At 37.5% G+C, this 142,569-nt stretch overlaps 14 protein-coding genes and 1 long non-coding RNA gene across 24 annotated transcripts in view; 5 read left to right on the top strand and 10 right to left on the bottom strand.

Annotated features, from left to right (window-relative positions):
- LOC126798082 (nuclear pore complex protein NUP50A-like) overlaps positions 1–2,659 on the top strand; it is a 3,213-nt gene extending 554 nt beyond the window's left edge. Inside the window, exon 2 of the mRNA XM_050524913.1 lies at positions 1,054–2,659. Coding sequence (XP_050380870.1) covers positions 1,108–2,409 — 1,302 coding nt within the window. The 5' untranslated portion in view covers positions 1,054–1,107 and the 3' untranslated portion in view covers positions 2,410–2,659. The remainder of the gene's footprint in view (positions 1–1,053) is intronic.
- Positions 2,660–12,441: 9,782 nt separating this feature from the next.
- LOC126797122 (uncharacterized) lies at positions 12,442–13,098 on the bottom strand. Its single transcript, XM_050523798.1, has 3 exons — positions 12,852–13,098; positions 12,680–12,731; positions 12,442–12,538 (listed from the first exon to the last, which is right to left on the bottom strand). The coding sequence occupies exons 1-3, from the start codon at positions 13,096–13,098 to the stop codon at positions 12,442–12,444; spliced, it is 396 nt and encodes a 131-aa protein (XP_050379755.1).
- Positions 13,099–20,686: 7,588 nt separating this feature from the next.
- LOC126797121 (cysteine-rich receptor-like protein kinase 25) lies at positions 20,687–21,157 on the bottom strand. The gene has a single exon (XM_050523797.1). It carries the CDS (start codon positions 21,155–21,157, stop codon positions 20,687–20,689), a length of 471 nt encoding a protein of 156 aa, XP_050379754.1.
- A 138-nt stretch (positions 21,158–21,295) lies between these two features.
- LOC126799973 (thionin-like protein 2) lies at positions 21,296–21,916 on the bottom strand. The gene is given in 3 exon segments (XM_050527235.1): positions 21,296–21,441; positions 21,558–21,590; positions 21,593–21,916. Coding segments are annotated over 3 exon segments (339 nt in total). The 5' UTR covers positions 21,846–21,916; the 3' UTR covers positions 21,296–21,388.
- Positions 21,917–40,435: 18,519 nt separating this feature from the next.
- Positions 40,436–41,448, bottom strand: LOC126799968 (uncharacterized). Its single transcript, XR_007672672.1, has 3 exons — positions 41,028–41,448; positions 40,786–40,878; positions 40,436–40,543 (listed from the first exon to the last, which is right to left on the bottom strand). It is a non-coding gene; the product is annotated as an uncharacterized LOC126799968 (long non-coding RNA).
- Positions 41,449–45,270: 3,822 nt separating this feature from the next.
- On the top strand, positions 45,271–50,494 carry LOC126801258 (protein MLN51 homolog). 5 transcript variants are annotated; one of them, XM_050528759.1, is made up of 12 exons: positions 45,271–46,027; positions 46,926–47,028; positions 47,123–47,325; positions 47,415–48,241; positions 48,478–48,598; positions 48,862–48,981; positions 49,095–49,150; positions 49,262–49,307; positions 49,438–49,508; positions 49,588–49,664; positions 50,009–50,100; positions 50,186–50,494. In XM_050528759.1, the coding sequence occupies exons 1-9, from the start codon at positions 45,528–45,530 to the stop codon at positions 49,493–49,495; spliced, it is 2,034 nt and encodes a 677-aa protein (XP_050384716.1). In that variant the 5' UTR covers positions 45,271–45,527; the 3' UTR covers positions 49,496–49,508; positions 49,588–49,664; positions 50,009–50,100; positions 50,186–50,494. The 5 variants fall into 5 exon arrangements, with proteins under 5 accessions (XP_050384716.1, XP_050384719.1, XP_050384718.1 ...); XM_050528762.1 differs by lacking the exon at positions 49,588–49,664 and having other exon boundaries at positions 50,210–50,494; XM_050528761.1 differs by lacking the exon at positions 49,588–49,664.
- Positions 50,495–52,289: 1,795 nt separating this feature from the next.
- LOC126797120 (uncharacterized) lies at positions 52,290–53,012 on the bottom strand. Its single transcript, XM_050523796.1, has one exon. It carries the CDS (start codon positions 53,010–53,012, stop codon positions 52,290–52,292), a length of 723 nt encoding a protein of 240 aa, XP_050379753.1.
- A 5,454-nt stretch (positions 53,013–58,466) lies between these two features.
- LOC126801257 (uncharacterized) lies at positions 58,467–63,782 on the top strand. 3 transcript variants are annotated; one of them, XM_050528754.1, is made up of 6 exons: positions 58,493–58,600; positions 59,042–59,089; positions 59,230–60,265; positions 61,135–62,039; positions 62,474–62,530; positions 63,333–63,782. In XM_050528754.1, exons 3-6 carry the CDS (start codon positions 59,314–59,316, stop codon positions 63,576–63,578), a joined length of 2,160 nt encoding a protein of 719 aa, XP_050384711.1. In that variant the 5' UTR covers positions 58,493–58,600; positions 59,042–59,089; positions 59,230–59,313; the 3' UTR covers positions 63,579–63,782. The 3 variants fall into 3 exon arrangements, with proteins under 3 accessions (XP_050384712.1, XP_050384711.1, XP_050384713.1); XM_050528755.1 differs by lacking the exon at positions 59,042–59,089 and having other exon boundaries at positions 58,467–58,600; XM_050528756.1 differs by lacking the exon at positions 58,493–58,600 and having other exon boundaries at positions 59,055–59,100.
- Positions 63,783–63,891: 109 nt separating this feature from the next.
- Positions 63,892–64,982, bottom strand: LOC126801269 (F-box/kelch-repeat protein At1g80440-like). The gene has a single exon (XM_050528778.1). The coding sequence runs from the start codon at positions 64,931–64,933 to the stop codon at positions 63,902–63,904; it is 1,032 nt and encodes a 343-aa protein (XP_050384735.1). The 5' UTR covers positions 64,934–64,982; the 3' UTR covers positions 63,892–63,901.
- Positions 64,983–77,934: 12,952 nt separating this feature from the next.
- Positions 77,935–79,384, bottom strand: LOC126801268 (F-box/kelch-repeat protein At1g80440-like). Its single transcript, XM_050528777.1, has one exon. It carries the CDS (start codon positions 79,141–79,143, stop codon positions 78,064–78,066), a length of 1,080 nt encoding a protein of 359 aa, XP_050384734.1. The 5' UTR covers positions 79,144–79,384; the 3' UTR covers positions 77,935–78,063.
- Positions 79,385–84,023: 4,639 nt separating this feature from the next.
- On the bottom strand, positions 84,024–88,691 carry LOC126801259 (centromere protein C). Its single transcript, XM_050528763.1, has 11 exons — positions 88,519–88,691; positions 87,828–88,018; positions 87,648–87,736; positions 87,458–87,560; positions 87,204–87,370; positions 86,385–87,046; positions 86,057–86,300; positions 85,319–85,404; positions 84,909–85,017; positions 84,695–84,802; positions 84,024–84,424 (listed from the first exon to the last, which is right to left on the bottom strand). Exons 1-11 carry the CDS (start codon positions 88,657–88,659, stop codon positions 84,297–84,299), a joined length of 2,028 nt encoding a protein of 675 aa, XP_050384720.1. The 5' UTR covers positions 88,660–88,691; the 3' UTR covers positions 84,024–84,296.
- Positions 88,692–94,958: 6,267 nt separating this feature from the next.
- On the top strand, positions 94,959–99,269 carry LOC126801266 (DNA-repair protein XRCC1). Of its 3 annotated transcripts, none has more exons than XM_050528774.1 (8): positions 94,959–95,079; positions 95,308–95,653; positions 95,732–95,920; positions 96,862–96,973; positions 97,232–97,314; positions 97,468–97,581; positions 97,866–97,952; positions 98,778–99,269. In XM_050528774.1, exons 2-8 carry the CDS (start codon positions 95,447–95,449, stop codon positions 99,105–99,107), a joined length of 1,122 nt encoding a protein of 373 aa, XP_050384731.1. In that variant the 5' UTR covers positions 94,959–95,079; positions 95,308–95,446; the 3' UTR covers positions 99,108–99,269. The 3 variants fall into 3 exon arrangements, with proteins under 3 accessions (XP_050384731.1, XP_050384732.1, XP_050384730.1); XM_050528775.1 differs by having other exon boundaries at positions 94,966–95,079; positions 95,412–95,653; XM_050528773.1 differs by having other exon boundaries at positions 95,002–95,653.
- A 10,309-nt stretch (positions 99,270–109,578) lies between these two features.
- Positions 109,579–122,039, top strand: LOC126801256 (N-terminal acetyltransferase A complex auxiliary subunit NAA15). Its single transcript, XM_050528753.1, has 26 exons — positions 109,579–109,811; positions 111,064–111,142; positions 111,493–111,575; positions 111,659–111,808; positions 112,798–112,913; positions 113,268–113,373; positions 114,255–114,326; positions 114,440–114,555; positions 114,853–114,985; positions 115,643–115,720; positions 115,858–115,911; positions 116,037–116,107; positions 116,571–116,625; positions 116,733–116,828; positions 117,483–117,611; positions 118,527–118,609; positions 118,690–118,920; positions 119,326–119,458; positions 119,545–119,649; positions 119,813–119,944; positions 120,195–120,251; positions 120,348–120,445; positions 120,531–120,589; positions 120,680–120,791; positions 120,897–121,000; positions 121,360–122,039. Exons 1-26 carry the CDS (start codon positions 109,761–109,763, stop codon positions 121,548–121,550), a joined length of 2,694 nt encoding a protein of 897 aa, XP_050384710.1. The 5' UTR covers positions 109,579–109,760; the 3' UTR covers positions 121,551–122,039.
- Positions 122,040–123,029: 990 nt separating this feature from the next.
- Positions 123,030–127,017, bottom strand: LOC126801264 (E3 ubiquitin-protein ligase At1g63170). Of its 2 annotated transcripts, none has more exons than XM_050528769.1 (5): positions 126,858–127,017; positions 125,111–125,987; positions 124,492–124,617; positions 124,132–124,417; positions 123,030–123,458 (listed from the first exon to the last, which is right to left on the bottom strand). In XM_050528769.1, the coding sequence occupies exons 2-5, from the start codon at positions 125,776–125,778 to the stop codon at positions 123,273–123,275; spliced, it is 1,266 nt and encodes a 421-aa protein (XP_050384726.1). In that variant the 5' UTR covers positions 125,779–125,987; positions 126,858–127,017; the 3' UTR covers positions 123,030–123,272. The 2 variants fall into 2 exon arrangements, with proteins under 2 accessions (XP_050384726.1, XP_050384728.1); XM_050528771.1 differs by lacking the exon at positions 126,858–127,017 and adding an exon at positions 126,458–126,753.
- Positions 127,018–133,318: 6,301 nt separating this feature from the next.
- Positions 133,319–134,578, bottom strand: LOC126801273 (extradiol ring-cleavage dioxygenase-like). Its single transcript, XM_050528782.1, has 2 exons — positions 134,339–134,578; positions 133,319–134,130 (listed from the first exon to the last, which is right to left on the bottom strand). Exons 1-2 carry the CDS (start codon positions 134,576–134,578, stop codon positions 133,555–133,557), a joined length of 816 nt encoding a protein of 271 aa, XP_050384739.1. The 3' UTR covers positions 133,319–133,554.
- Positions 134,579–142,569: the final 7,991 nt, after the last annotated feature.

Here is a 142,569-nt window from a genome sequence, read left to right as displayed (position 1 = left end):
GAGTTATTTTTATCTCGGTGACATAGTTAACTGTGGTGTTCAACTTAGGGTTCGCAAGTTTGGTTTTCGGAATGAAATGGGGGATATAATTTTAGTAGCATTTTGTATGTGTTGGTTAGTCAAGGAGTTTCGCATTGTATCCATAGCCATCTCCAGATTAATCCAATTCTTTTGTTTTCAATACATTGGATATATATTGATTTGGTTCCCGGTTTAGTTATTTACTTGTTTCCTCTCTTGTGATTTTAAGTCTGTTTCGTGTAAAATAGGGAGGGTCAGTACCAAATTTGAACTCATTTGGTGTTTGGTCGTTTTGATTATAATGTTACTAGTCCAATATATGATGCTTTGTTCAAAGTAAAACCAGTGATTATGTTTTACAAAAAAATGTCTTTGTGTTTCTCTCTTTAAAGATGCCAGTATTCATGTGCGCTTGATGTGTTTAAGGGTTGGAGTCATATGACTACTGACACTGTAACACAACATATCTGTAATGGTATGTGTTGTATGCTTAATCATCAGAAACTAGACTCATTCGATCCATGCTTGTGTGTGTACGTTATAAACATTAGATCCTATAAATATATTGTATGAATTTGCTTTTTCATAAGGTTACCTAAAGGTGTCAGCTGAAATTTTAGGTTTTCCTTAATTAAGTTTTTAGACCTCCTAACAATGTTTATCAAATACTAAAGTGGTCAAAATTTCTTAGTAGCTGATTATCTTCTTTCTGTATTCATGGTAATTGGAACTAATTTTTACTGGCATAGTTACTTTTAATTATACTCACTCTACCTTGAGACTAGTAACAAATTGGCTAATTTGGTGACATTTATTCACTTGATGATCCTGTGTGCTTTTTCATAGTTAAAGTTCTTATCATGTATCTTTGATGGATGAGGTGCGTTGCATCTTTTTGCCTGTGTTAGTGAATACTTCTTTTTTAACTTAAGTAGATTTGACCATCTAGTCTCTTTCCGGAGCTATTTGAGTTTAATATCTCTATTTGTTTGTACATTGGCTCCATCAATGAATTATCTTTATGATTTGCAGAGAGGATATCGGAGACACCAATCCTTATAGGATATTTCCTTGATTCATTTGTCAATGGCGGATTCAGAAAATGCCCTTCCTCCTTCTAAGAAAAGGGCTGCTGGAAGGGAACTCTCTCGTGACAACCCAGGCCTTGATGATGATGAGGAGAGTTCTGAACTAGAGACTGGAACTTTCAAGAAGGCCAGTGAGGAAGTGCTAGCAACAAGAAAGATTGTTAAGGTTCGTCGCCCCCCGGCAACTTCAGTTCCTACTTCCAACCCTTTTGCTGGGATACGCTTGGTTCCTCCATCTGAAGCTAGTGCAAACCCTTCTCAAGTCGCGGCTGATGCACAACCTGCTAGTGAAGTAACAGTTGCAGATGATGCTAATCAGGAGTCAGATTGCAAGTCTGAATCTGCTGCAAATAAGGAGAGCGATGTGAAGGAGGAAGACAAAGTTCCCAGTGAGGCAACAGAGCCTGGGGCAGCACTTACTGAGGCTGAATCTGCTGCTGATAAGGAGAACATTGTGAAGGAGAACAACATTATATGTAGCGAACCAGCTGTTGAAGAAGAGACTAAAAATGGTGGTGAGGTAGAAAATGAGGTAAAGACTGAAATTGATGGTGAGACCAGAAATGTTGAAAAGCCTGAAAATGAAGAGAAAACAGATAAGAAAGATGAAGTTGTCGAGCCAAGAACTGAAGGTGCCCCCTTGAACTTATTTCAGCAGCTTTCGGGTAGCCAAAATGCCTTCACAAATCTTTCTGGAACTGGGTTTTCTAGTTCCACCTTCTCTTTCGGGCTTGTTTCCAAGGATGGGTCATTGAATTCTGGCTCTGGTTCACTCTTTGAGTCAAAAGGTGATCTATCCTCTGGTTTTGGTCTATCTAATAATGGAAGTTCGTCACTCTTTGCCACAACAGGGCCTTCAATTGTCTCTAAGGGTGACATCCCTCCAATGCAAGAGGTTGCAGTTGAGACTGGAGAAGAAAATGAGAAAGCGGTTTTTACTGCTGATGCAGTGCTCTTTGAATTTATTGATGGAGGTTGGAAAGAGCGTGGGAAGGGAGATCTGAAGGTAAATGTGTCTGAATCCGGGGCGGACAAAGCCAGACTAGTTATGAGAGCCAAGGGAATTAGGAAGGTAATTTTGAATGCAAGTCTTTACCCAGACATGAAGCTGGCGAATATGGAGAAGAAAGGTGTAACCTTTGCGTGCATGAATAGTGTTGATGAAAAGAACGATGGGTTATCCACATTTGCGTTGAAGTTCAAGGATGGGCCCATAGTTGAGGAATTTCGCTCGGCTGTCACAGAGCACAAAGGCAAGACATCTACAGCTATGAAGACTCCTGAAAACTCCCCTAAATGATTAAAAGTAGCACATGCCAATGCTCAGTGAGTTATATTTCCTCGTCTCGAATTTGAGTTTAAAGTTGTTTACCCTTCTGGGGAGAAACAGAGTTCAAGTTATTTAGATTCTGGCAATCTTAGCCCTTTTGTAGCAGAGCTAATGAGCTATAGAGTCATGTCCATTTTGTTGTAGTTTAATTTCAGTCCAGTCTTTAAAAGACGGTGTGCACTTCATTTCAGATATATCTAGGTCCAGACTATTTATATCCCTTTGGGATGTTGAATTCTTGACAAAAGTTTATATTTGGTCCATTATCTGCAATTTATAAACTGTCGTGTCAGATATTCTAAGTTTGGTGTCTGAACTGCTCATCAATATTAGCTGCGTCCCCAAGATGGATCAAGTTTTTTGTTGGGCAGTTCAATAAAATGAAATGAGCATTCATGCTCTTTTTTCAGTTTTTCTCTTTGTTTGTCCATATTATTCTGAACTTGTACTGTTTTGTCTGTGTTTCAATCTGTTCTATGATGTGCAAGGTCATTTATGTTGGCCTAGGAAATCCAAAACTTGATGGCAATGAAATGCTTTCGTCGCAAGATTTGACTGAACATGTATAATCCGTTTCTGTAAAATTTCCCCTCCATTTTGGTTATTTTCGATGGGTCTACTTTTGAAAGGTTAGGCCAATCAAATTTCAAGTATTTGTGAGCAAATTGTTTTTGCTCGAGTCACTTGGCTATGAATAATATCTGGGGTTCCATAAATTATCCTTTTCAGGTACATATACTGATATACATGATTGTAAATGTATAGATCGAAGTACTAATTTTCTTCATCAGCTCTCCCTAAATTACAGTACTAAAACTGGGTCTTAGTTCTCTACTGGTGGGCGTGCATTGGTGCAGCTCCCGGAGCAAGAATCCACGCACGTCTTCACTTCATCTGATCAAAAATAAAGAAATACGAACCCGGGTTTAGTTAGAAATACAAATAGCAACAAACACAGGGAGATATACGAGAGATCGATCAATGTAATTACTTGGATTGAGATTGTTGCTGATATTGGCGGGGATGAAGAGGCAGCACAACCAAGCGTGCAGAAGTATTGATGATTTGTTTGCTGATCGCTTGGTAAGATGCACATTTTGAAGCAAGGCAAGCCACATTTTATGGCACTATGTGGTGGTTTGTTGGAAAAATGGTTGGAAAAACCATTTAAAACCAAATTTTAATTGATTAATGAAATTAAGTTAAACTTATAATTAATCAAAGATGAACATAGATTTGAGTTCTCCATAATGAGGGCTACAAGATCATATGTTTGTTTGTGTAATTTGGTTTGTGGGTGAATAAGAAATTGTCACTCAAAGATGGCTACTTAGAATGAGGGAAATGTAATTGTCCCACATTGGAAAAGAGAAGTGTTGAAAAGCCTTTATATAGAATCCATTGTGTATGAATTGTAAAGTGTGTAAGTCCCTTTATACCCTCTCGCGCACGCGCAGGGTGCAAATCTTAGGTCGCAAGGGAAACTCGTGTATGCCCGTGCGACCTGCGGACACGAATGCAACACCGAATTGAGGGTCGGAACGCAGATTTTTTTTGCATTTCCGAAAATTTCTATAACCGCCATCGCAACTTTCTAGAATTGTTTAGTCGTTATATCCTGGGAGACAAGCGCCAAGCATCCTTGGGGGAGGCGTAAACGTCTTAAGGACAGTGTGGTATCACACACGTCTCGACTAGTTCTTCCATCACAAATCGTTCGGTATTTTTGTTGAATTTCTTTTCGTGTTCTTCATTTCTGATTTATAATTCAACTTATTAAATTATATATGCAATATATCATTGATTTTTATAAGAGTTCGATCATACATTTGGTAAAGCAAGCACCATAGCACAACGTGAAGGGTAAAGCTGCGGATTGTCCTATGAGTAAACCAAGTAAATAACAGATCTGCAATACGGAAATTACTCTTCTTGCCTCCATTGCCATTTTCTTGTATCAAACACCGGTCTAGTTAGGATTAGGAATGATGAATGCTTCTGAAGCTTCACATCCTCCTAGCTTGTTTATATAGGTTGGGTGGCTGTGGTAAAATCTGGTAGCATTAATAAAATATTAAAAGAGAATCCGAACGAAATTCTGTAATAAGGTTTTAATAAAGTAAACCTGATTTTATTTCCTATTAATGTCCAGATTTTGATTAACACAGTACATTAATTTGTCTTTAATAGTATGATTTATTCACACTGGATTATGGTTATTCAAAGATAATTTTTCAATTTAAAAAAAAAAGATTATGGTTATTAAAAGTGCAAGTCTCTTGCATATCTATACTATTAATAGTCTAAACAGGTTGTCTCAACCAAAACGCCTGTGAAATTACATCAATAACCTTAGACTAAAAATATAATTTATACTATTAATAATTCAAACAAGTTTTGTCAACCAAAACATTTATAAAATTATATTGATAACCTTAGACTATAAGTTAAATATAATCTATACTATTAATAACTCGAATATGCTTTGTCAACCAAAACACATGTGAAATTACATTAATAAGATAACCTTAGACTATAAGTTATATATAATCTATACTATTAATAACTCAAATATACTTTGTCAACCAAAACACATGTGAAATTACATTAATAACCTTAGACTATAGGTTAAATGTAAACATATTTTAATATATGAAGAATATAGTCGTAAAAGTCAAATTATTAAATAATAAAAAAATCTTTAAAAAAAAGGATAAGGTAGTAATCCTACAGATCTAACTTCTCTCCAATAACTACCCTCTACAATTTTGTTTTTGAACACACGTTTGTGTGTGGGTAGGCTGATGCTAGTGTTAATAAAATGAAGATGTAAAATCTCATGGGTTCGGAAGAAACATCAAAATGCCTACCTCTTATCCTATTGACACATGTTCTTCTTGACCATGGTTAAAAATTTATCATAAATAAATTTATGGAAATAACAAATGGAATATTTCTCTCTCAAATAAAAAAAATTATTATTATTTGTTTCTTTCCACCCATAAGGTATCTTGCCAATGCAAGAAGACTTCTCATCTGGGATAAAATCTAGGGAGGTGATATGAAAAATCAAAAGTGTGGCTATTGTCATCTCACAGTTTTCTTTATTCATCTCACAATCATATTTCAACCAAAAAATTCCACTTTTATCCTTGAAATAAAACGATTATAATAAAGATAAACATATTAAAGATAAACAAAATTAACTAATTATTTTAAATTTGGTATAAGAACAACACCTCCGGCAGCTAGTCATATGATGGTTGGATACCCCCATTTCATGCATCTTGTATTAAAATTACATTAAGATAGTTGATCTTAATCTTCAATATTGTCACCATATATAGTTTGAGTAGAGAAAGTAGAAAAAGAATGAAAGTTATATAGAAATGAAGAGGTCGCGAAGAAATTTAAATAGTAAAAATGATAGTATGACGAAGTAAAAGAAAAAGGAGACAAAAATTTATTTCAGTTTGACATTCTTTTAACCGTGTAATTTTACCATATTTATAATTATTTTCTACGAGTAAATGTGGAATATTTAGGTTAAAATATAATTGTAGGGTGAACAAAGAAGACTGTATGTGAAGTGTCTGTAAACCCCCAGAAATTTTCTTTACTTTCCAGCAACTAGGACTAATTTTTAGATGTTAACTTAAATTTTTATGACTTTGTCATTAAGTCGTATGTATACATTTTAGATTTTAATCTATGTTGCTAAAATTTAGATTTTGATGCAGGATGAAATAACTGGATCTTTATTGAATGATATGTGAGCCTATATATAGGCATTACAAAATCACAATCTCGTAGGATTTGGAGTCATAATCTATTACATAGTTGTGAATCTATGTCTAACATGAAATCTAATAAGGCTAAGACACACACAAGGATAAAATAGTAATTCTCCCGGAACATTTCCATTTGTGTCGCATGCCTTGGTTGCATGGTGCACAACATTGCATTGGTAAAAACCTTGTCAAGCAAAACAAAAACCTCTTAGGTAAAACAAAATCTTGATCGAAGGGAAAAAAAACACAACACATCAACTACTTAATGATCTTAACATGTCATGTGGGCTCCTCCTGAAGTCTACCAAACTCTAAAGTTCTGATAAATGTCGCATGCCAATGCTCTTCACATGTTTCACAAATGTAGATTTAGACAAAGACCTAGTGAACAAATCCGCAACATTGAATTCTGAACTTACTTGATTGATCTGAACATTCAAGAACTTTTGTTGTTGAACATTGTAGAAGAACTTGGGCGAGATATGCTTGGTGTTTTGTCCCTTGATGAAACCTAACTTAGTCTGCTCTATGCAAGCAACATTATCTTCATAATTGCACATAGGTTGATCAGCTGTAGAGACTAGTCCACAAAAATCACGAATATGACGATCAAGTGACCGTAGCCAAATACATTATTTAACTGCTTCATGGAGAGCAATGATATCCGCGTGATTCGAAGAAGTAGCACCAAGAGATTGCTTAGTGGATCTCCAAGATATCGCCGTACTCCCAATGGTAAACACATAACCGGTTGGAGAACGAGCCTTGTATGGGTCAGAGAGATACCGTGCGTCAGCATAACCAACTAACAAGTTGTTTGAAGTCTTTGCATAAGGGGAAAGAGCAAGACGAGACCGATTACTACTCTCGGCAGCGTGGTTTGCTGCCACGCCGTCGCTGCCTGCGGTTGCTCTACCGCGTACGGTGGTGCTTCCGGGGCTGCCTGCGGCGCCGGTGTGAGGTGGCACGACTATAGTGTTCTCTCTATTCTAAGGATAGAACAATCCCATGTCAAGGGAACCTTTCAAGTAGCGAAACAAGTGCTTGATACCATTCCAATGATGTAGCGTAGGCGCGGAGCTAAATCTAGCTAATAAGTTCATTGCGAAAGATATGTCTAGTCTAGTGCATTGAGCAAGGTACAATAGTGCTCCAATTGCACTAAGGTATGGAACTTTAGGACTAAGAACTTCATCATCCTCTTTAGGACGGAATTGATCCTTCTTGATATCTAGATTTCGGACAACCATGAGAGTAGACAATGGACTGCATAGATCCATATTGAAATGTCGAAGCATTTTCTGCATGTAATTTGACTGATGGACTAAGATACTGTCAGCCCTATGCATAAGCTCAAGGCCAAGATAAAATTTCGTCATCCCTAGGTCTTTCATCTCAAATTCCGACTTTAAATGAGACACGGTCTCTTCAATCTCATCAAGGGTACCAATTATGTTCATGTCATCAACGTAAACTGCAACGATGACAAATCCATAATTTGTCTTTCATATGAACACGCATGGGCATAGTTCATCATTCTTATAACCTCTCTCATTCAAGTACTTGTGCAACCGATTGTTTCAACCCGTACAACGAATGACGAATCTGACTGCATGAGCACTTCGTGGTCTGGAGGCACTTGATGGAGGTAAAGGTAGTCCCTCTGGAGCTTTCATGTATATATATGCGTCAAGATCCCCATATAGATATGTTGTGACCACATCCATAAGATGCATGTTTGATCTTTCAGACACTACCAGACTAATGAGGTAGCGGAAGGTAATGATGTCCATAACAGGAGAATATGACTCCTCATAGTCAATGCCAGGTCATTGTGAGAATCCTTGCGCCACGAGTCTTGCTCTATAATGCACGATCTCGTTCATCTCATTATGCTTACGAACGAAGACCCATTTATGTCTAGTATGTTTGACATCTCTTGGAGTCAATTCAACATTTTCGAAGACTCCTCTCTTCGTTAATGAGTCAAGTCATACCTGGATTTCTTCCTTCCACTTTGGCCAATCCGCTCTGCGTTCACATTCAGCTACAGAGCGAGGTTCAAGCTCATCTTCAAATATGATCTCATGTGCGACGGAATAAGCGAAAACGTTATCAATGCGTATTGTGGCTCGGTTTCGGACCAATTGCTCACTTGTATAGTTCATTGAGATTACGATTTTCTCTGGCATCAAACAAGGTTACATAGCATCCCACGGTAAAACTTGAGTTGATTCATTGACATAGTTGTAATCAGAGACAACATCATACGATGGAGATTCATTGTTGATGACGGGTTGTGCCTTGGTCATTCGCTTCTTTCTAGGCTTCGAATCCTTATAGTTTATCGGTCTCCCCCTTTTCTTTTGAGGAGCCGAGGCTGAAGTTGCTTCATGCCGGTTCATCTCGGCATGGAGCCACAAAGGGCGCCGACAACACCGTCGCGTATGGTTGCACTGCCGCCGGCTGCCGTTCCACTGTCAGGGACGGTGCCAATGGTGCTAGGTTCAGGAGCTTGTCTTCCACGCTTGTATTTCGGGACATCCAACCGTGCCGGTACATTTGCAATGGTATTTTTAATCTCGTCACTTTAACAATATCTACAAAGTCGTCGGACATCGAATCCACGACTTTTTGGAGGTCGATAATGCGTTGTACTTCTAACTCACTTTGAGCAGTGCATCGATCATAATGAGACATAGTGGGGACATACCACGTCAATTCCTGACGTTCATTTGGAATGATAACATTCCCATTTGCCCCTAACGATGGGAACATGTCACATCAAAGTGACAATCTGCAAATCTTGCAGTAAAGAGATCTCCGGTGATTGGTTCTAAGTAGCGGACAATCGTTGGAGAATTATAACCAACATAGATACCTAATTGTCTATGAGGACCCATTTTAGTACGTAGTGGAGGTGTAATAGGCACATAGACGGCGCAAGCAAATATGCGTAAGTGTGAAATATTGGGTTCGTAACCAGTTACCATCTGGTACGCACTAAACGCTTGATGAACCGTGGGTCTAAAACGAATAAGTGTCGCTACATGCAACACTGCATATCCTCACGCATAGACCGACATGTTAGTACCCTTAACCATAGCCCGAGCAACAAGCTGAATACGTTTGATGGTAGCCTCTACTAGACCGTTCTGTGAATGAACATGAGGAACGAGATGTTCAACTTTGATCCCAATAGAGATGCAGTAATCATCAAAAGTTTTGGAGGTGAATTATCCAGCATTATCCAAACGAATGGATTTGAGCCCTAAGTTTGATGATCTCAGCTAATAACTTAGCAAATGCAATATTCTTTGTGGATAGCAAAGCGACGTGTGACCAACGCGTCGATGCATCAACCAATACCATAAAATATCTAAAAGGTCTGCATTCTGGTTGCTTAGGTCCACAAATGTCACATTGAATACGTTGTAAGAATGAAATGTTATCGGTTGAAGCCTTAGCAAATGAAGGACTTCCTTGAAATTTAGCAAGAGAACAAGCTTTGCAAAATGAGCGATGGGCATCAGAGATGGGCATATAGGTATTAGAAAGCACGGGAGGCATCATAAGCTCCTGTGAAGGAGGGGATACCGCCACCGACGGCATGATCACTGTGCAGTGCACGGGTAGGCACGACCTCACTGTGTAGAGCACGGTTGAGGTGGTTCTCCAATCGCTTCCAAGACCTTAAAAATGGATGACCATGTGAATTATTAAGAATTCAAATCATCATATCACGTCCAATGTGCCCGAGACGAGCATACCAAAGCATATAAGAGTCTGAATCACAAAAGTTGTGTTCAACCGCATATGATTCAAAGATTCGAATGGAAGTAAGATACAAACCATTCTCCAGACTCTTCATCTTCTCTAAGATGTGGCGTTGGCCTGCTTTCTCAGAAGTAACACAAAGATATTCCTCTCAATTCTCAATATAAGTATCGAGGTGAAAACCATTGGCACATATGTCCTTAAAACTTAGCAAGGTGCGAGGAGACTTCGGCGCATAAAGAGCGTCAATGAAGTTGAGAGTCGTACCATTAGGCAACATAAAAGAAGCGGTGCCTCTTCCTTGAATGATGGATTTTGAGCCAATCATTGTAGTCATCGAAGAAGTCGAAAACACTAGATTAATAAACAACTACATGTGCCGTAGAACAGTGTGGGTGGTTCTGCGATTAGCTAGATATTCGATTTCACCGCGGGACATCTACAAAATGAAAATTAAGAGAGTCAGCGACACGAGAACAATTCTGTACAATACACCTAAAGTATTGTAAGAAAGGGAATCGAAACAAAGTGTGTTCACATCGAGTGTATCACATGTCAATAGTACTACATTCTTCAACTAAAGAGTTGGTAAAACATGGTATTGAAGTAGTGAAACACCAAATAGTAAACTAGGGTGGTAGAAACCATCCAAAATCAGTGTAAAAACATACTTAAAGTGTGCCGGTGAGTGTAGATAACGGACTTGTGGAAAACCGAAAAATTAACTGGAAAACCATGTCACTTGAACTCAAAAATTAGGACTGGGAAAATGTGGCAGCAAAAACTGCTGGAAATGTGCTGGAAAATGACGAGAAATGACGAAAAAATCACCGAAAACCGGCAGCGCCGATTGGCGGATAACCATCCGGTGGCGGCCGGAGCTGCAAGTCTGACAAGGGTTGCCGGAAGGAACCAGGTGGTGGCGCCGGAAATTGGTCGGAAGGCGGCCCAAATGCCGGGAAAACGCCAAAAAACGTCCCGAAAACGTCGGAACAGTAACCGGGTACGGTCAAGAGGACAAAACGACGTGAATTTTTGACGTTCCGATGTCCGTTTTTTAAATTTTAAATTCCAAATTCACAATGTAGTATTATTGGGGTCCCATGTAACCCAGAAATGTCCAATTTAAAGCCACGTGAGTTGCACACATTGACAATTATGCTAAGTGTAAAGTAAATAAAATTCTCAAAGAGATCGACTTGTAAACTAGAAATTGAGAAATTTTATTGAATGTCAATCTTTAATACATCACACTTGAACTTCTAATTCCAAAAATCAAAAGACTATTACAAAGTCAATGAAAAGAACAATGGCGGTCGGCCATAACAATACTTGAATGCATAAAGCTTAAAACGACTAATCAAAGTTGGGGGTATCCATTGTAGGGGCCAGAGGCTTAGCCATGGAAGCAAGGGGCTCGGGCTTCATGGAGATATGGTGAATCTCGATTTGAGGGTCCTCATCCACATGATTCGATTCATGTTATAGAAACTTCTTGAGAATAGGTAAAATAACTCATGTCTTCAAAAAAAGTAACATCCATAGTGACATAGTACTTTCTAGTAAGTGGATGATAACATATGTATCCCTTCTGATTGCTTCCATATCCAACAAACACACACTAAATCGCCCGGGGATCCAACTTTGACTTTCTCTGACTTTTAGGGACATGAACAAAAGCCACACAACCAAAAACACGGCTATGTATATTGTGAAAAGAGATAATGGAGACATGAGATGCAAGAACTTGAAGAGGAACTTTTTCCTGAATGACACTAGATAGAAGACAATTGAAAAGATGAGCTGAAGCTGCTACAACATCACCCCACAGATACTTAGGCGTATGAGCACTAAAAAGAATGAAACGAGCCATATTAAGGAGATGACGGTTTTTTCTTTCGGACACCCAATTTTGCTCTGGTGTTCGTGGACATGTGGTTTGGTGAATAATCCCATGTTCTTTGAAAAACTATTGAAAACATGATTGACATACTCCACCCCCCCCCTCCATTATTAGAACGAAGAATCTTAATGGTACTATTATACTGTGTTTGGACATGAGTATGAAAAACTTGAAAAACAAGAAAAACATCATCCCTAGTTCGAAGAAGAACAATCCATGACGACCTAGTATAATTATCAATAAAAAACACATAATACTTCTCCATCATGACTGTAGGCTCTTTGAAAGGTCCACAAATATTAGAATAAATTAATTTAAAAGGGATATGACACTTAGAAACACTCCAAGAATATGTAGAATGATGAATGTTAGTTTGGACACATGTTTCACAACACAGAGAGGACTCATCCACACCAATAAACAAATAAGGCATGTTTTTTTCATAACATGAAAAGACAAATGCCCTAATTGGCGATGCCACAACAAAATTTCACTTATTTGATTAGAACTTGCTGTAAAGGCAGTGGATGGCTATGCTCCTGACTTAGCTCCTGCATATGTCTGATCCAAGTGAAACAATCTGCTCCTCAACCCCCCTCCGACCGAGTATCTCCCTGGTGAGAAGATCCTAAAAATCACATACATGGGAAAAAAGGTCACGAAACATTGAGACTCAATATTCAACTGGGGAACAGATAATAAGTGATGTGATAAGTCAGGTACATATAGAACATTATGGAGTTCTAAAATAGGAGTGATATGAACTGACCCTCTCCCTAGCACAGGAAAAGCCTCACCATTAGCATTAGTGACATATGACACTGGTGGAGCAAACAACTCATAAATAAAGTAAGATTTATCATAAGTTATATAATCGGAGGCACCAGAATCAATAATCCAAGTATCAGAACCAACAAAGTTTGAAACTTTTAAAGCCATACCAATCTTACCACCTGCTCGAGGTTTTGTAGACGCATAGGTATTACCATTAGTGCAGAATTTCCCCACAACATGTCTAGAGTCATGTGAGAACTCAACTCTCTGGTCATTCTTGTCATCTAACTCACAAATAGCATTCTTTGCATCTCTAATGTGATCAAAATCAATAAAAGCATAACCTTGTGGCCTTCTTACAACCCATACTCTTTTGATAATTCCAAACTTATGGAATGCAATCTCAAGCTCCATTCCAAATTGCCAACATACACATGAGACATTAACTGCAACACTGCAATGGACTGGGTCAGGTCATAGCTGAGCGGGTCAGACCAAATCTGAAGCTAGTCGGACATATCTGTGCAGTCGGACCGATTTGGAGGACGATGTCGACCTGGGTCGAGATATGGAAACTGATCCAGTCAGACCGATCGGGAAAAACATAGCTGATATAGGCTAAAGATGACGCCGATCGGAGAAGCAAGCGCCGATGATAGGCCGGAACTGAATCCGACTGGATTTGAAGTCAATGTTGGTTGAGATTGGATGAAAGCTGACGAAACAAATCGTAATGATGAGGAACACTCCGAAGAATAACTAATTTGGTGCCCAAAGCAAAAGTTGGGTGTCCAAAGTGAATTTCTTGACGATGACGAAAAGAGAGGAAGAAACCTCTAACGATGAGGTTTAATTCCACAAATCAATTGCAACGGAAAACAAAGAGACAAAGTCTTTTCGAAGCTTTGCTCTGATACCAAGTCATATATGACACGATTTGGAGAATGAATTTACTGATATCTATTCATCTCACACTAGAGGCTACATATAGAGTTTACATTGTACTACAACCATATGTACTACGTACTACCATATACATAATAGGTAAGTATTAACCATATAATGTACATCCCTAAATTACATTCTTTGACTCACGTTGACAGTGCCCACTTCACAAATTATTGACATGCGTCTCTTTATTTAACTATGATTGAGCAACAGTTAACAATTCAAACAAAATAGTTTTTTTTTCTAATTTAACCATAAGTCAATAGATTATTAAAACAAAAATCAGCCTCATTAAAACCCAGATGAACAGTTGCGGAACTCTAGCCTTCTCTCTTGGTCTCGTCGTCAATTATTGGCAATATGTTGATATAAAGATCTGTTTAATCTTTGAAGCTATGGTGTCATGGTACGTGGCTTCTACAATTTGGTTTAGTTCGAGTTTTTTTTTCTCCTTAAATCAGAAATTTTTGAAGTATATAAGAATCAAATTATGAAATGGGGCTCGTGGGGTGTGTGTGAACAATATTTTTGCAAAATAAGGTTTATTGAATAAGAATGATGGAGCTCCTCCCACGGTGCATAGAGAATGTTTTACCAATGTGAAAGTGAAAACTGTTTATTAAGGTTTATTGAAACCAAGATTGAGTTGAGGTTTTTTTCTTTTTCCAAAAATAAATGAGTTAGTATTTTATAATATATAATGATCTATTTAAACAGTGAACCGGTGCTCAACTAAAGTTAAACAAAGAGACATATGTCATTAATTTGTGAGGTGGGTACATGTAATATCCCGATTTTTGAGTAGTTGAGTTTTCTCATGGAGCATATCAAGATCTATGGTCAGCCCAACGTGCACAAATGTGGGGAAAGTATGCCCCTTTGACGCGGAGTCGATAAAATAATCTTATCGAGTTTCGGATTTGGTAGACCATGAGATTAATAAAACGACTAGCAAATGAGGCACATGCATCGAGATATTATTGGTTTATGTACGTTAGGTCATATCACATAATATATGCACGATATGGGACATGTAGACTCAATGTTTTGTTATATGATCTGATTGTCCAGTAATTGAGTGAAAGAAGTTCATTTGCAGTCATGCATTGCACCATTGTTATTTATTTGTTATTTGATATGTGAAAAAACTATTATGCCCCTGGCAGAATGTTACTATTTTATTTTTAACTTTATTAATTATTATTTATCTTTCACCAAGGTAGATTTACCAAAATTATTTTTGTAGCTTTACTTTTAACTTTGCTGAATTTTAAGTAAAACTTATGAAATTGGAAAAGTATATTTTAAGTCCTAGAATTTCATCGGAAAGTATTAGAATTAAAATGCTAATGTGATTATCAAATGTTCTCGATATTATTCAAAAATTGTTTGATGTCATATAAAGTTAGCTACAATGATTAAATGAGTTATCCGAACTTATTTGACTTTCATCAACTCGGATTTACTCTTAATCGTTAAATCGTCAAAACTCTCATTTACCTTAGTACACAATATTGACATACCTCATGACGGATTCAGGATCGCCACATTATTTTGGAGCTAGAGCATCAAGGCTTGAGGTGTAGACTTTCAGTTCTTCAAATAAGGTACGGGGAGACGCCCATATTAGGGTGAGCCGTAAGCTTACGGGTTAGTGATTTTCACCTATGTATATGTTGTTTATTTTCTTTTGTTACATGCTATTTATTATCGTTGATGCCTCGTTTATATACTTTTGTGCATGATTGTTATTGAGGCTTGATATGCATATTTGTGAGTTTTATTTCCTTATGTTGACCTAAGAGTGAACGAGACCCTAGGGAACTTGGTAATCATACGGTGTCGATGACCGTGAACCTCTAGAGGGGCAATGCCTTGTTATTACCCTCTAGCATGATGAACATTTAGGGCATTTGCTAGTGAAATGGACACTCTCACTACCATTCATCAAATCTCGACAGTGAATGGTTAGTTGGCCTTGACTTAAGAGGTGTATTCCAATCACTTCCTAGTCATTAGGATTAGTTACCTTGGATGAAATGAAAATCATGCAGGTTTATCTTTATCTTTGAGCATTTCATACCTAAACATCTGCATATAATTTTGCTCTATTTTTTAGCATTGATATTGATTTTCCGTTTTAAATGCTTTTAACGTTTAACGTTGAGCTCACCTTAAATAAAGCTATACGTAATTTTTGGATTTTTAAACCTAACTTAGGTTAGGTCGGCCCCTATTTGGGTTAGCAAGAACGAGTGCTCACCCTTAAATTTCAGGTACCCTCGAGCATACTCTAGAGAATTTGGACTAGGTGCTAGTGATCCGGCAGCTCTTGCTTTTAGTCTTTGTTTTCGAGGAGTCCATATCCGGTGTGGTTTTCTTCTTATATAATCTCCTAAGCCTTCCATTGCATTATATTCACGCACTCTTGACTTTGTTGTGTGTTTCCTTTTGTTTTGGCCGTTTGTTTCTTTCCGTTTGTATAATGTGAGAACTTTAAATCTGCACCTTGTCATGCTACCTTCCGTTTGTAATATATGGGTTCTGAAGTTTGTTTGTACTCCTTGTTGTTACAATTTATCCATGTTCACTATTTTCTTTCAAGCCATGTAGTTCGAGTTGGTGTTACTGTTGCATTTCAGTATCAGAAGTGGTTTCAGGATGTGACAGTGCCAATAAACGCACCAAAAATCAATATTAGTAGTTATTCAATCATATTTTACCCCAGCCACTTTGATGGTCTCAAATTAAAATGTATACAACAATGGAATTCACTTGACCTCCGTTGCAATAAAAATTTAACCCAGTAAAGGATTAGACGCCAGACAAAAGTGCAAGCAAATATTGGTATGGACAAATTGATTCAAGAAAAACACCAACACACTCCCGGAAAAAAAAATCCAATTCCTCAAAATCACGTCTCTAACTATTAAGCTTTTAAGCTTCATGGTACCTAGCTACCACGTCAAGTCCCAGACCTCAATGCCATTGGCACATCGCCACACCTCAATCAACAGAACAACGTACAACCCTCAGCAAGTTACGAACACTAAACCCATATTACCACTATGACCCGCTATCGTGCCTCTTATATAAAGTTATAAATGTAGACAAACACACAACTACTATGACCATCAATTCGGCACCATCAACACAGCTAGTTAATTGACCTAGACGGCGACCTCATCGATGTAAATGTGCCGGAGAGCGAGTGCGGGATGAAGGCATCAGAGGCCGAAGCTGAGGCTGACCTAGATTGTTCTGGAGTGGGGGTATGTAATCAGAGTTTTAAAATGATTCATGAGGGAAGATTACTTGCAGATGTTCATGAGATAGAGAAGGATTATTATTCATCTTGGTTCTTTATAACGATTAAAGGTGGATTTTTTTTTATAAAAGAAAAAGTAAAAACAGAAATTGAGTTAAATTAAAATCAAACTAAATATAATTTTAATTTATGATAAATTTGTATAGGATATATTGTTAACGTACCTTGGTTAGACTAGGGTTAAAATGGACATATGTCATTAATATGTGAGGTGGTCATTAGGTGGGTAAACTAAGGGTGGTTGACAAATTTGTTTCTTTAGATATGTGTGTTTAGCTAATGGATACTAATTACCATGATCGACCGTGTAGTCGCCTTTTCTTCTTAAAAAAAATCATCTTAGGCACTTGAAAATAATTTGGAAATATTCTTCAACATGGGTGCACTAATGTTATGTACGTAGGTGTGACCTCATTGTATAGACTAAATAATACTACATAGAAAAACCTCAATTCCCCGCTGTAGGCTGTTGGTAAGCAGCGTAACATACAAGTACGTTGTCTGGCACCACCCCAGTAAACCTTGTATATTTTAGTTATTACAGGGTTTATACCCCATGTTAGCTAAAATATCATGCAAAAGGCGGAGGATAAGAGTGAACCATACGTACCAACGGACATCAAATTCACTCCAAATAAACTATCCCTTGCAACTGTTGCTAGACACTTTCTACAAGGCCACTCGGCACTTGCATGGAAGTGGAAGCTTGTAGGGCTGGGTTATTAGTTGGTATTCAATAAGGATGGTCTGATATTGACATTGAGAGTGATTATATCATACTTGTTACGGCTTTACATGGGGTGGATGCGGATTTATCTGATGTGGGAACAAGGCCGGTCTTGGGCTAAAGTCACTAAAGCACCAGTTTTTGGCCCTCAATTTTAAGGGCCCCCAAAATTAATCATATACACATAGTAAAAAAAAAACTGGGTCGTGAAAGAAGGAGGCCACGTTCTTCTATCCTTTTCAGTTTTCTGACTTTCTCTCTTCCTCTCTTTCTCTGATTCTCTCCTCTGTAAAAAAATTGTCGTCACAGCTCCGGGACTTCTCAAAGATTCTTAACACCGCCGGCTCTTAAGCCAATCTCTCTCTCTGGTACGTTACTGGTCTCCCTTTTCAATTCTTTTCAATTTTGTATATGCTTTTGTTTGGAGAAAGTAGAAAGAAAGATTGGGAATCTGTGGTGTTTGGTAAAGTTGAAGATGTATGTGTGTTTTTCGATACAGATATGAGCTTAGATATTAGATTGATATATTCCATTAGTGTTTGGATTTCTGGCTCATTTGGTTTTTTCCGAAGCAATCTTCCGGTGAATGGAAAAGAATTTACCAATCTTTGATTCATATAAAATGTAGAAATGTCTAGAACTCTAAATGATTGAATGAATTGTAAGGAAAACGAATTTGCATGAGATTATTGCGTGCTTGGCTTGATGAAACTTAGTTTTAATTGGCTTCTTTGTTTACAGAGTGTAGTTGTTAGTTATGGTAGCTTTTCCATGTTATTCATATTGCATCTCTTCTTTTGTATACCATGTTGTGCTTTCTGGCCGTCAAGATATATTGTATCATTTGTATGGGCTTCCTAGTTTTTGGAATGAAAAACATGGTGGCGAGGTCATGCTCATGATACAAATTGAACATTATTATATGTTTTATATGGTTTCGTGAAAAGAGAGATGGGAATTGCAGCTGAATTTCGTGAAAAGAGACCCATTAAGAAGAAGCATTTTGACGAAAGTGGCAGTGACAATGAAGAGGTGACACAAGCTACTCTTGAATCATTTAAGGTTGGTTACTTCTATTATATTATTGATCAAGCACTTTCTTCACTTCAAAGTAGATTTGAACAGTTTAAGAAATATGAAGAAGATTTTGGGCTTTTATTCAAGTGGGAGAAGTTGAAGTCCACAAATGATGAAACATTGATGAACTTTTGTGTGAATCTTGTAAAGTTGTTCAAGGATGGTGATGAATATGACATTATTGGGGCTGAACTATTTGAAGAGTTGAGCTATTTGAAAGGATCTATACCAAAAAAAGCACGACGAGCAGTTGATGTGTTGAGCTACTTGAAACAAATGGATGGTTGCTACCTAAATGCTTGAATTGCTTATAAACTTTTGTTAACCATACTTGTTACTGTTGCATGTACTGAGAGAAGTTTTTCGAAGTTAAAGTTAACCAAATCTTATCTTCGATCAACTATGTCTCAAGAAAGACTGAATGGTTTGGCTATGTTATCGATTGAAAATGAGTTGGCGGAAAATCTTGAGTGTTCGTGCTTAATTGACACTTTTGTTTCCAAGAATGCAAGAAGGGCAATTTTTGAGTAAAATGTACTGATATTTGTAACTTTTATATTTTTATTTCAAACATTATAGCATTATATTATTATTGAAAGTTTTATTGCTATGTTTTGTTGTTTCAAAAAATTTATTGTTTCAAAAAATGTTTTTTACAAGGGGCCCCAATTTTTCTCGTCGCTTCGAGCTCCGGAAATCTCAGGGCCGCCCCTGTGTGGGAAGGGTGTTGGAGGATTGTAGAGTCTATATGGAGACTTTCAATTCCATCAATGTCTGTCACATATTCAGAGAGACAAATAGTGTTACTCATAGAATAGCACACCTAACGAGTGTTGGTGTTCTTGATGATGTTTGGTATACAGAGACTTCTGTTATTATTTAGAACGTTCTCACAAAGATATTAGTCATATATATTGATCATGTAGCACGTGATATAGGTTTTATGTCCCCGAACAAAGTATTATTATTATAAATGAAATAACAAAAGCAAACATTTAGCTTGTCTCCTCCCCACCAAAAAAAAATAACCACTATCGCTTCGTTTGTCATTCAATGTATATCTCATATTAAAATTCTAAATATCGGATATATCGGTGATATTTAAAAAAATATACGATATCGTCATATCGGTTGAATATATTGGTCAACGGTCAAATATAAGTCAAATTTATTTTTTTTTTGTTTAATTTTTTAATATTTATTTTCTCTCTTTTTAAAAAAAACTTATATATGTTTTTCATTTTTTCATATATATTTTAAATATATATGATGAATTTCAAGTCTAAATAATTATTTTTAAATACCTATTTTTATTATTAGGTGTCGTTAGTGTATTTTAATTGTAATAAAATCAAGTATTTATTTTCTTTAATTTACTTAGTACCGTTTTTTTAGTTTATTTAGTACATATTGAAATATAATTTTAAAATAAGCAAATCCGATAAAATCGATATATTTTCGATATATCGTTTTACTCATCGACCAATACAATACCTATAAACGATATTTAGACCATTATCTCACATGCTCCAAATTTTCAATGAAATTCCCATATAATTATCAAGAGGGTGTGACAAGAACACTATATCATTATAAAGGGTCTTACACTTGCCACAGTGACATCTCTCACATGTCTTTGTTTTGTCAGAACCTTAAACCAAGTTCACGGGTCGTCTCCCATCACTCAACTTGCGATGATTCATTTTGTCTTTCTTCTTTCCCAGTTAGTGCGCTTCTTAATTCTTTTTTCTTTCCACTCACGATGCCGTCAATACGTTCCTAATATGCCATGATTAATTTGGGGCTCGTTTCCTCTCGTGTTTGTAGCGAACCCGTGAACTTAGAAGCTAAGCAAAACTCACAGATACAGGTGCATACCGTGCATACATTAAACTGATTACAGACCACAAAGAAAATAACGATCATGTATTCATGTTTAATTTCAGGCAAGTTCTGGTAAACGCCTGCTCTCCGAGCGCCGGCCACTGTTCTCCATCAGCTGCAGAGTCTCCCAAGGACTTGTTGGAGTACCGGATCATGCAGTCGACGTACCACATCATAACCTCTTTCTCGACCGGGCAGCGCTGCACGGTGTCCGAGGTAGCAGTGGTCACGCAGGTTTTGCAACCGGCGGTGGTGACGTCACCGCGGCAGAGTAACATCCCGTAGACGGTGTCGCTTGGGGAACGGCCGGCGGTGGCGTTGTAGAAGCCGGTGGTACGTGTGGAGTTGGAGGAGAGAGTGGAGAGGAGGTGGTTTCGGTTGGATTGGAAGGTAGAGTTTCGGGTAAAGACGGTGGTGTTGGGGCACATATGGAAGAGGTAGTCGGCCTCTGTAGTCGGAAAGCTTAGCAGGGTGACCACTGATAGGAAGAGAAGGATCATTTCTGCCATGTTAAACGTCTGCAAATTAAGGGCCGGCGCTCGGAGAGCAGGCCTTTAATAGACGTTGCCTTAATTTCACAGTAGGTAGTTTTACATAGTGATATAATAACTTCGCTTTGATCACAAAGAAAAAGAAAACCCTCACCACTATGAAGACATCAATTGTTTTGATGTATATAACATTTTAACATCATAAACTAACAATTAACAATCAGAAACCCTAATTAGGGGTTCTTGGTACTACATGCATGTCTCTGAGCATGAATCTACGCAGCCACCCACTTTTTTCGCCTCTGCACACGAATGATTAAGAGAACTCAATAAGATTTGGAATTAGGATAGGTCAGGTCGATCTGTTCTGTTGTTAATTAGTAGGAGAAACTTTAAGAAGTCAAATTGATCGAATTACCTGGGTTTTGCTTGGTACTGAAACTTGAACACAAGAAGAAGCACAGCCGAGCTTGCAGAAGTATCGGTTATCTGTGTTGGTAGTCTTGGTACCATAAGACATCGGTATGATACAGTCCTTCAAGCATTTGAAGGAGCATGAGCCAACAGAGTTGTGAGGAGTGATGATACAGAGGATGAAGCAACTCTCATAACAGCTTTTGAAAGAAGCAGTGGATTGATCCAATAACATCGCAAACACCATAAGGTAAGTGATGATGGCGAAGGACCTGACTCCCTTGTTTTCCATTCTGTTTTCTGCAGCTCTAGCTGTCGGTAGCAATTGGAGATATGACAAATGAAAACCAAATTGCAGTGCAAAATGTCCACTATATGAAGCCAACAAAAATGTCTTTACTCTTTTTTCAAAAGGAAGATATAACAAGAGGGGAATGGGAAGTTAAAACCTCTATAGTGGTACACAACACAGATGAGAGAAAGCTAGCTAATGAAAAAAAAATTGAGGAAGCCATACTATAATAATCACTATTGCAAGTCGAAACAATAAAAGGAGGAGTCGGATCCCATCAAACTAACCTTGTTGGTACTATGATTTGGTATCATGTGATCAGCAAGTAGTCTCACTACTCTATAAATATGTAAATTACGACTTATGGCGGAGAGTGAGTTGAAAAAGTTATCATCACTAATTAATAAACATCAATTTTCTCATGGATTGCAATACATGACCTACTTTATTGGCTTCACAAGGTTCACCAAGCAATCCAAATTCTAAGTTTCTGCTCTACGCGTATGATGATGAGATATAAGACGTACAATAATAAAATTGTTCACTATATACTGAAAAATAAAAAGAAGGGAGACTTATATTGCCCTCGAAAAAACGACAGAAACTACTAGCTACAGAATCACTCATCAGGGATGGATGGGTTGACTACTTTGGTTTGACGATACAATTTGATGTTAGAGTACTTTTGATGTTCCTCATACGCCAGAGCTAGCTTCTAAGTAGCACGGACACTCACGAGTGTCCGTATTGGACACGATTCGATACGTAGACACGACATATCGAAATGTTTTTGGACATGGACACGTGGTGGACACATTAATTAAATATTATTTTTAATATATATTTATTTATTTATTAATTTTTTTTATAAATTTGAATGTATTTAGATGTATATATATGTCAAAGTGTGCATTAAAATGATGAAAACATAACTTGTTGGAATGGCTAAGGACTTGATAAGTACCTTGGATAACCAAGGTTCAAATCTCACCATAAGCATTCTTATTTTTATCACGAGTTTCTCTCCTTATATATATTAAAGTGTGCATAAATATAAGAAAAACTGAATCTGTTGGAATGATTAAGGAGTTATTGGGTGCTTTGGATGACCAAGGTTCGAATCTCACCATAAGCACTTTCACTTTTATCATGAGTTGGTGCCTGTCTGCGTGTCCGATGTGGATACTCACGTGTCCGGACCGAATTGGGGCGTGTCCGATGCAAATACTTGTGTGTCCGGACCGTATTTATTTCCGGTACTCGTGTCCGGGCGTATTCAGACATGTATGTGTTCTTGTCCTTGTCGGACACGTGATACGATAGTTGAGGGACGTGTCCGTACTACATATGGATCGGATCGTGCATGCATGTTTCGTTTGTAAAGTTTGTAGAGTGGCGACTCCCTAATTATTAATTAGCTCAATATTGAAGTTATGCAATGCCAAGACATACAAAATTGCAAATAATTAACCTAAGTACAAAGTACAAACCACTCTAAACCAGATAGTATTAGTGTAATACATTATTCATTATTTATTATATAATACCGAATAAGCGCGCGCATATATATATATATATAATAAGTTTTTTGTGATACGAGAGCATATATATAATAAGTTTAAGCCACCCTAATTCTCATTAGGAAGTCAGTAAAGGATGCTAAGCCATGCATGTCCGTGAACAAGAAGCCACGCAACCATCCACAATCTCTAGTTCTGCACCCGAACAAAAGAGTTCACATCAATATAATCTTTCTTAAATAAATAAACTAAATACTACATGCAGTTCACTAATTTTCATATTAGAATTGATCGTTGAGTGGTTGGTCTAATCAGTGTTCATTTTCCTTACATATACATCTCTTGTTAAATATTTCTACAAAACTTTTCAGTTTGATACGAGTTTCACTTTTGTTCTTCAATCGATGGAAGTAGAAAACCAGATATATATGCACGTTTCTAAAGGTCCTATATGGCTATATATATAGTCCATATCCAGAGTGAATGTTCACTCTGAAGTTTCAGAGTGAAGGTTCACTCTGAAGTTTCAGAGTGAAGTTCCAATTTTGGCACACTTTTCGGTCAAATTTTTTCAGTATAAGTGATTCAATATTTAGGTATGCTATTCAAGATCATCTCTATAAAGTTTCATTCAATTTGACAATGATTTGAGCTTTCAAAATTGAGATTTACACGAATGGTTCACGTTGAACAGTTTTAATTCATTCATTGATTTAATCTAATTTCAATACCTTAACGATGTCCGAATTAGATGAAATTTTGTAGAGATGATCTTGAATTTCATACCTAAATATTGAATCACTTATACTGAAAAAATTTGACCGAAAAGTGTGCTAAAATTGGAACTTCACTCTGAAATTTCAGAGTGAACCTTCACTCTGGATAGGGGACTATATATATATATATATATATATATATATATATATGAGCAGTGGAGGAGAAATTGATAATATGAACCTGGATATTGTCTTTGGAGTTGGGGATAGTTTTGGTGCTATGCAAAGCAGCCATGTCAATAAACCCAGCGCACTTGAAACCGCAGTTGGTGGCGCACTTCGTTCTCCCAATCAAACTATGATGTTTTTTCATACAAGGATCGTAGCAGTCTTTGTAGCACATGCCTTTATCAATAGTTTTACCAGCATCAAAACAGCTCGATTGCTGCACCAGAATCAGAAGCACCACGTAGAACGTAGCTGCTGAAATCAGAACTGCCTTCTGACTACCCCCCATTCTAATTACCTTGAGTTTATGATAGACACCTATACGTGCTCGTTGCTGGGATTTGAGCTTGGTATCACAAATCAAATCTGCATACTTGCACTGACTTCTCTACCTCTATTTATACAATTATGAGTTCGTAATTTATCTGTTCTAATAACTGATGCATAAGATTAGGGTCGAAAACAGCTTATGTGACATGCAGCTCAAGGTCTAGACCTCCCACATGCCTTTCTGAGTTTCTTGTTAGAGACAAAAAGAACTAAAAAAAAAAAAGAGGTGGAAGAAGAAGAAGAATATAGACTTCATCAGCTGAAAACCCCTCTGTAAGATCATAAGAAGAGAAGTGCATGGCGTGTACATGTGGGTTGCAGGAAGATTAACCAACACATACGACAAGTAAGTAATGGAATGTTTACAAAATAGAAATTAGGCTAGCGAGACAAGCAGACCTTGAGAGTAGCATGATGGGCATAATGGCATGGGACGGCATTCCCTACCTTGTTAGGCGCATTTTCATGCAGTAACATGGTTAGAATTCTTTGTGAAACCTCTGCTCTCCCGCACGTACAGTCAATTTAAGTACTCTCCTAGCTTACGATGTCTTTCCACCCACATTTCAAAGTTAAAATAGAAAGTGTATGTGATTTCTTACCTTACTTTATAATATATATATATATATATATAACGTTTTTCAGGTGAGTATGTCCGTTCTTTGCTAAAGATACGGATGTGCAACGCAGACTGTTAGATCTGCTTAAGTGACCCGCAACGGTTATGATTAAAACATATTAAAATGGGTAGTTTAAGGTTGCAAGGGAAGATTTATTCGACCCGGGTCGACAAAAAGAGAACAGAAAAACCTAGAACGGAAGAGAGTATCAACTATCAAGTCATACTTTTCTGGGAATTATTTTCCTCCTTTTCTTTCTCTATTCTTCTAAGCTTTCTTGGGTGTGTCTATTTTGTTTGAGAGGAGATGAGTTGCAAAAATTTGATTGTGGAGAAGATAAAGGGGCAACACACATCCTGTTTGTTTGTTAGAGAAGAGAGAAAGAGAAGATAAAGGGGCAAAAGGAAAAAAAGCTGGTTCTTGTTTCAGAATTCAGATTTTTTTTTGTATCGATTTGTTCTCCTCAAAATCCATTATTGATTGTTCAATCCTTAACTTGTTGTTGTGCTAGGTCTTCGACCAGATCTCATTCCAACTAAAACTGCCTTTTGGAATCAAATATATTTACTTTAATAGTTTTTCAATTTCAAAATTTGGGTAATCTTATTCGAATGTCTTTGTTCTGAGTTTGAGAGTCCATCATATGAGTTCATAATCAGTGCAAAACTGCAAATGGGGTTCATAATCCATCGTATGACCCGGGTCGGATAAACCTGCCCGCGTGCAACCTTAAATGACTCATTTCAATATGTTTTAATCATAGTCGTTACGGGTCATTTAAGCAAATTTAACCCTAAACCCTAAACGGCGCTAAAAACTTGTCGACTCAAAGCTCACCCTTAAGTATAAGGGTCAAGTTATAGTGTAGCCCTCCCACGTCATACCCAAGGGATTGGAAAAACCCTCTCTAGCTAGGAGAACCTAAGGGATACTAGAAGAATATGCAAATGTACAAGTCACAAATCAAGGCTCACAAGTAAACCCAAATTCATGGTAGATATATGCAAGATGGTATAGTGATTCAAATTTGTTTTGGATGTGGAGTTACTTCTAAAAACTAAATGAGGACTTAAAATGTAAACTAGGCTATGCTAAACTAGATGTGATGAAATGGATGGAAGTTATGACTTAAGGTTTTCACCTCTAGCTTCTCTTGTGAACAATGATGCTACTAAATTGAATGATGTCACTCTAACTAGTCAATTCTCTCTCCTTGTATCTCTCTCGAGTATGACAAGGGACAATTTCCTTTGTTGGTATCAAGCAACCCCTCTCGGGTGTAGTACTTAACTACTGAAGTCATGCATATGAATCCGGTTAAGTATCAAATGCATTACTCTAAGTGCATAAAGTTTAGAGATGAAGAAATCATGCGAACCAACCATGCCTATCTCTAAGTGATTGTAGTTCACAACTCTAACATGCACATATGATATGCTATCATGTTTTAAGCAACTAAGGTTAATCAAGCCTTAATCATTCATTATGTCATGGCAAACAATCATACCCAAATTGATTAAGTTTAAGAATGAATGTTCAACTTTTGAACTACCATATTAGAGTGCTAATGAAAAGTACATCAAATAAAATATTTATATCAATGTCATACAAGATTGGCTAGGGCAAAAGCCTTAGCCCCAACAAACTAACTACTCACTCATAACCAAATATACAAGCTTCAACATGTTTATGAACATCAAAGTAAAGAGAGAGTAGAGAGGTGACTAATGAATCTCAAGTTGAGGATGATGTGGATGAACTCATGGAGGTCTTCAAGGTGGTGGTTATGGAGATCCTCAAATGATGCTAGACTCCTCTTCTTCCTCCTTGTTTGATGATGGTGTATGAAAAATAGTGGGTGATGAGGTGATGAAACTTGGTGTTTTTAGAATGAGATTGGTAGATGGAAAGGTTCTCTTCCTCTCTTCCTTCATTTTTTTTCTTGGTTGGTGGTGGAGATGGTGGTCTTTGTAGAGGAGAATGGTGGTGGAAAAAGTAGAGAAAAGTGAGAGATAATTGTGTAGTGAGTGGGGTGGTTGGTTATGGAAGAAGTGAGTGATAAAAGAGGAAGTATATGGTTATGGAAGAAGTGTGTGATAAAGGATGAAACATGTGGTTATGGAAGAAGTGAGTGATAAAGGAGGAAGTATGTGGTTATAAAAAAGTAGGTGATAAAGTATGAAGTATGTAGTTGTGGAAGAAGTGCGTGATAAAGGAGGAAGTGGGTGAATGACTAGATAATGATGGACCTAGAGATGATGATTAACCCAAAATCAAATCAAATTTTTATATAATATAGGTGTGGATTTTTAGACAATTGGGAGCCATGGTTTTGTGAGAAATGGAGAAAAGTTGTGTAGTTAAATCCCAACTAAAAAGATGGGATCTAGTTGTGATATAACAATGTTACTCCTCCTTTGCTCCTCCATAAAATTAGCCGGAAAATGCATGGTACCATCAAAAGTGGTGGTGCTCCGCCATAATAATGCCGCTAAAAGTGGTGGTGTTCGGAAAATTGCCGGAATTTCACATTTTTCTCTTCTTGTTAAGTTATTCTACAAAACATGGAAATGAATTCGTCTAAATTAAATTAAGCACATAGAATAAGTAAATTTCATGTTTTAGGGCATTAGAATATATAGAATTATGATATAACATTTGTATCTTTAGCAAAGAACAAACGTCCTCACCTGAAAAGCGTTATATATATAGGAAGGATCGCGAGCCGACGTCCGCAGTGCACCAAAAGTGCGGACGTCGGCGCTTTCACCAGAATCTAGCCACCCCAATGACATTTCTCTTGACTAACAAGGCCAAACTATATTGATTTTTATCCAAAAGTTTACTGGTCAGGGACTTACTAAACCAATTTACTAATTTGAGACTTTTTGTTGTTAAGTTACAAAGTTTGTCTAAAGTGCTTATCTGTTTTGGTATGAGGCAAAGCTTGGTGTTCATATTTTCATATATAATTACTTGGTTTCTAAAGTTGAAGGTAAAAATCAATGGCTCGAGTTGCTTTATAGTTAGCTAAAGGGTTAATTCCTCCTATGATACCTAAAGTATGACTACTTAGACAATTTGGTACCTAATGTATGAAAACGGACAATTTGGTACTTGAAGTTCTCATTTGTAAGCTATTTTGGTACCTCTATCAATTTTGATTATATTTTTAGGGTTATTTTCGTCATTCTAACCCTAAACTCATTAAATTCACATTTTTCTTCATTTTTTCCTATAATTGCCTCTCTTTGGAGATAATTAAATTGATATATCTACTTCACTTAGAATCTACCTCACATATATCGAAAATAATTTTTTTTCTTAATATACTTATTGTATCCTAATTATTTTATGCAAAGGAAATAAACTGTCTTTATGCAATTGTAATTTTTTATTAAAATATATTTTTTAAATTACTTATAATTAAAATTAATTTAGATTGATAACTACATTATGAAAACTTATATACGTAAATCATCACATATACTAAGTGGATGAGTTACCAAATTTTTAGTGATAATTTAGAGGTAATTTGGAGGTATTATGAAAAAATGAAGTAAAGTAGATATAGGATGACGGAAATAACCCTGAAAATATGGTCAAAATTGACATAAGTACCAAAATGACCTAAATTTGAGAACTTTAGGTACCAAATTGTCCGTTTTCATACATCAGGTACCAAATTGTCCCAAGTAGCCAAACATCAGGTACCATATGAGGAATTTACACTCTTAGCTAAACTATTAGACATGTTTATAGTGTTTCAAAGTACTTCTTGTTTATTGTTTTTGTTATAATCTAATCAAGTTATTAAGTTGCATTAGGTTCATTTATTTTTATGGTTGAAGTGTTGTAGTTCAATCTTCAAAAGTTTTGTACTACTTAAAGTTTTAGTTTTACTTTAAAATACAAATTATAAGCACACACAACACAAATTTCTCAGAAATTTCTCAAACTAAACCTAAACTTTGAAAATTCATAACTTATTCAAAACATATCGTTTTAAGATGATTCCAAGTCTAAGAGTTTCTTTAGTGTCTTCTACAAATCACTAGAAGAACATGAACTCAAAATCCTAACGGTTGTGTACAATTTTTAATGTAAAGGTGGCTGCTACAGTGTACTTAAATGTGTTTTTGTGTTAGGTGAAACTGTTTTGGTTAATATTAGTTGAGTCTTGCTTTATGTTTTGAAATAGAGTTAGTGTTACGACCCGAATCTTTTTGCATCTTTCCCATGTTGAGAGTCGTACCGAGTGTAGCGACTCTAAAAGTTAACTTGTCGATGCATAAGTTGTTCGGAAAAACTTCATGCACTAAAGTTGTAGGGTTCGTCGATACGAATTTGTGGACACGCGGCACGCCTAAATTGGAGTTCGTATGAAGAAGTTATGAATCAAAAAAAATATTTGGACATTTTTAGAAAATAGTATAAATAGGGGAATTAAAGAGAAAAATGGGGAGAAAAATCAGAAATTCGGGTTGGTAGCCAAGCATCCCCCATTGGTTCTATTCTCGATTCATAACTTGAAAGTTTTTCTGGCCCTTTGCTAATCGGAGCTAAAACTCCGGAAATGAAAAATGACACAATAGGAATTTACTGTTCACTCGAAAAAGGAGAAAAAAAACCCAGATTTTATTCCTTCCTAACCGCCGACTTTGGACCACCGGATCTCCGTCGTCCAGCCACCATAGACCGGAGCACCGGTCCCGTTTGAAAGGTTGATGCGTCCCTTGTCTATTGGTAGCAGCGCCACCCGCTATCTCGCTACCGTTTTGAAGCAGTGAAGACCGAAAAGTCTCCTGAAAGTACACAGTTTCGCTGACCTTCTCCTTCTGGAACTCCCTCCTCCGGCCACCAATCATGCCGAGAGGATACTCGCCCTAAGGAGAGCTCGGAGCACCGGCATGCGTAAATATACTATGAGTAGACATTTATTTTTAAATATATGTATGCATGACTATTGAGTTATTTATTCTCTTGGAATTATATTTTGTTTTATGAATATTTATTTGGAAATAGGATCTCCAGGAGATTGTGAAATTATTTTGGTAGTTTTTTCATAAATGAGATTTATAGGAATTTATGATTTATTAACAAATTACCGAAAATAGGATTTTCGGAAAAGTATATAATTCTAATTATTTTGTTTATTTATTTTAGTTTTATTCCCTTATTTTGTGACATGTGAGACATGTCGGGATATATATATATATATATATATATATATAGTCAAAATGAGTTGAACTACAAGTGGGTTGATCCTTTGTCAAAATGGTACGTAGGCGGCCTGACCAAGGTTTGGGTGCAGCCACCATTATTTAGATTAAATATCGGTTAATGTTTCTTATGTTGATGATGATCGATATATTGTGGGTTCGTTTAATGTTGGTTGCTATGTGTTTGCGATTGATGGTAGATATGATTTTTGAATACTTGGTTTGGTTTTGGGCTTATAGTTGCATATTCGTGGTAGAGTTGTGATATGAATTGACCTGAACGGTATATTGGTTATTTATTTGTTCTCCAGTCCTATCAACTCGGTCATTTGATTGGAATCAACGAGGTATAAGCAAGCCCTATCAACTCGGCTATTTGATTAGAATCAACAAGGTATAGGCAAGCCTTATCGACTCGGCTGTTCCATTATAATCAATGAGGTATAGGCAATATATATTTATTGTTGAATATGGGGCTTTAGGAAGATGATGATATGGTGATGATATGATATGATGATGATGGTGGTGGTGGTGGTGGTGGTGGTGGTGGTGGTGGTGGTGGTGATGCTAAAGAATTGTATATGTATATTACACCTTATGGTGTCACTGGTTATCCCGAGTAGTGCACCCAATCCCTTTCTGCCTGGGAGGCGATGTGGTATGCCGGTAATGCCACAAAAACCCGTTACCCTCTCCGTTAGCTCGACGTGACTGTTTCGGGAGTATGAGAGTACACATTTATTTTGCCCTGAAAGGGCACGTTGACGAAAGCTAGCAGAGCATTATGATATCCTTTTCCGCCTGGGAGGCGATGTGATATTCAGAATTATCACGAAAGCACAATAATGGGAGTATGGAAACATTTATGAGTTGCCCGAGAGGGGGCATAGTGTATGACATATGATATGGCATGATCACTTTACTGAGGCCAGCATGGCTAGTTCATTTTCTAGTATTGATATTTATTTTGGACTAGCGGGGACTAGTCGATATGTGTGAGATGTGTTGTTGATTATTTTAGTGAGAATGAGATTCTCAGAAATTGTTAAGATACTTTCACTGTTTGAGTAACTATTGAGGGAATTTTATTTTACGGGTTAACTAATGACCATTGTAGTCTTATAGTGGTTGGGCGGTTGTGGTTTAAGACGAGCTACGAACTCCAGAGGTCCGATGATATTAAATAATGATTACTGCGTACTCTGTAAGGTACCTTGTGTTGTATTTTGAATTGTATTTATGGGATGTGATTGTGGAGTTTAGAAATTTTAGGGAGCATGGTGGCTCCAGGTGTTGAGGTTGGATTTGTGATATTGGGAGTGTCGTTTTGTGCAGGTAGGGTTGGCTACTTTCAGGAGAGACTATGCCGAAAGTTTTGGTATATCTCCTTTAATAGTGGTCTCCGCACAATCTACCTCGATATTATGGTAAATATTGGGGCGGGTCGTGTCAGTTAGCGTATGGTTGTTTCCTCTGATTGCATTATCTTTATTTACTCAAACTTGCATAGAAAATATGAATTGTATTTGGATTTATTTCTTATGCAGGGACTCGTACATTGGTGGTAGCTTGGAGTTTAGGTACGTAGGGGGATCTGGGGAACCTCTACTCATTTGTATTGTGGGATATATGTTGGTTGACATGCTCATTGTTTGTTGCTTGTTTGGCTGAATATTTGATGCATACATTTTGAATTATTTATTATTAAGTGATGCATCATTATGCAAAGGCATGTAAAGTATAAGGGTGGTGGAGGAAATATGAAATTGATCTTTTGCGTAGTTAAGTCTTTAACCTCAGCATGTATCATACACCCACGTGTGCCCATAGTTATTGTGCAATTAGTATCGAATGTAAAAATGTAATTCGGGACTAGAGAAAAGGGAATGGACAAGATGACTAGCAAAAGAGGGCTAAGAAATTGGTTTTTGGTGAAAGTTAGTTCATGTGGTTGAGTGCCCTGAGTCACCTTCTTGGTAAAATATATGGTATGAGAAATGTAGGTTCAGTGTAGCCTTCTATGTGGATTGACTGGAGCCAACCGTGTATACATATATATATATCATATATTGATTATTTGATTATCTTTGTTTAAGAGGAATAACTCCTAATGAGCCTTAGGTTTGAGCTCATCCCCTTACAAGTTTTGCAGGTTTAAGTTGAGAACTACGAAAATTAGTAATCGAAAGGGATTAAACTTGGTTGGTGTTGTAAGTGTGTAAACACCCTTAGTACTTTTGGGTTTTATGTACATTTGTATCTTTATAATGAAACGAGAAGTCGATTTTATAAGAAGGTGTCATTTTCTATTTTATGTTTTTTTTTAGTTCATTTTCTTTTTAGTTCACATCTCGGATTGAAAAAAAAATTCCTTTAAAAACTAGGGCGTGACATGGCAATATGCACACCAAAAAAATGCAAAGAGGAAGTTGTCCCCGAGTATACAAATGCATCATCTTTTATGAACTAGTTGCTGCCATGGTGCCATTCCACCGCAGCTCATCCGCACACCTCGACTCCAATCAATCATGTGTGCAAGCAACTTCCTTGACCGGCTCGCAGAATTAACGTCATAATAGTCACCATCTTCAGCTCCGCCGTGACATCGAAATTCAACACCATAGTCCTTAGCAAGCTTTGCAATTTCTTCCGTATATTTACCACTTAAATCAACAAATCCACAGTTGTTTCCATCCAAGATCTCAAGCTTTTTGCAACCTTTCACTAGTGTGATAAGACTGTCCCCTTTAAAATCTGACTCTTGGAACCACAAATACTTGATATTCGGCAACGATTCTACAATAGTCGATGCATTTTCTTCATCAATTTAAACATCATTAGCAATTCTGAGACCTATAAAATTCATGGAGTGAATGCCAATCTACTTCAGGATTGGGATCATAAGCTTTTCACACATATGAATACGTCCCATTTCAATAACTCATTTGTCCTTTGCCTATCCAATTTCGCACAAAATGCGTCAATATTATTGAGGTTACAATGCCACCCAGATGCAATCTCCAATAGCTTCTAGTTCTCAATCAACTCCGGAATAACCGTAGAATTCTGAAAAATAGGGAGATCATCTGGCAAACCCAAAACCCTAAACTTGGGACATGATTCTGAAACATACCTCAAAGTATCTTGCTTTATAAAGCCAGGTAGTTTGATCTCGACAGCCTTCCCATCACTACGAGTCACTATCCATTTTACAAAATTATCGATCGAGAAACTAGTGCTCTTCTTCTTGATTATGTATCTACGAATAAATTTGTAGCACTACTACAAAAAAAAAGATACAATGATGGCTGTAAAACGTCATAGAAGCGTTTCCATGACGTTTTTATTATGTCATCCGTTTCGTCGTTGATACTGGAGTAATGGAAAATAGACCCATTTAATGACGCTGTAAAAATGTCATTAAATGTTTTTAATGTCATTACTATACAATTCAATGGCATATTCTAGTTGTCATGAAATATTCTTCCAAAATATTTTGTAAAGTCCCGCACCCCACTACCGAGGCCCTATAAGGCTCCCCCGCAACCCCTGCACGGCCTGCAAAATTTCTTCATTGTCTTATGTTCATCCTAGTATTTGGATCAAATGGCATTGTGCTTACTCTTTGGCACCAAATCAAGCTTCTAATGTGATTCTTCTAAGTTTCTATGACGTTGTTATGCATACTTAAGGGATCATAACATGTTTTGACCCTTACTATTTACATTCATCTATTTCATTAGAGAAAGTTCGCCTTGTATTTTTCAAAGACTAACTAAGTTTTATGATTTACTTATAGATGTCATCCGGCGAGATCGAGTGCTCAGCAGATTGTGAAACTACTCACACTTTTTTGTGGAATAAGAAACTTTTTACGAAATTTTGTGCCTTACAAATTCTATGTGACTTGTCTCATTAGGACGGGCCAATTGATCCATGGGCGTGGTTAGGGGTGGCAATGGTATAGAAAACCATTCCAACCAATTCGTATATCAACCGTACTAAATATGTTGGTATATCAAATACTTGGTACATGGTATATGGTACAGTATACCGTACCAATAGTAAAAATACGGTAGGTAGGTGGTATAGATTTTCCATATACCATGGTATATCGTACCTACCAACTTATATTATATTAAATTATTTAATTAAAATATATATATATATCTTTAAATTTCAATTGTAGATTTATTGAAAAATAAATCCAAACCATATATATCTACTAACCTTAATCTAATCTCTCTGAGTTTCTTTCTCAAGTACACTATTTTTCTCGTCTTCAATTTCTTTATTTAATTATGAATGAATCGATTCAATCGAATTTCCAAGTACAAATGCTTAGACCTATCAGTAGCACCATCACTGCTTACAACATGTCAACATATATCGCATTTAAACCTATCATTTATTTTTTCAATTGTTTTGAGAATTCATAAGTACTTTAACAGTTTGACTATTTGGACTTTGACTTTCTATTTATGACTTTGTATTTGGTAATTTAGTTGAAGTTATATAAGACTTTGGAATTCTATTGTTATTTCACTTATTTATTATTATTTATTTGGGTTGGGCCTTAAAATTTTTGGGCCTTAAATATGTTGGTACAAGCCCATTACCAACCGTACCAACCGTACCACTTAATTGGTATACCAACGTTATTGGTTGGTATAAATTGTGGATTTTTCATACCAAATACATATTGGTTGGTATATGGTATTGGAAAATTAAGACTGGTATACCAACCAATCCAGCCCTAGGCGTGGTGTAGTAAAGTTCTTGCTACCTATGGTACCCATGTAAAAGTCAGAGATGCACTTTATGCACTAGAATAGAACATAACCTTGCTCAATTTTAAGGATATTTTTACCTACGACTATCACCTGAACACCAAAGTTGAGAATATAATTGAATATCTCTGTGTTACCTCTAATTTTCCTCGATGTAAGCGTCACACTTTAGAGAAGTACAAGCTTGTTAGTAGTGGGTTGTATTTTACCATACTACGTCCTATTGAATCTAATGCAGTTAGCAAATTTTACTATGATTCTGACGCTTTCAAGTTTTGACATGAGCGTCTAGTCCATCACAGACGTGGTATGATTATCCGTATACTCAAAACTTAACACGGTCATCCATTTTTCAAAGCCAACAAGCATGTGGGAATCCCACACACAATAGAAGATGGTGGCACAATAGTGGCACGACTGCCCAACCATGGCATGGCCTCAATGCCTGCAGATGCTCTCCCACGGCCTCCTCAGGCTATGACATAGCCCATGGAGACATGCGATGCTTTTACCGCGATCTCTAATGCCCACCAATCGTTATGCAAAGCTTGTGCATTCGCAAACATGCAGGTAAAATCTTCCTTTATAGTTGATAATACATAGAATATACCATTCTTACAGAGGATCCAAGGTGATATATCTGGACCAATAACACCAGAGTGCGTACCATTTAGATATTTTATGGTTCTGGTGAATGCATTGACTCTCTCGTCACATGTCGATCTATTGTCTACACGCAATGCTACCACCTCGACCATCTAATTAAGTCTATTAAACTAGATAATGCAGGAGAATTTACTTTGAATACATTTGATGATTATTACATACCTATCGGAATAGATGTAGAACATCTCGTACCTCATGTCCATTCTCATAATGGATTATCAGAAGCTGCGATTTAGCGGTTACAGCTTTTAGCTTGGGTCATAGTTATGCAATATTGTATACATGTTAGTACGTACCAGTTGGTAACTGGATATGAGTCTGACATTTTACATTTATGTACATTTAGTTGCGCGGTCTATGTGCCTATTACGCCTCTACTGAGAAAGAAGATGTGTCCACGATGACAATTGACAATGTTGAATATAACTCTCCAACGATTATCCGCTACATTGACCCTTAGACATGAGATCTCTTTACTATTAGATTTCTAGATTGTCACTTCCATGAGACATACTTCCCGCATTTAAGGGGAGATAAGAACGTACTCGTTCCAGATAAATGTCGAGGATTGATGTGGAATGCCCCCACTATGTCTCATTATGATCTCCGCACATCTCATCCTGAGATTGAAGTGCAACGTATTTTTCAATTGCACAAGGTAGCATATTCGATGCATGACGCCTTTATGGATATTGCAAAAGTGACGAGATCAAGTATACCTGCTGCAAACTGTCTTGCAAGGTTAGAAGTCCTGAACTCCGAGCAAGATGTCACCGTACTAGGGTAAGGCTCGGCCAAGCCTACCCTAGGTGGTGGCATGGCGACGATCTCGGCCCTTCCCAAGAGGAAATGGAGGCCGAAAGGTTCCACTCACTCACAGCCAAGAAAAATAGCTAAAGTCAAGGCACAAAGCGATCCACTCATCATAGACTCGAATAAACCGAGCTCAGAGATTGTCTCTGATTATAGTTATGTCCATGAATCAACACTTAATCTGAGGTACCCTTCAGACTCATCAGAGAGCAAAGAAATCTCATTGAGCGAGTTAAATGCTCAAGACGTCATGGATATGACTTCCATGTACATTGATGATGTGTTTGCTTATTTCATCGCATAGGATATAAATGACGATGAAGACATGAAACCGCGCTCAGTTGAAGAATGTCAACGAAGAGAAGATTGGCCGAGATGGAAGGAAGCAATCTAAATGGAACTAGACTCACTAAATAAAAGGCAAGTATTCGGTCTGGTCATTGAAGTATCGCTAAACGTTAAGCATGTTGGATATAAATGGGTCTTAGTTCGAAAGTTGAATGAGAAAAGCGAGGTCTTGTGGTATAAAGCACGACTCGTCGCTCAAGGATTCTCTTAGCTTCTTGGTGTTAACTATGAGGAGACATATTCTCCAGTTATTGATACCTTCTGCTATTTGATAAGTCTAGTGGTTTCTGAAAAGCTAAACATGCAGTTGTTAGATGTGGTGACCGCGTATCTGTATGGGGATCTAGACACATAAGTATACATGGAGGTTCTTGAGGGACTTCAAGTACCCAAGTCAAGTAAGCCACACAAAGCCTATGCTATTAGGCTACAATGCTCACTTTTATGGATTGAAGCAATCTAGTAGAATATGGTATATACGTTTGAGAGAGTATTTGATTGGGAAGGGATATAAGAACGATGAACTGTGTCTTGCATGTTTATCAAATGCAGTAGTGCTGGTTTTGCTATAGTAGATGTCTATGTCGATGACATGAATATCTTAGGATCTCTGAATGAGATTGGAGAGACGATAAGCTACTTGAAGACATAATTTGAGATGAAAGAAATGGGAAAGACTCGGTTTTGCTTAGGTTTGGAAATTGAGTATAGAGTTGGTGGAATCCTTATATACCAATCTATATATGCCCGAAATATGCTCAAGCGATTTTGTATGGACAAAGTTATGCATCCTTCTAGTACTCACATGGTCGTAAGAAGTCTGGATACCAAGAAAAATCCATTTCGTCCAAAAGAGGATGATGAAGAGATTCTTCATCCTGAATATCCATATTTGAGTGTTATATGAGCTTTGCTTTGTCTAGCTCAGTGTACTCGTCCAGACATCACATTCTTAGTAAACTTGTTGGCAATGTTTAGTTATGCACCAACCATTTGTCATTGTAAAGGTATTAAGAACATCTTCAAATATTTGTAGGGTTCCATTGACATGGGGTAGTATTATCAGTATTCCGACAAGATAAGTATTATTCCGGTAGGTTTAGACAGAGATGCCAAGCTGGTAAGTGACCGAGTCACCACTGTCGCTGCCCCGAAAACTAAACACGACTCTGCCGCCGTTGTTGTCACCACCGGTGCTAGTTCTCAGCACTTAAATGACAATTTCTCCTTTCTTACAACTTCTAGCGATCAGTTTGTAGGATTTGCTGATGTTGGATACCCTTCGGATCCATACAAATGACATTTCCAAACTGGTTATGTTTGTACCATGGGGAATACAATGATATCTTGGAGATCAACCAAGCAAACTTTTATTGCTACTTCCTCGAATCATTATGAGATTATAGCATTGCATGAAGAAATTAAAGTGTATATTTGGCTTTGAGGAATCATTACTCACATTCGAGATGCTAGTAGATTAAACTCTACTACAGTTGAACCAATGTGTATCTACGAAGATAACACAGCTTGCATTGATGGTGATAATACAAAGCATATTTCGCCAAAGTTCTTTTACAATCAGCAACAACAAGAGATGTTAAATATCCAAGTTAATCAGATTCATTCTGAGGATAATGTGGTTGATTTATTTACTAAGGCACTACGTTATTCTCTCGAATTCATTCTACTGTTTCAGTTCTCTTTAAGTTAGAGAAAAATCTTAGTACCCCTACTATGCGAGCATCCACCTCCCAACTATCAGCACTCTTCGTGCTTACCCTATTATGGCTATCTTATGGCCGACATTCTTCTTTATCAGTAAGGTTTCGTCCCCTCTCTTCACCTATTTACTATCAGCATATCCTTCACCTCCATGGTTGCTGGTCTGCAAGTGATACTAGTTTGATTGGCCATGCTTCGAAATGGTGTGATGATTCAGGTGAGTTGCTCATCTCTTCTATTGATCCATACTCTTCTCTTACTCGATTTTACCTAAAGTGGATTCACGATGCTGCCATGAGGAATGATCTTGATTTGCTCCATGGTGGTGGTGGTGGTGGTGAGATTAGATTGAACAATACCTCCACACTTCTTAACAGCATTATATGTTTAAGAAGCTATAAAGATCGATGGGCGATGCTTGGTTGCGGCTAGGATTGACGGCGATCAATCTACAATCTTTGACTAGAGTTTCACAAGAGGTTTTGGGCTTGGGCTTTGGAGCTTGGGTCTAAACCCAATATTATTTTCATTTTGTTTAGTACGTTGTCTATTACTATGCTAGTATTAGTCATAGAATAGACTAATTTTTTTTTTCATATTTGAACTTATTACCAAATAATAGTTCTCTACCGCATAAAACTAGCTTTGAGTTTTGACTCATAATCCCTTATATGATGCTTTGACACAGTGGAGGAGTATATATTGGTTACTCTGGCCACATAGATATCTATAAAACTTATTGGTTTGCCATAAAAAAAAGGTACTTCACTATGCCAGAAAGTGTATCAGACAACAGTGGATATATGTTGTCTGATAGTATCCATATGTGTCGTCTACTTTGATGTTGTATCTTTACACATTATACCAAAGATATACTCCATTGTTTGATAATGCTATTAAACAACATTAAACAAAAAGTCCTATGTTGTGTGATGTTATATTACAATTTCCAGATTTTGAGTGATATAACATTTAAATGTAGACTAATCTTAACTATAATTACACGTATATGTTGTTTCATCTTATATTTAATAAACATATGAATAATATATGTTGTTTCATAGATAATTTAATAATAGTTATATGTAATGTGAATTCCAGTTACATTACAATTATATGTTGTATGATGTGCATGTAAACAAATATGTCGAGCCTAAGGCAATAAGTAAATGTTGTTTGATTTGTTATCAGTTAACAATATTTTTCTATATGCTTCTCTATATGTTGTCTGATTTGCAAAACAACAATAGTTACTTATTGGTCACCATTGTTTAAATTCACCTCAAATAACAGTTGCTAGTTCTGTGCTGCTTGTTTTTTGTTACATCAAATCACACTCATTCATTGTTCAAATGGTAAGCTAAAAATTTGAAATTCATAAATTTATAATTGGTTCTCTAGTTGTTCAATACCAAATCAAAATACATACATATGTCAAAGCACATATCATTTCTAACGTACATAATCTAATCAATTACAAAGTACAATGTTACCATCTCCAACGACGGCACCACTATCATGAAGCAAAGTACAATGTTACACACCGATCATTGATAGATGTCTACAGTTTGCACAGTGCCACCATGAGTATGGTATAATAACAGACTCATGCATGCATTAGGAGCATACGTTATGTTGACAAAAATGCAAGATAAATACCTTACCGATGGCCAAGATTTTCTCATTGCCCTTCTTCACCTTCTTCAACTTCCTCAAGAAGTACCTAACCAAAACATCCAAACAAACAAAAACCCAAGTCAAAATAAGACCCCGAAATACATAACCAGCATATTAAAACAACTAAATCGATATTACTTCAACTTTTTAAACAGAGTTTTACAGATTAGTTACACATAGTCGAGTGATGGGTGATGGCTTAGTTTATACTGGGGTCTCTCTAAAATTTAAAGTTTCAATCTTCAAGGAGTCAAAAATTGCTTACCGAAACTTGGATTTGACATGGACCTCATTGGTGTGCCACAGCTTCATGCGGAAGATTTTGGAATGCTCATCCTTCTTAGTTGGGAGAGGTCTCCCCACCACCCAGTACTGATGGAACTGTTTTCTACAAAATACAAAAACCCAGCAAAACCCATTATCAAAACTAACAAAATCTCAAAGACTTTGAAACCAATGGATCATGTGTCGAAAGGGGAACAATAGTCGATGTGAAAGTATGATGGGGAAGAAGAGAGAAGGGGGTATACCATAAAAGGAGCCATTTGAGATTTGGGGTGAGACGGTGCAGCTGTGTGTACTAAGAGATTTCTAAAATTGGGATCTCGGAAAGAAAAGCCTGAATCAAGAAAAACATATCAAGACTACTATCAAACAAACCAGCCAAATCATCACAACAAGCTCATGAAACTTCAAGCCATAACCTGAATTTGAATACTAACCTAATTGAAATAAAAAGGAAGATAAATAGAGGTTACCGATAAGGTGACAAGAGCGTAGATCTAGCCCATGTCATCAATTGCAGGCCACTTCAAGTCCGACAAGGTATGTCGCATAATCTAACTAACACCTGCTCTGACCTAGATGGCAATGCATTCAAATCAAATGTGCAGTAATAAAAATTATAAAGATATTTGAAGTGATTTTATAAGGTTAAGTAGAACTGGAGACAATAGATGTTGTTTCTACATGACTCGAAAGTATCTTCATAGTTAGTTAATTAGTTAAATATGGATAAGTCAATTCAAGCTAAATCTAAAATTTCATTTACCATACTTCCTCTTCTCAAAGTCCATATGCATTTACAAACTTGGCACATCTATGATGAATACTGGGCGAGTACACTCTGCCCTCATCAAGAAATGACTATGATCTCAACGGTAAATCTGGTTTGTAATGGTGATGAGTAAGAAAATTGACCTTGGCTTTCGTCTGCAGCTTCTCAGCAAACAACATATATTACATGAGTGAATAGTCCTTGCTATTACCAAGAGCTGCCTCCGTGGCCTTTTCATCAATCACCAACAAAAACATAAGTTCAAAATCCAAAACCAAATAGCAACAATTTATATCAGCATGATCACAAAGCAGGACTTACCAACTATCAATTACTGGTTGAACTAAAGATGGACATTGCATTTAGACACATCATTTAGTGTATACAATGAGAAAAGTTTGTTCTCTGAGTTAGAGAAAAACCCTAGTACCTCTACTATGCGAGCCTCCACTTCCCAACTATTAGCACTCTTCGTGCTCACCCTATAATGGCTATCTTATGGTCGTCATTCCTCTTTATCAGTAGGGTTGTATCTCCTCTCTTCACCTATTTACTATGACCAGATCTTTCACCTCCATGGTTGCTAGTCTACAAGTGATACTATTTTGAGTGGCCGTGCTTCGAAACGGTATGATGATTTGGGTGAGTTGTTCATCCCTTCTATTGATCCATACTCTTCTCTTACTCGATTTTACCCAATGTGGATTGACGATGCTACCATGAAGAACAATCATGATTTGCTCCATGGTGGTAATGAGATTAGATTGAACTATACCTCCACACTTCTTAACAACAATATATGTTTAAGGCTGCATCCAGATCTTCTCAGGCATGATGGAGATCGAATCACATGAAGCAGATGAGCTATAATCAATGCAAGTTTGCTTTATCGGCTGGCAATGGACAATGCTTGGATTCAAACCCAAGAAAAGCAACCCCCATGAAAGCCATCAAACAAAAAATATCAAATCCACGATAAGCTCCACTTCCCATGTCTAATAAAAACATTTCTTAGTGAATTTTTTTTTAAAAGATCTTTTTCTGAAGTCTTTAGTGAAATCTTGCACTAAAGGTTTGAAGTATTGCTAGTAAACGTTGTTGGCCCGATTTTTATTTTCCTTTAAATATTTGTTGGGTTGGGTAATTGATTATCCAGAGGTAAAAAATATTGATTTATTTTATAATTCATTATTGTAAAATTATGTTGTTAATCAATAATCATGGATCATGGTTAAATAACGGGTAAATTCCTCATATGGTACCTGATATATGGCTACTTGAACGATCTGATACATGGTGTATGAAAACGGACAAATGGGTACCTAAAGTTTTCATTTGTATTCCCTTTTAGTACTTATCTCAATTTTGATCATATTTTCAGGGTTATTTTTCATAATTCTAGTTATCAACTTCTTACATTCATTTTTTCCTATTACATCCAAATTGTCTCTCAGTTACCTTCAAAAGTTTTATATATCTCCTCTATTTAGCATCTACTATGTATAAATCTAATGGTTATATCTAAATATAAGTCTTCTTAATATAATTATTGCATCCAATAAATTACTTTTAGGTATCAGTGATTTGAAAATAAATTTAAAATAACTAAATTGGGATTGTATAGAAATTGATTTTCTTTGCAAAAAAAACGGTAAATTATTTTTAATTGCTTTCAGCTCAAATTAATATTAATATGGATGGAATAAATATCATATGGTAATTTAGTAATAATTATACTAATATTTTATGTCAATATATGTGTAGTGGATGCTAAATGGAGGACATATACAGTATTTTGAGGATAAATGAGAGACAATTTAGTGATGATAAAAGTATATGACGCAAAATGTAAAATTAAGGAGCTAAGAACTAAACTGACGAAAATAACCCTCGAAATATGATCAAAACTGACAAAAGTACCAAAAGATAATACAAATGAAAACTTCAGGTACCAAATTGTCCGTTTTCATGCATCAAGTATTAAATCGTCCAAATAGTCATACATTAGGTAACATAAGTGGAATTTGCCCTTAAATAAATAACACATGGCAACATGGTGGGTAATACTAAGAGTGATCAGCAAATTTGTTTCAAATAAATTTATGTATATTAAAACAATTATAATTTAGGGCGATTTCGGAAAGAGAGGTTGGCAGTTCCATATGAAAAATTGCCTTAATTAATAGAGAAGATATGTCGAATATGTATCAACGATTACTTCGAAGGAGTGAACATCACCCTCTATGCGGCATAAATGTTTTAAGGAAGCATGGCCAATGTATAACTTGATGAATATCACCCACAGTGGGCACGTATCATTCGGTTGCCCTGACAATAATTTAATTTGTCACCTGATTACTTTTATCATTCGGTTGTGAATGGGAGGATCAGATTGGTGAAATCTCGTCTCAAACGCAATCATTTACAAAAAAAACTCCAATCGACCTCTATAACTAGGACTGATGAGCCTTAACTTTGCCAGTGTGCCAAGCACATACGACTAAAAATGCCGCTCTCCTCATAACAATACATCTTATAATTTGGTTTATGACCAATCGGCTTCGTTGGTTAAAAATATTACAGTTGAAAAAATATAGAGGATAATAATATCGATGTTTTAGTTATGTGGGAATGATATGGTTTCGTTATTGGAACATGAGGCGGGTGTTAATTTCTTCTTCTCTTGTTGCAGGGTTGGCTATTGATTAAGAATTGATTCAAGTTACATTTAGTGATATCTGAAGCCCAATGTGCCTATCAGTTAGAACAAGTTCTCCATTTAATGATACTGTTAATGTTTCAGAAGGTATGGTTATTGTTCTACCCACAACTGTTACTTTTTTCTTTCAAGTTTATAGCGATTCGCATGCCAAGACAAGGGCGGACCCAAGTACACCAGATTTGGGGCGGTAAAACTTTAAAAAATATATATATATTCCTACTTAAGTTACTGCTAATCTGCTATGTATGTATCTGTCCATCTATTTTTTTTCCATCATTTCTATTAATTTCTAGTCTTCTCCTTCTTATAGCATTAAAACAACTTAAGAATTCTACTATATTAAATCTGAAATTGCAAAGAAAATTTTATTGAGTGTTTTAACTTGTCTTTGATGTTTAAATATCATTTGACTTTTATATTTAAGGACTCACTCACATTTATTTTCCTCAGTATGGTTGTAAACCTGTAATTGAATTTTTTTTTTGTCTTTGGCCAAAGTTCAAATCCACTCCTATCTTAGATCCACCACTTTATCAAGAAACTAACCTTAAAATAAAATTGTATCCAAGTCCTAGACCACAACCAAATACAATTGTACCAAGTTACCACAAGCCAACCTGTTGCAGTTCCATTTGATTACGAAATAATTGGTTCAAGTTACCAGAAAGTAAAATGGAAAAAAAATCATAGAACTTGCCCAAATTCGCAGAACAAATAATACTAGCTTAGCTAGCAAGTCACTCGGATTGATTGGGTGGTCAGTACCAAGCCTACGTAAGCCGATCTACCGCTGTGTCACTCCTGCACTCATCATCTTACTCACGTTTTCAGAATCTTCCTAACCAACTAAAACTCCCAGTTCAACCCATTTCCCAAAATACCCCCGCTACATGACTCCACAGCTCCAATATTTCCGGAATTGCCCTTTATCCATCTTTTAACTTCTCCCCAAGTCTTTCTCATACAAAAAGCCCCAAAATCTCTTCTAGGGTTACGACTCAACATCCCCCTCTTCTTCTTCTTCTTCTTCCCCCCAAATTAGAGCACTTAGGGTTTTATGTCTGTTAACAATTTCTGCGACGCTGTACATATTTCGCGGTTGGATTTTGATTTTCTTGACCCGAATTCGAGCTTCCGACTAACTCCAGTGAAGTGTTTGATTTAGGATTATTTTTTTTGGTTTAGGGATTTTTGAATTTGGTGAGGTTGGGGGAGTCAGGGTTTTTGGTTGCTGTGAGGATTTGGAATTCGATGGCGACGGTGGGAGCGGAAGACGTGGAGTACGAGAGTGATCCGGAAGAGGCCAAACGATCGCTGGCGATGCGGCGGCGGGCGGCGGCGAGCGATGACGAGGAAGGTGAAGGAGAGGGGAGGGAGAAGTCGAGGCCGGATCGGAGCGCTCCTGCTCACTCCGATGATGAATCGGACGATCAGGGCGGCGCGGCGGAGTATGACGACGATGATGAATTGGTAGAGGATGAGGAGGAGGAGGAGGTTTATGAGGAGGAAGAAGAGCCATATGTGGAGAGAGGACCGGGCGGCGAGACGGTTTTGGTGCTGAATGAATTGGAGGACGTCGGAGGCAGCGATGGGAGGAGAAGGTCGGTGGATGGAAAGGTGGATGAGGACCAGGGTGGAGAGGATGAGGGGGAGGAGGAGAAGAAGGAGAATGAGCCCTTTGCGGTGCCCACGGCTGGGGCATTTTATATGCATGATGATCGATTTAGGGACAATGCCGGTGGTCGGAGCAGGTATGACTTGTAGTTTACAGTCCGTTGGAATGTAGGTGATTTGTGATAGTGCTTGGTCCGTTCAGATTATCAGTTAGTTAGCTGTTTCGTTATGTTTATAGGAACTGAAGTTAATTTGATTGAAGATACAGTCACACTGGCCTACCAATACCAGTTTGCGGATACTTCTGTAGTTTAAACTATTCTAATCTTCTTGCTGCTTCTTACTAAATTACCTGTAGATGGATAAGCAACATATGCAAGGCTTTTTTCCGGGGATAGGTGTTAAGTTTTATTCAATTTATGGGCAAAATTCTGTCCCGAACGATTTGAGCTGCATTAAGTTCTATGGGCAATCACGTGTCTTTCCTTCTCTTGTTAGCTGATCATTAATGATTCAGGATGCTTGTGCCTAGCAATTTTCTAATTAACATGATTCTTTCCTATTTTAATAAATTTCTGTTCTGTCTATGTTGCAGTCTATTGGCAAATTTTTGTATTTTATAAAGTACTGACAACTTTCTCCCTCCACTTTGTTCTGTATGAATTTCATCAGCTATTTACTGTGTAGATTTTTGTCGTCCTCAAATTATACTTTCAAGTGATCCAACAACGCTGCAGAGTATAATGGCTTTACAGAGTTTTTGATTTGAACCATATAACAATTTTTCTGTAGAGTACTAGGGCTTTTGCTGTATGGTGTTATAGTTTTTTTCTACAGTGTCAACACAATCAAGGTTTTTTGGTAGATATCTCTGAAGTGTGTGCTGGGAGTCTAAGATATGATAACCTGAATGAACGGATTTTCGTCATGCTTGTTACATTTTATCTGTCTCTTGTTTTCCTGTAATTTCATACAACTTCATCCATGTTGCGCTTTTAGTGAAGTCAATTATCTATTTATTTTATATCCAAATAGGCGAATACATGGTGGAAGGAAGCTATGGGAGTCTAAAGATGACAAGAAGTGGGGGCATGACAAGTTTGAGGAGATAACTTTGCATGAAAGGCACCACGAAGAGGTACTTGTTGTGTAAATTAACATTTGCAAAGTATTGTGATGTGAATTCCTTTATCCATCTCTAAACTGGCATTCCAATTTATACTATAATTCAGGGCAGAAGATCTTCTAGGGGAAATTTTCGGGGTCGTGGGAGAAACCGAGGTATGGATCGTGGGTCTGCTACTGGAAACAGGACTAAAGAGTATGAGACTAATAATCAGAGACAGGTACCCAAGGCTGTAAGAGGGAGAGGACCCAGAAGGTATGAACCTGCTGTTAGAAATAACAGACAGTCGCCTTCAACACAACACAGGCAGTGAGTACTATTCTTCTGGTTCTAATCATTTATGTTCTGTCCATGTCCTGTTTTTATTAGGAATAGCTCATAAATTGTTGTCCTACCAGGTCTGGAAAGTCTGTTGACAAAGTGACACAAGCTAATTCTGAGAGGAATTTTGCTCCCCCATCAAATGCAGAATCTGATTCCGTTCCTGCTAGGAAAGACATCTTTGCATCAAGCCTGAATTCAGCTTCTCCTCCTTTTTATCCATCAGGATCCTCCAATAAGGAGTTCAATCTTAATCCAAAAAGGGATGCACATGTTGGAAATGCCAAGAGGAATGCTCGTCCATCTGTATCAGAGGAGAATATTTCCGGGCGACAGGCCAATGCATATCTGCGAGGGAAGAATGTACCTGAATCGGTTGGAATTGGCATGGAAAAGCCTTATTTTGATGATTCAAAGAATCCAGGATCTGGAAAAAATTCAGCCACCTCACAAATATCATCATCTGGGTCTTCTATCGTCACTCTTACTCCAGCTTCTCATTTTAGGGTTCACGGAAGAGGTGCTAACACAGGACATATGAGCTATCGACCTGTTGGAACTCAAAACCAGATGCCAACAGCTCCATCACCACAGTTCCATGGTGTTCAGCGTAATCCCGTCCAAAATCGGTCCCAACTGGCTGTGCAAGCTCCTCCCCAGCAGTTGGGCCAACGCCCTGTTAGTGGATCTCAAGCTTCATCTCCTCCTAAAACACCTGGAGAAGTTGAACCTTCAGATTCAAGTAAAATTAAAGGTGCACTAGTTGCAAAGGGAAAAGGCAGTACTCAAGGTAATGGAAGGGGAGCTCTTACTTACAATGGTGCTCAGGTTATTGAGGCCACTGGAGCTATGGCTGTTAATCATGGAGATCAGAACTTTCCTGGGACTCCTGCCTTTTTGCCTGGTAAACTTTACTGGCCATCTCTGCTGTTTTAGTTTTAGTATTATGTAATGCAGATGTGCATTTCAGCAAAGCATAAAAAGCTACCGGTTAATATCACCTCACAACATTTTTTCAATTTCCTTAAAGAATTGTGAACCCTGTGTTTCGACCCAATTTACATTGTACTATTTTTTCTTCCAAATTCTGAGCACATCAACTCAAAATTCAGTATCTTATCATATTGGTTGGATTTACAGTTATGCAATTCGGTGGTCAGCACCCTGGGGGTATGGGAGTTCCAGCTGTTGGCATGGCATTCCCTGGATACGTCGCTCAGCCACAACTTGGTGGTGGCATAGGAAATTCTGAAATGACCTGGTATGATATATCTATTTATTTATTGTTTTCTTTTTTCAATTTTATATACAGGTGAGCTTATATATATATATATATATATATATATATATATATATATTCTGTAGTTTTCGTGTAGAGATGGTAATCTTTTGTATATCATCTATACATAATGTATTTTCTTTATCGAAAACATCTGTTATTGTATCTTTCCTCTTTCCTGTGTGCAGTATATTTTTATCTCTCTACTAGTAGCGTATTGATAATACTTTTTCTGAATGTATCAGGTTGCCTGTATTAGCTGGCGCTGCAGGAGCTTTAGGGGCTGCGTATTGTCCGCCTTATATTACTGTTGATGGATGTTATCATGCTCGCCCATCAGGACAGACATCTGTGGGCCCCTTGAGGTTGGCAGGATTGTTATTAATTTAAAAATAAATGATTTTATTGTAATATATGATTATATTTGATATAAGAGTTGTATGTTTTCTTCTGATATTATTTTTTTGTTGATTTGCAGCAAGGAAAATAATGTAAACAAAACCAATAATGAATGGAAGCCTTCAGAAAAGCCTGGTATGACATTATCCTACCTTGGTTTACTCAATAATCGCATTTTAATAATTATTTTAGTGTGCTACATTACAATAGTTGTCTTACTTTGTTTTTTACATTCTCATAATTCAGAAATAGTGGGTGATGAGTATGGGCAGCGACAGAATAAGCCTCGCAGGCAAGTTCCTTGTACCAAATGTGAATATATCTGCTGATCCCCCAGGGTTGGGTAGGAGAGGTTGAAAAAAAATGATATTTTTGGCCTTCTGGTCTGATCTGATTTTTTCTATCTTGTTTTAAATTTGCAGATATTCACAAATGAATGTTGCCAGTGACGTTCTTCAAAATAATACAGAGCTTGTTTGATAAACAGTTAAAGGTTCTATCCTGCCCGAATTTAACTTTTATGTTATTTTGGGCATCGCAAAGTTCTGAGTTGTGATCATATGGTTCTGCAGGCCTTCGTCTAGGCCCTTTGTGATCTTCAGCTTATGTTCTGGAGCACTTTGGGCCAATGTGTTCCAAGATATCCTAGGTACTTAGTTCTTGGTCTGTTTTTCTACTGCATCTAAGTATTTAATCCATGGAAACAAATATGAGTTTGCGTACCCAAATATCTTTTTTGAATTCTCTTTTACTCATTTTGCATCTGAAAACTAGTAACTAGATATTTTGCCCAAAAAACCTTCTGTTAATAGTAACTGCGTCTAGAGGTTTCCACTAATGTTTCATGTAGTAGCGTTTCGTTAGAGGTCTGCAATTATATCTAATTTAAGAAGTAAGATTTATTAACTTTCGGAACTGTGGATACAATTTCAGCTTATATTTTGTTTCTATGCTCATATTATTTTGCATTTTTTTTTCCTGCTATTCTTGCAGTTGTGTATGACAAACACCTGCTCATGCTGCACTCAATTTAAGATCATCAATATTGCGGCTTGATGGGTGGCAGTTTCTTGTTTGAATATTCGGTAAGACTGTTAGGAAGTAGTTTAGCCTTGGTTGGCTGAGTATTGACAATTTACAATGTGATGATCCTTTTCTTATGGTTTCCAGGTTTTCTCGTGGTTTGATTTTCAGTTCAAAAGCTTGTGAGAATGTAGACGGCTTCCTCATAAACTACTATATAGAAGAAAATTGGAAAAGTGCAAGATTATTGTGCAGCAGCAGTTTGCGTAGTGGAGTTTATTACGTTCCTTTAATCTCTATAGATGTTGCATTGAACTTTTTTTACTTTAATATTTTCATTTGTTATGACCTTGGTGATAGTTTTGCTTGCGTTGAGTATGGGAATCTTTTTTGCTTTGTCCTCTTGATGATGAAACTAAATTGATGCTGTAATCAGTGTTATTATGAGTTCTTGTTCGTCTTGCTTTCCTATAATTTGACCAAAGCATATAAATGTGGTTTGTGTTGACACTAAGAAAAGGAAAGGTTCACTCGAGTTTCCCGTTGGAACCTCCCCATAACAAAGCCTGTAATTAACTATTTTGATTTTGAAGTGTAATGAAAAAGGTAAAAATGTTGATTTGCACCCTAAATTTGGTTATAATTGTCAATTTGCACCATGAATTTACATTTGAGTTAATTTACTTCATAAGTTTAGTAAAAATTGTTGATTTGTACCATATCTGTTAAATTTAATATTTTACATCTAATTTTAAGTCACATGTCATGCATTTGAGGGGTAATATTGTCATTATATATTTATTCATATTTAATAATGAAATAAATTAATAAAATTACTTAAGAGAAACATTTGGTACAATGTTTTCTTTTCGAAATATATTATTGATTTATATATTTATTATTTTATATGATATAATATGTTAAAAGATATTAGAAAAATATAAATAAATACATTGAAAATTAAAAATAAATGTGTGTTTCGGGTGAATTACTATTCTACAATTGTGTGTGTCTTAGCCTTATTAGGTTTCCTGTTAGAGATAGATTCGCATCTCTGTAATAGATTATGACTCTGAATCCTACGGAATTGTGGTTATGTAATGCCTATATATAAGTCACATTATCAATCAATAAACGGTTACGTTTTGTTCAATTACATCATTATTATTCTCGTTTTGTTCCTCCTCCAACAATGTGTACATATATATATATATATACACAACACACTATATTTGAATGGGTGAGTATGTTGAATATATAATTCGAAGTAGGGTTAAGTATGTAGAAAAAAGATGTAAATAAATAATTTGATTAAATAAATAATCCTCTTTTTAAAGAATATTTTTATTTGTTTTTAAGAAAAATATAAATAGAAAATGACAACATTACCCCTCATGTGCATGACATGTGACGCAAAATTGGATAAAAACAGTTAAATTTAACGGATGTGGTGCAAATCGACAATTTTTACCAAGTTTAGGAGGTAAATTGAATCAAATACAAGTTCGGATGTAAATTGACAATTTCAATCAATTTTAGAATATATTTTAGCAATTTTCCCAATGAAAAATTAATAGAATACTTGAAGCTCGAAACTCACTGACATTCAGAAGCCGACCCTGCTCGAACTTTTCATCCATGGCATCTTCTGTATTTTCACAACTTAACTTCCTTTTTCTTTTCTTTTTTTACCATTTCCAGAAAACTTGGCATATATCATCACTGTGGAGTGTGGACTGCCATAACATCACTTGTTACATTATAGTATCCCTCACTCGTTTAACCTATTAATTAGCACAGTCAAGCAGTTAAACACCTATTAGATAACTCCTCACTCTAAGTCCAACCTTTCAAACCTCCAAGGTTTTTGCCAACTAAGCCAAGGCCGACAAAATATAGTTCGAACCAAATATCGCAGTTATGATCGTGGACGGTACTCAAAAAAGTTGGACTAATGCAAATATACTGATTCTTTCGATGACTTCGGAAAAAAAAAAAAAAAAACCCTAACGTACGAGTACAGCGAACAAGTTTGAATACTAGGCTGTTGAAAGTACATATGCATATCTGAGAGTTTTTTTTATAGGTAAAACGCCATATGTCAAACTGAAATACTAATCTCAGCCACTAATCCAAAATTTAGCAAACCACTAATTCATAAGAAAAAAATTGAAACTTATAGCCAAGGTCATAAACAAGGTTTTACAAAAACCAACTATCATGCACATACCATAAGACTCATCAAACGGAATCAACGTACAGTAGTGCAACGAGACAGACCCGTCAACACTCCGGTCACATTATTCCCCGGAAACCCAAAATCAACCGGGCATAACAGCTTTAGCCGATAATGAATTGAAGGCACCAGCCGCGCCTTAAACTTTTCATAAGCAATAAGTGCAACATCAAACCTCACCAATCTGCGAGACCTGTCATTGGAGATTTGTTTCACCACGCCATCAGCAAACGATTTCCTCACCAGTTCTAGCTTGATGTCAACACGTCCGTTGTTCCTCTCATCCAAAGAGAAGTGACGTTGCAACGGCTGCGTTTGCCCTAGCAGAATAGAGGTGTCACCGTAAAGGTAGGCGACCCCTGCAAGGGCGTTGTCGAAGAAGATTTTGTGTTTGCGGTTAGGGTTAGTGGCGAGGAGAGTGATGTCCCATGTGGAGGTCAATAAGGAGCCTTCTGAATTGAGTTGGGAGACGGTGGCTGATTCCACCTTGAACTGGGGGAGATATACACTCCTCATTCTATCCCAATAGAGTAGCCAAACGATGAAGCTGACCACGGTTGCGACTAAGAAGACAAGGGTCACGACGTTGCAGATGTGTTTTCCTAGGGAGGTGCGTCTAGTTGACCTAATGGTCTGGGGGTTGTTAGGGCGGTCCGGTGGTGGTGGTGGTGGTGGTGGGGATTGATATGGATATGGTGGCGCGGATGGTACGAACTCGACTCTGGTCAGAGTAGCCATTATTGGTTGAAGTTGTGCTAGATCAGATACGCTTTGCCAAGAGAACTAAATACCTGGATTCTTCTACTTAATTAACGATGGGCTAGCAAGCTAGCTCATATGTTTATATGGGTACAGAGTGAGTGAATCCTTATACTAAATGAATTCAAAGATTAATTGTGCTAGGATGAGGACACCTGAGGAAGTTTAATATATCTACAATGCTACTAAACTGTAGTTATGGGTAAAAAAAAACCATATAACTAAAACTAAATATACATGAATAAGTTGTTTACGCTTACAAAATGCTAGTTTCTATCAATCAAATTGGGAAAAACGATTAATTTAAGATTGAAGAGAGATTCTTCAACTGTTTTTGTTCAATCTCAATGCTACCAGTCCCATAAGAACTAGGAAAACCAAGTTCTTAACTTCTTATATAAAGTATTCTTGCTTCTCAAGTTTCGAAAAACCATAGCTATAAGAGTCTAAACGTACTTTAAGCATTGCGCGCTTCTTCTCTTCCATGGCTAATATTGGAAATAGTAAACACATGATCATAACAAATAAGTATAATCAAGTAAATGAATCAAGTAGGCATGTAATATAATCACAAATGATATAAAGAAGAAGAGAATTGAAGAATCAAGTAGGCACTCGTTGTCTAAAGCCGTAGACGCCTCCTCTCGTGCGGGTATTGACGGTCGTCTATAAATTCTAAGATAAAACCCTTATAATCTCAAATAATGTCTAATCCGCTTTACACAACTAGACAGTAGACGGGGTGTCAAATGTTTATCTTATTGTCCAAAAAATAGAATATAGGAATAGAAATGAATAAGATGAATAGTAAGAGAATGAGAGCAATACAGATACTTCCTAACTCTTTGTTTTAGAATTAAGTATTTATAGAACTCTTCACAACTCTTAAATACGATGTGATGACTCTTCAAATTAAATAAATAATATTTAGATGATATTATGAGTTTTGAATATTTAATTAAATAAAAACCAATAAAGCAGTGGTAATATATATATATATCAACTGCTAATGGAACCACAACCACCTTCTCCTCCAACCCAACCGACGCTCAAAAGTCAAAACATCCTCCTCATTACAAGATTTGTAAAACGAGATCATGAATGCAGACAGTACTTTGCTGCGAGACGTCGAGGTGCGACTCAGGTGGGGGAGGAGGCTCCCAAACCACGCCTTCACGATCGTCGAAATATGGCCGCCGCTTAGATTCCTTGCCCACTGGTCGACCCACATAAAAGACATGTGCTGGGATGCCAGGATAAGCTCTTGAAGAAAACAAAAAGGGGTCATTTAATTACTTACTTTGGGATTCTTTCATCAATTCATCTTAATTAGCCCCAAGCTGCCAAGCAGCTAGCTAGCCTCTATCAAGATTATTGTTCTTATGGAATATTATGTTAAGATAGTTGTTTGTTAATTTCAAGCTCACCATAAGTACATAAATACCTAATGATGGGCTCATAATAAATCATGTAAAATGTTATCGTTATTATAAAATAAGTATGGATCGTTCAGTTTAGGAAATTAAACGAAACTCTAAACTTTTAGTGTTAATAAATAATAAGGGATTAAAAAGAATAGTTATCTATTTATTACGTAAAAATAAAACCTAAACTACTATTTATACGATCGACTTTATCTCTTCACCAAACAAAACCCGAAATCACGAGAGTTCAATACCATTACGGATTTGGTTCTAAACATGCATTCTAACATACTTATTCACAAATTCATTAGACACCGATATAATTAGAGCTTTAGGGAAATAATCTAATCATGTAAGATTTCTAATGTCGTTTAGGTTGACTTAGGCCTCAACTAAATTACATGCAATCAACTTTTAAAAACACTCAGCGTAGAAATCAAACAAGATCACATTAAAATACTAAATCTTTAACGGAGACATGTTAACAGAGTGGCGTCACTCACCATGAGATACATGTAAATTTCCAGAATTTTTCCACTTTAATTAACACAAACCGAATCTACTTAGGGCATGATTCGATTTGTATCAATATGATTGATGTGAAACCAGCACCCAAACACAATCACAAAAAGGCATTCAAGCACTAAGTTCATGTGCACACATCTGAAAATAATCCAAGATAAGCAAAATAGAATGTCGAATGCAAGAATAAAATTACAACTTATCAATAATAGATCGAACAATAGTTGCATAGTCTCAACAATAAACGAAACAAGTTCTGAAAATCTATGAGCAATATATAAAACCAAATACTAAACATAAACACAAATCCAAATCGTTCATACAAAAATAAATATGAAACTACAAAGATCAACAGAACCATGATGAAGGTTGCAAGAATCACATTTTAGAGTGGTTTTGGTGGGCTCTGCTCCAAAGGGGACTACTCGGCATGAATGGTGGAGTGTCACACGGTTCTGCTTAACGCTAGAGCTGTGAGGTGGTGGTAGGAAATGTGAATTAAGTGGTGAAAGGAACTGCTGACTTTTTGTAGGTGTTTGAGTAAAGAATTCAGCAGAGATTTGGTATTATTTTGTAAAGGGAAAAGTGATCATTTTTCTGGAGCTAGGTTATTCTATATATAGAGGAAAATTAGAAGGTATATCTCCAAGAATATCTCAAGGATCTTTTCTTTCACTCAAAGTCTTTTCCTTTCTTTTCTTTGAAAAAAACGTCAGAACTAACATATGTGCATTGTTTTCGTCATAATTGTCATTATAAAATAGCTATTGAGGTGATTCCAATTGCATTGGAAACTAGACTTCCGTAACTTTCTATCCATATATCGTAGGCTATCTGGCTCATCGTGAGCTGTCAATAGGAGTTCGTCAAAAGTGGATGACAAGCACTAGCAGATGTCTGATTCTGACAAGCATTAGACTTTAATTGCATATCTTCTTCCTCATTTAATTCTGATTTGTTTTCCACGAATTTCCTCCTTTATCCTCATTTTTCTCATAGTAATTCAGCTGTATTAATCCCTCCATATTATCCTCTCCTTCTTTTCAATTTAATTAGTCTCCACCTTTATCTTTTTCTTCTTCTTCTTTTCTTTCTCATGGCTGCTCCTTCATTTCCTCTTCTTTTTTTCAGTTGTGCATTATCCTTCCATGACTCCTTCATGCCTTGATTCTTCATTTAATTCTCTTTGATTGTCTCCAAGGGTAGCACAGAATAGGACTCCTCAATTCTAGTTGCATTATCTCTTCTTTAAATTCTGAAAAATAAGAAAAAAATGAATAAAAACAAGGTAATAGATAAATTTATTCCAATGTAGACAATTATATTCTTAAAAAGATACATATGTAATAGATAAGCTCGTTTAAATTAGGAAAGTTTCTATTTCACAACAGGGAACTTGCTCGAATAAGTAAGTTACTAGAATATGAAAGTTCAATTAGGAAAGTTACGGAATAAGAGTTTTAGTTCAAGTAGGACTTTCCAAATTGGTACGTTTCCTAGTACAAAAAGGACTCCCAATGTAAAAAAGATTCTCAACATATCACAAATGCTATAGAAATGTCGAATAATGAAGACTCCTAATTTAATTAGGTTTCCTAGTTCAACAAGGAATCTTACTCTAAATATAACTCTCGATAATTTTTGCGCTTTTTAGTCTGTTTTAGCACCAAAATGCAACCAACACCACCATAGACTCCTAATTCGACTCAACGACTCAATATTATAAGAATAATGGCTAAGTAAAGTACAAATAGAGGTAAAGCATGTTAAGAACGTCGCACAAAGTGCTCTTATCATCTGAACTCTGATAGAAATGTCAATGTGGTACCCAGACTTATAAAACTACCACTATAGTATCCAAACTCATTATTACTATCAACGAGTGGTCGGATGCCATTTTCTGGCACATAGCCATTAGTTTGCTAACATGTGCATCACGTGCCCATTTAAAAAAGAAAAGAAAACAAACTCACACAACAAAAAGACCATTATATCTCTATTCTCATTCTTCTTCCTCTTCCTCTTCCTCTTCTTCTTTTTCTTCTTCTTCTTCTTCTTCTTCTTCTTCTTCTGATCTACTTCCTCCCCCACCCATGCCGTCTTCTACTTCACCCTCACCCTCGTCCTCAACGACTTCTCAATCATTAGCTACAGCTCCAACTCCACCCCTGCCGTGAACCACTTCATCTCCCTTAATGCCTCTAGAGCCCTTCGCGCCTCCGGCTTCACTGTCACAACGGCCCTCCTCCAAATCTCATCGGAGCACTTCCTCTCCTCCCCGAACTCCACCATCTTCACCATCGCCGACTCCCACCTCTCCAATGCCTCTCTCCCCCCTCACCTTCTCAAGAGCCTCCTCCAGTACCACACCTCGCCGCTCCGGGCCACCATCGACGACCTCGTTAACGCGCCCCAAGGCTCCTGCTTGTGACTCTCTACCGAAATAAGAGCCTCTCCATCACGAAAACCGATCGCTGCAATCAAACGGTCCGCATCAATTGCGTCATGATCTCACACCTGAATATCTTCCAAGAAGGGTTCATTTCCATCGACGGTGTTCCTCGCCCCTTCGCCGTTGTCGATGCCAAGTATGACGACATCCAGACGCTGGAATGTGAGCTCTGTCACGATTTTCTTTCCACCGAGATTGGAGCTTGGAGGCGGTTGTCACTATCCTAATGCTTTGCTTGAGGAGGTTGTGAGGTTTCACATTGTGCCTTAGAGGTTTTCTTGAGTATATTTGATTTACTTGTATTGGGGTGTTGCTTGAGCTCTAGAGAAAAGTTTCATGGTGTTGATTATGTTAGGTTTTGTTGTTTGAGGATGTTGTGTTTTGGTGCATTGCAAGAAGAATGTTGTGAAGGTTGTGATGTGTGTGTGATATGAGGGAGAGAATGAGATGATGATTTGGGATCTAAACGGTAAGAAGAAGAAGAAGACTAGAAAACCAGAAATAAAGCTACATTAATAATTTAGTCTGCACCATTAACCCATTAATATGTATGTTTTCCAAACTGACAAAATTGTATAGTTGAGTTCGTAAGAAATGGGAGTATAAAATGTCATTAGTTAGGAGAGGGAAAAGAAGGAATTGCACTAATAAACAAATAATGCACAGCAGAGGCAAACATAAAAACAAATAATGCACATTTGTTATTCGAAGACTTATGGATCACTTTAACAAATATTAACACATAAATTAAAAATCAACCCGTACAAGATCGGAGGGCCAGGATTGGCTGTGAGTCCCACCGACGCCACAAAATGCTCAATTACACTGCAAGCCGCCACCCCCCCCCCCCCCACCTAACATCCATTCACACGGTCCCACGTAGCCGGCTGAGTCAGAAAATACCTGTTTCTTCATAGTCTCTGCCGCACCGGATTTCAAACTCATGTTTACACGGGTTGACTGGCTGGCACGTGCGATCAAATTCTAATTGAATTTTTTGCAGACAAAGGCAGTAAAGGCAGTTCAGACTTCAGATGTCTCTCTCTCTCTCTCTCTCTCTAGAACTCACTGTGTTTCTGTGACTCTGTAAGTCTGAGCTTTGAGTTTGAGGAGGTGAAGCTCGGATCTTCAAATCTGAGCTTCGGAAGCGCAACTCATACAGAATCCAGGTAAGTTTCTCAGCTCGAATACTCATATCTGCTTACTGAAATCCTTGAGAAAAAGACAGAGAAGCCAAAATGCACGCCTTCAATTGTAATTAGCTTCATGTCCAATAATGCCTGAGATTTGAAATAATTGGATCGAATCTCAGTTCAGTTTTCTTAGAGTATCACTATTCTGAGATAATGTGTAGTGAAAATGTGAACTATTTAAGATATGATAGAGTTATTATTCAGATGTAAGTTAATAATCCGGAAGAAAATGAGCTTCGGCGAAGTAGCTAAGCGATAGTTTCTCGACTTCCATTAGTGATGGAAAAGACGGAGAAACCGAACTGTTGGATCTGGCAGATCTTTTTCTAGTGAACAGGACTGAGCTTAAATTAGTTCTTACTTTCCTTTTGTCGATTCAAGCTACTCTATCTTCATAACTATGGTGTTTTTTTGTGGTGATAGAATGCTAAATGCTGTTGCTATCTGATATCGATCTATAGTGCGGTTAGTGCCAAGTGAGGCTTAACTTGAATGAATTATATTGATAGCATTAGAATACAAAAGCTGAAGGAAGTGGGGCACTAGCTTCATTTCTGTGACCAATTAGTATGATGGGAGATTGACTTGATTATGTGCACTTACAGGCGCTGTACCCCTTTTTAGTGGTAGGTTTCTTCGAGCAATGTGGTTTAAGTTTCTCGGTGGGGTAAGATAGTTAAAGAAACCAAATGGAGGAGGGCATTAAAGGAGATTATAAGTTGTCGAGGGGAATTGGAAGTTTTAAGTCTACATTGTCAGGGCGATCAAGTCCACGAAACTCTCCTTCATTCAAGAGATTGCATTCAAGCCGTACGCCCCGAAGAGAAGCTAGGAGTAGTGGAGGTGCACAGTGGTTTCGGAGCAATCGGTTACTGTTTTGGTTGTTACTGATTACTCTTTGGGCTTATCTTGGATTTTATTTTCAGTCAAGTTGGGCACATAGCAATAACAAGGATAATTTTTTGGGGGTTGGAAATGAAGAAAGCAATGAGAAGGCGGATGCTGAGCAGATTCAGCGGCGAGATTTGCTTGATAGTCCGGCGGCCCTGAAAAATGAGACTGGCCAAAATCAAACAGAAGCTGATAAAAGCATAGGTGTGGGTTTGGCAAAAAAAGATAATGGAGCTGCATCTCGTAGGAGCCTCAGTGCAAAGAAGAAGAGTAAGAAAACAGCTCGTGGTAAAGCCCGGGGTAAGCCGAAGAAAAGTGTGCCTGTTGAAATCCATGAGATGGAAGAGCAGGAACCGGACATTCCTAAGACCAATGCATCTTATGGAATGCTCGTTGGTCCATTTGGTTCTACAGAGGATAGAATTTTAGAATGGAGTCCTAGAATACGATCTGGAACCTGTGACAGGAAGGGGGACTTTGCCCGTCTCGTATGGTCAAGAAGATTTATGTTAATTTTCCATGAACTTTCAATGACTGGAGCACCACTATCAATGATGGAGCTGGCGACAGAGCTTTTGAGCTGTGGAGCCACAGTTTCTGCCGTAGTTCTTAGCAAGAAGGGTGGCTTGATGCCAGAGCTTACTAGGCGAAAAATCAAGGTTCTTGAAGATAAAGCAGATCATAGCTTCAAAACTGCCATGAAACAAGATCTCGTTATTGCTGGTTCAGCAGTCTGTGCATCATGGATTGGTGAGAATTGTTTTCCAGAGAGATGTTAGTGTCATTATTAATGCATTTTGATATCAAGTGTTTCCAATATGCATGGTATTCAGGATAAACTCTACGTTGTTTATTTCATTTTAGAAGTAGTATGTTGCAATGTGGCTATACAGATAGTGACTAGACATCCGCTGATGTTGACTAAGGACTAGAGTGCTTATGATTTCTGTGTGCTTTAGCCTCTTCACATGCACTGCTCAATGTAGTATGCTTCCATTAAATATTCCATAGTCCTCTTTTGAAGGTATAGTGAGTTAGTTGCAGAATTTCTTGCTAGGATTGTCTACTTTTTGAAGCAGGTCTGGTCCTGGTGATCAATTAGTTGTACATTGTTATATTACTGTCCTGAATTTAGTCAGATATATTGCTTGTTAAACTTTTCGGGTGAAGTCTGCAATTTTCCAGTTGACCCAGCTGATATGCTTCCATTGTAATATAGATTGATGTGAGCATTATCCATCGTTTATGTATACTCCTTTACGCAATACCGGGAATATGACTTAATGAAAAACTAGTTGAAATGTTCATATCATGCTCTGACACCTACTGTGATTGCGGTCATACATCTTGTCTGAAATCAGTTATATCAGTAATCAGTTACCTATCAGAAATCTGTGATTTTGTGTGTGCCAGGACATCTTGTCTGAACAGTTTTTTTTTTTCTTTCGAAAGGATGCTTGATTATTTTTTATGCTTCTTTTTTTAAAAATAATTCACCACCCCCTTTGCTATTATGAATATGGGCAAACACATCAGTTTTAAGAGTGAAAGTTAAATTTTCTTTAGCTCCTTTTGCATGTGTCTTGAGAAACCTATTCACATACAATCATGAATTTCAGATCAATACATTGATAAGTTCCCAGCTGGTGCAAGTCAAATTGCTTGGTGGATCATGGAAAACCGGAGAGAGTACTTCGATAGGGCAAAGGTTGTGCTAGGTCAAGTAAAAATGCTGGCTTTTCTATCAGAATCACAGTCAAAACAATGGCTAGATTGGTGTGAAGAAGAAAAGATTAAGCTGAGGGAGAAGCCAGCAATTGTGCCACTGTCAATTAACGATGAATTAGCATTTTCAGCTGGCATAGGTTGCTCGCTAAATACTCCAGCATCTAGTACTGAGAAGATGCTGGAAAAAATGAAGTTATTGCGAGATGCAGTCAGGAAGGAGATGGGGTTAACAGATAATGATATGCTTGCAATATCTCTAAGCAGTATAAACCCTGGAAAGGGCCAGCTCTTGGTTCTGAACTCAGCACGCTTGGTAATAGAAGAACCTCAGCCAGATAATCCTAAGATAAAAAATTCAGTACGGAAGGGTCGAGCCCATTCTGCCTTGGGTAGAAAGCATCACTCAAGATCTTTGCTTCAAAGGTTCAATGATCATGCTGTATCATTAAAGGGATTTCCACTGTCCACTAAATCCAGTGTCCACTTTAAAGAATACCGGAAGAAGCAGTTGCATTTACGTAACCGCTTTGCCTCTGTTGATGAATTAAATGCCTCAAACTTCATTGTCACTCACAAGAGGAAAGTATTGTCAGATAATGGAGGAACAGTGAAACAATCTGCAAAGTTTCTTATTGGTTCTGTTGGATCTAAGAGCAATAAGGTGGCTTATGTGAAAGAACTCTTAAGCTTTCTATCTCAGCATTCAAACCTGTCAAAATCGGTGCTTTGGACTCCCGCAACCACGCGTGTAGCCTCGCTGTACTCTGCCGCTGATGTTTATGTCATGAACTCTCAGGTGATACATCTGACTAGTCTCTTACGATATATGTGAATGCAGAGGTTCTCACTGTTCTATGACTTGCATTGAACAGAAATAGTTTGATATCTAGTGCTCAACTTATGAAAAAATTTAAAAATGCTACCAATTTAAAAGGATAATAATGTCATTGATGTGAGTATTTTATGTTGATGTTGCTTGTTCAACAGTAAATTCATTTACTTTGGCAAGATTTATAGCTGAATAAAAACATAATACGAAGCCTATTTCTCAATGTGTAACTCTTCCATCATAGATTTAGATGGAATTAGTAATGGAGTATCTTGTCATGTATATGGTTCATTGCTTTTTCACTTTAGTTGAATTTGTAGTCAATTTATGTTTTCTATCCTTTGTACACATTTTATAATTGTATTGTTACGTACTCCCTAAGTCATTTAAATGTCGTACAGGGTCTGGGAGAAACTTTTGGGAGAGTGACAATCGAAGCCATGGCATTCGGTCTTCCGGTATGATCTGACTTGATTTAATTCTTCATCATTAGTCACTATTTGGACTTTGTACTGATGACATATGGTCTCTCACACTGAATTTATATATGCAAAACGTTCTGCGTCTGATGTATGGTTTAATCTTTATCTTCTGCTCATCTTCTAATGCTAGCTTAAAAATTAAGGTCAATGTAGGTCCATACTACAAAAATGGAAGATAAGAAGTGTGTGTGTGTGTGTGTGTGTGTGTATTTACATATATTTATATATTAGATGATAACCTGATTGTTGATGGTAGACAGTAGACGCCCAAAACTTTTCTCTCCTATTTAGATCAGTGAACTTGCAGTTGTTGCAAAAGGGTTGTGGTTCTCTCAATTTACCCAAGTATTTATCATTAGTTGTATAGCTGTGTGATTACATAGACAAAAGAGCGCAGTTTTCCCTTGCATTTATTTAAATATGAAACAACAGTGATCTTTGTGTAGACTATAGGATTGCATGCTTAAATTTTATATTTTTTTTATAAGAATGCTTAGTTGGTTGTCCTTGTGTGTTATTCCACTAAAACAACTGACACAGACAGGGTAAATACTTAGGGACATAAAGGCGTTGCTTCTGTCCAATAGATCTGCAGAATATAAAGGCTGTTTGAAGCCAAATGTATGAGATAAAATTTAAAATAATTGCAGATTGTTTCAATAATATATTTTTTAATCTTTTTTTATGAGGTTGAATCTCAATTGCGAGTTCCATGCTATTTAGATTTGTCCACCAGGCCGGCCTTGATAGATAATATGACTTCATTTATCTATATCAGGTGCTTGGAACAGATGCTGGGGGCACAAAAGAGATTGTCGACCACAATGTAACAGGTCTGCTTCATCCTCTGGGGCATCCCGGTACTCAGGTCCTAGCCAAAAATCTCCGGCTTTTGCTGAAAAACCCAGAATTAAGGAAGCAAATGGGATTGAAAGGAAGAGAAAAGGTGGAGAAGATGTACTTAAAGCGGCACATGTACAAGAAATTTGTTGAAGTTCTTCTCAAGTGCATGAGACCCAAGTAGACATCTCTCTCTTTTATTGCTTCGGAATTTCAGAGGGTGCTATGAGTGCAGAACAGAAATTACGTTCCTCCCAGTGATTGAGTGATAGATGATACCAAGTGTTGCTAATTTCTTTTCATTGAGGAAATGTAAGAAATGTTTTGATTGGTGGAAGAGCTTATTGGTCTGAAATTTAAATGTCAAGCTGAAAGCAAATTTGTTGCACACTAGAGTATTTCATTTCTGTGAGATTCTAACATAGAAACCTAGCCATATTAATCTCATAAGTAAAAACAAAAATGAACGAACGAATTGTGAAGCAAGGAACCAAAATGCCCAACAATTTAGATTTCCAAGTAACAGCTTGAGTACACATGACCTCTACATTCCTCAGGCATCTTAATTTTCGTCCAAGAGTAGCTACTCAAATCCAGAACATAGGCCATTTGGCCCTCACCAGACCCGGTCACCAACAGCTTCTCCTGCCATGTAGTCGCGGAACCCACATCAGCCGGAATTTGAGAAACCGCCTGCCATGCGGCACCGTCCCATGCTGTCATGTGGCTTTCCGATGACATGTAAAGTTTTCCGTCATGGCCTGCCACACAGGACTTGGGAGACACATTGGCAGGCAAGAAGTCCTCTTTGACTTCCCACTTGGAGGTGACCGGATTGAAAGTCTCTATACTTCTTTCAAATTGACCTTGTGTTATGGTACAATATCCACTAATGACATGGAGCTTGCCATGGTGGAATAACGCTTTACATTCGTCGCGTTCTCTGATCATGTCAGCCATGATAATCCACTTGTTTTTTGCCACATCGTAAGCCATCGTTGATCTCAAAGCATTCTTCTCATTGTCATGTCCACCAGCGACAAACACCATCCGCTTATCATCATCGGATGTGCATCCAAAAAAAGACCTCTTGACACCTGGCATGTTCGCTCCACAGCGCCAAGTTGCCGACACAAAATTGTAAATAAACACACTATTGGACACTTCCCAAGTGCATGGATCCAACCCGCCCATCACAACCAAATCCGACCCGACTCCGACCACTTGGCAAAACCTCGGCAGTCCTTTAGAAAACCCAGAGAACAGAGGCAGCTCCTCCCATTTGCTCGACTTGGGTTCAAAAACTGAGAGCCTGAACTCCGGCGGAGTCCGATTTCCCCGGTTAGACCGTGCTTGTGCCATTACAACGATGGCCTGACTACGGCCGGTGGCTTTTCGCAGCCGTAGAAAGTCCGGTTGCTCAATCTCATGGTTCCAATCTTTGCATACATAAGAAGAATCTGACAGAAAACTGTAGGGTATGCGAAACAAGCAATCTCGAGCAATATCATTAGGTAAACCAGGAATCAGCTGCTCCATGTATATGCCTGAAATCACAGCAAGGACAGAACCAATATATATTTGCAAAGAATGCAGCTTTTCGCTAAGGTGGAACAAGGGTTTGAAGATTTGAAGAGAATCAAGAGAATGTTAACATGCAATGCGATCAAACGAGTGAGTACTATTGCTTATATAGCATCGATCGAATTATCAAGATTCGGTCTAGCTGTTCTTTACGGAAAGTTCAAGGCTAATGAGTGTGTAATGTCAATATAGGGTTTCATCGTGTACGCTGTACGCACCAGCAGGTAGATTGTAGATGTGCTTTTGTCTTTCAAACGCAAAGGCATTGACGCTACAAAAAGCTTGAAAAGTGGGCGGCGCACTTAGGTTTGATCATTAAAAATTGTTTGACATTTTCAAATAGAAGGATCATGACATGTTTTTTCGTTTTGGAAACAAAGTAAACTATTTCATATTTTTTAGAATTTTTTTCACCAACAGTTCCTTAACTCTGGTGTACCTATTAATGTGATACCTCAACTGTTAATCATACCAATGTGATACTCAGACTCTAGTATTGCTATCATTGAAGTACTTCCGTCAGTTTTTTTCAACTTCTCCGTCATCTTGGTGACGTGGCAAGTATGTGAGGCCCACAAAAATGGTTAAAAGACAAAATTAACCTCATCTGAGAGGAGCAATGTTTTTCCCGCCCTTTACCTTGAGAAAGACACCCAACAATTCCAATTTTGGCGCCAATTTTCCCTCCCTACTCCTTAATTTGTGTCTCTTATCTAAACTAAAGAACTACATCCAACCAGTCGATCACAATCTGATAAAACCTAGATCAATCTCATTTTCTATTTTTACCCTAGCACTTGTTAAACTAACAGAATAAATATAGAAATTTATATGGAACATCTCATTTCCACAATCTCATAAGAATATAGAAACACATAACTTAACGAAATTCAACTACATGTTTAAGTACCATTAGTTCTTACAAGCAAAAATCATGGCAGATCAACATAAAAGGTGGCAACTAATGGTACTTAAACATGTATTTGAATTTCGTTAAGTTATGTGTTTCTATATTCTTATGAGATTGTGGAAATGAGATGTTCCATATAAATTTCTATATTTATTCTGTTAGTTTAACAAGTGCTAGGGTAAAAATAAAAAATGAGATTGATCTAGGTTTTATCAGATTGTGATCGACTGGTTGGCGGTAGTTCTTTAGTTTAGATAAGAGACACAAATTAAGGAGTAGGGAGGGAAAATTGGCGCCAAAATTGGAATTATTGGGTGTTTTTCTCAAGGTAAAGGGCGGGAAAAACATTGCTCCTCTCAGATGAGGTTAATTTTGTCTTTTAACCCTTTTTGTGGGCCTCACGTACTTGCCACGTCACCAAGATGATGGAGAAGTTGAAAAAAACTGACGGAAGTACTTCAATGATAGCAATACTAGAGTCTGGATATCACATTGGTACGATTAAGAGTTGAGGTATCACATTGGTAAGTACACTAGAATTGAGAAACTGTTAGTGAAAAAAACTCTATTTTTTAAGAACCAGGGAAACAAACATGAAAATGCAGATATGGACATGGACATGCACATGGAAAGCTTCCTAATTCATCATCACGAAAATTAATTTACTCAAATATTCACCACTATACCCTAAATCCTAAACCACTATACAAACTACTATACTGTACAATCAATTCTGGCATATTTTCATCCATATAAACCCAATTGGTAGGCATTATAACCCTGCAGAAATTTCTCATTTTTGATAGATTAGGCATTACTAACTTTTGATTGATTTCTCTTTTTTGGATCCGATAAACAGAAAATTTAAAAACGTACATATTTGTTCCAGAGCTGAAATTATTTCACTAATTCGATCTACCACTTCTACTAGGACTAGCCATATATAACTTAACGATAATCAGTAATTACTGTTTGTATCAAAAGGAAAAAAAGTAATTTATTTGCTGTTGATTTTACCGCCACAGTAAGAACCACAGTTATGTTTACCGCCATATCGATCGATCATATGAAGTGTGAACTGCATCTGGTTTTACCGCCGTCGGTTTGTCAAGTTGATAATATGATAACACAAACGTTCAGATCAGAGCATCAAAACCATGACCAACTGCATGTTCTTTCCTTAATTAAAGTCGCCTCGTTATCATATATATATATATAAACTGCATATTCTTTCCTTAATTAAAGTCGCCTCGTTATAATATATATATATATATATATATTGTTAACGCGCGGCAGACAAACCATTCGACCGTTCTGTGTGTTCCACATTGCCTTGAACTGATAAATTACTTATGTTGGTCCTAATCTACGTTCAATTAGATTGGTAAACCACGTTTCTTCAACTTCAATTATCTATAGTGGATATATCACGGGAAAATTTTGGATTTTATTGGAGCGGTCGATTTTCCCGGCCGTCTTCCGAGTCACAAAGATGGTAGGCAGGTAGAGGCAAGGACAATATATCTTGTGAAATTGGAAGGTTGCGATTTTGGTTTGACATGAAAGTAACATTTACACAGTACACCTCTCAAAAATTTAGAATAGAGGGATCATATATACTTAATTATGAGTAATTCATTAATACAGTATTATTTTGGTGTTGTCACTTTTGCATGCGGCACAAAATTTTCTTAGTGAAAGATGTTTCAATTATTTTTCTTATTCTCAAGTTTCTATTTAGAAAGTTACCTTAATCTTGTGGTAACCTAGATGTAAAAGAATTATTGGCACATTGTGATTATAGAAGATGTTAAATGGCCCCATGCCCATGGAAATTAATCCATGTCATCTTCTAATAAAGCCCGCATATCACGCAGTTTCATAGCTGTCCATTGGGGCTCTAATGTGAAACCGGAAAAGCTAATTGGTCTTCGATCAGGGTCCTATTACTCCTATACGATAGCCCGGCACATATGCTTTGACCTAATTTACTTATTCGTGCTTGATTGGTTTGTCCTTAATTTCTTATTTGATCTGGGCATGGGGGGTGTGGTGGTTTCAATTGTTTTGGAAGCCATTTGCTGTAAAGTACATAATCTTCCATTTCAGTCGTTCGCCGATCCGTTTGTTCTTGTCATCTCGATAATCTTAAACCTTGGCAAAATTATGTACATATATGGTATTCACGCATGTCTGAGTCTCTGAGAATCTAGGAAGCACGGAAACGTGCCTACACCCACGTTTCCTGTTTCTGAAGCGGAACCATTCTGAAAACGCGCCGCAAACGCCCGGAAACGTGTTTCCAGACAAATGTGTTTTGAAAACGCGGTTGAAACACGAGTTTTCGAATTGGAAACGCAAGTTTCCAAAAAAAACAAAGGTTTTTTATGTTTTTTTAATGAAGGGATAGACCTAACTTCGTTGAGTCAAATGACTTATTTCGACATATTTTTGACCTCCCGCCGAGTCGCTGACTCTCCTTCTCTCTTGTTGATACCTAAATCTCTCATTATATTTGTATTATTTCGAATGTTGAACACCAAGTTATTTAAGTTATTTGAGATTTTGAGTTATTTAAACTAAAAATTTGTTATTATATTTATTTTTTGTATAATTTATATATATTTTAGTTTTTTTTTTATTTCGACGTTTCCAAAATGTACCCGCTTCCTAAAAATTTTGAAAAACACACTTCCGCGTTTCCAAACGTTTCTCTTCCACGTATCCGTACCTGATTCCGTGCAGCCTAGCTGAGAACCATTTTGCTTATCTTATAACTTTTAGTTGATCAAGCCTTCCAATTTAAAGATCGTTTTTATATGCAACAAGATTCTAACTACAAGAGTATGTTGGAAAAATGGTTTGAGTAACCATTTTTTAACCAAATTTAATTGATTAATTAAAGTTAGCTAAATTTGTAATTAATTAAAGATGAACATAGATATGAGTTCTCCATAATGAGGGCTACATGATCATGTGTCTAATTGTATAATTTGGTTAGTGGGTGAATGAGAATTTGTCACTCAAAGATGGCTATTTGGAATGGGGAAAATTTATTTGTCTCACATTAAAAAAAAAAAGTGGTGAAAATGCTTTATATAGAATCCATTGTTTATGGATTGTAAAGTGTGTAAGCCCCTTTTGTACCCTCTCACGCATGCGTAGGCGAGGTGTAAATCTCGGGTTGCAAGGAAATTCGTGTATGCCCGCGTGACCTGCGGACACGAGTGCAACACCAATTTGAGGGTGAGAACGCATATTTCATTTGCATTTCCGAAAACATCTTTTTTAGACATTGGACATTTCACCTTCTCTAAAATCTGTTCAAATCCTTTTTTCTTGTAACAGCAAACATTACTGTTATTACAAAGAAGAGATTGTAACATATGTAACATATTGGAATTATTACTTTGTAACATATGTAACCTATGTATGTTATGATTTTTTTGATTTCCGTAACAGCCATCTATTCATTGCTGGTTGCAATCCCTCACAGTATAAATTGCCACTATCTTTTCATTGTATAATCATCCCAAACACAACAATCATCTCTTCTCTCTCAAAATGTTTCTTAGCTTCTCTAGTGATAGAAATATGTACTCCTCTAGTTCGTAGAGAGCTCTAGCTAGCAGTGCAGCTTCTAGAGTTGTTAGTTGTTTTATCCTGGGAGACAAGTGTCAAGCATCCTTTGTAATAACCCGAATTTTTGAGTTTAAATTCTGATAATTTCGTGTAAATTATTATGTTTGGTAATTTGAGTAAATTCACATTTTACACCTTCTCGTTGTTGTCTTTACAAAATGGAAATGATTTCGGAAATTAAAAGGTGAAAAACGTTATGTTTTCAGTGGTTTTAGAGTTGACATTGAATTCCTCACTCATCTCTGAAAACTTCCTTCACGAAAGTCATAGAGCTCGTCAATATGAGCTCATAAACATGTGGCATGCATTAATCACACGTCGTATGTGAAAGTTGTTAGTAATAGAAGATTGGTTTCCGATTTTGGAAAGGTACAAAAGGACTTTTTGGGAAACCCTAAAATCACAAAACCAAAAGTGGAAACCAGACCGGCCGAGCGACTCCCAACCCCTTTCTTCCCAAAAATCATCTTCGGCCCGGAACTCAGCTATTCAGCCACCGATCGGAGTGTCGCCGGTCCCATTCTCTCCGCATCTCCATTCTCCCTCGATTGAGCCACGGCCCACAGCGAGCAAACCACCAAGTGCGGAGCATTAAGCTCGGAAGTCTCTGTCGTCGATCGACGCCTCCATCTAAGGTGACTCAGGAGCTTGCGACTCTTCCTCCCGCGGTTTTTCCCACCTCTGGTCTCGATTCCAGTTGTTTTAAAGCTCGAATCGACATACCATCTCGTGTTCCACGATTCACCCACCGTCGGCATCTTGGGCGTTTCTAATGACTTCTCGATAGTTCTAAGTGTTGGTTCAGGTATGAAAAACCTATATCTCATTGTGATTTATAATTTTCATGTTGGACTTGTCAGGTTTTGAGCAACATCGTTTTTTGTGGTCTCTGGCGGCGCGTGAGCCCCACGCGCGGCCATCTAGGGCGGCACGTGAACAGTGTTTTACATGAACATCGTTTTTAACTATAATCAATATTCACACGTTGTTATGCCACTAGGTGACCAGCGAAATGAGTGAGGGAATCTCACTTAGGGTTATAGAAGTTTCACGCATAATTTAAGGTGAGTAAATCTCACCACGACAAGTCTACCTTTGGTAATGACTTGTATTTACGTTAAGATGCATTTAAGTTAATGTTACAGTTTTCATTTAAATTATGTGTTTTATTTTTTTCGATTAATTGTGGCGGATGTGGCCGGAAAAGAATAAAATGTACATTCCGGTAAATTGGCGGATGAGGTCGGAAGAGAAGAAAATGTACCTTCTAGTATAATGGATTATAGGTGTGACTGTTATATAAATTTTTGTGTAAGAGTCGCTTGGTTTTAGTACGATATAAATATATGTGGATTGTTATATTGTATGTGGTTTTAACATTGAGTCTGGTTAAAACGTTTTCTGGTTTTCGGACTTGGTGATGGCATTTAAATCGGGAACCAAGTCTTTGGCCGGGGGTTGGTTATGATCATTTAGAGCTCTAGTTTGTCTGCCGTTGTACATCATGAGGGGTAACCAGATGAGCTGCATGGATCTCATGAGTTCACATGTGTTAAAAATGTGAATGGTTACATTTTCTTTATTTTGTGATGTATGTTTAAATGTTGGTTTACTCATACCATTTGTATGAGCCGTAAAGCTTACCGGGTTTGTGTTTACAATCCCGATGCACCAATCGATGGTGTAGGGGATAGTTCTTCAGGTGGGGATTAGAAGGCTCGGAGAGCCTACATGGAGGATTTTTTGAGGGATCCCCTCCTTCGTTTTTGGTGAGAATCCAGTGAATATTACATTTTCCAATTGATTTAATACTTGTGTATATAAATTGGTAATATATTATTCAAGTCGACTGAGTCATACTTTAACTTAGTTTCGATACACTGTTGTTGTAAGATGGTTTCAATATAGTTGGAATTATGTTAGAGTTTTCATGGCTTCAAATTCAAATTTTTATCATTTGAAATTCGGGGTTGTGACATCCTTGCACTGGTAGAGGAGGTGTAAATAAGGACAATGTGATATACACACATCTCAACTGGTTCTTTCGATCATCCATTATTCGGTATTTTGGTTGAGTTCATCTTGATTTTATATCGTGTTCTTCATTATTAAAATTTCAAGTTTTAATTATGTTTTATAATTATTTTATAATTTAATTTATTAAATTATATATGTAAGTATCACTATTTTTCCAACAGGGTGTTCCACATTTTTGCGCAAGCAAATTGGCAAATCTCCTTAAATAGGGATGTTTGTCAAGAAATAATGATGTTAATTTTTGTTCACCATGGTAATAATATATATATATATATATAAGTTGAATTATATGATTTCATGTCGTCGACTTTTAGGCATATACTCTTCGGTCCCTTCCAATGTGAATATTTCATCTCTCATAGTTTCAATTGATATTGAGCCAGTCTCGCCGGCGTCACACCAGCGCCCAAACCATGGCTTGAGAAGATGTAAAAGATCTGCTCGACATACACATGATTAGGCCTTATTATTTAGTCTGCGGATCCGAAAAGCCCGCAGAGGCCCGCAAGTCCGACATGCTTTTACTCGGCCCGGCCCACGAGAAAGCCCGCTTCCGTGGGTAGAAGGTTGGGCTTAAATTAGAGGTGTGAAACCCGGCCCGGCCCAACAAAAGCCCGCAAGGCCCGTAAGGCCCGGCCCGGACCGGCAAAATCCCGCAAAATAATAAAATATTATACATTCGTATTTGATTTAGTTTAGAATAAAAGTATCGCATTATGAAACCACTATATGAAGGAAACTTCTCGGGATGGATCGACCCCAGTCGATATGATCGGTATATATATCTAGTGAAAATTTCATCCAATTCGGACCTCGTTTGACCGTCGGAATTTTCGGTAAATCGAAAACACTACTAATATGCCCTAAGGGAGGACTTATTACAAATATGGGAATGCCGAAAACCGTTTACATATATGAAATCACCTAATTTTTGTTACCTATCGTGCGCGGTCAAACTGAAGAAATATATTTGGCAAACCCCCGGTCAATGGGGTTTCAATATGTTAGAACGCCTATTTTTTAGTTGACCGTTGGTACGAACTGTCAAACCATGTCCAAATCGGACTAAAGTTTTACGGGTTCCCTAAATATATATACCGATCAGATCTACAACTGTCGATGGACCATATTTTGAATTGGAGTTTTCGATCGCTGAAATGTCCACTAATGTATTATAACCTATATATTAGGTTTATAATAAAACTATCACATTATGAAACGACTATATGAAATAAACTTCTCGGAATCAATCGACACCATTCGATGTGATCAGTATATATATTTAATAATCATTTTAAAATTTCATCCAATTCGGACCTCGTTTGACCGTCAGAATTTTCTGTAAATCAAAAACAACACTAATATGTTATAAGGGGGGACCCATTACCAAGATGCGAATGAGGAAAGTTGTTTACATATTTAAAATCACATAATTTTTGTTACCGATCATGCGTGGTTGTAACGAGAAAAATCATTTGGCAAAACCCCGGTCAATGGGGTTTTATTATGTGAAAACGCTTCTTTTTTTTGTTGACCGAAAATTCCGACGGTCAAACGAGGTCCGAATTGGATGAAATTTTTATTGGATCCCTAAATATATATATCGATCACATCTATTGGTGTCGATCGACAATATTTTGAAACTAGAATTTATTTGTGACTTTTTTTAGAATGTTTTCTAATAATTTTTTTATCGTTTCAAACCCTTAAATTAGAATATTATTTTTTTTTTCTAATACAAGCCCCTAAGGCCCTGCCCGGCCCGCAAAAGCCCGTAAGACCTTTTTTAGGTGGGCGGGCTTGGATATTCGTATTTGTGAAAATACCTGGCCCGCCACTTATTTAAATTTATTAAGACCCGGCTTGACCCATTGACGAGCCCTACACATGACAACGTTAAGAAGCCTCTCCACGTAGCCTTCATGCCAAGCATGATTACAACTTTCTTGCTTAAAGGAAAAGCATTTGTGTCGCCAGGTGAAACCTAGGCCTCGTGACTCAAAACCCCTCTGATGTAGAACATATGGTAACAAGAATTGAATAGCAGATTGACTATTGTAAGAAAGGAAAATCTGTTACTATTCATGTTTCATGTTTGGGTTGAGAGCCCAAAATAGAGCCACCGATACTTTTTCAAAATGGGAACAACACCAAAAACTAAACATGTAGGTTTTTATCATGACTTGTATGCTTTTTCGAACATTCGAAGTTGTTTAGGCCCTAAAAAATAATTTTTAATATTTAATTTTCGAATTTATTTTAAATTTTTATTTATTTTATATTATATTATTTTAACATATGTGTTTAATTAGATTCAAGACTGCCGTTGGTAAATTCTAATGAATTAGTTCCACTGTTTAAAAAAATGTCAAGAAAAAGTTAATAAAGATGGAAAAAAAAGATGAATAAATGTTTGCCCTTAATCAAATCCATGTTGGTGATAAGTATGAGTGCCAGTGTGGACATTTGGTGGGTCTACATCATTTGAGTTAAAAGAAAATTATTTTACGCAACTGAATAAGAATACACATGCATTGATGCATAGTTATCCTTTTGGTCCGTTTTGGATGATGCTGCCAACTTGAAATCTAGTCATGTGGTGCAGTCACTTCACTCACTTTAAACTATGGAAGTTTTTTGATAATGTAATGTTTAAACTATGGATATCATTTGCCCTATGGAGTAAGGGGATTGGAAAGTCTCCAATTCAGTAGGTGTCCCCAGGGGAGCAGCAAGATGAGATGTGTCTAATTTTTGACGAGAGTTTGCATTCTGCCGCTTGCTTGCGAGTGTCCGCAATCATATGACCCGGACAAAGTCCCATTAGAAGACCTTGGTGAAAGGCAAGACTCTGCAACAACGCATGAAGCAGCAAAGACGGAGATTCTGGCAGACCCCTTCATACTCGAGGGTTAGGGATGTAATAACCCTAAATTTCAATACATTGTTTGATTTAATTTAAATTCTATAAAGTTATGAATTTCAGTTTAAATGAATATAATTGTTTGCAACTTTACGGAACGGAAACGGAAACGTTCTCGGAACGTTTAATAAGAAAAACGTTACGTTTCCGAACGAAATTATCGACTTTTATTCCGTCGCTTAGTTGCGAAAACTTTCTTCATGAAAGTTGTATAGCTCGTCGATACGAGTTCGTGAGTATGTGACGCGTTCGAAACGGACATCGTACGTAAAAGTTATTAATGTCGGAAATTAGTTTCCGATTTGGAAACTGGTATAAATAGAGCATTTATGAGATTAGGGTTTCCATAATTGGAAACCCTCTCTCTCTCCCTTTCGGCCCGCCTCCCCCTTTCCTCTCGACTCTCTCTCCCCGAAACTTTCTCTCTCTCTCTCTCTCTCAAGTCACTCTCCGCCCCGATCTCCGTCCTCAGCCCTCCGTGGCCTGCACCGCCATGCCCAGGAGGATCGCGTGACCTTCCTCTCCAACCCCCGAGCTTGCGACGTGTTAGCTCGCCACCGAGACCTCCTCCTCTCTCCCCGAGCCTCCCTCTGCATCGCACCGTGATCTCCGCCTCCAAGCTGCCTTGTCCCGCACCGCCTGACCCTGGAAGCACCGCGAGACCTCCGCAGCAACCCTCAAGCTCACCGCTGCTCGAATCGACGTCGCCGGCTTCTCACGCATCACCGACGTCAAATCGAGTTTCCATCGTTCGAACTAGGTAAAAATTAATGTAATTGAATTGTGGATTGTGATTGTTGGATGTTTGGATTTGATTTGGGAGATTTCTTGATCGATTGGAGAAGGATTGAGGAGAATCGGAGGTGTGGTTATGAGGGTTGAGCACCGCTGCCTTAGGCGGCGCGTGTGAGAGGGTGAGGTAGTCTAGGGGCGGCGTGAGGCCGTGGGGAGGAAGAGAGGAGGAGGGAGCGATTGGGCGCGGCGGTGGCGTGCTACGCGCCGGTTTTGGGCTCGGCGCGTGTGCCCCACGCGCTGCCACAGTGATTTACTACGTATGGTAAATGTAAATGTTATTTTATTTACGTACGGTAAATGTAAATTAAATTTTACGTACGGTAAATGTAAATTAAATTTTACGTACAGTAAATGTAAATATAAATTACTTTCAGTAATTGTAAAAAGTAATTTGTAAAAGGTAATTAGTAAATTTTATTTACTGAGATTGTATTTACATTTAAACAGTACGTATACGTACATAAATACGTATATAGTATTTATACGTACAGAAAATACATATATAGTACTTGTACGTACATAAATACGTATATAGTATTTATACGTAAAGAAATATGTATATAGTATTTATACGTACATAAATACGTATATAGTATTTATACGTACAGAAATACATATTAATTGAATATTTGTACAGTAACCGTGAATAGTAACAGTGAACAGTGCCACATAACAGTAACTTCGTAAAACCGAAAATTGCTGAACAGTAACCGATTATTACTGTTTAGGCATTTAAAGGTTTACGAAACGATTCTAAATTCTTTTCTTTTCTTTTCAAGGTGATCGTTAAATCGAGGAAATGATTTATCTTCGGAAATTGTGGAATTACGCCGAGTCAATAAGGTGAGTAAAATCTCACATATTTACGAATCTATCCTCGCGGTGAGTCAAGATTTTGCAAGAGTATTTAATAATGAATTACAACATGTATACAATTTAGTGGATTATATATATATACTGTATAATGGTAATAAGTGCATATATATATAGTTCATTATATTATATACTGTTATTAATTCATTAGAAATGATCATTTTGATGACGGAAGATTGTGTATTGAGCATGTGTTGTGAAATATGACATGTATAAGATATAGTGGACTATATATATATTGTATAAATGGTAAATAAGTACGAATATATATAGTTTGCTATATAATATACTGTTATGATTTTATTGTGAATATATTGAGCATGCGATTTGAATTGTACAATATGATGTGAGATTAATGTACGTGATTTTTAACATTGAGATTGTTAAAATGTTGATTTTTCTTCGGACGTGATTGGTACAATATGATGTGAGATTATTGTACGTGTTTGGCAAGTCGGAACCTAGCCTTTGGCCGGGCGAAAGTTACGATCCAGTTAGAGCTCTAGTCTGTCTGCCTTAGTACTGCATGTGAGGTAACGGGTGGTTATCTGCTCATGGGTACTCAGATTGTTTTGGATGTTGGGTAGCGGGTGGCTATCCAATATCGGCGGTGTATTACGAGAGGGGTAACAGATGTGTACCAGCGTTCTTGGTACCCGTATTATAAATGCATTGGGTAACCAGAATGGTTACTTAATTTTCTCATGAGCGTTTCATTTCATATTTCTTTGGGACAACCAGATGGGTTGTCCATTGACTCATGAGGACATTTATATTTGTTGATTTGTGATTTTTCGTATATTTTGATATGCGAATTATATTTTCATTTTACTCATACGAGCTGTAAAGCTTACCGGGTTTGTGTTTACAATCCCGGTGCACCAATCCGATAGTGTAGGGGATAACTCTGCAGGTGCTGATTAGTGGAGGTTGAGCGACGACTCCAGAGGCTCGAAGTCGTTTGTGTCCTACTTGTGGTGAGGTTTTAGCGTGAATTGGCGTGATGTTAATTGTGAGATTTGTGAGTGATTTGTGAGGATTATTACATTTCCATTTTATGTATGGATTATAAATTTGGGTTGTAATAATTGGTTTGTCTGAGTTGAATTGAGAACTCAGAATTGATCCGTTGTGACATTTGAATGATTTCGATTTTATTGAGATTATTTTGTGTTTAACGACTTTAGAATTTTGAGTTTTTAAGCTCAAAATTTTGGGGTCGTTACAAGGAATGGATGGAACCAATCAGAAGTGCAAATCGCGCAAGCGAAGCGACCTCACATCAGGAACGATTTGTTTCGAGAACTAGTGCAATAAAAAAAGAAATGCAATCCACTTGCCTGGTTGGTTTAATTGATAGCTACTCTTTGCAATTGGGAGTCCTCAGGATTGCTCTTATCTTATGCCCCGGAGTGGCGAGCAAAAATTGTGACACAAAAAGGTCTTTCCGGAGATCTCATCAACAAATAAAAATGGAAGCTATAGAATAATTGTTAAAACCTGACTTTACCTGATGAATGCCTTTTGACTTATAATCTCTTCGGAATAGCTTGTGCATCACAGTATAAATGCAATAATACATACATGCAACTATGAAAGGGATTGATCCATTCCATAGAATAATTATTTATCTGTCCCTTTTTCACTTTACTTTCTGCGCTTGAAAAACCAGTCCCTTAATATAGTGCACAATCCAAGTTTGAAAATGTAAGATGTGGCTTTTAGGTTCACACATAGACTTCTAAAAAAAAGAAGACAAATGCCATTTTCCAAACATTGAAGAGACAATGTATCAACCTTGCACAAAAAGGGAGGTTCACTACATTCTGGTTTGCCAAACTGAACTATTTCACATATTCCTTAGCATAATTTACAAGTGACATAGTTTCAAGTCCTCAACGGTGTCTAAATCTCCAAATAGCAACTTGATTGTACATGACCGGAGTACTTCTCAGGGGTCTCTATCTTACTCCAGGTGTTATTTTCCAAACTAAATATGTAAGCCATGTGGGGCTCACCGAACGCGGCACTTCCAATCACTAATAATTTGCCATGCCACGCTGCTAGAGAGGCTGGGTTGCGCACTTCGGTTGGCAACTCGGCCACGGTTTGCCACTTACCAAATGTTTGTTTGATCACCTGATTACCATCGCGGCACATGTACACTAACCCATCGCTGCCAATAACGCAAGTTCGGGGACACACATTGCTTTGTAAGAATTCCTCTTGTACGCAGTTCCACTGCCACGTGGAGGTGTCGAATGTCTCAGCACTCCTCTCAAAACGACCTTGCATTTCAGTGCAGTAGCCACCGATGACGTGGAGTTTACCGTGTTGGAAAACTGTCTTGCACTCGTCGCGCTCTTTTTCCATGTCTGGCAACATAATCCACTCGTCTTTTGCCACGTCATACGCTATCGCCGATTTCAAAGCAATTTTCTCATCATTGTGTCCGCCGGCAATAAAAACCATCCGATTAGAGTCTGACGCACACCCGAAAAATATGCGGGATCCACCCGGCATATATGCTCCGCGCCGCCACGTGGCGGTCATGAAGTTGTAGACGAAGACCGAATTAGAGCTCCCCCACGTCACCGGGTCTAAACCGCCGAGCACCACCAAATCGGTCCCGACCGCCGCAAACTGGCAGAACATGGGTAGAGACCCACCGGGGAAAACAGAAATTGGCGGGAACTCTCTCCAATCACCGGAATCCGGTTCACAGACAGTGAACCGGTAAAGCGGGTTTTGCAGGCACTTGAAGGCACCGGGAGCAGCACCTTGGTTGGGAGCAACACGTGCTTGGAGCATCACAATGAGCTTCTGGCCATAACCACCGTTCTTTCTTAGGCGATGGAACTCCGGTAGCTCAACCTCTGATTTCCAATTTTTACTAACAGACGTTATAGTCGGAAACTGATCGTACTTGACACGAATAAGACAATCGTAGACTACTTCATCAGGAAGACCTGAAATCAAAACCATGGTGTCAACAAAAGCAGCGTCTTGATTGATTCTATGTTTGGAAAAGCAAGAGGGGTTTGAGTGAAACTGTAGTTCTGGGAGATTTGGAGATGAGAAGGAAAAGGGTTTTGATTGTTTGGAAGAGTTTGATCAATGATGACTGATTTGAAGGAACTATGTGTGGTTTTATACTATTTGATGTAGAGATGATACAATCACTTGGGGATGAACATTAATGGTACCGGTCTTTATAGTTGATTCTCTATTGGCTAAAACCACGTGTGTAGAAAGATCTGGTTTTGGTGATTTCATATATATGCAGATTGATAGGGACGAGCAAGGGAGGGGGACAATTAACAGTCTTATGGTTTTATCACATTTCGCAATCTCATTAACCGATTCTGTTTAAACCATTTTCTAATACTTTTAATGCATTCAATAGATTTTCAGCCTTGGCATGATTTTATCTTGGAGAAATTTATTAAGCATATCTAAATCAACACTTTAAACGTATTTTCATTCGAGTTAAAAATCATAACATATTAAAATAAAATACATGATAATAAATGCATAGTCTGTAGTGAAAGAAACTCAAAAGACATTAGTATTGGAATCAAATGATCCGATAACTTTTATCATTTTAGGCGCATGTCATTCATTGTAACATTTCGTAAAAAAACGCCTGTCAAGAAATACATAATCCAAAGTGAAAGAAACATAAACTAATATTTAATAATATTTAAATCAAATGATATACCGACTTGTATAACATTAAACGTATATCACTATGAGTATATTGTAATGTATCAAAAGGAGCATGCATAACAAGAAACTCCCCTAATTTTTTTATCTACTATATATCAATTTGATGATATATCCTAATTGGGTGATCGATCACTTTCAGTGTATCAGACGAATGTGTGAGTTGTATGGAAAAATACAAGATGTATGTGTGAGGTTTTTCTTATTGAAATTGGCCAACTCTTCCAAGCACGTGATGCCATGTGGAATGGAGAATGGCAAATTGGCAATGTCCAAAAATGAAAGTCCAATTGGCCAATCTGTCATCACTGAGAAATAATGCGTATGATACAAATAATATACATCTTTTTGTACACATACAGCTCTGAGCATTATTGATGGGAGGTGTATTTAATGGTTCAAGGGAACATACATATTTCTTTTATTCTTTATACATCATTGAAATACATAACATTCGACCATCAGTAAATTTTATTTCGTGTGAGAAAACTGATAAAAGTAGTTGTTCAGAGATTTGTGTGAACGATACATTGTTTTTGCTAATTACATATCTTCTGTTATTCTCCATTTATATATGTATTTCTAAATATACGTATTTTTTGAGAGTACAACAGAAGTATGATTCAGACCAATACAATTGTCCTTTGGTGATCTTCAAGTGGCTTTTACTAAATTACGTGAACGAGAAGCCAAACTGAAAGAGAACCGTCATGTAGAACAGAGCTGCACCAATTCAAGTGTCACTCGAAGTCAAATGAAAGCATATGCGTTACAAAGTGGACTTTAAATTTGAAATACATTAATAAGTTACCTATCTATAAGGTCAGTCATTTGTCTATGCAACTTGAAAACGTCAAATATGGCCGACTATAAAATTTATTTGATTATATATGTGCAGTTGCTGTTTCTCTTGCTTGTTGTTAAGGATTAGGATCAAACTGGATACAGTTGCATTCGGAATGATACTGAAGGCCGCCGCAATAAAGACATGTAGTCTTTAAAGCTTGAATAATCTTTGCGGCCGGGTTTCCATTCTGGGGAGGATGTCGATCGATCATAAGCTAATTTGGAGAGAAAACTATGTCTCAGTGAATGCTGGATGTTTTGCGATTATTATTTGGATAAGATTCTCATATGATCCATGTGCACATCTGGTTCACGATCAGATTCAGGTGACCAGGAAAAATGATAATACAACTTTTCTTTTCTATGTACTGATATAAAAGTGGAGTTTAATTATTAGTGGCTGAATTATTGGGGGTGAAGTAGAAGCGGATGGCTCAACTAGCGTTATGCGGGTCATGTTCGAGAATGAAATGATATATCCTTGCATATCGAAATTTGTGTTAAAATATGACGAGATTTCGATCTCAACCTTTTATTTTGAGTTCGTTTATCAGAGATTTTAATTTTTATTGTATATATATATACATATTATTTTTATCTGAAACAACAAGTGAGAAAACTATATGAGAGATAGACTACAAAATAGTGAGAAAATAATACATACTTCCCTAAATGGCAAGAGTATTTCCCTATTTTTTCTTGTTCATGACAAGAAAACTAAACCACCTGAAACAATGAATAGGATATACAAAAAAGCATTATGTGCCTCTCTTGGAGAAATACAATCCATGTATCCATAAATCCATGTTAGTGAATGCTACTATATTCTCAACATAACATATTACGTAAACATGTACGTGTGTGCTGGCTATACTTCCACCATTTATATTTACTTTTGTGCAAAAATATATTGAAGAACAAGCACAATGGATACCATCGAGTAAAATTATACACGGAAAGATGTGAATTATGCATAAGAAATGATGGATATGCATATATGAGAAGCACTATCCGACACATCATCTAATAATGAAAGAGACCGTTTGGTCCAAGACATAATCGAAGAAATCTGAGCCATCTTGATTTGGATGACGGTCTCTTTCTGTTGAATAACAATCCCAGAAACTGATCAAAGGGCAAGGGCTAGCTTCAAACCGACAATTATGCTTTACATATTAATCAGACAACGAAAAGGGCCCGTCACTTCAATCTAATTAGAGAACGACTAATTGAAATTAACAAAGCACAGGAGTTCCCTTTAATAAGATGCAATTCTATCACATTCCCTTTCTCATCAAAAGAAACATCTAGTTCTTAATTAATCTGTTTTATTCACCAAATGCATTATTGATTCATTAATTATATTTTTTCTGATTAATCAGCTGTTGCATGTTGCATGCCTTCATGTTCACACTAATACAGTAAGGAATAGTTATATAAAGACAAATCTATCTATACTTCTATAGATTACAGTGTTGTCAACAATTTGGAAGAAAGCACTTGTATTTCTATTAATTTGAAGAAATTCTGCTGCGTGCCATCACTGCCATATGACAAAACGTCGTTAAAGGCTCAAAGGAGGTGACTCCAATGCCACACTTCATGTATCAAGTTCGTTTGAAAATTCTTGACCAAAAAAAAATGTTCGTTTGAAAATGAAAGCAATATGTTTCTACACGTAATTAAGAAGCTTTTATTCTATCAAAAGTATCAAGAAACTCTTCCAATTCTAAGACTAGTTGGAAGAGCTGGATGCATATGCATTGGCATATGGTCATATTAATCGAGTGTAAACGCAAAGAGTTTCAGAAATTTTTCCATTTTGGCCGGACACGTCCTGGACCTAGCTCATTGTATCTAACTCTAATTCGGTACCTCTCCTGTTTTCATTGATTTGGTTAATTACATGCATCACCCTCTTATACAATGCAAATTAAGGCCAAATAATGCAACTATTAATTGGACAAGACCTTACTGCATTAAAACAATGCATTCACTCAAAACTGAAGACGTACAAAAGTGCCTGTAAAGGTGGGGAACGCAACTCACAAATTCAATGGATTCTGGGGAAGTTTGATCTGAATAAATCACATGTATTGATAGACGCGTGTACATATAAATAATAGGGGTATTATACAGTAATTCTGTATAAATTATGTATATGGAAGTCTATGTACTGATCAGGTTAGATGGTATGACTTCAGATAACGATTTATATTTGTTTTAAATGTCGAAGCAGGCTATTATACTGATAATGATTATGTTAGAAACTTAGAATATACAATAAGAAGCCGAATTGGTATGGCGAATCTATTTGCTTATGAATATGTCCTTTATAAATACAATTCACTATTTCACCCATCTTATTTCATATATTTCATCTTCCCTTCCTTCCTTTATTCTTATTATGCATTTGTTACACCTTGAGACAAGCAGGGTACTTTTCTCCCAAAAGAAAAATAAAACAGAGACAAGCCATGCAAACTAGGATTTTTCTCATATCTAATTACAAATGTCAAATTGCCCAAAGAGAAAAGAAACGAAAAACGTCAAAACATAGCAGCGGATGCATCCTTGATTTGTAGCAGAAGTGAGTATCATCATTTGAGGGTCAAAAACGTTACTAGCTCAACAGTAAGGTCAGAGAATGTGAAGTCATGACTCATGACTTAGATTATTGTTGTAAACATACAAAAGTTCAAAAATATGTATACATGACATAGATAACATATGTAGGCGTCCTGCTTAGCTCAGCAATGAGTCATTGAAACAGTGACTCGTAATTGATCAACATTATCCAGCAAGGAAGAAATTGATGCAGCTAAAAGGGACGGGAACGAGACCAAAATTGTGAAAGGCAATGAGAACGGGAAAGAAGGGCAGGGCAAGGTTGACCGCAAGTTCTGTAAATGGAAGCTTTCTTCCATTGCTTAACAAACGTGATGTTTCTCAAGAAAATGGAGCTGCTTGAATTTGGAGGCAAATAAAATGGAGAAAATGTTGTAAGAACCAAAACTCCTACATCAACGACGAAATACATGGAAACGAACGAAATCACATTTGGAGAAACTTCCATTTCCATGGTGAGATACATGAAGAGGTTAACCCGTACACATGTGAAGCAGAAACAGCAATGAAGTGTTTTCAATCAAAGAAAAGTATGCACATGAATAATTGATGTAGTTCCATCGCTAAGAACCAGACACAACCTAACAATGCCATCAGCTAATCTCTTTCGATTACCTACGAATTTAAGACTCCTCTTTAATAACAAAGTTTTGTGAAACTAGTCTATGACAAGGCACGAGTAAGGAAAAAGAGCTCCCAGAGACTGCAACTGAGATAACCATCTTCATACATTTATCATTACAGAACCAAAATATTACAACAGGCTAAGTTGTGTTCACATATGGTTGCTAGTTCCTACAACTAATCGACTCAAAGGACAGGCTCTTCCGCTGTTAAAACAGAGAATGTTCCTAGGGAAGAACAAGAAAAGGAAGGAAAGGAAAGACAAATTAAAGGCCACAGTACTCAATGTCTCACATTTTTTAATGGCAGTCATCTTAATGATATGAAACTAGGTCAACAAGCATTTTGTGTTTATCGGAGACAAACGACTTCACCTTCAAAGAACCATCTCCCTCACCCTTTCCAGGAGAGGCATACTTCATCCCAATTACCGTCGGCAGACCTGCAAGAAACTCATCATAATTAATTTGTTTCACCCATGTATTTCTTAAAGAAAATAGAAAACACAAAAGCAAACCAGATACATGCAAGAGGCTAGAAAGGCAGAAACTAAACTAAAGGCATGCGAGTTTCTATCATTTATTCTTCAAGGAACATAGTATGTTCAAACATTTATTATCTATATAAACATATAGAAACTTTTGCAAGCATATTATACAAGTGTAATAATACATCATGACTAAAAACCAAAATATCATTACAAGGTACTCACTATTATGTATGCGCCCAATTAATAGCCGTTCCCCTTTCCAATACTCCAAAGGTCTTGTCCTGATCCTGGTGCTCCGCCTTACCCCAGATTTCCATATGGTACCATGACCTATGGAAACATCAGATATGAAATATTACAACTTATCGAGAAACAAGACGAGATTTTGTAGATGTGGTCATAAGAATACAAAGGTCAGTTTTGCAGCAGTACATACCTGCTAGGCTTTGCCGTTTAGAAACTTCTTTTTTCTTCTGTGTTTTGCGTGAACGTGAGTTTGCTTCAGTAGGTTTATCCAATGAAACTCCTGAATGCTCTTGCGTAATCTGTCTCACAAAAAATAATGCATGTAAAATTAGTTGTTAACTTAGATATCAGCATAAGTATGAGCATTCAGTAGCGGAAACACCGCATGACCCAATTTGCAAAAGAAAGTTATATGGCTAGGCTACTTAAACATGAGAACACTATTGCATCTCAGCAATAGCCAAAGTTATGATAGAATACAAACAGAACCAATGCTAGAGGCCTAGAAGTTAGCCGCAGGCAGTCAGGAACTAAAAGATCAGGACAATCAGCAAATAATATGAAAGAGTGGCAAAATGAAAATAGTCTGCAATTAGTAACCTCATTCTGCTTCTCTAGACCAATGTCAGGGTTTCTTGAGACAGGATTGCTTGGATGCTCCTCAACTGAAGTCGAGTGTGATTGATCTGTTGGAAAATTAAGAAATGGAATAGAGAAGTGATTAGAACAGAAGTTATCTAAATAAAATCAATGGATAAAAAAATAAATAAAGCTTAGTTGAAAAGCTGAAGGATTTGTGTAACAGGATATTTTCTATTTGATGAAAAAAGCTCGAAGGGGAGAGGTTAATATCCCACAAGATGCCGCCGGAATCCCCTAGTGCCCAGTATGGGCCACACAACTACAGCTATAGGTGGCACTCAAACAAAAGACCTCTCTACCCCATGGGGCCACCCAAGAAGGGCCGCTCAAGTATCTTGCTACTCACACTCGTTCACGGATGTGTAAAAGGATGTCAAACAAGTGTTGCCATACAAGTGTTGCCATATAGGCATAAATGTTTCCATATTGACAGTTTAAGTAAGTCTCACAACCTTCATTAACTTCAGCAGTGGATGCTTTGCAACTTCCTCTAGAATATATTTGTTCAGTTTGTTGAACACATTTTTTAGTTTTCCTTCGCACCAAGTGCAGACATATTTTAATTGAGAACTCGACCAGAAACAGATCAGAACAGACAGAACCGTAGGGTTTGTCAATTTGATAAGAGAAATCGGGTTAAAAAAACATTGAACAGTTTGTTGCATGAAATGACATGAAGCAGAATTCAGATCATACCTAATTGACTTGCAGCATCCAAGTTTTCCACTGTTGAGTCTGCAATATCAAATCCAGGCTCTGTTTCCAAAGTTGAGTCTACCACATTATGTTCAGGCACTGCTTTGTGCGTACTGTCTTCCTCTCGTATATTATCACTATAAATCACATCATCGGCAACTTGACTCTCAGCACCATTAAACTTCTCAAGAGTTGAATCTGCCGCATTAACTTCAGGATCTGCTTCCAGCAGCTTCTCTTCCACCTGTATCTCATCAATGGAATACAACATAAGCGACCATTTACAATCCCAGAAATAAAAATGTGAAAATTCAAAAGGTAAGCAGACCTTGTCGCTATAATTGACCCCATTTGCCATAGAATCTGTATCACCTTCAGGCATACTAATTGTCTCATTCAATACCTTACTGCCTCCAATCTCCTCCTCCATGTCAACATCATGAGCAACACCAGGTCTAATTAGGCTCTTCCTCTTAGACCTTTTTGATGCATTATTGAATTCTTTAATAGCCACCTCACATGAACCTGTTTTCACACTTTCAATCTTGTCATTTTGTTTAATTAAAGGTGACCTCAGCTCATCAGAAACCATTTTCTTCTCTGCAATGCCAATCACATCAGATTGTTTACTTCTATTCTCAACTGAAGAAGGATTTGTCTCGAGAACTCGATCAATATCAAAAGCTGAAAATGGGTCTTTTGATGCAATTGACAGTGAGCTTCTCTTACTAAGTACAGACAATGAAGCCAACGGGCTCTTTTGTGGTGTTTGTCTAGGATTTGGCAAGGTTCTTCTGGAAGACTTCAAATCAGCTATTTGGATATGTGGGATTTCTTGAAGGCAGATATCCTCTAGTTCAAAGTTTTTAATGTGCAAGCTCTCCTTTACAAGACGCACAGCGCCATCCCCTTCTAGTTCTTCGGTAGGCTGAGACAACAGCCCATCCAGGATTTCATTGTTCCTACTGTTGTCGTCCTTGACTTTTGAACCTATGAAGAACAGGTACCATGCCATCAGATATGAATAACAAGAGCATGGGGAACATAAATCCAAAGTTCTCAGCAAAACAAAATCATAGGCAAGGAGTAAAAATTGATTTACAGTAGGTACTCATAAACATTTTTCCCTTAGCTGGGATTGTGTTACCAGGTAAATCCGTCTCCTCCCTTTCAACATTTTCCTGCGATTTGTTATATGAGCTGTGCTTCTGTGGACTGAAAATGCTTGTTTCAAATGTGTCTTGAGTGAATATAACACTCTCATTGATTTCACTATCAAGTGCTGAAATACGATGCTTGTATTTCACAGACCTCCTGCATTGTGAATAAAAATAGTCTCAGATGAAAAAAAGGAGCGCACTGAAACTGTTTATCTTTTGGAAAAGCATAGTATAATTTTACCGCGGAATTCCTGGTCGCCTGGCACGTGTAATCTGTGATGGATTCTGCTTATCTCCATCCAAACTAGCGCAACCCATCTGATTCTCCAGTTCTCTTTTAGCATCTGTCCACCAACCACAATACATTAATAATTTACATAACAAAAAGGGTGCACTGTCAACTCAGGAATACACAGCAAAAGCACACGTACTCTCATTCCTTTCGTAGTTGGTGAAGTATTCTTCGGGGTCTTTGTACTTTTTGGAATCAAAAGTTGCTCTTAAAGTAATATCAGGTTGACTGCAATACGAATACAACAAGAATCAACCTCTATCTGAACAAGAGTAAAGCACTTATCTAACAAAAATGAACCAACAACAACAAGCATTACCTGAAATTAGGTTTTAAAGAAAAACGAGCCCGTTTTTGACGACCCAAGTCTGGTCTTCTCTCCCGGTGATTTTCAACAGCATTTCCAGGAACCTGTTCAGTCAGGCGTTTCAAGGCTTGTGATATTTCCGACTCCGGAACTGTGCCACTTATAATGTTCTTTGCCTGCTCTTTAATACCAGGCAGTGAAGCCTGAACAAAGCAGAAACAAAACAATTAACTTTGATTGCTTCCCAGAGATTAAAGCAGCATACCACCACATTAAACTCACAGTGTAACACACAAATACGAAACAAAACTTGAACTCCTCCAAATCACAACATATCGAAAATGAATCGGATTTTGTAACGACATTTGACAGGCAAAAATGCACAAATACAACAACAGAAATAGGATCAGAGTTTCGCCGCATTCGAAATCTCCAAAATTGTTCACTTGCAGGACTCCAAATTTCAACTAAAAAACTCCATAACCACTACAAACTCACCAAGTCCTCATTTTCCACTATGTATTCCGAATCAAAGTTTCAAAAGTGAGAAAATTAAAAGGCAAATGTGCTCTTCTGATCAAGCCAAGCCAAGACCGCAGTAATTCTACTTAAATCAGCCTAAGAGATACATAATTGAGTTGAATCGAAACTAAATCGGAGATGAATTAACGAAAGTAGAGTGAGGAGAGTAAGGAGTGGTTACCGTGGTGGACCTGAGGTGGAGGTCGATGGCTTGGAGTTCGCGGTCGAAGTCGTAGGGTTTGGATGGGTCCGGCGTGAACTTGAGGTTGGGGAAGAGAGTGTAGCCCAGAAGCGGGTTCTCTGGGTCGGAGCTCCGACTCATCTTCACATTCGGATTTGAGAGAGAGAGAGAGAGAGAGAGAGAGAGAAGCCCTAATTTGAGAGGAAAGATGAGATGCGAGCACAAGCGGGAGCCGGTAGTGTGATGAAGCGAATCCCCGTTTTGAATTCCCACTATGTTTTTTCTTTGCAAATATGCCCTTATACTTTGCTTTCTTTTTTCTTAAGAAAATTTAAAAAAGCTTCTTATAAAATAGTCGATTTTAACACATAAAATTAGAAAAAAAAGTCACATAAGTTTTGAAAATTTGAAAAAAATCAAACGGTAAATGGGCTTAAAGCGTTGCCCATAAAGTTATGAAAAATTACATTTTTTGCCACTATAATTAAATCGCCATTCAATCTCGATCTGGGCCTTCACTGAAGCTTTCTTCACCGGTGACTTCACCAACACACCTCGCCGAAGCAGTAGTCGGAAGAGAAGGTGATGTTGGAGACCCACTAGTTGTGGCCCTTGCAAGTCTGTGAACGAGTAATGGTGTGGGAGGAATTGTCATCGTAAAAGGGGAGGGAGAGGCATATACAGACGAAATGGAGGTGGAGCTTGTCGGTGTAGGACGATGCCGTTCAGATCATGTCAACGGCGTAGAGGGAGGCGCAAATCGTCATAGCCTGGTCAGAGGCGCAAGTGCGGGGTCAGAGGCTCAAGGACGACAGAAAGAGCTACAAGGAAATCAAGGATTCTCATATCTAGGCTTTGCCTTCGCAGTACCAGAGATTCTCTCATACCGATTTTTGCCGGAATAGGAGCCGCCTTAGGTTGTGATTTTGTGGCGGAGATGGAGCATGTGGAAGAGTTGTGACAGGAGGTGTGACAGTTAGTGTAATAGGTAGTGTGATAGAGGTTGTGACAGGTAGTGTGACATAGGTTGTGACAGTGGGTGTAAATAGATAGTGTGATAGCGGTTGTGACAGCGTCTGTGACAACTTCTGTGACAATGGGTGTGATAGGAGGTGTGACAGGAGGTGTGACAGTTAGTGTAATAGGTAGTGTGATAGTGGTTGTGACAGGTAGTGTGACAGAGGTTGTGACAGTGGGTGTAAATAGATAGTGTGATAACGGTTGTGACAGTATGTGTGACAGTGTCTATGACAACGTCTGTGACAAGAGCTGTGACATGCCGAGAGGAAATGTGGAAATATGTGAAATTTTGTTAAAATTCAAATGAGATTGGTATGACAGTGGGTGTAATCGTTAGTGTAAATAAATAGTGTGACAGCTTCTGTGACAGTGGGTGTGATAGGAGGTGTGACAGTTAGTGTAATAGGTAGTGTGATAGTGGTTGTGACAAGTAGTGTGACAGAGGTTGTGACACTGGGTGTAAATAGATAGTGTGATAGCGGTTGTGACAGTAGGTGTGACAGTGTCTGTGACAGCGTTTGTGACAATGTCTGTGACAGGAGTTGTGACATACCGAGAGGAAATGCGGAAATATGTGAAATTTTGTTAAAATTCAAATGAGATTGGTATAAGTATGCTCAGAATGAAGAGAATAGCAGGAATTAGGGAACCTTGAGCTTCGGTTTCGCCGGAATTGCTTGAAGCACCGCCATTGATGGCGGCAACCCTTTGTGATGGTTGTTGAGCCTTATAAGGTTGGTCAATTCGGAATGGTAGTATATCAAATGAAAGAGGGGAGCGAGGTCTTTCTAACGGTACCAATTTCGTTAAAATCTATCACCGAACGAAAAAGTTATAGACGAAATTAGAAAAAGAAGGAAAAAAAAATAGTAAGAAATGGTAAAATAGTCCATAAAATATTTTAAAGTGACTTTTTTTTAATATATATTAGGATATGGTACCTTTTTATACTTTGCCCAATTTAAAATCCACACCGGAAATCTTTTCTACGGCATCTGACTTGAAAATTTAGAAAATTAATTAAATTTAAACAATTAAGATCCACAATGACCATTACATATGTGACAAACAAACTACATACTATAGTTGTGGATGCAACTGCAACAAATTAATGTATTCAAAATAATAGCTTAATGATGAAAAAACTCAATTAGGTTTCGTTTTACTAAAGGGGAAATTCTGATACCAGTATACCAAATATAGCCCACTATTAATATTAGTGTACCATGTTTTAAATTATTAATTTTAATACATGACTTTCAAGTCGTTAATAAGAATCTATACACGTTGTTAATAACACTGTTAATCTAATGTTATTATTCATTATTCATATGGATAACTTTGGTATTTTACTCTATGACAAAGCAAGAAATCAAAATTTCATTGGGGAAGAACTTAACCACCGAACGCAGAGGCAAAGAGCAGTGAATTCTCATTAAGGGTTTGAAGCAATATTGATTCATACTTCTCTGTCTTCTTCCTCTCTACCACTGCGTCTCCATCCACAATTTTCAATTAACTCATACCCATCAACAATCTTTAATCCAATTGCATAGATGAAGATGAGAAATAAGACAACCAATCCAAACCCACAACCGCTCTCACCACGACAATCTAAGATGAAAACCCGCATCCCACCACCACAGTCGCATCAACTACTACTCCTAATTCCCAAACTCGTCGGTGAAACCAACACTACTCCTTAACTCACCTCGAATTCCAAGAGTCAACAAAGAAGAAGACTAATACATAATTGGTCACCAAGTACGTAGATCGTAAAGGGAAGAAGAAGACCAATGGGGGTGGTTGATCTGATTTCAGTTGGTTTAAGTTTGGCCGATCTGGGTTTTCAAGGGAGGAGGAAGAAGAAATTAAAATATATTGAATAGACTGTTTTGTCCGTTCAGTTTTAACCAGAATCATATTGATTAACGAAAATTCTGTGACGGCTTGTATATATTCTACTTAATTGTTTAAAAGTCACGTACCAAAGTTGATGATTTGAAATATGAAATATTAATGTTAATAGTGGGTTAAACTTCACGTACTATTGCAAAAAAAAAAATCCTTTACACAAATTGTGTGGTTTATAATTTAACTAACATTAGTTTAGAATCAAAATAGTATTTGTCATTGTCTCGCCGTTTATGTGTTCCCACATTTTTTTATGGCAAATGGGGGTTATTTTCATGGTTTTTCTTTGTTATGTTTGAGGAGGAACGAAACAAGAATAATAACAACGTAATAGAACATAACGTAACCCATTATTGATTGATAATAGGACTTATATATAGGCATTACATAACTACAATCTTGTAGGATTCAAAGTCCTAATCTATTACAGAGATGCGAATCTATCTCTAACAAGAAACCTAATAAAGTTAAGACACACACAAGAATAGAATAATAATTCTCCCGGAACACTCCCCCTTGTGTCACATGCCTAGGTTGCATGGTGCACATAACGTTGCCTCGGTAAAAACAAAAGCTTGTTCGAAGAGAAAAAGAGCACAATGCACCGTCTACATTTGATAGCATCATGTGAGGTAGACTCTCCCTGAAGTCTACGAAACAACTCCCCCTGATTAGTGTCATAATCATGGAGTACAAAGAACAACGTATCAAACGTTCATTATATGCTTCTTAAACGTAGTTTTGGGCTAATGATTGATCATTAATCTAGCCACACATCCTTAGATCATACATGCTATACATAGCCAAACTTAGATCTTAGGAAACAAGATTGCATAACAACTCAAAACAAGAGTTTGCAATGAAAATCAGATTCTCGGGTAAAATGATATTCACTCACTTAAAGGACCATAATTTCTTCTTCACAATAGGTATTAGTGAACCATAAAATGTTCTGGAAAGTAGACACCCGTGGATTTCCAATGACATAAAGTTCACAACCTAATTCGATCGGAGTAGTTCACAATGCTCTGTCGAAGTTGACTGACTTGAAAATTTCCAGACATAACTGTCCTACTTTGTTAAAATGGTCATAACTCACTCAATACGATAACTATGAATAAATGGTTGGTGTCCTGGAAAGTAGACACATTGACCTTTCCAACGGTACCAAATTCACCATATTTCATTGAGCGAGCTATTCTGTAAGTCTCATTGAAGTTGACATACGAAACTAGACAGATTCTGATTTGTCACATTCAATGTGTCTTTCACAAATGAATGGGGGAATGGACAAATGGAGGACTGATTTTGGTCCGAGATGAAACCGTATGCATGGCGTACGTTGATGGTGCTGGAGCTGCTGGTGGCGTTTATGTGGATAAGATTTGTGTTGGTTCACTAAGTGTAACACGTGTTAAAAGAGCAATGCAAGTCCAATGACGATGCATAAGTGCATAGTTGATCACATGATAATGAAAGCAATAGTGTCTCAACAACACTAACATATATGAATCTATAACTCATTGAATCTCTTCATCATCTTTACTTAGACAGAATAGAGTCCAAAAATTGGCTTTCATATGAACACGCATGGGTATAAAATTCTTGCAACCGATTGTACTATGTTCTCTCGAACGTCGCAATCAGACTGCATAAGCTCTTCGTGGTCTGGAGGCATTTAAGCAATTAATGTCATTCGGGTACTTTCATATATGTGTCAAGATATATTTACAGATATTCTATGACAACTATCATATGTTGCAAATCAGTTTCCATTGACACTACTACTGATCAAGTAGGGGAAAATAATTATGTCCATAACGAGAGAATATAACTCATAGAAATTAAGACTAGGATAATGAGACAATATTTGCGCCATAAGTCTTACAAATATCGCATGACTTCATCTTTCTCATTACACTTACGAACAATGATTAACATAACAAGTCTAGTTCAGCCTGTATTTATTTTTTCCACTTCGATCAACTTGCTCATTATTGGTACTTTACAACGGAATAAGAGCATAAACGAATACATCATCAATCATGAGAGATCAATCCATTAACATACGCGCACGCTTATATGATCAATTTGAGAAATTTCTTTTGTTCTTTAACATCAACAAAAGGAGTATGTAGCGTCCCACCGAAACTTAGTTGATAGACATGTTCAGAGAATATCTCTTGATGATGCGTGAATACTTGTGTCTACGCATCTCGCTTCTTTTTGGTTTTGATTCCAAAGAATAATGGTCTCCCCCTCATCTAAGTAGGAGCCAATACCGAAGCTATGACCCTTACTAGTTCATCTTTGCGTTTGCCACCCTTGTTTTGTGATGCAATACCACGGGCGCCGACAACACCACAGCGTACGATGGTGCCATCGTCGGCTTCCTCCCACTGTCAGGGATGGTGCCAATGGTGCTAGGACTAGGTCATATGAAATTCTCCCATATTATGAGAGTTCCATCCTTACCGGCACATCACATCATTTATGTGAGATCTCGTCACTTTCGCAATATCGGTAAACTCATTGAGCATTAAATCTTTAACTTTCTTGAGGTCGATAATGCGTTGCACTTTTGCTCACTTTGAGTAGTGCAGGATCTAAATGAGACATAGTGAGACACCATGTCAATTCCTGGCGTTAAAACCGGAATGAGAGCATTCAATATCTCCCCTAACGGCGGCATGGATTCGTCACGTCGGGGTTGCGAGGAGGAGGGCAACTGAGGGGGGTCGTTGCCGTTCTAGACTGATGAGATTCGCTAGCAGGGTCGTCGGAGCGCCGTGGAGGCTCGATGAAGGCGACAAATTCATGGCGGCGTGACGAATCCATTTTGTCGCCAGAGGAGCAGAGGTCGACGACCATTGAGATTTTGGTCATCAAACTGGAACTGGGTCGGCGTCGAATGGAAAAGGGAAGACGTCGGGGCTGGAGCTGCATGTGTCGCCGGCACAGAGTCGACTGACGCAGGCCAAGGAAGGAGATGGGTGCCCATAGAAGAGGTCTGGGTGCCCATAGCAGATTCATCCCTTTTTCTACTTTTGCCGACAACAAATTGTCGGAAAATTCAAGCTATTCCAAAAAGAAAAGGTTGTCGGAGATTGAGATTTTATGGTTAGGATATATTTTTCTGGTGGCCTCATCGCTCAGACACTTTAGAACAAAATGCATGATAACGTGTTTGAGGAGGAACGAAACAAGAATAATAACAACATAATGGAAGAGAACGTAACCTTTTATTGATTGATAATGAGGCTTATATATGCTGTGGTATCTCGTAGGATTCGGAGTCCTAATCTATTACAGAGATGCTAATATATCTTTAACATGAAATCTAATAAAGTTAAAACACACACAACAGTATAATAGTAATTCTCCCGGAACATAGTATAGTTTTTCACTTTTTTTCATAGGACAACCTATTTTTCAATAGAGTTCCGGTTATAAAGAGGAAAATAAATTATTTATTACCCCCTTTGCCCCTTAGCTATCCTCTTTGGGCTTTATCCGACCCCAACTGGGTATTCATTTTTTGTACAACAGAGCACCTGAGAGAGTAGAACAACACCCAAACGCAAAGACTTGGAATCATTCCGGTGATCAAAAGCAAAAGAAACCAAGGTAACAGAAACATGATTATGTATACGCTCTTAAATTCATATCTCTTCCCGAAATCTGGGTGCATGCTGATGATGCAAGAATTTTCTTTTCGATGAACCGGAATTTTGAACCGGAATTTTTATTTATTTGATTCTATTCAAACCAATCAAGGTTGTTTTTGGTGTTTTCTTTAGTTATGGGTCTTTGTTTTCTGGATACATATGTAACGTTCTAGCAATTTTGGGTTAGACTGAGACCAGTTATGAAGTTCAGGTAAAAATGCATGCATCAATTGGTGAAGCTGGAGTGTTTGCCCAATTATCCTAACTGGGGCACAGGTGCATTTTGTGTAGGTTTTGATTAGAAGCATTTGGAGTGGTGTTTTGATATGTCTCAGTCCAAGAATGGTGGTAATAAGCCCGGGGGGAGCCGAAGCCTTCCTTCTTGGATGAGTTCAAGAGACAATCAGAGTGATAAAAAGCAGAAAGGGGATGGTGAAGGTGAGGGTCAGAACCCCAGGCAAGGGAGAGGCCGCACAAGCGGCAAGAATTCCGGTGAATCCAGCTCAGGAACAACAAACGTGTCCAAGCTTATGGTATTAGATAGCATCGAATGTGTATTTATCGTTGGACTAGTTGGTTTTAGGCTGATGTTGTGATTGTCTTATGTTCAGGAAGGGGTTGTGTTTGTATTATCTGGGTTTGTTAATCCAGAGCGCAGCATTTTGCGGTCCCAGGCGTTGGAAATGGGAGCAGAATATCAGCAGGATTGGACTTCAGATTGCACTCTCTTGGTTTGTGCATTTTCAAGCACTCCCAAGTTTCGACAAGTTGAGGCAGATTGTGGAACTATTGTTTCAAAGGTACTAGCTTTCCATGTCAATTTTCCTGAGCATAGTCAATTGATTTGTATATGATATTAAGTTCAGTTTTGTCCAGTCTACTTAGCTGAGATGGTTCATGATTTCAGGGAGTACATTATTATCGATTAAGGAACTATTTGTTGGTATAGCCACTTATTCGATACCTCTGTACCTATGTAGCACCGACACTTGTCAGGCTGGAGTGTCCAAGTGTCCAACATGGTGTCCGACACACCACGTGGCGTGTCAATAATATTGATTTTTCCAACACGCCACGTCATCATTTAAAAAAAAAAAACCCAAGTTTTAGTTTAGTCCCATCGTTTTCCCTTTTTTCTTTTTGAATTGTTATGCAATGGAATGAACTTGAATATTTAATTTACATTATTTCATATGTTATATATTTCTTTTATGCATTAATAAATATATTAAATTATATATAAATTTCCGTGTCGGAATCTAGATTTTTTAGATTTGCCGTGTTGTGCGGTGTCAATGTCACAGTGTCCATGCTACATAGCTTTGTACCATACCGTAAAGCCAACTTTCGTAGAAGAATAATTACAATTTAACTCAAGAAGACTTCTATTCTATGTATGCGTTTCCACGCAACAGAAAAACTCAGGAGTTTTGAATATCGTCATCAACACCACATCTCTTATCGTTAATATGTGCATATACGTATTTTTTATGGTGTTGCTAAACTTGCTATTTTCTCATGTCTGTTATATGGGTTGATTAGCCTAGAAACATCATGTCCTACACTACAGTAGAACCAAATTTTCTGGTGGCTATTCGGAGTTTCAAACTCATTTCCTCAAACAGACCTATCCCATTTTTTAATTTCTTCAATCATGCTCTGCGTTTGATTCTTCAGCATTTTTCTTATGGATGTTGATTGAAAATTTTAATTATATAATGGTATATTCTTTGTCCATTAGGAATGGATATCAGAGTGTTACACACAGAAGAAGCTTGTTGTTATAGAAAGTTACCTTATGCATGCTGGGAAGCCCTGGCGTAAAAGCGGTATTTCCCAGAACAACATACAAGGTGAGTAATTGTCTTTCTTTGGTGGCATTATGATGGTGAGTAAGACCATATGTGAATTAGCTGTGACAGTACTTCCAACAAAAAAAAATTCCTTTGTTTGATTCTTTTGTCTTGGCATATGTTACCATAGTAATTTTTTGTTCTCTCATTTTCCATTAAGAATATTTAAGTTCGTCAGTATTTGGTGTTAGGGTTTTGTTGTTTTTGTTAGTATGCATGTATGGATGGCTAATCCAAACTTTCATTCGCTGCTGGCAGACCAAACATTATCCCGGCCTAGTAGATCTAAAAAGGAAGATGGGGATTCTCCTACAAAACAAACTGCCTCTCCAACTTCAAAGGTATCTTTTGACTTGTTTGATGTCCTATAAATTTATTGGTATAACATCAAAATGTTTCTTGCTTCTTTAGATTATTGCAGAAACCCTTTGACTAAAGTTTGATGCAGTTATTTCCACCTATCAATGCTTTTCTGTTTCTTGTATTATGATTAGCATGTCAAAGCTGCTGACTCTGTTAGAGAGCACTTTTCACCATCCAAAGCGAAGAAGTGGGCAGTTAATGATTTGAAGAAGACAATATCATGGCTGGAGAGTCAAGAAGAAAAGGTTATTGTTATTTTGCTTTATGTCTGTGATTTGCATGCACTGATGTATAGTTTTGTTTGGCCAAAAGTCAGCCTTCTAGAGGTCAAAACTTTCTTTTGTAGTAGCTTGAGTTCTCGTTTTGATGATGTCAGTCTTACCTTTTAGAGTTTTTGTTTCATCTCATCCCATTGATAGTACATGATTGAGAGGTCCGGGATTTTATATTTTCTATTTGTACTTTGTATCTTGATTTTATTTTTGAATACGTCCAATCTTTGTTTTTTCTGCTCTTTTACCTGTTATAGCCAGATCCAGATGAGATAGAGCAAATAGCAGCTGAAGGGATTTTAACTTGTTTACAAGATGCTATAGCTTCTCTGGAACAAAAACAGGTATAGCTACTGAAAGGCACTTTGGCCTTTGCAATAGCTTTAAACTTTGTTGTTGCACACTTGTGTCCCCTCAGCTCATTAAAATAGATAGCTACAGGACCTTAATTTAAACTATGTGGTAGGGAAGAAAACATTGAATTAGAAGGTTGGGTTCTTAGATTGCAGTTAGAAACATGTAGTAGTTTTCTTACCATTTGAAGTCAGCAGCATCATTATACCACTCACGTTCTGTCACAGAAAATAAATAGATGCAGAGTCAGCAGCATCATTTGAAGGTTGGGTTTTAGAAGATTATGACATGGATAATTTTAGAAGAGTGACCAATGATTCATAAATATCTTTGTACCAAATATGAATTTTACTTTGGTGTAACGTTTTTTGAATTTTTGAATTTTTGAATTTTAACATGTTATGCTTGTTTTTATAATCTAAATGAGATATTGAGTGTTGTGTCATATAGGCTCTACTTGCTTCACGTCTATTTATAATTGCAGTGGAAACTCATTTAAGCTTAGTTAGCATAATAGCTGGCACTGTCCTTCCGCATCTCCTGAAACTGATCCTTCTATTGTAGCCTTGTAAGATCTTTTATTTGTGACTTTGTGAGCATCCTAGTTTCAAACTGAGCTCAATTATTTGCAAACTTGTTACTGCAAACTAATCCTCGGCAGTGATATGTTATCTGAGATGGTTGGAAAACAAATCTTTTAAATAAGATTAAATGAGTTTATGCTCTCCAGTGGAAAGTTGAAAGTTTGACAATGACAACTTGAAATTTTGGGTTGCTATTTCCTCGAGCCTTATGAATTTGTTTGTACTTTGCAGGATATCCAGCAAATAACTGAACAATGGAATTTCATTCCTCGTGTAGTTGAAGAGCTTGCAAAGCTTGAAAGCGCGGGAAAGAACTCTGGCGCCATACCAGCGGAAGATCTTTGCAGACTGGCTAAGGATTGTAAACGAATTTATGAGGTGGAACTTCGTAATTTGGATGATGAATCTTCAAGAAAGAAAAAACGAAAGACTGAAAGACAAGAGCAGGACAGAGGGGAAACTGGAGCCTTATGCAGTGATGCAGCAGGATATGACAGTGATGAAACACTTGTGATGACGGAAGAGGAAATAGACGTTGCATATAATACTGTAGCTTCCTAGATCTGTAATTAAGAGTGATCTCTATCTCATGTACATGTCTGGATGATTGACCATAATATATTTCTTTCAGCACCATCGTAGTGGACATGGATAGCTCTTGGGAGAATGTCCATTAAAAATATTTTAGATATTGAATCTATTAACAACCAATAATGTCTGGAAGCTTGGCCATTGTTTAATTCTCTCAATACGGAGGAGAATGAATACACGCAGACCTGGCTGTTGGGTTTGTTAAATCATATTGAGTTATTGACAGTGAACACTTTTACTACCTCACATTTTGTCTAGTACATCTTCTGCTAATGAGTTGATTTTGGGGATGGAAGATGGGATGAATCAAAGGTCAGTAGCATGTTTCTACCAAATGATGCTGCCATGATTCTAAATATTCCTCTTAGTCGTAGAGTTGTGGAAGATTGCCTTTGGTGGAAATTTGCAAGAGGTGGGAAATTCACAGTGAAGTCTACTTATCAGTGCAGAGGACGCACGATGCTACAGCCTTTGATCAATGTTGCTTTGTTTTGATTTGGTATGTTATTTCATTTATGTTGGCTAAAATTTACACTTGATTATATTGGCGACCACATCAAAGTATGAAGGAGGAGGATAGTCAGGATACATGTTGATTTTATACAAACTCATTACAAACAACTTAACTCATTGGAATTCACAATGAGATTAGTGAAATACATGGATTTTCTTGGTCTAAAATGCTCAATGTTTTAGCTTATGATTCTATTTTTGTTTTACTCCCTTCTTGTGCCCTACAAACACCACTATCATGTGCAGTGCATTCTCCAAGGGCTAGCGATCAGTGGGGTGTGTCCCCTCTGCTGATCCGAATGCAACATTAGTCAAGGCTCATATATAGGCCAATGCAACCTCCCTTAAGAGGTGTTGCCCATGTAATCTCTACGCGAGGACTTGATTCAAAAGCTTAAAACAAAACTTATGAATCGTAGCTTCCTAAGTTTAGAGTTTTTTTTTTCATCAAATTCTAAACTTTAAACTTTGATTATGCTGAAGAAAAAAAAGATAATGAAGTCAAGGAAAACACAAGTATTAATCTTGCGTGACTAATGCCAGCATAGTACCGTTCCCTTGGCATTTCAAGAGAAAGACTGAAAAGGGAAGACTTTTCCAATAATTGTTTGAAACACAAATTAAAAAAGAAAACGCGAAAAAAAAAGAGAGAGTTTAGTTTGGATGACTGGAATCCATTGACACAACCGTGTTTTAACTTTACCCTTAATACGATTGGTTGGGGTCAGTATTTTTTAGTTTTTTTTTAATTCCGTAAAACAAATTGTAAGCATAACTATATATATATTGACATGTCAGTCTCTCCTCTTCGGAGTGAGATCATTAGTTGTTTGAATTTAGAGGTTATCTTTGGTAGTTGTAATCCCTTATTGGGTGTTGTAATTGTTTTGTAGTTGCAGTTTTATTAAATGAAAAATTTCATTAATAAAAAAAACTACATATATAAACTTCCAACAATACAAGCCTCATTTGCCTCTTCTTCTCATACCATGGATTCTGCTTCCAAATCTTCCTCTCCTCCCAAGGAGTCTGCTTCCAAATCTTCTTCTCCTCCCAAGATGTGTGGAGACTTATGTCTGGACCTAAAACCATTGTCTTGAAGGCGTTGGAATGATGTTTCGCGCAAATAAGCGGCATCAGTATGGACCATGCGCTTTCAACATGCTGGTGGCTACAAAAGGTGGCTTCAATGACTCAGCTTTGTGAGAAGCAGATGAAATTTACCTTGGACAAGGTCCTGGGTCTTGAGAGGATTGAGATTCTTAAAATAATAAGGGGGCTTGAAGATGCAAAGTAGCTTGATGAATCCTAGCAGTAGGATATGTTGACATACGAGGATTGATGTACTTGCTGTTATGTGGAACCATTATGCTTTTAAATATTTTTGCAGAACCTATATTTTTTATATAACCCTAAGACTATATTTTGTTTTCGGCCTGCTTTGATACACTTGATTTGAGATATGGAACAAGTTCTAAACCACTGAGCTTTGATGCCAGTGGTACTGGGATCATGATCCGTTGCCCGGCGCGCCCATTGGTGGACGGAGTAGGGAGAAACTCGTCAGTGAATTTGTGCTCGACGAAGGAAAGCATTAACAGATCTACATGAGATTCACGGTAACTTCAAAGGAAAGATCTATTGCACTCTAGTGGGAGTTGTTACACATTGGAAACAGATGCATGAGCATTTGAATAAATATTTTATATGCGTACGCATTGGATATGATGATATATTCTGATATCGTGTTACAATTTGCTTGAGAGTTAATACTTGTACATTACTCACTACTAGTACTCTCTTTTAAGAGCCTTAAAAACCCTATAACTTTTTTAGAAGATTTGAGCTGACCCGTACAAGTTGTTGTTCTTTGCCTTAATCTTCACCCATGTATGCTTCCTCTTCCAAACACTGTAACAGATCTAGGGCTCATTCGCTACCCTCTTGTTTCTTAGCTTTTCCACTCCGAACACTATGCTCCTTCCTCCGGCCGCATCTGGGCCTCCAATTCCGTTTCTATCTTGTTCCCCAACTCTGTTGAACAACCCATGTTTGCGCATCGTACTACCACTTTTTTTTTCCAGGGTCATGCACTTCTTGCTGCATTAAACTTGATGCGTGAGTTTTGAATCCCCAACCTGTTCTCAATACATTTTGACGAGGGTTGAAGATTTATTTTATATGGTATGCATGTTCAATTTAATTTTATATGACCTTAATTATATAATATTTTACAGGATCCTTGATACCAGGTGTCATATGTGTATGATGCCCTACAAAAGACTTTTCACTATAGGTTTGCTTTCAAACACAAGCGTAGAGATGACATAAATGATTATTTTAAGAAAATTACCAACTTTTTTTTGATTGAAATGTCAGGAAATATTATTCATTAAACAAAATCAAAGATAACACTGTAGACACATGAAATTTAATAAAGTAAACCATCTTCATTAAATAATTAAATCGACCAAGAGCCCGGAAAAATTGCACACGTGGCCCAAAAGTTAACAACGTTGGTGCGGATCCGAATAAAACTCGTGTCAGCACATAAACGGATGATCGTAATCGAAGCTACGTGATTCCGAATTGCAGCAGAAAATTGAATGTCATTGACGATTCGAAATGGTAATCGGACATTTGATTGAATTAATAAATTTCTTAACGGTCATAACTAAATCAATTATTTTCTGTTTAATTTAGTTATGAGAACAACTAATTTTAAATTAATCGGAAAATACATATTGATTTAATTATATAATTAAAGAATTTATTATTTTAGTGTCATTAAAATATTCTACAAAATAGAAACCTTGACACTATAAATACACCCCTTCAACATGAAGAGATGAGGATTTTCTAGGTGGAGAAGAAGGGAAAAAAAATCACTTGAGCAAGATCACTCTCGACAAATTCTGAAGTCTCTCAAATCCACAAAGAATCATCAAGCGGTCAAATCGCTCGTTCTTCATCAAATCCAAATCCAAACTCAAGTCCACGAAGAATCATCAAGCGGCCAAATCGCTCGTTCTTCATCAAATCCAAATCAAACCTCAAGTCCACGAAGATCATCAAATCCACGAAGAATCATCAAGCGGCCAAATCGCTCGTTTTTCGTCAAATCCAAATCCGAATCAAACTCAAATTCTCAAGATCAAGTGCATGTCACCCTTGAGCCAAGTCATATACAGAGATAGAATCAGAGGAGTTCCCAAAGATTGTAACCCCGCGCTTGATATTCAATAAATCACACTTTTATTTGTACACGTGTCTGCATTCTCTTATTGGTTTTCAGATTCTCGTTCTACAAACACATAACTCAAGGCTGATAGAAAATACTATTTTTTAACTGTATAGTCTAGACAAAACTAGTCCATAAGATCACAATACACCTACTTTTTCAAAACTGTTTATAGCGTTATAGATAACAAGCCAAAACCAATGTATAAGAAATAAAATAAAAGCCAACCACATCCACTTCAACTTGCCCTTAGCTAGATTAAAAAAAAACCTATTCCATGTCCTCAAGATTAGGAGTCCCTAAACCTACTTCCTTCTCCATGAACAAAGACATCACCACTTGTTTAGAAGAAGTACCAACCATCGGAGTCTCTGCCACTCTCATTCCATTCTCCCCCATGCCCATATATAGCCTCTTGTGGGGATGAAGATATCGGGCCAGAATCCAGATGCTCAACCTTACTCACAACTCACAACCTTGGTTGTCTTTTTCTTAGCAGCCATCCTTCTAGAGTACTGCTTGATAGTAGCTAATCGGTTCAAATGATTCACAAGCGAGAAAATTACAAACTTCTTTGTTACATCATTTGTATTCAACGAAAAGAAAATGAAGAAATAAAAAATTAAAAGTTGTTTCGGGATGAAAAATTGTATATTATTAAATGATATGGTTCCTATATATATAGGCATTACAAAACCACAATCATGTAGGATTTGGAGTCATAATCTACTACGGAGATGCTAATCTATCTCCTAACAGGAAACCAATTAGGCTAAGTCACACACAAGGGTAGAATATTAATTCTTCCGGAACACTCCCCCTTGTGTCGCATGCCTAGGTTGCATGGCGCACAACGTTGCCTCGGTAAAAACCTTGTCAAGCAAAACAAACACCTCTTGGATAAAACAAAAGCTTGATCGAAGGGAAAAAGAGCACAACGCACCAACTACTTAAAGATCTTAACATGTGATGTAGACTCCCCCTGAAGTCTACCAAACTCTAAAGTTCCGATAAACGACGCATGCCAATGCTCTTCACATGTTTCACAAAATTAGATTTAGGCAAAGACTTGGTGAACAAATCCGCAACATTAGATTCTGAACTCACTTGATTGATCTGAACATTCAAGAACTTCTGTTGTTGAACGTTGTAGAAGAACTTGGGCGAAATATGCTTGGTGTTGTCTCCTTTGATGAAACTTAACTTTGTCTGCTCTATGTAAGCTGCATTATCTTCATAAATGCACGTAGGTTGATTTGTTGTAGAGACTAATCCACAAGAGTCACGATTATGACGAACGAGTGATCGTAGCCAAACACATTCTTTAACTGCTTCATGGAGAGCGATGATCTCTACGTGATTCGAAGAAGTAGCAACACGAGTTTGCTTCGTGGATCTCCAAGATATCGCCGTATTCCCAATGGTAAACACATAACCGGTTTGAGAATGAGCCTTATGAGGGTCAGAGAGGTACCCTACGTCGGCATAACCAACTAACAAGTTGTTTGAAGTCTTTGCATCAGGGGAATGAGCTTCACGGGACCGGTTGCTGCTCTCGGCACCGTGCACGGTCTCCATGCCATGGCAGCCGGCGACGTTGTTGCGGCGTACGGCGGCAATGTCGGGGTCGGCGACGGTAATGGTGTGGGGAGATACCGTGGCGGTGTTCTCTCTGTAATTGCACTAAGGTATGGAACTTCAGGACCAAGAACTTCTTCATCATCCTCTTTAGGACGGAATGGATCCTTCTTGATATTTAGACTTCGGACGACCATGGGAGTAGACAATCGACTGCATAGATCCATATTGAAACGTCGAAGCATCTTCTGCGTGTAATTCGACTGATGGACTAAGATGTCGTCGGCCCTATGCACAAGCTCAAGGCCAAGATAGAATTTCGTCCTCCCTAGGTCTTTCATCTCAAATTCCGACTTCAAATAAGACACGGTCTCTTCAATCTCATCAAGAGTACCAATTATATTCATGTCATCAACGTAGACCGCAACGATGACGAATCTGGAATTTGTCTTTCGTATGAACACGCATGGGCATAGTTCATCATTCTTATAACCCCTTCTTACCAAGTATCGATGCAACCGATTGTACCACATTCTTCCGGATTGCTTCAACCCGTACAACGAACGACGTAATCTGACTGCATGAGCACTTTGTGGTCTGGAGGCACTTGATGGAGGTAAAGGTAGTCCCTCTGGAGCTTTCATGTATATCTATGCGTCAAGATCCCCATAGAGATAAGCTGTGACCACATCCATAAGCTGCATGTTTAGTCTTTCGGACACTACCATACTAATAAGGTAGCAGAAGGTAATGATGTCCATAACAGGAGAATAAGTCTCTTTATAGTCAATACCAGGTCGTTGTGAGAATCCTTGCACCACGAGTCTTGCCTTATAACGCACGATCTCGTTCATCTCATTACGCTTATGAACGAAGACCCACTTATGTCCAACTGGTTTAACATCTCTTGGAGTCAATTCAACCTTTCTGAAGACTTCTCTCTTCGCTAATGAGTCAAGTTCTGCCTGGATTGCATCCTTCCACTTCGGCCAATCTGCTCTACGTTCGCATTCAACTACAAAGCGAGGTTCAACGTCGTCTTCAGATATGATCTCATGTGCGTCAGAATAAGCGAAAACGTCATCAATGCATGTAGTGGCTCGGTTTTGGACCGACTGCTCACTTATGTAGTTCACTGAGATTTCGTTGTTCTCTGGCATCAAACAAGGTTTCATAGAGTCCCACGGTAACACTTGAGTTGATTCATGGACATAGCTGTAATCAGAGACAACTTCATACAATGGTGATTCATCGTTGATGACGCGATGTGCCTTAGTCATTCGCTTCTTTCTAGGTTTTGAATCCCTAGAATTTATCGGTCTCCCCCTTTTCCTTTGAGGAGCCGAGGCCGAAGCTGCTCCATGTCGGGCCATCTCGGCATCGTCGCCACAAGGGGCGCCGGTAACACCACGGCGTACGGTGGTGCCGCCGCCGGCCTCCGTCCCACTGTCAGGGGCGGTGCCAACGTTGCTAGGTCTAGGAGCTTGTCTTCCACGCCCGTATTTCGGGACATCCAACCGTGCCGGTACATTTGTAGCGAGTATGTTCGATCTCGTCACTTTAGCAATATCTACAAAGCCATCGGACATCGAATCCGCGACTTTCTAGAGGTCGATAATGCGTTGCACTTCTAACTCACTTTGAGCAGTGCAGTGATCATAATGAGACATAGTGGGGACACACCACGTCAATTCCTGACGTTCGTTTGGAATGATAATATTCTCATCTCCCCCTAACGACGGGAAGTATGTCTTATCAAAGTGACAATCTGCAAATCTTACAGTAAAGAGATCTCCGGTGGTTGGTTCTAAGTAGCGGACAATCGTTGGGGAATTATAGCCAACATATATACCTAAGAGTCTGAATCACAAAAGTTGCGTTCAACCGCATATGATTCAAAGATTCGAATGGAAGTAAGATACAAACCATTCCCGAGACTCTTCATCTTCTCTAAGATGTAGCGTTGGCCTGCTTTCTCAGAGGTAACACAAAAATATTCCTCTCCATTTTCAACATAAGTATCGAGGTGAAAATCATTGTCACTAAAACTTAGCAAGGTACTGGGAGACTTCGGCGCATAAATAGTGTCTACGACGTTGAGAGTCGTACTATTAGGCAACATGAAAGAAGCGGTGCCTCTTCCTTGAATGATGGATTTCGAGCCAATCATTGTAGTCATTGAAGAAGTCGAAAACACTAGATCCGTGAACAACTGCCTGTGCCGTAGGACAGTGTGGGTGGTTCCGCAATCAGCTAGACATTCGATTTCGCTGCGGGACATCTACAAAATGACAATTAAGAGAGTCAGCGACACGGGAACAATTCTATACAATACGACGTAGGATATTGTAAGAAAGAGAATCAGAACAAAGTGCGATCCCATAGAATGTATCACATGGCAATAGTACTACATTCTTCAACTAAATAGTTGGAAATCATGGTATTGAAGCAGTGAAATACCAAACAGTAAACTAGGGTGGTAGAAACCATCCAAAAATGGTATGGAAACACACACAAAGAGTGTCAGTGAGTGCATATAACAGACTTGGGGAACACTAGAAAAACGAATTGGAAAACCATGTCAAAAGAACTCAAAACCGGGTGAAATCTGGACTAGGAAAACGTGGCAGCAAGGACTGCTGCAAATATGCCGGAAAAATGACGAGAAACGACGAAAAAATCATCGGAAAACTCACCGGAAAACCGGCCGGAGTTGGCCGGTATGAAGGTCCGACATGGGACGTCGGCAGGAACCGGATGGCGGTGCTGGAAACGTCGGAAATGGCCGGAAGGCGGCGAATATGCCGGAAAAGTTATGGAAACGCCGGAACAGTAACCAAGTATGGCCAAGGGCAAAACTACGCCTTTTTTTACGTTCCGAGGTCAGTTTTCCAAATTTGAAGTTCCAAATTCACAATGTAGTGCTATTGGGGTCTCATGTAACCCAAAAACGTCCAATTTAAAAACCACGTGAGTTGCACACGTTGATCATCGTGCTAAGTGTAAGGTAAATAAAATTCTCGAGGAGATCGTCTTGTAAGCAAGAAAATGAGAAATTTTATTGAATGCCAATCTTTAATACATCACACATGAACTTCTAATTCCAAAATCAAAAGACTATTACAAAGTCAATGAAAATAACAATGGCGGTCGGCCATAACAATACTTGAATCATAAAGCTAAAGAAGCTAAAACGACTAATCGGGTTGTAGAAACTTCTTGTAGGCGGAGTATGCCTTGATCATCTCTTTTCTAGCGCGACAATCGCGATTAAAGTGCTTGAAAGAGCCACATTTGAAGCATGGAGACTTGCTATTACTGGAAGTGGATGCATGAGGAGGCGCACGGCCTCCTTGAGATTTGGGATGGGGACGGCCTCCCCCGGAGGGTGCGGCGCCGTCACCATCACGGGTCCAAGTATTGGACCTAGGCCGAGACCGGCCTTGTTGCCTCCCACCACAAGAGTTGTTGTTTTGGTGCTGATATGAAGCGTTCATTTATTGATTCTTTTGCTTATGAGCTTTCCTATAGTTAGACTGTGGTGTAGAAATCTTTTTAGTGCCAACATGTTTATTATTGTTGTTGAGGAGGATCTCAGAATGTCTCTCCTTATTAGCCAAGAGCGCCATTAAGTCGGCGAAAGACCGGATCTTCCCTTCCTCTACATGAGTACGATACGTATGAGCTTGAACCTCATAGTTGATTGGAAACGTGTCCAATGTCTTATTGAGAAGATCTAGGTCGGTCTTGATGACACCAACGGTTCCAAGATCGGATTGCAAGCATAGCATATCCTGATTGAAATCATCCACTCTCTTATAGTCCAATAGACGGATGTTATCCCATCTAACGATCAATTTAGGGAAAAGCTTATCATGAACGTTGTTGTACCACAAACGTTGTTTGTCCCATAATTCTTTAGGATCTTTTACGTTCAAGTATTGCCTCTTGAGAGTTGTATGGATGTGACGTCTCATGAAGATGAGAGTTTGAGTCTTAGCCATGGGTGGGAAAGCAGCAGGAGGGTCGGCAAACATGCCTTCGATCCCTCGGCTCTCGAAAGCGAGCTCCATGTCGGAAACCCAGCGGTGATATTCCTTTTCTTCTAGATCAAGAAGGCCAAATTCCGGTCGAGATGGCATGACATCTACAAAAACGAATACGAAATCGATTAGATTCAAGTATATAGGAATTAGAAGGGGTGACGTATATGGTCACAAGAAAAATCAATGCAGACGGCGATACTCACGATCACACCCAAAACAGCGGTGCACTCAGGCGACCACACGAAAATCGATTATCTTCCCTTAAAAAAAATCGTGACTCCCCCAGGACCGTCACACAGAAAACATCGACCAAGAAGGGAATACCTATCTCTCTATAGTCTCATCGGCATTATAAGAAAGGCCGAAGACAAGAAAAATGCTAATAGCGCCCGATATAATATATCTATACGTTCAACATCGGGAACGTTTATGAAAAATTTACCTTTGAAGGTTTGTAGAAGACGGGAGTGGCTTCTCTTGAGCGAAGACTTTGCATGTGAAGTTCGCGTTTCTTACGTGAATATGCGGGAAGAGCAATTTGGAATGCTTTGATGCGGGGACTTGCGGGGCAAAAGAATGTTTTTACGGAGCGAATACGGAGGAGACCCTGCGGAGCTGCGGGGCTGCGGGGGCTGTGTGCAGGGGGGTTGCAGCGACGGGCAGGGGTTGCGCCGACAGGAAGATGCCGGAGGCTGGAAACGAAGGCGGCCGGCGGTGGAGAAGACAAAAAAAATTCTAGGGCTCTAAAAGTTCAGGGTTTTAGGGCAAAGTGCGTGATAACGTGTTTCAGGATGAAAAATTGTGTATTATTAAATGATATGGGGGCCTATATATATAGGCATTACAAAATCAATCCCGTAGAATTCAGAGTTCTAATCTACTATGAATATGCTAATATATTTACTAACAGAAAATCTATTAGGCTAAGACACAAAATAATAGAATAATAATTCTACCGGAACATAATTAAAAATAAAAATACAAGTTCACCACCACTCTACCAAGCATAAAACCCGAAAGTAAATAGAAAAAGAAAAAGGAAAATCCAAAACAGGGTCATATTATATTCTCTCTCTATTTCTCTGCTTCTCCCTCGCAGTAGGGTTGCAGCAGATAAACGCCACCACTTTCCTTACTCTCTCTCTCTCTTTCTCTCTCTCTCTCTCTCTCTCTCTCTCTCTCTGAGCTCTTTGACGCAGTCGGAGACCTCTTCGACTTGGGAGCCCTCTCTCTCGCTCTGCAGTAATGGGCGCCTCACTCCCTCCCAAAGAGGCCAACCTCTTCAAGCTCATCGTCGTAAGCTTCCGATTTCCCTCCCTCTCTTTCTTTCTCCTTCACTCGTCGTCAATACAACCCGACCTCGATTACAGTCTCTAACTGATTAAGAAAGAAACTGCGTATAATAAAAAAAGTTGAATGAGTAAAACCCTAGATTTATTGTCCTGCTATGGATTGGATGTTTGTGATTGATAGGCCAAGCTTTAGTTGATTTCTTGGTTTAGGTTTAACTTTTGTTGCTTGATTGGTTATAGTGTTGAAGTAGACTTGGAGGTGAAATTGGGAATTGAAAATGATAAGGAAATACTGACTTGGCTGTGTTTAGTATTCGAGGGGTGTGGTTTCCAAGTGTATATATGTATAATGGACCTGTGAAGGTGCAGTCGTGGTCTGGCGTGGTATAGTGTTGCAGGGTGAGAGTGTTGGACATGTATTCGTGCCTGTGAAGTTGTCGTGTTTTCATGGAAAGAGCTTAGGAGGCTGGAGAGTGATGCGGATGAGCTCGGTAGGAAGGATGGTTTTGCTAATCCCCACTAACCTTCTGCTTTTCACAAGTGAAAAAAAGGCCAAGGGTTATTTGGGGTGGTAGGTGTTGTTTGGGTGGTGTGGATGGAAAGAAATAAAAGAAATTTTGAAAGTTAAGAGCCGGGTTTTACTTTGGATGAAAATTAGGTTATCGGCGTCTCTTTTGGCTTTTGTTATTGGGGAGTTTAGGTACTATGCTTTACAATTAAAAAAAAAGCAGCAATAGTCTACGACTTTATCTAGGCTATATTGTAGCTTTACCATATATGTGACTCCTTGTCTACCCTGTTGTATTATGATTTTCTTGAGTTCCAGTGAAATTCGTTATCTATTCGTATAAAAGAAAAAGAAAAATGGCGACTTTTGTGGATTGGCAAGTACTTAATTCAAACTCTACCAAGTGCACTTCCATGACTGCATTGCATATATTTACCCTCTGGCTTTGTTTGTTCTTTTTAATCAATTTTGAAATTGTAAGATGGAAATATGTTTGGCGTTTAATGGAACTATATTGGGTGGTATATTGATGGAATAGGTATCATATTCATAAGCACAGATTAATTTTGATGAGCTGTTGACTTATCTACATGCATATGAGTTCCCTACCAAGTTGTGTTGGTTGAGTGTTATACTAACATTTTTTAAATGCATAGATTTGCAGTCTAATGATTTTTTATAGCACAAATAATTACCTGTAATCTTTCTAGAACTAATTGAAATTTTCTTTCTGTTCATGCCACTTCAGAAATCATATGAAACTAAACAGTATAAGAAGGGTCTGAAGGCAGCTGATGCCATATTGAAGAAGTTCCCAGACCATGGAGGTATGCTTTCTCGAATACAATTAGTACTTATTTATTCTGCCCATAAAATTTTCTGATTTTGATTTTTTTGTGTGTTATGGCATGATCCTTTCTGCATCATTTCACTTGTATATATCTGTGGTATGATTTTTGGAGCTAAATATACATGAGTTGGTAACAGATATGTTGTGTTTGGTTGTTCTTTGAGTGGTTACTTGATTCTGTTAAATTTTCAATTTATTTATTATAAACTTCGTTATATGGTAAACTGCTTTTTCACATGAAGATATTTTCTGTCAATAATATATTTATATATTTTTTCCCCAAAAATGGCAAGACTTAATTTTTATGACTCATGCTACTATTTTCAGAAACTTTATCAATGAAGGGGTTAACACTGAATTGCATGGACCGTAAATCTGAAGCATATGAACTTGTCCGAATAGGACTAAAGGTTAGGATGATATTTCTGACTTTTATGATGTTATAGTATTGGTTCCGAACCCGTTGCTCAAATACATTGTTTTCTGCACGCAGAATGATCTCAAAAGTCATGTTTGCTGGCATGTGTATGGTCTGCTTTATCGATCTGACAGAGAGTACAGGGAGGCAATTAAATGCTATAGAAATGCCTTAAAGATAGATCCAGACAATATTGAAATACTACGAGATCTGTCTCTCTTACAGGTATGCTCTGGATGCCACTACCTTATAACAAAAGTACGAGTTTGTTGTATTTTTTATCAATTAGCGTTCAAGCAGTCGTAGTCTTCTATGAACCAAGGAAAACAAGACTTTGGTAACGTACTCATGCTTGACATGGCATATTCCAGACTATCAATTGCCACATATACCTTGGTATATGATTTTTCATGGTTGTTTGAATTTTGGAGTCATCAGAGACCTCATTGGTCTCAAAATATTTTATCTGTTTGGCTACTGTTAGAGGGAGGTTCACAGTTAATGACCATTTTCTTGGCCATGTGTGTGTGTGTAACGCTTGCCGGAGGTTTCTCCTATATGTTATATGGCTTGTGATCATGAAGGTTTGCTGGAAAAAAGCACTTCTTTTGAAAGTTTTATGACAATGATATATTTGTAGCTTTTGTTGACGGCCGTGTTAGCCTGTCGGAGTCCTGTGAGGCTATAACACTTGGTGGTCCACGAAATTCTGTCAGTCTATGTCTATCAAAGTGTCATCATTTGATACATTTGAGTGTGTCTTAACTACTATTCGTATATTGTTCCTTGAAATGTGTCTTAACTACTTCTCCTTAAATCTGCAAGAAATCAATGGGTATATAAGTATTTTGATTGTCAACATGAGTTGTTGACCATGAGTATGCGGTCTCCTGGCTGACACTATTATGGAGTTAAAATAAAATTTCTGATGTTGTGTTGATAACTCCTCCCAAGTTTTCCACCTGAATTAAGTGATTTTATCTCACAGATTTACTAGAGCTTTGAAACCATGCTTGTTTGAAGTCTGCTAGGATGTTTTGCTGCTTTATATGTAATTTCCACTGGTTTCACGTGCTGTTTTTGCTACTGATATGATGGTTGTGGTACTTTTTTTTTCCAGTCCTACAAGCCTTTGGAAAGTTTAGCTTTTCTTATTATCTGTATTCTGTTAGCTTTTATTTAGCAACTGATGGATTTTACCAATGATGGTACAGGCTCAAATGCGGGATTTGACAGGATTTGTTGAAACAAGACAGCAACTCCTGACCTTGAAACCAAATCATCGCATGAATTGGATTGGCTTTGCAGTTTCCCATCATTTAAACTCAAAGTATGATTTTGCTCTAATATTACATATACTGTTTGTTTCCATTCTAATGCTTATCTTAGGCGTGAAGGTTTGAGGCTCACCAGTTATAATGCCTTGAAACTACTTTTACATCAGTTTTCGAATTCAGGCTTGTAAAATGTGATGTTACTAGGATGATGTGTTCAAGTTGAAATATAGTCTAGCTAGTTGGAATGTCTTCGTACTGCATTTGAAATTACTTTCAGACTTCATGTATGTAAGTGATGCTATTATGCTGACGTGTTGAAGTTACACAAAGTGTTTTTTAGTCCGATCAAAGCTAGTTATTTTAATGATTTAGTCTAGGAGTCTAATCAGTTATTTGTTATTCTATAGTGCCTTAAAAGCTGTTGAAATTCTGGAAGCATATGAAGGAACACTAGAAGATGATCATCCTCCGGATAATGAACGTTGTGAGCATGGGGAAATGCTTTTATATAAGGTACTTTCAGTAATGGTTTTAATATAAAGTTCACTTTTCTCTATTCTCTGTATACTCTTGAATGTCAAGTCCATATGTGATTTTTCTGGGATCCGTATGGGTTGTTGGGGTGTGTGTTTTTTTTTGTTTTTTTTTGGGGGTAGGGGGGGTTGTCTGTACATTAAACAAATGTGTTATCTCCATCTCTGTACAAATGGAGATTAGATTTTCCATTAAGAAAGGTTACTACTCAGAATCTAGTGCAATATTCTTATTTGCAATAATGCTGAGTTCTTGTGATGGGTTTTATTGTTCCAAAAAAGCAAAAGAGTACCCTTGGTTGAATTTATTTGCGATATTCTTATTTCCTCTGAACTTCAGAAAGAAAGAGTTATGCTGATTATATCAAAATTGGTATATAAATTAATTCTACTGAGGTGTTTAATTTTGGTCATCGACATATAGATGATGAGCGCATAGGGAGTTTTGTCTATGTCATGTTAAAATAGTTAACTGAAAGTTAGGGACTGTTTTTGCCAGATTGAGATTCAATCCTAGGGTTATTTAACTGGGAAAAAACACTTGAAATATGCTATCCTGGATTTCCTTTTGATTGGTATCATTGGATTTTCTTTTTCAAGTAAAGCTTTCTGAACGACCATTACATACAGAATCTTGGAGACATTGTTGTCATTGTCATAATAGTGTTACTGCCTGACATCATATAAACTTTGGCAAGTTTTTAGTTCATGATAGTAGCATCCTTAATTGTTAATATTTCTATGATCCATGATTTCATTATCTTGACATGGTCCAAAATCTTCTAATTTTTGTTGGAAGCACAGTGACGTTTTATGTTCTTCATTTTATTTTTCCCTGTTGGTTTTGTGTCCATTTGTCAGGTTTCATTGCTAGAGGAAAGCAGCTTAATGGAAAGAGCTCTCCAGGAATTGCATAAGAAAGAGTCAAAAATAGTAAGTTTGATTTACTCATTCTGCTGTTCAACATGTGATGCTTAATGTTATGCTTTAAATATGTCGAATTTCTAGTTCTTATATATATGTGTATTTTTTTTTATGCTTTCTAGGTCGATAAATTGGACTATAAAGAACAAGAGGTTGCTCTTTTGGTGAAGCTTGGTCGGCTAGAAGAGGGTGCTGAACTGTATAGGGTATTGCTTTCCATGAATCCTGACAATTATAGGTACAACCAGTCTTCAGTATCTATTCTTGCATTTGATAAAAGGTTTGAAGAGATGTCAAATCCAGCCCCTAATATTGTTATCATTGTTATATGTTACATTAAAAGCTAAAAAAATTATCGTCAGTTCTGGGGAAAATTAATTGATATGTTTACCCACACAAGTGCTATAAAATGAGAAAACATGAATGATTCCGTTCTTGCTGATGGTTTCTCTGTTTGGCTCTTATTTGCAAATGCATGTGCACATCTCCTTGCTGTGGTTAATGGTGGTGTTAATGTAGTATTTTAAATGTTCAGATATTATCAAGGCCTACAAAAATGCCTTGGGCTGAATGCAGAAAATTCCCAGCATTCACCTGATGAAATAGAAAGGTTAGATGACTTGTACAAATCACTGGCGCAGAAATACAGCTGGTCTTCCGCTGTTAAGGTAACAAGTTCCCTCTCTTTATATATGCATATAAATTTCTCTCTTTTTCCCTTTGTGTGAATTTAATTAGATCTATCTAGTTTGTCAGCTGTCCAGTTTATCAGTTGAGCATCTTATTCTGTTGCTCAAAATGATGCTTTCTTTTGAGACTTGTTCGCTTTAGCTTTTTGTTTAATTGATAAAAGAAAGGGGGGAGTATGTTTTCAAAATAAATTGATAGAAAATAATACTATCTACTATCTGAACAATCCCGTAAATTGTATCTGGTTTTTATATACATGTTTCCTCTTAGTAGCAAAACGTTGCGTTTTTACCCCTTGGTACTTTAGATATGATGGGTAATATTTATGGTTAGGAAATAAATAGCTTCAGGGCTGCTCATTGACCTGTCTTAGAGGGCATCTCACACTTTCTCTGTTCTGTATAAAGACACAAAAGGAAAGTTAATCTACATGGAACGGAAATAACACTTTGATCAGAAATTGAACTCCAAAACTTCAGAACAGTAAATATGTGAAAGTTCCTACTCCAAAGTTTTCTGTCGGACAATACTTTCAGTATAGCGAAAATATTTTTCTTATGAATATAAAATGTATGATAATTTCTCTTTATACAACTCAGAAAAGCTTACTTTTGCCTTCCCAATTTATTTTTCAGAGGATCCCACTTGATTTTCTACAAGGTGAAAAGTTCCGAGAAGCAGCAAATAACTATATCAGGCCTCTCCTTACTAAGGTATGTATCCATTACTTTTCACACAGTACTTATTTGCCTACCTATATTCAGTAAGGTTCCCACTTGATATCTTACAAAATAATACAGTTAAGAACCTTTCTAGTTATCTATGTTGACAATGCTCTTTGATGTTTCAGGGAGTTCCTTCATTATTCTCTGATCTTTCTCCTCTGTACGATCACCCTGGAAAGGTTAGCTTTACATCCTTATTAATCTTTTGATATAGTTTAATTTTTTGTTATTGTGAAATAGAATGGTATTTTGCCGTGCTCATCAACTCTTGGTTTGTATTTTTAACTATGCTATTGTTATCCAGGCAGACATTCTTGAACAACTTATCCTTGAGTTGGAGCATTCAGTACGGGTGACTGGTGCATATCCTGGGAGGTATATATGATCATAATAATTATGTTTTAAGTTTTCTTCTAAAGATTTCTTAATTTCTTTATGCCAATGATGCTTGCTATACAAAACAGTGTAGAGTGCCTTTTTTTTTTGTTCTGAAAGAGAAATGCATTTCTTAAAAGTCATACAATTACATAATCACATAAATGTTTCTTTTCCAGTTTATGATACTGATTTTGGCACTCAACATTGATATTGGAGTGCAAAAGTGGAGTTCCGCAATGTCTACTCTTTCTAAATACTTTACAAATATATATCAATATAAGATAGCGATATTCCTTGGATTTGATTTTTGGAAAATAATGTTGAACAAATTTGTTTAGATTGGCTGTTGGCTTTACAACTGATTGCAATTGTTTCTGTAGAATGTGTTAATCTTTAATATACTAGCGTTTGATGATTTGAAAAATTCATATTAATGTTATGTTGATTTCATTGAGTGCAGGGTAGAAAAGGAGCCCCCTTCGACACTTTTGTGGGCATTGTTTCTGTTGGCTCAGGTAACTGTCTTCCCTTTGTTAATGCTTTTATTTTTCTAATTTCTTGCAAACTTACTGTTTGTGCGTCTCTGAATTCGGATATGCTTATAGATTCTATGTTGATGCAGCATTATGATAGACGAGGTCAATCTGACATGGCTTTGTCTAAAATAGATGAGGCCATAGAGCATACTCCAACTGTGATTGATTTATACTCTGCCAAGGTCGGCTATCTACTTATTTTTTTGCTGTTATTTTATCTTCCAATTTTACCTGAATCTTGCTTTTATTTATATGTATCCAGTGGTATTTGACAATGGGATTGAAATTGGCCTTGAGATTAGATTGGTTAATAAGTCATGTATGTATCTACTGAAAAGTATGAAGTAACAATTGGTACTTTTTGTTCAAGTGATCAAATAAATCGTAACAATGGTGCCAGAAAACATTTAGATTTGTTAGAACCTATTAACTCTGGGTTGTAATCTAAGACTAAATGTATGTTGCATTATTTTAATGCAATTTGGAATGTTAAATTACCATTTTCTGCTACATGATTTTTTTATTTTTTATTTTAAATATATCATACAAACCTTTTCTTCCTTTATATTGTTTAGCCACGTGTGTCAAGACCGCATGGAAAATCTTAAGTTAATTCACTTTTATTTCTGTAGGTTGATCCATTTTACTGTTGTTGTTTATCTCTGTACATCATTGCCTTATAGCTGTATAAATTATAACCTAATGGTAAATGGTTTTCACAGCATAATCTAATTCTTACAGTGAATCGAGAAACTGTTACTGATACAAGCATGTGATTTTGTATTGTTGGTATCTTTCTTTTGTCCAAAAATTATTCTCATGTTTTTTTTTTCCAGAGCCGATTTTTGAAGCATGCTGGTGATTTGGCTGCTGCTGCAGCATTGGCAGATGAAGCTAGATGTTTGGATCTTGCAGATCGGTACATAAACAGTGAATGTGTTAAGCGCATGCTGCAGGCTGATCAGGTTCACATCTCCTGTTCTTTATCCTAAGTATCAATTCTTTTATTGTTATTATTAATTATTTTCAATTATAGACATAGGGTTCTTAATACGAAGAAAAGATTGCAGAGTTTGTTTGTGATTTGGGTATTACTCCTGGAGAGAAATAATCTGATATTTGTATAGCATATGAGATGAGGATGGATGTGTTTAAAGTGCTTGTTGGTCCTTTTTCTGGTCTTCTGTTTCAGCAGCTTGTAGGACTGTAAGCCTGTCTTCCATCTTGTAGACATGGAAGGCAGCAGCGGAATAGTTTTTTTTCCAAGTTCGCCCGTGTTATATACTTTCCACTTGCAAAATTTTTTATTTGTGAACTTTTGTTCACAACATGTATATATTCCAGTTTTGTCTCGATATATAGATTGTTTTCTGAAAAATGAAAGAAAATAAAATTGTACAAAATGGATGAACAAGGGGTTGGTCTAATTAAGTCACGTTAAGCAATGGCACACTTGGAAAGAATTAAAAAAAAAACTGCCACATAGTTCAGTAATTTCCTATATATAAAGCGGCCTCAGGCCGGTACTGTTCATTTAGTTTCCCGGTCCGTATAATTTACCGTTCTGCCACTGGACCGGTTTGGTGTGCTGTTCACAGCAGCCTGGAAAAAGGACCTCTGTTTCCCCTATTATTTACCTCACTGCCAATACACCTGCAGCAACGCGCAGGCAACTTGCCTAGTTTCTATAAAAGATGGTGAAAGGTCACGAACAGTTCTTCTGATTCAATATATGGGGTTACTCTAATAACTCTTTTCTCTGATTCAAACCCCATATATTATAAAAGTGATACAATTACATAATCACATAATTTCTAGCTGCTGTTTCATACCCTCTATAAATTCTTTGGAGCTGATTTGTTTTGCGTGCTTTTTTGAAGGTTCCTTTGGCAGAGAAAACTGCTGTATTGTTCACGAAAGATGGTGATCAGCACAACAACCTTCATGATATGCAGTGCATGTGGTTCGTATCATCTTGTACTACTGTACTTTCATTGTCATCCTGGTGGAGGATACTTATGTATGTTTATTGTTTTTCTTAAGGTATGAGCTTGCTTCTGGTGAAAGTTATTTCCGGCAAGGTGATCTTGGACGAGCTCTGAAAAAATTTTTAGGTGTGGAGAAACACTATGCTGATATCACAGAAGACCAGTTTGACTTTCATTCTTATTGCTTGAGGAAAATGACTCTGCGTGCCTATGTGGAAATGCTTAAATTCCAAGATCGGTTGCATTCACATGCATATTTTCACAAAGCAGCAGCTGGGGCAATCAGGTGAAGCATATTCGTTTTTTACAAAAAAAATTTCCATTTTTTTTTCTGTCTTCCTTGATGTCATGTTACATGCTTTGCAATCTGGGAGCATCAGGTTAGATGAACTATGAACTTCTCTGTTGTTGGCTTTGAAAGTGGGTTCCTGTTTCAGAGTGCTCATTTTATCACTTCATATGGAAGTGAATGTTTTTAGGTGTTGTATTTATGTTTCTATTTCTTGCTGTCACATTGTTGCATTTGCCTGGAATTTTCATTAGATAAAAGTTGATTGTTATGTGTCGTAAATAATTAGAGGTCCAATTAGGGCCGCCTAGTTTTTTAGTGTGGATCTTTCATGTGCAGTTGAACATGTGCTATGTTTTTTACTCTCATCTCAGGGTACTTACGATTCAATATAACATGCAGATGCTATTTAAAGTTGTATGATACTCCTGTAAAATCAACATCTGAAGAAGATGACGATATGTCAAAATTGATGCCTTCTCAGAAAAAGAAACTGAGGCAAAAACAGAGGAAGGCAGAAGCACGAGCGAAGAAAGTATAATATCTTGTATTTGTAGCTTGTGGTGTGAGTTTCTGTTTTGTTCCTATTTTCTTATTTACTAAAATATTGCTTTTTGTCAGGAGGCAGAGGGTAAAACTGAAGAATCTAATGTTACTGTATCAAAGTCTGGAAAAAGACCTGTAAAGCCTGTAGATCCAGATCCTCATGGGGAGAAGTTGTTGCAGGTTCTTAATTTTCTCTTACGCCCTAGTATAATGTGTATAAATGTATCTTTTTTCCACATCTTGTAAAAAAATCTAAATCCCAGTAGTTTAGTGTTCATAAAAGTACCTTTTGGCCTCTATTAAATAATAAGAATGCCGCTTACACTGTTACATAATTAATCAGGTCAATGATCCCATGTCAGAAGCTACAAAGTACTTGAAGTTGCTTCAAAAGAATTCACCCGAGACTGTAGAGACACACTTGCTTTCTTTTGAAGTAAATATGAGAAAGCAGAAAATTTTGCTAGCCTTCCAGGTACTGTTATATTTGACTGTTGACAGAGATGTCTGATCAATTTTTTTTCTCATTTTAAAATTCATTTAACTAACATATTAAACCAATAGACGTAACAAATGGGAAGAAAGTAATTTGTTACTTCTCCATCTATTACAATAAAAATACAATTGTCTGGATCCAACAACAAAAATTTATGTCAGTTGAGCAATTCACAAGATCCTTATATTTGTTAATTTATTTCTTGTTTCTTTGTTTTTTTCAATTCTAGGCTCTGAAGCAGCTACTTAGATTGAATGCGGAACACCCTGATTCACATCGCTCCTTGGTAAGTTATGCCTGTTTGGTTGTTGGTCTATGTTTATATGTGGGGGCTTCTGCTCTGATACCCAGTGGCTTTTATTCTTGACCTCAATATGGGCAGATTAAGTTCTTCCATAAAGTGGACTCGATGCCTGCTCCTACATCGGATACCGAGACACTGATTTGGAGTGTATTGGGAGCAGAGCGCCCACTTATCAGGTATGTTTACTTTGTTCCCTCCCTCTCTATCTCTGCCCACTTGGCCCCATTTTGATGCTAAACATTTGTTTCTATTGGTTTATAGTCAATTGCAGGGAAATTCATTGGTGGAGGCAAACATGAATTTCTTAAAGAATCATCAAGGTGACTTTAAGGTTGTCATTGAAAATGGAACATAAACAACCACGTCTTTGTTTTTGCCAATAATTTATTTGTTTTTTGTTTTCAATGCAGATTCCTTGATGCACAGAGCTGCAGTTGCAGAAGCTCTGTATTGTTTGGAACCTGGCAGGAAATCTGAGTCTATTGCATTGATTGAAGACTCTAACAATAATATGGTTCCCAAGTAATAATGCCCTGTTCCATTACGTATATTTATTTTATGAAAGTTATAATTTTTGGGATCTTTAAGATTGATTATTCTCGGAATCCTTTTCATTTTATATCACAGTACCAATGGAGCCCTTGGACCAGTCAGAGAGTGGAAAATCAAGGATTGCATTACTGTACACAAGCTCCTTGAGACGTTCCTTGTTGATGATGATGCTGCTTTGAGTAAGTACCACAACTAGAAGATACTTCTGTTTCTTTTGTAAACAGTTTAGCATAAGACTGGTAGAACCTGCATATATAATTGCTTGGGTGAACTTATTTTACCCTATACTTGTTCTGTATGTAAAGTTGTGTTTCTGCTTAAACCTGAAAGTATTGGGCATCAGATGTATAGCTCCAACCTCATTTGTCAAAAGTATTTGTTACCATAATTATTTGTCTCCATATTTTCCCTGTGTGGATGAATCTTGTTTTCCATTAGTTCACATGTATCTGAGAGCACTTTCTTATAATGTGAAAGGTCACGAACAGTTCTTCTGATTCAATATATGGGGTTCCTCTAATAACTCTTTTCTTTGTAGGATGGAAAAAGCGGTGCGCTGAGTACTTCCCTTACTCAACATACTTTGAAGGCAGTTGCAGTTCTGCAGTACCTGATTCAGCTTACAACCAGAATGGTAGTGCGAACCTTGCAGACCCTGGACATAATGCAGGCCCCATTGCAGTAAATGGAAATTTGGAGGCATTTAAAGACATCAAAATCGAATCATGAAGGTGAGTGAAAACGTTAATTAGAGGGAAATGCAAGTTCACCATGTGATTGGTGAATCACGAAACCAAGCTCCATGTCAGAAACATGTCCAAGAGCAGAGTAGGTTGCACCTCGTTCAGAGAAAACTGGGGTTTTGTGCGAAGTTGATAGAATGCTTGCAAGAAGTTAATACTTCCCAAACTTTAATCTGAAAATGTGTATAATCTACTATTGTTGTGCTTCTAGAATTTATTTTTTGTTTAGGTTTTATATTTGATCACATTTTTTGTATTGATCTTTAGATGAGGCTTCTTCTTGGGATGTCTGCTCCCAAACTTTTGAGTTATTTGAGCGAGGAGCTCCAGAATTTCATTTTAGTACTCTATCTAGATCCGGTCAGAATAGAAAACCGGAGTTGTTGTATCCTCTTCCCATTTCATCAAACTTCGATTATGTATAAGCACCAAATATTTGAATTTTTTTGCTATGAATTGAGTTTCCAAAATCTAGTTCTGAAAATCGCGCATTTAAATTGTGGATGGTAATTGTATGATGTTGGGCAATTATCTCAGTTCAGTTTTGCGCTGCAGTACCAAGTTTATGAATAACAATGGTCCAACAAAAGCTTGACCTCACCAGTACATTTTTTTGGTATTATTTTCCAATCTACTAATGGCAGGTTGCACCTCGTTTTAACATGTAAGACTATCAGCCGGATCATTCAAGCTAGCTCAGAGTACTCTTGACATTCTCCTAGACATCAATAGCAACGAATGGTCGCTATTTGCTAAGCTTACTGGCCCCGTCAAGCATAACAAAGACGATTGCTCAGGGGAGGGGCTCTTTTTTTTTTTGAGAGGGGAACTCAGGAAAGGTTGATCATATACATGACCAAGTACGCAGCGACTGAAGCTGAACCAATAGCACCAACATCTCTCCAATGGATGAGGAACAGCATAATGGATGGGGGTTCATTATGCCACTTTTGCCCCCAAAGCGGTCTCAACTCTCGTGCTTAGTTGCTTACCAATTACACAAGCTCCCCACGGCAAGTGAAGTTCCTGAATGAATCAAGGTTCACTGGGGTTGGATTGTTGTTGTCGGTAGGTACTGATGACCATTGGACTGGTGGTTTCGGCCACAAGAGCCTGCGAACAGGAAGCTTTTTTTTTGGTCAATGCGAACAGGAAGATTTACTGTTCATTGCTTGGTCGTCTCCATGCTGGGACGGTGGCTTTTTTACTTGCCTGAAGTTCCCCTGTACCTTGGTGACTTTTCCGTCTTCTCATAGACGTTACCAAAAGGGTTTTTGCTAGTTGGACTATATGTATCATGTAATTGTAACCCATTACTACTGAGTACTGAATATATCATCGTCCTTCTCGCTTTTGGCTAATAAAATAGTATGAGAGCTGTTTACAACCACTTAAGATCATTTACTGAATTACTCCTGCAAGGCAAACTGATTGAAACTAAAATGGAAATGGAATTGGGTTCAAATTTGCATAACTATTTATCATTTCGATGAAGGGATATACGTATAACTTATATCATTTTTCTGCTGAACCCAAGCTCTCTGATTGTCCAACAGGGCAGGGGGAACTCACCATACTCACCACAGGCAATATTTACAGATAAGCTGAAGCACATTTCCTCTATAACTGAACCTGAGATAGTCTCAACATTTCCTCTATTCTGTCATTTTCTGTCCTTGCATATACATGGCAATCAGATAAGCACATCCTATTGCTGGCTCGAGTCTCCGTCTAGAGTGGTACCGCTGCTCTCTCCAACCTCTGACTTACAGAGGGGACACGAGGCATTGATTTTCAACCATTTGTCAACACACTCCACATGAAAAACATGTAAACATGTCAATTCTCTTAGATCATCATTGTCTGAATAATTTGCAAGGCAAATACTACAAACCTGCATAGTGAAGAAGAAAGCACAAAAATTAAACAATAACATAAGAACCTCTTGGTCTTATGACCACTCCTACTTTTGCCCATCAAGATAATTTATTTAATGTATAATAGCACTGAAGTAGTTGATTCAGAAAGAATAATAAGACTAAACAGAAGATCTGTGAAATGCTAAACTAGTCTCCCGTAGTGAGCAAAAGATTTAAGGTTTAATAAAAATTAATATAAACTTCTAGTCTATGTAACCAAATCATTAGTAAAACAATAATATTATTACATATATTTTTGCTAATGTCTGGAGAGAAAAATACAAAATCTTTTTATTATAGAAATCAACCATGATTTATTTCATAGTTAATATCCTGAAACCAATGAATGACTCTCGATAGTTATTCAGAAATTCAGCAAGTCTCACGATAGAAAAGGATGTTATTAGTGTAAAATTGTAGTCATATTCAACAGAAATAAACTTTTATCAGTGAAGGTAAGCAGGATTGCAGAAGCATGAATTTTCAAATGTTTAGCTAGATTTCCTGAATTGATATAGAAAGTTGACTGGAGATCCAAACTGGATCAAGCTTTGATTCATTTCAAGGATCGTGAACTCAGATGGCACTATTTGCAAAAAAGAAAAGGACAGAGAAAAAAAAATCCCAGAAGACACCTGACAAACTCACCGCATCTTCTTCTGATATTGCACGCTCCTTCTCTGTGCCGACAGCCAAGAGTCCTTCACCAGAGGTGTTGCCCTCCTGATCATTATTCATCTCATTTCTCTTTAGCTTAAATTTGTAGGTCGGCAGAGCACTGATTGACTCTGCAGTGGCTCCTCTAGTCTGAGAAAGGCCCTCTCGGAATCCCAGGACAGAAATGATGCATGGTAGACAGCAACAAATTGTTGCACAGAGTATGAATGGCATGGCATATCCGATACAGCTAAAGGTGAGGAAAACTATGCATAATCTACAACAAACCCAGGAATCTTTAGATGAGCCAATAACCCAGTGAATGTTAAACACATTGTCAATAAGAGGTACCTATACAATCTAGGAGCATCAGAGGGAGAAGAGTGACCTCCAAATATCCAAATATTTCCCACAACAAACCAGACAGCAAAGAAGCAATCTAACGCCATCTTAAAATGATCGACCAACCCATTAAGTCTGCAACAATAACTTCTTGAGTTAATGACACAATCTACATATGTTATCTAAATTGTATGGACCATTAAGAATCAAAAATACGAAAAAACAATAAAAGATGTGATTGGGTGGATTCTAGCTCAACAAAGCTTTTCTTATTTCTTTATGAACACTAATCATATACTACTAATGATAATATGCTCATCATCATATTATATTCCAGAGAAGGTATACAAGTAATAGAAAAAGATTACAAAGGAAAACAAACGCACAGAGACATGATACATAATCCTTAGAAGAGCCTTGACACAATATACATATATTTGAAATTATATGAACAATGCATGTAGTTATCAGTGAAAACACATGTATGATGTATGTATATGTGATTATATGTATGTAGTTCTAAAGCATGCTCGCCAGGAATTCTAGCAGATGAAAGTATCAATTATTCCAATGGAAGACATCCTACTTGATAATATATGATATAAAATGTAAAAGGAAAAAGAAAAACCTCGCACTTAACGGTCCTGCCACTTGAGGATCTCTCACGACGCTTTCTGACGTGCGATTGGTTTCCTCGTGTGAAGCTGGAGTAATTGAAATAGCAGTAAAGGACAATGGTTCAGGAGCATTGCGTTCAGAAGAGATTTGATGTGATTGGGTGGATTCTAGCTCAGCACCCCCGTAGCGATTACGGAACCTCCAGTAAAGAATGGGTAGTGTTGCAACACAGCCAGACGCGTAGCCCACAATCCAGGCAAACAAAGGGGCTTGCGGATTTTCATTTTTCGACAGTGACAAAACAACAATAGATGCTATTATCTGACTTATGGTGACAAGAAGCTCAACAGAAATCCATAATCCTGAATTCAACGGGCTTCTTCTGTGGCTACTATACACATCACTCCGCCTCATAAACGATGAACTCCTAGAAGTTGATCTGTTTGAAGAAGCAGCCTGATAAGTGGGGGCATGTGTAATACGTGAGAGTCTATCTTCATGTTGAGGCAACTCCATTCTAGCAAGTGAATCATCATTAGATGAACTTGATGAGGTATCATCATTCCTTGCTACATCAATTACATGCATATGACTGTTAGGGCTTTCCATCTGCTCTAGTAGCAAAGGATATTGGTCACTTTGAGAGTTGCTACACGGGTCTGGAGAGGGAACATCCATTTAAGTCCACCAACAAAATTGGAGGGGAAAAATGCATAGAGTGGTTAAAATTTGCTTTATGTATTTCTGCACTCTATCCACAAATCCCCTTCTCTTTCTTAACAGATAAAAAGCACGCCTGATATTTCCATAGGCATGCATGCAGCTTGTACCATATCGACAATCTGAAACTCAATTCTTTGACGAATTTCTAATATTTCAGTTGTAAGCTGTAAGACAATTAGAGTTGGCATTAGTCCTTTAACTCCCTTTAAAAAAAATTATGGTACCATTTCTTTGAACCTGTATCAAGCAGTACTAGATGTATAATTGAAACTGTGAATAAGAAAAAGCAGGCAAGCAGGTACTAATATGAACAATACCATCCTATCAAAAAGATCATCTCTATCACATTAAACGACAGTGGTATCCGCATGGCTTGTAAAAATAGCACACTCAAACATTACACGATCACTCTCCAAAAACAGGACGACAGTGAGGCAGTTACATGCCCGTTGGAACAGAACTATCTCTTGAAAGCATGGATGAAAATGGAGACCAACAATGAACAAAAAAACATATTCTAACAAGAGCTAAAACCAGACAAATCAAAGGCAAAACTGCAACATAATCATCCGATATCACTAAAACCTCAGGAGAATAGTTCTTAAGGGAAGACAAGTTCACACATTCTGACTACCTGAGTGCGTTAAGGGTGATCACACATTGTTCGGATATGCATTGCGTTTTCACTAAATGCTAATCCAGAAACCAGTAGTTCAACACAATCCAATGCACAATACCCTCAAAACTAAAAGACCCGCTTAGTGTAAAAGCAAACTAGGCCCAGTTCTACACCAGAATCCCATGTCTCAGAAACCTAACATCCACACAACCCACTCAAAAATCAACACTCAAGATACAAACTTTCCCAAGTACTGCCAATCAAATTCAAGAAATGATATCAACTCCATGACAGAAGTCAAAACCCACAAACAATTAATTTAGATTAAGCAACAGATAACAACAACATTAAACATAAATTAAAGCCCAAAACCCAAAATGATGATCATAAAAAAAAAGGAGACAGAAAATATTACCAGATTCAGGTAGATATACAAAGATGGACTCTGAGTATTCGGCTGTCAGGTTAAAGCTCCTATCTTTCTATAGGTCTTCGGTTTTCCGGGGACAAAAGAAACAAAACGTCAGCAAAGCCATCATGGAGAGGCAGAGTAAACGTTGCGATCTCAGACCCCACAGGAAGGGAAAAAAAGAGAGACAGAAAACGAAGTGATGAGACTTGAGCTGTGAGCAGTGACGGAGACATTATTGTGGGGGATGGAATCAAGAGGGTGGGTTGGCTAAATTTGGATGGTTGATCTTCACTTGGTTTGGTTGGAGCTTTGGAACAAAGCTAGTGCGAGTGTGTGTAACCGAGTGCGCTTTCGTGTTTCGACTTGCGAGTCAAAATGAACCAAGATGGAGCTCAAATCAACCGTCTATACCATTTCTCATTTCTTCGAAGAAAGATAAAAAATTACTAGAGTTGGCATGAAGCCATGAACAAATAACCATAGAACCGAATTAAGTTTATTGTTCAGCGACCGGACCGAAACCAAGCGGATTGGAAAATGGTGACAATAAGACAGAAACTGAATTAATATATGGTAATATAGGTTGAACTGACCGCTTTTCAAACAATAAAAATGCATGTACCGGCCAAGCTCGTATACATAAGTTTCGGTGACCAAGATAAGCTTAAACCGAAATATTCAGCCTATCCCATATAAAATCGGTGGTCGGTTGCTAGTTTAGCCAAAACAGATTGAAGTTGTTCGAAAACCTCTCTAGCACACCTATATATATAAGATCAACGTACTAAACGGGTTATAGAAGTCTGACTATGAACAACACTCAACCAACTGTCTGTCTCAATAGATGACCAATCTTTACTAGTTTTCCTCCAAACTTGCTTAAAATTTATCTTTCTTGAAGTGTCAGGCCAAAGCATGAATATCATCCACCAAAGAGGCAATTCTCCAAGAAACTCTAATTTTGTTATTAATACAATCTATAAGAATTTTTTTAAGTTTTTTTTTAAGATATGGGTCATATGACAACTCCTTTATAATTTAGCAAACCCATACATTATAGCTACCCCATAGAGGCTGTCAAAAAACTATTACCTATTTAACCTTTTCCAATCTTGAAACATATCCACGCAGTTTTATTTACATCCGTGAAAATCAAGGGGCACAAATAAATCGAACACCCCTCGGCGTCATATTCCTTCAATAGCAAAATCAAGAGAAGATCCAAGAATACTGCCACCGGCCACCCGCCTCAATGAAATAAAGAGAATAAAAGACAAAAATGAAAAATTCTAACATCCCAAGGGTCCAAAATTGACAGAGCCCAACCCACAATGGTGATTTGGTCACCCAGAGAGGTTGTCACGCCAAATGCATTGTAGCAGACCACCCCGACACCAACGCCACCGCCAAGAAACCCTAGACTAGCAACCGCCCTTCCAACCAGTCCCAGTCGGATCCATGGTTAAGAGCCACCAAAATCCCACCATTGAAATCCGAAAATGAATTGGAGAATGAAGGAAAACCATCCCCGATTATAGGTTCCAAATCGCCGCCACGGTGGTCGACGACTCTTATCTATTTAGGAATTTACACTGTTCTCGGATAATTTATAATTAAGTTTCTTGCCACTTAGAATTTCTGAATCTTTTCCACTTCTAATTGTAACACATTGTGAATAAGTGCAACACTTCAACCAGTTCATAAAGCAAAAGCTTCCGTATAAAATACATTATACTACCCTAAAGCTAAAGCATTAGCAGTTTTATCATCAGAATTGATAGAACCATCAACCATCACACGGAATTAATTTAATTTCTCTGTTTAATTATCATTTGATGGAGAACATGATGAAATCGCAAGTCCCGCATCATTTGGGTGTATTTTTTAATAATCGAATTATCATGTCAAAAATAGATCACGATCCAGATTCCAGAATATGCATGTATCTGCATGCTTAATTAATTAATTAATTAATTTAACCACAATTAAATTATACTAATATTTGATCAATTAGTTTCATCATATACATCCAGGTCAGGTTTACTGTATATGATTAATTAGTCCAAGAACCTATCAGGCTATCATATATATGTCTACCTACCACTCTTCGACTCTACCGACTAGACTACGTAAACCTAACTTGAAATTTCTTCATAAACCTGCTAGCTTCAATTTTGTTTCCTACGGAAATGACGTATATGGGGCTTGAATTGGTTTATAGTTGATAATTAGTGGCGGAACCTGAGAAAAAATTTCGAATGAGCCAATATACACTAAATGTACCATTAATTATACCGGATGGGCAATTTACACTAAATATATCATTTAATTATGATATTAGCAGCTAATTAAGGGGGAAATTTTTTTCGCCGGAGGGGCCATGCACCCCTCTGACCTCCAAGAGGTTCCGCCACTGTTGGTAATTGTCGTGATCTCGTTGTTTGTGACTATGCGCGTAATTAGAAACAAAATATTAGGCACGCACCGCGCGAATATTATGTCGATGTTTTATTGATGGGTAGAGATCGACTAGTTGAACAAGATTCCAGTTCGATCATCACACACATCGTCGAAAACACAAAAATCTCGGATCCAATCATTTAACATGCACGACATCAAGAATCATATCATTCATACATGTAATATGTCATGTATGCACGCATAATGCAGTCTCGTTCACACGGTCAGTAACTAACCATGAAATTTATGTCATCCCATTATTGAATGTAAATCTAATAGTTAAAAACAAAATAACCCAATTTTAAAAAGATTCTCCCCACACTTAGATTTACATTCAACGGTGGTTGAGCATGAATTCCACAGTCAGCTACTGACCGTGTGAACGTGATTGATTAGCTAACAGTCTCGTTCACACGATCAGTAGCTGACCGTGAAATTCATGTTCAACCATTATTTAATATAAATTTAATGGTTGAAAATAAAATAACTTAATTTTAAAAACCCAAGAAAAGAAAAGAAACACAGAAACGGCAAAAAAGAAAAACTTAATTAGCACACTAATTAGCGCTGAGATACTGCTGCGAGTTTAACCAAACAGAAACGAGTTCTTCTGTGGAGTACTATCCGTCTATCACCGATGCCCTTACCGGTTTTAGCCTCCGGCGGTGGTGAATTTCGTTTTGTAAAGCATCTTGAACTACATCTACGTATATACACACGCGCGCGTAATGAAAGAAGAGAAGTGGTGCTGAATTGTTGATCACAATGGTAATACTATATAGCTCGAGCTAGTTAATATTTGGGACCCAAAAGATTGCTGGTTTCCAAATATTACACAAATCTGGGATCTACTCTAGACAAGAAACTAAATCACAAGAGTCGCATTATGCGTGGTTTCAGACCTTCAGTACGAGTCATACATGATTATATATTACAGATAGAGGTATCCAAAATCTTCTGTGTGATTGAATTATTGGCACCATACAATCCTTTGGCTATTGCAAGATCGTGGAGTCATACCTTTATCAATGCCAGTTTGGCACGGTACAAGCATATATATATGTATATGCAGCTATCCTAGTGCTGTAAATGAATACAACCACTAAATGAAAATTTTCTAGCAGGCTGACTGGTTCTATTCCTGCACTCGAATTGGTGCGATCAGTATAGATGTCACTTTTCTATTGAGCAGCTTATATATATATATATATATATATATAGCCATTCGACTAAAAGATTCCTTTTTGGGGTCTAATAAGTCACTTACCAACTTTTTGATCACATTTCAGCATCTCCACCATTCACCATTTGGGGTATAATGTGTATATCATATCTGTAAATTTTCAGCCAAAATGGAGGTGTTTAAGTCATTCAAAACTGTGATTTAAACTTCTACGCATAAATGGTTCAGATTTGACAGATTTAGTGCGTCCATTCTTTCGCCAAGTTTGATATTTTAATAATCACCATTTTGGCTTAAATTTTACAAGGGTGATTTACACATTATACCCTAGAAGTTGAACGGTGGAGATGTTGAAATTTAGTCGAAAAGTTGGTTAATAAGTTATCTTTTTAAAAGACCAAAAAAATGAATTTGGAAGGGTTATTATATATATATATATATATATATATATATATATATATATATATATATATATCAATCATTGATCATTGATGTTCAGTCTCTTTTTTGTAGGACCAAATTAAAGGAAGTCTAGCCAGATTTTTCCGATCCACTGCGTGCTTGAACTCTTTAGTTTATGAAAATTGTATATTATTTAGTGATTCGTGAAAATACGAAAAGAACAAGAACTAGAGAACATTAGGACACTCCGATTCACTGGTAATGAGATATAGAGTTCAATCATGCCCACCTGCTTCATCTAGCTTGAAGATGGATCTGTCATTTAGAGGGGGAAGAGCAAATGGAAACCAAAACGTGACCGAAGCTATCGCAGTAAAAATTTCAGATCCAATTTAGCCCTAGCCTTCTTGGGGTTCCATATCGATCCCTCTATTTCCAATAATTATATGAAAGAAATAGATGAATGATATTGATTGGACTTCTGAGTTGGTGGATGTCCTCATCAAGAAGCTTTTATTTGTTTGTTTGTTTTTTCCTTTTCTGGCAGCTGAAATATATTCTGTGGAAAGTAGCAGATCCGCTGAGAACACAAATCATAAACCATGTGTGACTATTTCGAGTGACAATTGATCAAAAGAGCTTGATGCTAATTTTACAAGGATCTGATCGAACACCAATATATGATTCAATTCATTCAATACAAGGTTCTAATCTATATGTACGAAAAGCTAGCTGATGGATATTGGCCGGAGATCTTGAGTGATAGAAGCTAGTTTGATTGTAATGAGTTCGAACCCTGAATTCTTCTTGGTTTCCCCTTATCTATCTTGCAGCATAATACTAGGAAGTTACAAGTCCCTATAGATACAACTAGAAACTGCCCACACCCGTAGGGATGTAGAAAAATTAGCGGTTATTATTGTGAAGATGTGATTTTTCGAAAATATTTATGTTTTGACTATAAAATCTATATTTGTTTGTATCACAATATGAGATGTGAAATAATATTTTTGGAAGTTTGTAATTTGTTATTAGTTAAAGAATGCAGACTTTATAGTAGTAAAGATATAATAAATATATAAAAAAAGGAGCCTATTCAACGCTCCAGCGGTGAAGCACAACCAGCAGCACGTGCCTTAGCACCTGACTTGCTTTCAAACTCTGTTAGTCTCCCATCCACCCAAACAAGATCTGCATCCGCTGGAAAAGCAACAAGACCTTACCCCAATCTGAATCATCCCCCATCATCAATCTCTCACTCAAAGTCCTCTCCTCCTTCAATAACCGCCCCTTCTACCCGACCCGAGAAGAAAGCTCCATCGAGCAATCACAACCTCTCCTCCTCCCTCCTCTTGAACCCGCACCCAAATTCGAACCCACCTCCCCCCTTATCTCCAAAATCTAATCCAATCGTAGCTCAGCCACTCAATATCGACGATCTCTAATTGTAGGCCAGATTGAAAATGTATCCATCCAAATATTTATACTGTGTTGACTAGCTTTATTTTAGGTTTCAGTTATGCTAACAACGTCAATCTGGGCGTAAGTGCCCAGAAAGTTCGTTGGTTAAATCAATCTATTTGGATATTTAGTATTATTTTAAAGGCCGGTGCTTGCATTCTGAGGTGTACAGAATCCTCTTCCTATATAAAAGGAAGATACTGATACGGCTTATCTATTTATATTACTATATAAAGTCAACAATTAAGAAAATTAGTAAAAAGTGTTGTCTAAAATATTTTTTGTATAAAACACAATTACACAAAAATATTATGTCTTAAAAAAATTAAAACGGATTAGTCTTCACAAAATAAATTAAAACAGGTAATTTTATCAAAATCTTGCTATTTTTGTCTTTACACAATAACTCGTGCGTTAAATTAATACATGCATCATATGAATACGGATTTAGTAGAGAGATGGAGCATCTTTTTTGTTTTGTGTTTTTCGATTGGTCGAGCATCTTACGTATTGCCGGTTGCGTTTTAGAATTAATTTTTCCATTAGGAATAAAGAGCGGTCTACTTCCATATTCCATTTCTGTAACTTTCTTCAATCGTGATCATGACTCATTACTGACTCATGAGAGCTCTGTGCGTGTAGCATATTCTACCATCAACAAATACGGGAAAAGAAGAAGGAGATAATATCATACGAAAACAAGTAAACAACTATCTTTACAATAGACCGAAAAAGAAGCAATTGTTTTTGGGAAAATCTATCATACACTGTTGTACAACATACATCACATCACTATCATACGCTGTTGTACATCAGCCCCTGTCAGCCGTTCATCCCCTGCTGTATAGTATGCAGCGATGTACCACAGACTAACCATTGTTTTTTAGGTGTCCCAGAAATTATTATAAGGTTTAATACACAATGAGGAATATTTTATTGCTGAACTCTTATTGACGCATAAGTGAATGCACTTCCCTCACAGACATCTGGGAGCACCAAAAATATTATTACACAAAATGGCACCAGCTCACACCTTACATACCCAAAACAACTAAATTAACGAGTACTCTCCACGATGAACAACGATAACGATAATGATAATGATAATGAAGTGATTAACACGCATCCGTTAACAGATAGCGTAATCACGCACAACGCATGGATCAATCAGGCACTCAACAAATGAAAACCTTATCACTCAGTTGACCTAAACCGGTAGTTGGCATAGGAGATGGTATGCCGGCTAAAGCTGTGATGAATGAGCTCCGCCTTGGCCTTTTCTCCTCCGGCGGCTCCAATGGCCGCCAGAAGGGGATAAAAGTGCACCGGTCCATCCGGGTGAGCCATTTTGGCGTGTGGATGTTTCTCCAAAGCCTGGTTCACCTCATCGTACCTTCCGTTGAGCAGCGCGTCCTTAATATAGTTGTCGAACTCGAGTGCCCATGGTGCCACGGTGCCGCCGACGTTGTTGACGATGAGGGACTCCATGTTGTGGGTGACACTTCCGGTGCCGATGATGAGGACTCCTTGCTCCCTGAGAGGAGCAAGAGCCTTGCCCAAGTTGAAGTGATAGGTTCCGTTCTCGTGGGACTGGATGGAGAGCTGGCACACCGGCACGTCGGCTTCCGGGTACATCTGCATGAGTGGAACCCAAGCTCCGTGGTCGAGGCCGCGCTTGGTGTCAACGTGGAGAGGCTTGTACCCGGCGGCCACGAGAACATCGTTCACCTTGCTGGCCAACTCTTGAGAGCCCGGAGCAGGGTACTGGAGCTGGAGGTGAAAACAGAATTCATAATATTATTACTATGAGATGTAATGCACCGTGATCTATTTTTAAAAAATTATCATGGAGATTTAGATCAAGCCAATATCAATCAGCATGTAGTATATATTTAGTATTTGTCACGACTCACGATCCAAATATATATATATATATATATAATTATGGAGATCAGAGTTGATGTATGTAACTATGTACCTCATACATCTCGGGTGGGAAGTCTTCGAAATCATGGATTGTTTCATGGCGGTCGACGACATTGATGGAGGGCTCGTTCGTCTCCCAGTGACCGGAAATCACGAGAACATATTTGGGCTTCTCCGGTAAGATCTTCTCTCTCCACGACTTCAAGAAAGTTCTGGCGGGTAGTGTGTCGTCGATCAGCACTAAAGGTGCTCCGTGAATCACAAAGAATGTATCAAATACTTCCTTACCCATCTTCTTGGAGAGTGAATGGGCTTTAAGCCTCTATATATACACATTACACAGTTACAGAACAAAGAGAGTACTATCAACTTCAGCATATAATACTTTATTTTAATTTATTAATTTATTTATGGATCAATGAGGAACTCATGTTACTATTTCTGTTGTTGACGTTCAACATATGGACCGACAAGCTATATACTGGCATGGTAACAAGGCTTTTAATTTGTTGCTGCCATATTAAGAAAAATAGACAAAGAGTTAACTTAATTTGTTTGGTGTGTGAAGTGCTTCCTCAATAATTGAATCGAAATATTACCAGCGGATACATATAGTAGTAGTAACGGGCTGTTGTGGGTTAAACAAAGTTTCAAATTCGAAACTTTGTGGATGCAACACTATGCATTAGGAGAATTAACCTATCTACGGAGGGCGTCAAACACTAAAAAAAATGCATTGTAAAGGGTATAACCCAGATGTACCAAAAATTTTTTTTTTAAAAAAATAATTGAATCGAAATATTGAACCATAACATCTCTGAAAAGTTGGTGGCCACTTGGGTTGTGTTAATATTCTTGTCGACTGCAAGGACAAAGTTAGGATTATACACTAACACAACTTAAAAAGGTATTCGTACTATTGTAACAGTATTTTGTCAATTTTGTATATACAATAATATTAAAAGAAATTGGTGTAATCAAATCGTACATGGTTTAGGCCTTTAGGCTGTGTTTGGTACACTACATATGACCAATCCTGGTGAGACTTTACTCGATAGGATTAGATATGTCTACCTCCTTCACCGGTGAGATGTTTGGTGGGAATCATTTTTTAGCCTACTGGATATATAAGCCAAAACCAAAAACTAAAAAACATAGCTGTCATCCCCAAATCCAAGTCAGCGCTCCGACCGAAAACAAATGGCACCCACATAAAGAAGAACAACCACAAATTTCCGATCATTGAGCCCGATATGACGGCACCCAGTAGCTTAATTTTGGGTTCAAATACTCCCTTGTCGAGCTGGACTCCAACATTTATGGGTCAAAAAAACGTCAGAACTGGAGATTCCTTCGGTGGAGGAAGCGGCCAGAGGTTAAGACCCGATGGAGGCAGTTGTATACAAAGATTGTGGTCACTGGAAAATACGTTGAAGGGAAAAAAGTTGGTAAAGTCTTATAGAGGAAGAGAGAGAAGATGTCCAAATGAAAGTTGGCTATTTTTAATAACACATTTTCCACAGGATCAAATCGATGTCATATAGGAATTAAATTTTCCGGTTTCTTGTTATCTGGGTCTCCAAACATGTGTTGTGGTCAGATTGGTATATTTTTATCCAATCCATGTCCTATATCCCGGTAAACAAACACATCCTTAGGGTTTATGCCAGAACTTTTAAACGTATGCATGACTACACGGGCTATATTTCAACACTTAAATTACTTTGTCCTAATTAAACATGTAGGAATACAAATTTAAATAAAAGTTGGCCGGGCTGTAGTCGACGGCATCGGAAGTTGTGTACGTTGTTATGGAGATGGCATGATGTCCAGTAGCAGAACCAGAATTTCATCACAGGGGTCTCAATATATTATAAAAAAAACGGTTACAAGATAAGGTAGGAATATATTTTTCTCATAAACAAAACGATCCAAAAAAATTTAGAGTATGAACTCGTCAATATATATATATATTAATGCTAATGAATTTTATTATGGAACGGGTAAATTCCTCTTATGATACCTGATGTTTGGCTACTTGGACAATTTGGTAACTGATGTATGAAAACGGACAATTTGGTATCTAAAGTTCTCAAATTTATGCCATTTTGGTATTTATGTCAATTTTGATCATATTTTCAGGGTTATTTACGTCATCCTATCTCTACTTTACTTCATTTTTTCATAATACCTCCAAATTGCCTCTAAATTATCACTAAAACTTTGATAACTCATCCACTTAGTATCTGTGATGATTTACGCAAGGTTCAAAATATCGGTATCGGGGGATATATCATTTTTTTTAAAAAGAGAGATATCAGATATATCGGAGATATATCGGGGATATTGAAAAAATAATATTGTTCCTCTTCCGAAATTATTTATTTATTTATTATTGAATTACATACAAATAAATACAATTATTAATTTTATCTAGTACCCAAAAGAGGCTCTAGGTAATCGTTTTCATTGATCACATTATCCTTTACTCGTTTATCACATAGTCGTAACTTCATATTGTAGTAGCAGTATACGAGTTTTTTCAACTTCATGAGACTACATTGTGACTCTTTATTTTGGATTCCCTCAAGATTAAAGAGAGCACTAGTCACTGATATGGCTTGACTTTTAAGAGTTAAGACTTGAACTTTCATTCCTCATCTCGATATCTTTTACGAAAAATTAAAAATTAGTTGATTGAAGGACTACTCTTCTAGTATTATTTTTTATATCCCTCGAGGTGATTAATTAATCAAAAACTGCAGGTCAAGAAGAGTCCGAGACATCCTCAAATTGAGTTAAATTTTTTAAGTAAAAGTTTTTAGATATTTCTCTAAAATATCGAAGATATATCGGATATATCGTAAACATCAGAGATATTTTATGTTATTAGAGAAATATCGCAGATACGAAAAAAAAAAAGATATTTACCACTAAGATATATCGTCTTTTTGAAAAATGGAGGCGTCGGAGGATATATCGGAAATATCAGGGAGATTTTGTACCTTGGATTTACGTATAGAAATTTTCATAATGTAGCTATCAATCTAAATTAATTTTAATTATAAGTAATTTAAAAATATATTTTAATAAAAAATTATAATTGCATAAAGACAATTTATTTTCTTTGTAGAAAATAATTATGATACAATAAGTATATTAAGAAAAAAATGTATTTTCAATATATGCAAAGTAGATGCTAAGTGGAGTAGATATATCAATTTAATTATCTCCAAAGAGAGGCAATTATAGGAAGAAATGAAGAAAAATGTGAAATTTAATGAGTTTAAGGATAGAATGACGAAAATAACCCTAAAACTATGATCAAAATTGATAGAGGTACCAAAATGACTTACAAATGAGAACTTCAGGTACGAAATTGTCTATTTTTATACATCATGTACCAAATTGTCCAAGTAGCCATACTTTAGGTATCATAGGAGGAATTAACCCTTATGGAACACCATTGAGGGAATGATTAAGAAAACTAACATAAGCATGAAGAATAATTAGGGTTATTCATCAAGAATATGCTAATTAGCTACGGGAGAATAGGCTCCGGGTTTTCGGGAGTAGAAAACAAAACCTATGTAAGTTTTGCAACAAGGCGGCTCAGTCTTCCATTTCACTTGCCAAAAAGGTGCTTCGGAGTGGCGACCAGACGGTGGGTAAAGCTCTACTCCTCCCTTCTGTTGAGCATATGAGGAAGGTAGGATATTGAAACTTATGGTATCCTTCGGGTTGGAGTAGCGGTACAGATCTGCGGAGCAGTGGTTCGCTTGTTTTTGCTTGAGCATGAGGTATTCTTCTAGGAAGGTTCTACCTTGAGCGATTTCGGTGGTCAAGCCGTGTCACATCCCGGGATCAGCCTCGCCGTAATACGATATTGTCCCTTTTGGGCAGAGTTCTCACAATTTTATTTTTGGGAACTCACGAGCAGCTTCTCAGTAGGTCACCCATCTTGAGATTTCTCTAGCCCGAGCAAACTTAACTTCGGAGTTCCCATCCTATCCGAAGATATTGAGCCCCCAAAAAGCCTCGTGTTAGATGGAGGTGGACATTTACATATAAGACACATCACCTCCTCTATGTTGGCCGATGTGGGACACTACAATCCACCCCCCTTAGGAGTCTGACGTCCTCGTCGGCACACTCGCACCACACGACATAATGGCTTTGATACCAAATTGTCACATCCAGGGATCTGCTCCGCCATAACACGATATTGTGTGCTTTGGGCATAGTTCTCACGGTTTTTTTTCTGCGAACTCACGAGCAACTTCCCAGTAGGTCATCCATCTTGAGATTTCTCTAGCCCGAGCAAGCTTAACTTCGGAGTTCTCATCCCTTCTGAAGCCATTGAGCTCCTAAAAGGTTTCGTGTTAGATGGAGGTGGGCATGTACATATAACACACATCACTCCATCTCCATTGACCGATGTGGCATATTACAAGCCCCTTGGTGGTGTAAAGCCACGATGATGGAGGTGTTGCGGTGGGAGCAAGTCCGACCGCCGGAGGTGGTGAGGGGTACTGGGTTGGATACCAGATTTGGGTTTTTCGGCCCGGGTCTAGGATCTGACTTGGACCAGTTTACACTTGGCCTGTGTGTTTGAGTAATTAACTCCATTTTTTCTTTTTAAGAATAAGTTAAAGTAGGGTTTTGACGTAGTTTTGGGCTATACCTTGACAATGTTATTTGATTCTTGGTTCTAGTTTCTATTAGACTGTAATTTCCTAATGATGTATTGCTTTAGGTGAAGCTAGGTTTTACTTAGATTTGTCTTTCACGACTCATTATTTATGCAGCCGGGAACCTTCAAATGGGTCAAGCTGGTAATATAATATTCATTTCTTACATTAATGGATGTGACATTTTTGACTATTAAAAAAATGAATAATTCGGAATTGTAAGGGGGTTCACTAATCAAATTACATACAAATGTAAACTATGCGCTTTCTCTTAGGGTTAGTGAAACCTCAACCATTCCCCATGGCCGCCTCTTACCATATATGATGGAGCCGTATGAATTGGAAATCAATATCACAATCTCAACTTTTTTTAAATCTTTTGTATATGTGTAAATATTGTAGATATGATTTATTAACGTTCTATCTTGTAGGAGTACCCTCAATTTCCGACCTATAACGATACCCTTACTTACACTATACTATCTTCTACATAGTTTTATTGATGGCCTTAAAAAGCGTTTATTTTTCAAGAAACCTTGAAAGATGTTAGCTTGTACTCCATACGAGACATTATCAAAATTGTCTTCTAATTTAAATCAACTAAGTATTATGACAACTGTACATTTCCGGTTTATGTGATTCAATATTGTGTGACTGTTAGATGCTATTAGGTGTGCTGGTCGTACCCTACCATCATTTTACTTGGGGAACATGCTGGTTCAAGAGAGATTATGTAATTTATATTTGTTGCCTATCTGAGTCACCAAAATGTTTTTGAGATCAACGAGACCAGATTCCGTCCGGGTTTCTGTTCCGACAAGATTTGACTCTTATTCCTTTTTCTGTGCCAGAGGCATGGAGCGACGACGAGCTCATGGTGGTCGACCATGCGTACTTGACGGTAGATGGTGGATGTCAGTGTCTCAGTGATGCTACTGCACAAAAATGAAGGGTTTGCGCCTGGTTGGGCGATGTGTTGTCTGTTATTAGGTTGGGTGACGTGGACTCTTGGGTGTCTTTTGCCTTTCGCATTTAGTTCATTTTTTTGTTAGGGAGGAAGTGAGATTTTCTAGGGTTTTCCATGATAGTCTGTTTTGTTCATGTACTTTATTACCTCTAATTATTCGGTCACTGTTAAAAAATAATTCTTTTAAAATTCTGATTTCAAACTCTCTTCTTTACAGATAAAATGAAAAAACATAAATAAATAAAGCAAACCTTGGTGATTAGAACTTAGAAATACAATTTAACGAAAAAAAAATACTTAGAAATACAAGTGGTGGAAACAGATGAGGCAATCTCTACCTCTGTCTTCATAGGGATCAGTCTCTTCAACTTTAGTATATTGTAAGTATCTTTGATACAATTGATTCATTCATGCGGCGGAAAGAAGGGGTTTCTGAGGCTGCACCAAGCCCCCAATATTAATGGCAGAAGTAGGCCAGGAGCATATATATTAGTCTTTTTTGATGATAAAAGCAAGCGACTTCGTACACCATACCTAATTCCGGGCTAGCTATATATGTATCAGTACGTAACTTCATGAACAAAACTTTATATGAAATCCAATTCAGTTGCCTTTCTGGTAATAGAACTTGCTCTACGCATTACCTTCTTTTCTTAATTTCTTGTTTTCGGATACACTTAATTGAGCACGTACGTACTACTCGGATAACATATTGTTGTTTTGCTCATTTCTATCTTTCTGGTGTTCTTATATCAAAATTCATCGTATGATCGTATCAGATCGGGTGTTTTAATTGGATTCTATTGGGTCTTTAGTTGTATGTATAATAATCAATATCCTTATTTTTTCCTTCTTTCCATACTTGTTTGATATATATGTCAGAGCTCGGTTTTCTACTATTAAATTCGTTTCATGAAAGTTCTTATCAATCGATCAAAACTCAAATCTTCGAGTTTTTTTAATGACGTTACCTTGATCAAACAATATTGTTGGTACAAAAGTTTTCACAATTTAAGTCAATAAAACTCTACTTTTATTACCAAGTACATTTGTTCCCTGATTTTTAAACTCGCGACATTAGCATAACCAAAGGAAATGGACTTCCATCTTCGTAAAAAAGTTTTCTTGCGACTTGGTAAGCATCTGTGTGATGAATATATCGAAACCTAGCTAGCTGTGTGCATGTATTATTGCACGAATAAAGATTTTATGTACGTTTGGTTTCTGCAGAAGAAATACTTTGATTGCTTATTCAGTTATTAATTAACTTATTGGATCAAGAATTAAAGTGAATATACGTACTGGTTCAAAACCTCTCTAATATCTAGGTAGTTAAGAAGTTTTGGTATTGGATGACAATATGCCTTACCTTGTTATGTAATTCTAGTTCCTTAAATTATTCTTCTTGCCTTTTGCCTTCGCAAATTTATAGCTAGCGGCTGGTCAGCTTCGACGTACGACCCCTAGATCAATTATTAGTGGTGTGCAAGATCAATCAACTGTTCGACCAGTACGTTAATTCCAATTTTCTTGATACTCACTGTTAGAAAATATATGTTTGAAGTTTGAATTTTGCAGTTTAAATTGTACAGTTACTTGTAGTTATCTTAGTTTTCTCTTTCTTCAGCTTTTGGCGTTGTATATAAGGCTTGTTGACTTGCCTTTGTATTTGTATCAAACATCAAATACAAAAACTCTTCATTCATATCTGTCTGTCTCCTTTTATTATGGTATCAGAGCAAATCTGATCCAATCTCCAAAGTCTTGCATTCAGAGTCTTGCAAATCTCGTCCTTGATCCTTGCACTTTATCTCTCGTGCAAACCCAAGTCTTCTTGTCAAGTTGATCTCAGCGCTATGGCTATTCAAAGCCTTTTTTGTCACGTTGATCTCGAAGCTGCTAGTTCGGAATCACAATAATCGTAGGGAACGAAGAATTGGTTCTCCAAGTCGTCGCCCTCATTGCAATTATTGTCACAGACCTGGACATTACGTGGAAACTTGCTATCGTTTGCATGGATTCCCTCCCAGTCACACCAAAATTAAGTCCAATGTTTTTAAACAAGGTGGTAATCGTCAAGGCACATCTTCAACAGTAAATCAAGTTACTGCATCTAATGTTGTTATTTCCAAATTATAAAAGACTCAACTCCAGCAGATTGTGACCATTTTGAACAATAAAGGCAATGACACAATTGAGACACCAGTATCCTCTCAAGCAAATGGTGCTATTACTCCAGGTTTGTCTAAATTCAATCTCGTCGTTGGATTATTGATAGTGGTGCTACAGACCACATTGTTTCATCGTCAACAATGCTTGTACGTACATGGTAACAAGCATCATTCAATTCCACCAGTAATACTACCTAATGGAGAAAGGGCTTCTATTGTTTCCAAGGGATCTGTGCCTCTGAATTCCACTTATTTTCTACATGATGTCTTATGTGTGCCGAGATTGTAAGTTGATCTGATGTCTGTTAGCAGACTTACCAAAGGATTACAATGTTCAGTAATTTTTTTATCTTTATTGGTGTATTTTGTAAGATTTGGTTATGAAGAAGACGATTGGTTTGGGTAGGCAATGTGATGGTCTTTATTATCTAATGGCACTTGCCACAACGTCTAA

The sequence above is a fragment of the Argentina anserina genome, chromosome 6 (genome assembly GCF_933775445.1).
Source record: "Argentina anserina chromosome 6, drPotAnse1.1, whole genome shotgun sequence".
Lineage (NCBI taxonomy): Eukaryota > Viridiplantae > Streptophyta > Magnoliopsida > Rosales > Rosaceae > Argentina > Argentina anserina.
This window is presented reverse-complemented; position numbering and strand designations above follow the sequence as displayed.

Bases quoted from the DNA above. Each gene is read 5' to 3' on its own strand.
- LOC126797122 (XM_050523798.1), bottom strand. From the start codon at position 13,098: ATGGAGCTTGAGATTGCATTCCATAAGTTTGGAATTATCAAAAGAGTA. The intron at 12,732-12,851 runs GTATGGCTTTAA...TTGCTCCACCAG, and splicing joins TCGAGCAGGTGGTAAGATTG to TGTCATATGTCACTAATGCT. The intron at 12,539-12,679 runs GTCAGTTCATAT...TGTGATTTTTAG, and splicing joins TTTCCTGTGCTAGGGAGAGG to GATCTTCTCACCAGGGAGAT.
- LOC126797121 (XM_050523797.1), bottom strand. From the start codon at position 21,157: ATGGCAGAAATGATCCTTCTCTTCCTATCAGTGGTCACCCTGCTAAGC.
- LOC126801258 (XM_050528762.1), top strand. From the start codon at position 45,528: ATGGCGACGGTGGGAGCGGAAGACGTGGAGTACGAGAGTGATCCGGAA. The intron at 46,028-46,925 runs GTATGACTTGTA...ATATCCAAATAG, and splicing joins AATGCCGGTGGTCGGAGCAG to GCGAATACATGGTGGAAGGA. The intron at 49,308-49,437 runs GCAAGTTCCTTG...TTAAATTTGCAG, and splicing joins CGACAGAATAAGCCTCGCAG to ATATTCACAAATGAATGTTG.
- LOC126797120 (XM_050523796.1), bottom strand. From the start codon at position 53,012: ATGGCTACTCTGACCAGAGTCGAGTTCGTACCATCCGCGCCACCATAT.
- LOC126801257 (XM_050528755.1), top strand. From the start codon at position 59,314: ATGGAGGAGGGCATTAAAGGAGATTATAAGTTGTCGAGGGGAATTGGA. The intron at 62,040-62,473 runs GTGATACATCTG...AATGTCGTACAG, and splicing joins TTTATGTCATGAACTCTCAG to GGTCTGGGAGAAACTTTTGG. The intron at 62,531-63,332 runs GTATGATCTGAC...TATCTATATCAG, and splicing joins CCATGGCATTCGGTCTTCCG to GTGCTTGGAACAGATGCTGG.
- LOC126801269 (XM_050528778.1), bottom strand. From the start codon at position 64,933: ATGGAGCAGCTGATTCCTGGTTTACCTAATGATATTGCTCGAGATTGC.
- LOC126801268 (XM_050528777.1), bottom strand. From the start codon at position 79,143: ATGGTTTTGATTTCAGGTCTTCCTGATGAAGTAGTCTACGATTGTCTT.
- LOC126801259 (XM_050528763.1), bottom strand. From the start codon at position 88,659: ATGAGTCGGAGCTCCGACCCAGAGAACCCGCTTCTGGGCTACACTCTC. The intron at 87,737-87,827 runs GTAATGCTTGTT...TTCGTATTGCAG, and splicing joins TCTTTAAAACCTAATTTCAG to TCAACCTGATATTACTTTAA. The intron at 84,425-84,694 runs GTGAGTACCTTG...AGTTTCTTGCAG, and splicing joins AATTGGGCGCATACATAATA to GTCTGCCGACGGTAATTGGG.
- LOC126801266 (XM_050528774.1), top strand. From the start codon at position 95,447: ATGTCTCAGTCCAAGAATGGTGGTAATAAGCCCGGGGGGAGCCGAAGC. The intron at 96,974-97,231 runs GTGAGTAATTGT...CGCTGCTGGCAG, and splicing joins TTCCCAGAACAACATACAAG to ACCAAACATTATCCCGGCCT. The intron at 97,315-97,467 runs GTATCTTTTGAC...TATTATGATTAG, and splicing joins CTGCCTCTCCAACTTCAAAG to CATGTCAAAGCTGCTGACTC.
- LOC126801256 (XM_050528753.1), top strand. From the start codon at position 109,761: ATGGGCGCCTCACTCCCTCCCAAAGAGGCCAACCTCTTCAAGCTCATC. The intron at 112,914-113,267 runs GTATGATTTTGC...GTTATTCTATAG, and splicing joins TCCCATCATTTAAACTCAAA to TGCCTTAAAAGCTGTTGAAA. The intron at 120,252-120,347 runs GTAAGTTATGCC...CAATATGGGCAG, and splicing joins CTGATTCACATCGCTCCTTG to ATTAAGTTCTTCCATAAAGT.
- LOC126801264 (XM_050528769.1), bottom strand. From the start codon at position 125,778: ATGGATGTTCCCTCTCCAGACCCGTGTAGCAACTCTCAAAGTGACCAA. The intron at 124,618-125,110 runs GTTTTTCTTTTT...TTATTGTTGCAG, and splicing joins GCAGGACCGTTAAGTGCGAG to ACTTAATGGGTTGGTCGATC. The intron at 123,459-124,131 runs GTGAGTTTGTCA...TTCACTATGCAG, and splicing joins CAATATCAGAAGAAGATGCG to GTTTGTAGTATTTGCCTTGC.
- LOC126801273 (XM_050528782.1), bottom strand. From the start codon at position 134,578: ATGGGTAAGGAAGTATTTGATACATTCTTTGTGATTCACGGAGCACCT. The intron at 134,131-134,338 runs GTACATAGTTAC...TTTCACCTCCAG, and splicing joins TCCCACCCGAGATGTATGAG to CTCCAGTACCCTGCTCCGGG.